This window comes from Camarhynchus parvulus, chromosome 4A (genome assembly GCF_901933205.1).
Source record: "Camarhynchus parvulus chromosome 4A, STF_HiC, whole genome shotgun sequence".
Lineage (NCBI taxonomy): Eukaryota > Metazoa > Chordata > Aves > Passeriformes > Thraupidae > Camarhynchus > Camarhynchus parvulus.
The window spans coordinates 4,440,309-4,584,487 of record NC_044600.1 but is presented as its reverse complement, the minus strand read 5'-3'; the positions used below and the strand labels follow the sequence as shown (position 1 = coordinate 4,584,487).

Genomic DNA, 144,179 nt, shown 5'->3' with positions numbered 1-144,179 from the left:
AGGGATGCTCCGGGGTGCCCGGCGTTCCATGACCGCGCTGCCTGCGGGGCTCCCTGGATTTTTTCCCCCCTCCCTGTCGCCCTTGGGGTGGAGATAAAAACGCAGGAACTCTTTGGTCCGGCTCAGCATGGACTTGTGAATAGTTCATTCATGGGCGGCCATTTGGACAAGCAGCCTCTTTATCTGATTATCTGCCCTCATTGTTAGAGCCCTGCCTCGATGTGATGAGCCTTGCAGGAAAAATTAAAGAAGATGTAAACAGTAAATGCAGACATTTTGCAACATAGCTAAAAATAAATTGCACTACAGGCAATTATGCAAGTTTTACTGGATACATTAAAAAGACATTAAATGCACAGCTGTTTTAAGTGTCTTTTAAGCTGATAAATTAACTGTCTAATAAATTGTAAGATTTGTCAGCTAATAATGCTATTTTATCTGCTTTAACATATGCCTTCCTAGTTCATGAAGCATTATTGTAAGTGCCAAAAGGAGATAATGTGCATTTTACAGTGTTATGTCTTAAGTGGAATGGATCATTGGCCATGAAGAAGTGTGTTAATAAATCTCCTAGGCTTTGTTAATTGCACTCAATGAAGTGTCACTGTTAAAACACAAAAGATGTGATAGAGAAAGCTGAACATAATGTCTTTCAGTTTTACAATTAACAGTTCACTAGGCAAATCGACCAAAAAGACCATAATTTGTTGAAGCCTTATTAACTTACATTTTCCTAGTCAAGGTCATAATTGTGAATGGCTCAAAGCTATCTTTTAATGCTCATCAAGAAGAGTAACCTTGCTGGAGAGAATGAACTTTTCCATCTCTCAGCAGCACTTATCCCTCGCTTTGCAGGTAGCAGATAAATAAAGCTGAACTTTGCTGTACACCCCCAATGAGCACCACTCCTGAGCTGGGAGATACAACTTCAACCAGCTTTCCTGCACAGAAAATAGAAAAAGTGACAAAAAATTTAAAAAAAGGTTTTAGAAGGAGTGCATTAAGCTACCGGAGCTGTTGTCATGCAGAAAGACTGCTCTTAATTTTAATTTGGAGAATTAATCATCAAGATTTGAGGTTTTTCCCCTGGAAACTCAACCCAGTGCAGAAGACAAAACAAATAACCCAACACATTTCACAAACAATTATCAAAACCAAATACAATCACTAAATATCCTTCATAAAGAAGAGCTATTTCCATAATTCTTATTAAATATTGATTATTGAACATATTAACACTTGTCAACATCTCATCAGACTGGCACGACTGGGCTTTGTTGCACAATCTCACCACTTCAGACTGTTTTGTGATAATGTAAAGTATTTTCTCCACCAGGGTAATCACAGTAAATACCAATGATGATGCCTTGGCACACAAATACAGATGTATGATCACCATCTCCCTAATCCTCATGAAGCAATGAGAGCACATGATAGAGCAATAATGACTGAGCATTAATTCAAGTCTGTCATTTCTTCCTAAAAGCCTCAAGATGCAGAGCGCGATGATTCCATGGGAATCACCATATATTCAAATCTCAGATCACAAATGCCACCACTTCGAGCACTTTAAAGTGCTCAGCACTGGTGGTTTGGTAACAGTTGTGACACTGTGATGCACGAGATGTTGGGATATATAAAAATATGCATTAATAAATTGTTCCACCATCATTGAAAATAATGAAAGATGCCCATTTTAGTGGTTACAGGTTCCACCTGAGCCAGGCAGGAGCTCAGAGCCTGTTTCTCCTCAGCTCAGGGATTGCCTGTGGCTGGACAAAGAGCGAGTTTCCCACTCCAGGACCAGGCTCCTTGCTGAGGGATAGGTTATGGAAGAAGGCAGAAGTTTAACAGGATGGGCATCATGGACAAGTATGTCCAAAAAACACAATTTGGGATGAGTCTGAAAGACTGCGCTGGCACGAGACTTATACGGAAAAAACAAAGATAATTCCTTCCCTTCCCACAAGGCTCTGCCTTAACAACAGGATTGTTTAAACAATCATAAAATCCAGATATGGTTTATGCTGGAAAGGACCTATAAGCCCATCCATTGCCACCCCCTGCCATGGGCAGGGACACTTTCCACTGTCCCAGGGTGCTCCAAGCCCCATCCAACCTTGGACACTTCCAAGAATGGGATCGACACCCAGCAGTGCATTTCCATGTTAGAGAACACCTACAAAAAATTATAATTTTTGACTAATACATGTGGACATACACCTGAGAAATTTCTCCAGAGGAAAGAACTCATCCAACCAGAAAAGAGAAAATTAACATTGTGTCCATTTCAAACTCCACAGCTAGCAGAGGGCAGAAATTCTCCTTACAAACTGTGCTGTGAATGGTTTTCACAATTTTCTATTAATTAATAGCATCAGTGGAAGAACTAGATTAAAACTTAATTGAGAGCAGTATCTGATGTAAATAGAGATGTGCACGTACACATGTAGAGAATGAAATAAAAAGGTGCACACACAAATATATTTCCAACTCCCAGTTACCCCATAGCTACCAGAAGCAATTTCAAGAAATCATATTGAGACCACTGACACCAAGATAACACGAAACAGCTGAAACACTGTGTTTTATAAATAAAGAGATTTATGTTTGTGCTACAATACCTCAGCTACATAAAGAGTAATAGCTACAGAAGCCACGCTGGGAACCTGGGAGGCCTTTAAGGATTTGAACATCACTGTTGCAGCTGGCTCACTTTCTTCTTCACATGGATATCAACCAAAGGGCTGGGACAGGAGCACCTCAGGGATTCAGGGATGTGCTGCTCTGCTCCCAGCAGGATGCATCCCCTTGTACAAGCCTTGATATCACAGCTCAGTCTTGTCCCTGCTCAGGTACAACTTTGTGTTTGATCCATTAGGGACAAGCAGGGGAATGCTGTGCTCTCAAACCACACCCAGACAGCTCCCACCCCTCTCACAAGTTGTTTACTCATGGTTTAACAAATCGGGATGCTGAAGCCTGTTATTTGTCTTTGTGTGCTGTTTCTAGAAATGTGATTAGCAGAAATGCCCTGAAGGTTTAGGGTTTGATTTCCTGTGTAAATCAGTCAGGCATATGCCCATCATGAAAAGAACTGCAAACTTTGCTCAGTCTGAGGTTTCACACAGTGCTTTAGACCATCTAATCAGGGTGTACAGTCAGATTCCGGCCTCTTTAGAGTGAAATGGAGTCCAGTTTTGAGATCCTAGATTTACTTTATGATGATGCAATTCGATGAAGGGTAGGCTGTTGCTGTTCATAGACTGTTAGTGTGAAACCAGATGAACAGAGCTGGTTTGGCCCTGGCAAATTGAGATCCCTTTAAACCTCAACACCAATCAGTGCTTTGGGAATCACAATGGGAAGGTCTCAGCTGTCCCTCATCAACCCAAGCCCCACAAATACCCTTCAAAGATGTACAACACAAGTTTTGCAGAATTCAGGGAACAAATCTCCTATGAAATGTATAGTAATTCCCTCCTCCAACCCCAGAATGTTTGAGTAGCATGATTTGCAGAGATAATAATGAATTGCCATTATGTGGATTGGAGGAGGTTGGCACAAGCAGACACATTTCCTGGGGCAGTCCCATGGCCCCCTGGACACAGAATTTGGGTGGAAAGGTCCCCATGGATCCCTGGGAATGGTGCTGGCTCTCCAACATTGGAGATGCCTGGGCAAGAGCAAACAAAGCCAACTTCAAGGTGTTCTTTTCTGCTTTTTGTTTTTCCTTTAAGTTGGGTTCAGCAGCTCTCAAAGAGTTCTTAAATCACCTTGAATTTAATTTCTCTAAGCCACGTTTAAAGGGAAGAATTACCATCTGTCACAGTTGGTTAATCAGAATCAGCGCGCTCCATCTCACTCACTTTTTATTAAAAAATAACCCTTCAGCTACTAAACTTTCTGAGATCTCTTCCATGAATGTGTAAGCCATGCTTATCCCACAGGAGCTACTGACACCACTCACAGAAGTTAACCAACCCATGAACAAGCACGGGATGCTGGTTTACGTAATGTCACCACATCATTTTTATTACCTATAACAGTGGCTTCTTTTTTTATTTCTTTACTGTCTTGTGAGGCTCAGGAAATATTAACATGATTCAGATAAATGTCCACCCCATAAAGAGAGGGAAATTTCAGAAAGTGGAGTCCCTGCAAAAATATTAAGATTGTAAAAATAAATGTTCTGCTGGTGTCGGTTTGAAAACAAAATACTCCAGGAAAAGCAGTAAAAAGAGAAGAAAATCCAGCCCTGCTCGCTCCCAGATTAGTGGATGTGAATGAATCCAGAGAAATCTGAGCATTGGCTTAACCAAGCATGGCTAAAGCTGGAACAGTAGCAAGAAAAGATTGCAATTTTCTCCAAACTGTGAACAAAAGGTCTGAACGCCTGCAAAAAGCAATGAATCCTCTTCATTCACCGAAACCAACTAAGTGATAACAAATTGTGAATTTCCAGTTGGAGACAACCGGGCAGCAATAATTACGTGGGATGCTAAAGGCTGATTTAACCCTTTCTTCCCCCATTTCTGGGGGGCATCACAGGGAGAACAGTCCTGAGCATGTCCATACAATCAATTCACTTTCCCACAGAAAGTTCATCCTGCTGAGGGAGCAGGTTCCCACAGATAAAAGAGGGGATCTCAAGACAACTTAAGGCTACGTGGGGCCTGTCCATGTTTTCCTGATGGCAGGGAGAAGCTGTTATGACTTAAGCAGGTACCCATCTGAGATATAATAATAAATATAAATAAACAAATAAATATAATACATATAAATATATATATAATGATATCTATAATGTAATAATATCTATAATATATAATGAAATCTATCTATCTATCTATCTATCTATCTATCTATATATATATCTAAGGAAATGAAAGAGCTGAAATTTCTTAACCAAGCCCAGAGCACTGCAAGGAACAATAGTAGGTATAGCCTTTACTTCCTCTAACATTTCCGTCTTTCATTATTTATTTTAAGAGCAGCTTGGTGGTAAATATAGTCCTCAGGCCAAAAAAAACCCCAAACCAATAAAAAATTAAAAAATAAAAATTTACTCAGAGATGGCACAGGAGGATTTCAAAATCTTTTGTTTCAGATTATGTTTAAGCATTGGGGGTATCCCACAAGTCTTTTGAGATGCTGTTGGATTTTGCATTTAAAACGTTGCATTATCAGATTCTAATAATAGTTTAGCAAGGAATATAGATAACAAGAGTTTTCTCAAGCACTTTTTTCTGAGTAATTTTGTTTACTAGCCAATTGTTTCACATGTGTCTCTTTGAAAGCACATTTTGTTTTCACCCACCCTTTGCAGCCTTGAAGACAAGAAGAAATGCTGAAATTATTTGCAAGTGAGAATCATCTTCACATCCAGATACTGCAGAACAGGCAGTGTAGAAATTGCAATTCCAACAGAAATTGCTCATGTAGGCATGTAATTAAATTTCTCATTGAAACAAAAAGAAACCCCACAACGCCATTTGAAGCAGGACAGACCTGACCTTAAAACTTTGCCCAAAAGCTGCATGAAGCCAGGGCTCTGCATTATTTTCTGTATGGTGGCATTGGCATGGGTTGCGCTGCGGGGGATCTGAATCCCAGAATTGCTGAGATTGGAAAAGTCCAACCTGTACCCAATTCCCACCCTGTCATCTCCAGGTATGGGGACTCCAAACCTCCCTGGGCAGTTCCAGTGTTTAACAACCTTTCCGATGAAAAAATTGTCCTGATGACCAACATGAAGGCTATGCTTCATTTCCTTTACTTATTTCTTTCTCTTCCCTAATGTGCCCTCAGCAGAACTTGTCACTGCTTCCCTCTCAAACGTGGGGAGAATTGCTTGATCTTGAATTTAAAAAGAGTCTTTAAATCAGCATTGGTGCATTATTACACTGGGTGTAATAATAGAATCGTTACAAGATAATTATACTGGCATTATTTTATATTATTATAACAGCAATATAGCAATGCTATAATAACACCATACTATACAATAATAAAAATATACTTTAAGATTGCGCACTTTAGTAATAATAAAATAATTACAAGATTTAATGCCTGCAGGGAGAAAACATCATTGAAACATCACCTTGCAAGCCCTCCCTGCACAACTAAAAGCCCAGTTCTTCCCAAATTCCCATCTCTGGCACTATTACTTTCTTATCCTCCTGTAGTACAGACCCAGGTGTTATTCACACCTCCAATTCACAGAGGTGATTTATTAGGAGATCTACTGGAATGCACTTGCCAAGGGAGGATGGGGAATTTACCTTTTCCTGATTATGGCCCATTCTTTAAGAGCTCAGTAAATATTTTCCTCATCCCTTTAACACACATTTGAAGGATAAACAACCCAAAGGAGGGAAATCAGTCAGATGAAAAAAAAAAAGGCCACGCAGGTTTCCATCAGTCTAAGTGTATATTTTGGCAACAAATAAAACAGATTGCAAGAATTGCCAAAAGACAAATGCACAGATTTGGAGGAAATTTGTCTATTAGTCTGCTCAGAGCACAGGACAAGCAGCCTCCTCACTGAACCATGGGATATATATGTGAACATTCTGTACATAAAGGGTTATAAATAAAAGAAAAAAAAGGGGTTGCTGTTATTTTAGATGAGATAAAGCTGAGCCCACCTTTGGTGTTTGTATAATCTCAGTATTTTAGCACTTAACGACTTTCTCTCTTGCAGATGTGTGTGCAGGGAAGTGCACCCTGTCTGCAGGGTGTGGATTGGGAAGACAAATCTGGGAACACCTCACTGAGGGGCCCAAGGAAGAGGAAAAGGCCAATATTTTCCGGCCAAATATTGAAAACCAGCCTTGTACACCTGCCCTCATCCTCTTTTTCAAGCCAGCATTTTCACACACACTCACATGGAGAACAACCTCACAGCTTCTGCCCACCACCCAAATTCATTCCATTCCAGAGACTTTGTTTCATAATAGAGTTTAGCAGCAGTAAAACAAATTCTAATCAATCTTTTAATGATCTTAACCCCTTCTGAATGCTCCCTACAGGATTTATCCTCATTATTCTCCATGACACTCCCCACAAAAGCCAAGCCTGCCTTCTTCACACTCTGGCTAGAGCAGCACTCCTGGTCTCTCATCCTCTTCTCAGCTTTTATCCAACTCTAACATTTTTTTTTTGAAGCAAACAGTATTTTAGTCCAAGGATGTAAATTAGACACAGATATTGGCATCATCTTTCCCTTTATGTTACTTAAGAACAATAACCAAGTGCTACCTTCACCCTTACTGTTGAAAAACTGTAGCAAGGCTTCAAAGCAGGGTTTTTAGATTTCTTATTCGTTCCATCAGAACCAGAAGATTTCTGGTGCAAGGAACCAGGATCAAAGAACACCAAATCATCTGCTTGGTTGCAATCTCCATCAGAATTCTATTTCCTCAGAGCACAGGAACACTTTATAACAGCACAAAACCTTATGCATGCGCTCTAATGAACATAATCCTGGAAACCTCACATGAAACCCACTGTGTCAGCCTGAAATAACAGCAGCAACATGCCTAAAATAAAAACCCAGGGTTAAACAGCAGTTCTTGATTCTTGGGTCTGAGCAGATGAGCAACATCCATCCACCAGCCACTCAGAATTGTTGTCATCCTCTACCATACACTTTCCATAAATCCCTTCTGAATGCAGTGGGGTTGTGCTGTTGGAAACATAAACCTCAAGTAGCCACCACCCAAACCTGACCACTCCCCAGATCACCCCATCCTTTTTCCCCACTTGCCCACGATAATGTCCTTTCAATATACCATGGCGGAGGGTTAACCAAGCTCTTGTTACCTTCTGTGGGAATTCCAGCCCCAAAGTGTTTAGGAGCTTAAAAACCAGAAGGCAAACAAGCCTAACATTCACCACAGAGCTTGTAGCAGCCAGCAGGATTTACCATGGGTATTAAGGAGATTGTGGTGTGCATATGCCAACCCCACGGCCTGCCGCCATCCCGCTGCTCCCACCACTGTGGGACTCGGAGCTGCAGCTCCCTTTGTTTCCGTCTCTTGCAAGAAAAAACTCGAGTTACTAAAATATCCCCCTCTCCCTCTGTAATTTTTTTATTTTTTTTTTGCTATATTAGGTTGACACATCGGTGTCAGAGCGAACCCTCCGCTCTCCAGATGCTCCGCCCGCTCCCGCGGCACGCTGCGGAGGGGAAGGTGGCAGGGAGCCAGCTGGAGCGCTCATCCTGACAACATATTTTTGCAGATTATGCAAAAGCGGCAACATTTAGCTTCAGAGGAACATCACAGCTGTTCCCCTTCCCCTGTCAATCCCAGGCTCAAACCCGCAACAGGTTTCATTTAGGAAGGGCCAAAAGTGCTCCCAAAGTGGCGCTTTCCGAGCGCGCGGCCGCGTGCGGGGAACGTGAGAAGTTGAGGAGCCACCCTTCGAGGACAGAACCAACTCTCCCAGCCAGCAGAGATATCACAGGCTGCCAGGAAGGGACCAGAACAGAAAACTGATCTTTGTCATCACTTTAGGTGCTCGTGCCAGATTTGCTTCTTGATGAATTATAAAAAAAAAAAAAAAAAAAATTAAAAACTTCAGTATCAGGCAGACTTCATTCATTCATAGTTGTACAAATGCTCACAGCACAGAAGGCTCCTGCTCCAACCCAGAGGATGAAATGGAGCCCTTCAACAGCAGAGGAACCTTCCTGGCTCTGGCCAAGCTCCCAAAGAGCACAGGAGCACTCTGGAGACAGAAATCAGACTGAAACTCCCATTAACAGAGTCAGGGTGACTCAACAATGCACATTTAAGAGGATATTTTAATTTTAAAGCAGGAGAGAGCATACGCTTGCTGGTACACAAACTATTACAATGCTCCAGTCATCCATAACCTGTAAACTCTTTGGTTCATGGCTCATTTTGGACCAAGTGCCTTCACATGGTGCTAAAACCAGATTTTTGCCCATCAGCAGGAGGCTCATCTACTTATTAATGCATTGCTCCTAACAGCAGTACATGATGATTTTTCTAACATATTTCTAAAGGCCCATATGGGGAAAATAACTTGTGAAAAACTTGAATATTAAGCCCATAAATAAAATTAAACTTGACATCTTATTGCACGATAAACCAAATGGAGGTGACACTGAATGTGTAGGTGTGTTCAAAGGGAACAGAGATGCAGCAGAACAAGCTGCATTCAAAATCTCAATATTCCTCTAAACACTCCTTTAAAATAAGCAAAAAAATTCTGCCCCAGCTTGAGACAGTTCCTACAGTAACTTTTCCCCCTGTATAGAGCCTACAGAGCTTCCTGTGCAGAAAGAAGAATTAGAGTCCTCACAAAATACCAAAAACTCAAATTATTCTGAAAACTGCAGATAAAAGCAGCCTCAGTTTCCTTAGGTATAAACCTGTGTTCACTGGGGCTTCACACCAGGAGTTTATTTACACAAATTGGGGCAGAGAAACATGGGGTTGGGTCCTGCCATGGTCCCCCTGCTCAGCTCAGGCTCTCCAGCCGTTCCTGCTGACACAGCCGAGCCTCCATTCCTCTCATTGATTATTTTTTATTGTCCATTAGAGCCATTTCTGGATTTCTGACACAAACTACCACTAGGTCTCAGGTTTATGGCATCTTACAGTGCTCAGCTGCCATGGGGGACAAGAACACTGAAAGGGAGGGAACTGTGCCTAAAACCATTAAACCAGAGCAAACCTTCATTGATCTTTTAATCTTATTTTTGTTATGATCTACCTAGAGACCTGTGAAAAACCACGAGCTATTGAAAGACTAAAAAATATTGAAGGACTTGATGCTTTGTGGCAGAACTTCTTTCAGTGAACTGCAGAACAGGAAGGACAATCAGAGCCTCCTGTGTAATTCCAGAAAACCTTTGGTCATGACAAATCATTTGAATGGTGCTTTTTTTCTCTAATAAGGAGTTTATTCCATGGTTGATTGCTCCTGGCAGCCAGAAGGTAATGGCTGCTTTAGAGAAACTGCTGATAAATATGAGCTAGATGCTTTTTAAAGTCCCTTCCAGCCCAAACCACTCTGTGAAGAGAAGCCAGTGACCAGGGATGAGCGCTCACATAATAAGGTTGGACTCACAGGAAAACCCACATCATTTTTAGGTACCTTCTAAATATTATTTAGGTTTGATTACATTACTCATGGTAAGCCTAGGGTTTGTCAGGTGGTACACAGAGGCAGAGCTGTTCTTGCTCCTGCACTTCAGCTACATTTGCCAGTCCACAAAACCCATCCGACCCCACTCAGTGGAAAGAGAGCTACCTAAAAACCCAGAAAGTCACAAGTTAGACTTCAGTTCTCCAAAGGTGTTTGAAGAGAGTAGAAGGGGAGGCTGTGAAATGGAGGAATACATGGGAGGGAAGAGGGCTGCACAAAGGTTTGGTTTCAGTTGCAAATTTTCAGGATTATTGATGTCCCCGCTCCGTGTGCCGAGGCAGAGCATTGCCAACAGCTGCATTTGATGGGCAAGGGGAGTAATGAATTCCTCATCACAGAGATGTGAATTCTCAGATCTAATCTTCACTGATATTGGTGCAGAATTTTCACAGCCTCTTCATCTACCCATATTGAAGTCATAGTTTTAAAATAATACAGAAAGATTTATTTTTATTAGAGGCTGTGAGAGCCCGGTTGTCAGCTCCAGTTTGCCCAGCAATGGGCATCCAGAAAAGGTGGAGTTCAGAGCCAAACATCAGCACTGATATCCAATGCAGGTGATGTCAAACTCCTCCTATGAGGCACAAAAAGGCACCAGGCTGGAAATCTTGTGCTAAATAAACATGTCACTTCAACAGCAGCAAGCATGAAACATGAGCCTGGCACTGCGCACTCCTAATACGTGTCAAGGTGTGTTAAAGGGCTCAGTGCAATGATTTTCTAAGGGCTGACATCAAGCACCAGAAAAAAAAAATTATTCCCTTTATTTGTTAAAGCAGCCAGCACTGAAACACCCTGAGCAGATTTGAGGGGTTAAATTGTTATTTCTGCTCAAATGTGTTGCAAAAGACATTTGAAGAGGCTGTTTCGTGAAAGGAATGGAGGTGGTCTTTTTTTTTTTTCGTTTAATTGAGAGTTAAAACTAAAAATTCCCATATATTCTCACTTCCCTTTAGAGGTCTGCTGGGCTTGGCTTGTTCCTCTGCTTTGATATGCAAATGGGCAGCTTGCTTTCCTGCAGGGGACACTGGCTGGGGGCCAAGGCACACAGAGGAGATGTCCTGTCAGGAGAGCAGCCCCGAACGCTCCTTGGGCAGCGCCGGAGCCAAGCCTGGGCTTTGGCTTCAAAATAAAATACCTTTGTTAATAGTTTATCCTTCCAATATAAATGTTTATGTATTTACCCTTCAAGTCATCTCTGCTGGCCAATGGCAGGAGCACAAGAGTTGAGCTGTTCCTTTTGGGCCAGAGTGGTGCTAAACTCAGATTCCTCTTTGAAGATATTCTTAAAGCTGCCCTTCATTAAAATCATAGAGTATGGGTTTTTAAGGAGCATTTAAACCATCCAGCTGCAGTGAACAGCCATATTTTTAGAAATGTGATAAACTTATTTCTACTGGGCAGTTTTCTCATCACTTTTCCATCTGGCCCATTTTGGGGGCATGGTACAAGGGAAAACCCATTTTAGTTTCTGTGTCCTGGTCCCTTTAAGTTCCACTCTCTCACTTTCTTGTTTTTCTGCCTTTTCTTTTAACTGACATAATGGAGTACCTATAAAAAAAGATTAAATGGGACCATAAAGTTTTATTAATGCCTTACATCACTGATATCGTCTCTGTATTGATAGTTCCACTTCCATTATTGCTACTTAGGCATTTAATTAGTGATTCATACAGTATGTTGTAAACTACAGTATTAGCGTTAACCATCTATATAAAAGCCCTCATTATGTAAAAACTCTTCCTGATATCATAATTGGAGTATAGTTATCCACTTTAACTGACTTGAATTAGATTATTATAGATTAATTTATAAAAAGTTACTTGTAAAGGACATTGAAGATCATGGAATATTAAGAGTGGAACTTCATTACAATAAAATGGACTTCAAGAACAATGGCACTGTCTGAGTTTTATATAAATCCATTAAAATCTTCTGGTAATATGAACAATAACTGTGTTATCTGGCAACTCAGTGATACTTAAGGATGGAAAGACAGAAGGTAAAAAAAGAAGTGTGCAGAATTAAAGGGAGAGCATGCACTTAAATCCTGGATAAAGCAGCAGAGAGATTAATTGCTCTTTGCAGAGGAAATTGGGGTAAGAGCATAAGATATAACAGGCATCGCACATGGAAGAAGTGCATGGAAAACTGCATTTTCCAGAGCATGGTGGTTAAATACCAAAATCAGTTAAGATTAATATGAACTCTTGAGAAAGCTTTGATCCAAATGCAGTTGTTATTAAATCACAGTAAAAAAGAACAGAATTTGGGCCACCTCCCCAAAAAACCATTCATATTTTGGTCTCTCTGCTGTCACCATCTACATTATTCCACTCAGCTCCTGAAATTACATGGTCTGGAGCCCAGTTTGCTGACCTGGCAAAGGGAATGCTGAGCTCAGGCCTGAGTTTGGTCACTTTGCAAGGGAAGATGTTGAAGTTCCTGTAAATTGGGTCTTCCCACACATCTCCACTTGCCAGTGGATCCCTCCTGGTGAGCAGGGGATGCAGAACCTGGTTTTCTGCCCCAGCTCTGTACTTTGTCCTTTATGTCCAAGGCATCCACTTTTGCCAAAGCCAAAAAATGAGCAGATACCACTCTGCTCTTTGCTGCTGGGGGATTTCCCCTTACTATGGGATTGCTCAGAAAATCATATATATGGGCTTTATAGAGGCTCCAAAAGAAAAAATGAAAGACCGAAAACATCACTTTATGGTCACAGAACCAGACATGGTTCTTCAACATCAACCTTCACACCTACGCACCAAGGGAAACCCCCAAGTCAGACCAAGGGGTGTCTGTGTGGCTCCTGCTCCAGGACCAACAAATCCTCCAGGACTTGGGGCGGTGGTTCCAGAGGTTAATGCACAGCTGGAACAGGACCAAACAGTGCTAACAAGGACAGTGAGGAGAAGGGACAGGGCTGGAAGAGCATTTGTCATCTCAGGCCACTCCAGAGCTCTAATTAACACCAGATGCTTTTCCAAAACTCATTTCCCTGCCCAGTAGCCCGTCTCTCCTCCTGCTTTTGGCCAGGTTGACTAAAGGCGCTTCCATTACATCCCATCTTTATTAAAGCTGTCTTAAGCCACACTTTTTTCTGTCCCTGACATACCTCAATCCCCAAAGTTTTGTTTTAATTAAACTAACCTGACATCCTTTCCCAGCTCCCAATTTGCCTTTTCTTCAACTATTCCAAACCGCTATATTTTTTAAAAACCAGAATGCAGCAGAAAGATTAGAATCCAGCTCTCCCTGCCCATACTGTTTCTCGCAGTCTCTCTCTGGCCATAAATTTTGTAGGAGAGCAATAGAATGCAAAACACATTAGCAGTAACGCCGAAATCCCTGTGCTACAGGGTAAATAGGAAATGGAACAGCACATTTACAATTTTGGCCAGCAAAGTACCAGCACTATTCATTGATCTCATTAAAGACCAATCTACATTCAGGGAAGAATAAGATTGATGAGCTGTTAGACTCTTTAAACACAAAAAAAAAGTTACCAGCTACATGCATGTGTAAACAGCCCAAAGAGAGGCACGAGGGGCTCTCTGCTCCTTCAGCCTCATGGCAATAATCACTGGGTAATGGAAGTGGAGCCTCCTGCCATTCCAAGAATTGGATGGGAACCTGCTCTCACACTTTGGAACAACCAGTGCACAGAAGAAAAAGTGATATATTGAAATTCCATTTATCCCGGAAATTTATCATTTCATATAATTTTTTGTACTGTAAAAGAGAAAGAGAAAAATACTTTCGTTTAGATATTTCTCATCTTTCATTAAGCATACACAGATCTAAACTGCAGCCTCTTCACCCACATTCAACTGAGACATTACAGGTGACTCCTCCTAGGAACCTGAATTGTTATCCCAGTTCTGCCATAGCCTTCACTCCCTTTGGAAAATGTCCTTTTTTTCCCTCTAATCTCAAGTTTCCCCAATTGAAAAATGGAAATGCTGATACTTGCACAGCTTTGGAGCCCAGAGATGTAAAGCACTCCATTGGTGCAAGGTATTACTGTGTTGATGATGATGAAATAAGCTTTCATACACCACTAAATTATTCAGGAACATCTACTTTGGTTTCACCCCTGGCACTCCCAGAATGCACCTCCACTGCCATTACTCTGCAGGGAACAGCAGTGGTGAGTAAATGCCTATGAAACTCATATATTAACCTCACTTGGTGGCTGGAATATTCATTTCTTTTTGAGTCATTTCAAGCAAGAAAGGAAAATCTTCACTCTTGGAAATCATCTTTAGCTGACACATTAAGGAGCGGAGCTGAACAAATAATTTCCAATGAATAATGTGATGAATTTATTTTCCTTTTCTCTGTCCCCAAGCAGACTGGGATTTCCTCAAATGTATTTGTTATTCAAATGTATTCCACAACTATCCTTTGCAGTGTTTTTCTTCTGTGTTTATCGTGCCTGAATGTACTTAATATCCTTCTTTCTTTCTGCTTTCAGCTCTGGGGTTTTTCTGGGGTTTCTGGGGAGCAGAGTCTGGGGGATTGCTTCCATTGATCATCCAGGTGTATTTTAGGGGTGCGAAAACATCTGATTTGCAACATCCTGATATAATAACAACATATGATGGCTGTGCGTGCCTGTCCAAACCCCCTGCCCAGACCTCCCTGGAGAATTCACCAGGTTTTTGGGGGGATTTTGCAGTGCCCTGTGTGTCTGGCACCTGAAGGAGCAGGTGAGACACGACGTGTGTCCAATGTGCTGCCCAGGAGCTGCTCCTCTCCCGACACCTGACGTGCGGCAGAGCCCTGCAGCTCCAACCACCCGAGCACAGACTCTGTGACAGAAGGAGAGGAAATGCTGAGGATTTTTTTCTCAGTTTGGACAGCCTCTTAATGTGTTAAGAGAGACATCTTGTCAAGGATATTTTCAGTTTTGTCGTTTGCTTTATCCCAAGCTCTGGAGTTGGCACATTTCGGAGCCATCCTAATGTATTAGCAAAAGTATGGCCTTGGCTGTTTTCCTTAACTCTGCTGTAAACCTGGCACAGGACTCTTGCTTTTTCCCACTCTAAGTTTTGCTCCATAAAAGGTGGATTCTATCACTTTTTGAGAGCTCTTCCAAGACCCCCTGACCCAGGTATTACAGTCATTTATAGGTACAGAGCTCAAGGAGACACTTCCCAGCAATGAGTGCCCAGAGATGTATTTCCCGAGTACAGTGAGTAAATCAAAGCTGGAGCTTGTACATTCCTGCTTAAGAAAAGTCTGAGCACATCCTGCATATTTCAGCTGATTTTAGTACCCTCTGATATGTCCCATGGTGGCTCCTCTCTGTACCCAGAGATATTTGAAGAGCAGGCTTACTTGTTTTCTTCCTGTGACTTTGCTACCGAGGAGCCTGGTCACACAAAGGGAAATAAAGCGGCTAATCAATACTCTGGGATTGTGATATATTAACAGGCATCCCCAACCATTAGCAGAGAATTACCCATTAACAGATTAATAATCAAAGAACAGCCAGAAAAAATATGTTGTTATTGCTGGTGAGGCAGTGGGCAGTAGGGCAGCTTAATTCAAAATAAGCAGCCAAATTTCAACAAATTTAGAGGTCCCTTCTTCCAGAAAACTTCTTCTGCCTTTAATTACATCAGTAGATCCTCAAGAGCCACCCCTACCAGAACCAATCCTTGGTAAAAATTGCCCCTTTGGTGACTGAAATGGAAATAATTCCATTATGTAACTGAAAGAAGGGTATTTCAGGCAGCTGCTGGCCCATGCTCAATGCAGTCCCCTTCTCCATGTGCTGCCAGAGAGGCCACATCTGGTTCTATGAAAACTGGCACTTGGCACAGGCTATGGCATTCTTATTTCTTATTCTGACCCTTCTTTTAATTTCTTTAAAATCACACACCATTAAGTATAACCACACAGTTCAGAATTTCATCAAGCCATTTCTAACCAAGAAGTCACACAGAAATATTTGGGGGGTTCCAAACCTGTCCTATTCCATGTGCCCCACCTTTAACAGGCACCAAATACTCACGAGCCACTGTCTGAAACATCATTTTTACAACAATTTTCCAAAAATATTTTCCTTATTGAAATAAACAGAGACTTCAGTGACTCCTTTCTGCCTTTCTTCCCATCCTCCACAGCTCCCAAAGCCCAGGGAGTGGGAAGGAAACGTTTCTTTCAGCAAGATGCTTGTTTCCCCTCGCCTTTGAATTCTTAAAAGAAGAATATTGTTTCATACTCTTCCAAATCTGCTCTGCCTTCCCCGACTCTCACCTTACCTTCTCTTCCTCCGTCTTCTTGATGACTATTTTCTTTCTTCCTCACTGTTTTTCTTTCCTCTCGTCCTCTCCTGCCTCTGCTGCTCTGGTTTCACCATCTGGTTCTGCTCTCCTTATCGCTCTCCTTCCCTCTGCCACAACCGCGCTTTCCCCCTCTCCCACCTTCCCCACCCTTGTTTCTCCTCTCCTTTCCACTCACTCCTTTCCTGTCTTATTTCCCCCAAGGTTTTCAAAGGGAAGCCCAGCCAGGGCCAGCTCTCCCTTCCTGCCTGCTGCTAATTGAGCAGTTCATGAATTCCCACTTCTGGTGGCGGCTTTGCAACTTTCCACTTCGCCGTTCGACGAGATGGGGACGGCACCAGACAAATCCCAACCAGAAAATTATCCTGGAGGCTGAAAGTCACAGCTCCCACTTGGGTTTTATTTTATTTTACCGCTTACTTTTAAAAATTTCTTTAGCATTTTCTCTGTTTCTTAAACAGGCAAGCTGGACTTTAATATACAGCTAAAAAAATCTTATCAAGAACCTTTATACGTTTTCAATGCTGAAGCAACAAGTAACTAAATTGGGAGCCTTTTTGTTTCCTTATCGAGCAAATCTATTCCTGAATGCTAACAAGCAGGTCTTTATATACTTTGTCCACTTGATAATAGACTAATAATCTTATCATGATGTTTTCTTGAACTTGAACTAGGTGTACAAAGTTAAGGCTGGAAACGTGGGAAATTACTAAATTATATAATGTGGCAGAGATATTACAAGGAATTTCTTATATTGCACAGCGAAATATTGCCAATTATTGTAGCTGTCAATTTAACAATAGGCTTATTCACTATGGTGTTTGATTAATGTGAAATTATTCAGTTGGCTACCTTGTAGTTGGCCTATTTTTGTGTCCAATTAGTATGCTAATAATGGTAATTATGTTCTATACTGCATGTCTCATCACCTAGAGGGTTTTTAAAATGATAAAATAATGAGAATAAACAAGCTGATGCTGACATTCACTGGGCCATTCTAATTACTTACTGAGAGCACACTGGGGAATCAACACTCAACCAAAGAAAATGATTCTTGCTTACTTTGTTAAAACTACTCTTTTCAAAGAGCATTAATAGTTTGCTGCTGTTTTCTTTATTACAAGGGACTGCACTATTTTCCCTTTTATTTGCCCTGTTAATGTACAGTACCAGAAAAAAAAAAAAAAGATAATTTGATTATGTTTGACTGAAGCGATAACTGTTTGCAGGGGGTGTCAGAAAAAACAAATAACTGTAATTGCTGAATTATACACCTTTGTAATGGCTCCCATTTATTTCTTGGCTGTGTGATAAACATACCATCACCTTTCTCACCACGGGAATGGGGCATTTTTCCAGTGCTGGGCTTGCTGTGGGATGGAGAGCTGCCAGGGACGGACCCGAGGTGGGATTGCCGCGGCAGCCGGACCCGCTGCCTCTGCTCCCCCTCCATCCTCTTCCCCACACTCACACACCCCTCAGGGTTTGGGGGATTTTTTTGGCTATTTGTAAAGATCATGCCCTACAATTTTTTCTGATAAAAGCTTTCATGTTGCATAAGAGACATTATTAATAAAAAATAACACATATTCTTGTTTACAGGCTCGGCTTTAAAACAATGCCTGGCACCTTGTGAACAAACACACAGGGTTTGAAAATCCCTGTCATTTCTTACTCCTCCCTTATCCTGCAATAACAACATCCCTACTCACTGGCTGCACCAGAAATGCCAGCTGAGGATGGGACTCAGACATCTGTTGCACTGACACCAGAATAAAGAGTCAGGATTTTCCAGCTTCAACACAAAAGGAAACAGAGCCAGGCACAGAGGGTAAAGCTGAGCAGAGCGTGTGGGAATTCTGAATCCTTTATAGAGCAATTTGGGATCCATGCGCAGCTCTATTTGTTTTTTAAATGGAATTCAAGTGAAAAATTATATAAAGGAAACAAATACGATGAAAGGAAAAATATTACTTGAAAAATCACTATGCCAGGTACAAGGGAAACTATACAAAAACTTAGGATAATGGGAAAAATTCAAGGAAGCTGCAGACCTGAGGCAGACAGCTGGTCAGGTATGCCTTAACTCTCAGATTAATTGATTGTGCAGAAGAGGGATGCTGAAATACCTCCAAGCTTTGCAATCCAGGCTGCCCTGGGAAGCCTATTTAAAACTACGAGCTGTGATTAAAAAGATTGTTTGAATGGAAATCCCTATAAAGACAATACAAAGGAAAAAACCCTCCATTATGACAACATTGTGTGTTTATATGGATGCTGATATTTTACTCCACATACGACCAAGCTCCAGGACAATCCATCATAAAGCTGTGCTGGGGGATGGCTGGAAATGCTGTTTGCCAACACGGAGCAGGGGCTGGTTTTAATAAAGGATGTAATACGTGACATGTTAACAGGGAGTCATTTGTGCACCGTGTATTGGTTACTCCTGTCCTGTCAAATTGAATTATGTCTCAATATATCTCACTTGCTAAAGAAACCAACTACCAGCAAACAAAAAGTTACTGTAATCCAGGAAAAAAACAACAAAAAATTATTGAGATAAGAAATTCCAAAAGACTTTTGTTTCACACCATAATGAACATATATTTAACTTAGAAATAGAGTTGCAGTGCTAAAGAGAAAATCCCTGGATGTACCTGTTCCCCTTTCCCACCCCAGCAGCAAAATGTCACCCTCATCTCATGGACTGAGTTTAAATTTCTGTTTGGTGAATAATCCCTGTGTTTATTTTCCACCCCACTGTAGGGTTTGAAGAGGCTCAGGAACATTTGGAATTGCAGTTTGAATTCCGCAGCGTCCCTGCTGGTGTGGGAAATCTCCCTGACACTTCCTAATTATTTTGGACATTATTTTTTTTTTCATTTCACAACGGCAAGCTACTCAAGAAAGGGGAAACTCCAGGAATTTATCTGAGATCAGCGTTTATTTGTGCCTTTTGTCTGTCAGGGAGATCGTCAGTATTTATGCCACAAAATCCTAAAAATTAATTTAACTCCCTTTAATAATTCTGGAGACAGATTCTAAGCAGTAGCTTCACTCTGAGGAGTGTTGAGAGAGTTCAGCGTGGAGTTTGAGTCACCAGTGCCCAAGATAAATTCAGCAGCCTCGTGGCAAATATAATCTTAAACTGTTTTTAAAAGGAAGACTGAAGGAGTGAGGAGGTAATTTAGAAGTGAAAGCTGGTAGTGCAGGAGCTAATAATTAACTGCTGTACAAAGGTGATCTGGATCAACTCATCTGTAAATCCTGGAACTTTTAGTAAGGGTTGTTATAAATGACAAATTATGCCAAACTGCAGATACCTTCTACTTGATAACCTCAGCAATTACCATCTCACAGTAAATTCTAGGCTGATATCTTTGATTCAGCATGGAATTTAGCACTATCTACATCATTAGCTTTGTAAGTTTCTCCCAAATTAATTAGCCATTAGTGAGAACAAATAAGTACAGCCAACTAATAATAAACATAAGTATGTGCATTTGTATATAATGCTTATATGGACATTATTTATATAAAAATTCTTACAGTAGGTTCATCTTTAAGGAACGGGGGGAAGATCATAAGTAAAGAAAACCTTGCTCCAAAATCTTCAGGTTTCACTGCAAAGGTGAACCATTAATGATTTGTAGGCACCCTGGATTATGTTGTTCAACAGGAACAGTGTCAGAAAGCTGGGGACTTTTACAGATGGGTTGGAATCTGATAAAGAAAAATACAGAAAATGTGAACTTGGTAGTTCTGATACATCAGATCTCAGCAGCTACAGGAGATTGATCTGCAAAATCCAGGCTGCTATCTTGGCATCAGCTGCTGCGATAAATTAGAGATTTTCAAATACTAGCTAGCAAAAGTAGCTGATATTTCTCACAACTGCTTTACTGATCGCTGTTTGCTAAAACTTCATAGATGGAAGTGAAAAACTTCCTGCTTTTTTTCTTCTACCCTGAAAGAATTAAGGGGGGAAAAAGTATTTTTCTCTTTGTTTTTGCTGAGCACTGCCTGATGAATTATCTCAGAGCCATATTTTCTTTTTTGTTACCCAAGGGTGAGGTTTGGAGGGTTTTTATTACTTATTTAAATTTGCATTGCTATTATCAGTTAAACTTCTGAGTACTTTTACAACTAAGATAAGCCCTCCATATCTTCCTCCGAGTCTGCTCCCTGTTAACAATTTCCCTAAAGTAAAACCAGGGGGGATTTCAAAGGGAAACGGGGGAGAAGGAAAAAAAATAGTTTGGGAAAACTACAGAAGTAGCTGACAGTGCACACAGCAAACCGTGGGAGGAGAATTTACCTACAGACCATCACTGCCTGCCATGACTGCATTGACCAGGACAGGATTTAACTAATTCTTCTCAAAACAAGGTATCCACACACCTTTTAAACCCCTCATTCTCTTTAGGAGGGATGTTTTGGGTTGAATTAACCTTTCTTGTTGGTAGTGAACATCTCTGTTGCAGATACAGGGAAAACACCTGAATTTAACACCCTCTCAGCTTTTCCAAATTGAACAGAGGAGTTAGAGCAGAGAAAATAGAAGACAGTGGGTTGAAGCTTCTCTGACACCCTTCTGCACTAAGAATCAAAGGAGCAATAAACCAGATTTTTTTATTTTTATCAGAGTTTGGATGCAGCAGGACAATGAAACCGAAAAGAAAGGATGTGACCTTCATCTTCAACCACCACCACCAAGAACTACAGCCAGTCACAGAGACATTTATATTTTATGCCATTTTAAGCCTGGCCTCTCATGTATTTTTGCACTTTAACATCTGATTTCCCAGCACATGACATCAGCAAGAAGTGGAATAGATAAGTATCTTCCACCAAAACATAGTTCAGTGACCCAAATTACATATTCAGCAATGGGAACGCTGCAAGTCCTAAATCTCACCACCATCTCTCTGGGATCAAAGGCTGTTTCTGCTACAGCAGCACTTTTGGGATGAGGAGTGATCCCTTCCTGAACTCAAGTCTCCCCTCTCTGCTTCCCAAGATCAGCCATAGCAGCATAATGGGAAAGGCAGTACAGATACAAATAAATTACACAGAATCCATTAATTAACAGGCAAACTTTGGATGTTTCCTTGTGTAAGAATAATGCAAACATCAGGGCATTATGTTCCTTCTCTGGGTTTGTTCCTTTAGAACTGTAATTAAATCATAAAACACACTTTTGAATAAGTATTAATGTATAAATTCACTCCTGATTCATCTGAACCTATACTGCTCACTTCAAAATGTGCAGCATATTATTACAGTTAATCACTTAATTATTAGCTAGTGTTGGGCTTTTCTCCTTTCAAGTCTGAAGATGTAATGCACTAAAAATAACATTTTCAGTGGACGTGAAAGACAAGCTCCTGGCCTCCACCAACGCCTCTGATATGAAGATACTGAATTTATCCACCAGGATTTTGGAAACATTTAGTGCTGTCCCAGCCAAGGCAGTTTGTTTCTCATCTCTGCAATGTCAGAGGTACAGGAGGGGGTTTGGGTTGTGTTGCTCAATTCCCCCTGCCCTGGTGCTGGGCTTGGTGGATGCCCCAGGACAAAAGGCTCCAGACTGACCAAAGGGGGCTTTTCCAGCTCAGCTCTGCAGCTTTTGGGCCATCAGGTCAGCAAAACAGACCAAGGAAGGCTGGTGACTCCCAGCCTTAAGCCACAGACTGATACCAGCCCATGCTCTACCTGCAATCCTTGCAAGGAAACTGGATGGAGCAAATCTGTCTTTATTTTAATTTTAGACCATATTTGTTTTTAACATCTTTCTGTCTCTTGGTCTCGTTGGTTTCATCTTACAGGAAATATTTGGTCAATTGGGAAGTCTTTGATATTTTCACTGAGCCCTGAAGCCCAAATTCTCTCCCCTCTCCCCATCCAAATCTGTGGTAATTAATTACACCGTTAAAACCTCAACTGCTCTTCCTTTGCTGGAGCCAGGCAGTGATTCCCACTACCCAGAGCTGCTCCCAGACACCACTTCAGTGCCAGCAGCTCCAACCCATTCTTGGCTGGGAATTGCCTTGCCAGGGGAAGCTCTGCAGCATCCCATCCTCCCTGCCAAAGTAATTGGGGCCAGGCAGGGAGTACCCAGCACTCAGAAACCTGGGGCTGCACATGCCACTGCAAAGAGAAAATAAAGTGTTGCAGCCATTAGTGAGTTGTCATTAATTGTTCTCCTGGCGAATGGATGAATGAGGAATCTTGGAGGGAAGAATTCCCATCTTCTCCCAGTAATAATTATTTCTGCCAGCCTGACAAGATATCTCAGACCAGGAAATCCACACAGAAGGGAACAAATCCCTGTTTTATTTTGAGTGCTGTTTAGGCTTGGATGGCACTTCAAGCGTGTGCCATGGGTTCAGTGGGAACTGCCAGGAGTTTTATCCCCTGGCAATTACTTCTCATGCACAGCCCTTCTGACACGGGATAAACAATTGAATAAAGACTCTTCTGCATTATAAAAAGCCCAATTCTCAGCTATGACAGCCCTCAGGTCCCTCCAAACTCCCTGTCCAGTTCAAAACAATCTCAAGCTGAACAAGATACAGCAAAATAAGCAGAAATTCCTTACACAGCAGTTTAACTTTTATAACCAACCACAGTTTTCCCCCCTCAGTTTAACACAGAAGGATTTGTAACCCTCACTTTAGAGACAAGATAAAGAACCTTTTTTGGGTTGGGAGAGCCTTTTTCCCAAAGATTTGCAGTTATGGTGGTTTATTGGATGGGAATGGTCCAACTTTTGATAATTTTCCTGGAAGATGCTAATTAACAGATTAGTGCTGTGGCCCCAGCTGACCTTCAGATGAATTTTCCAAGGGCTCTCTCCATCAGCAAAGCACAAAGATCTACATGTGACACTTGGTCTGGTTTTTGCCCCGACAAACAGGAAACACCAGCCGCTAATAAATGCCAGAACTGAAAAAATGCTGCAAAATACTGGGGAAAAACCTCTCCTCGCCTGAATATTTCACATTAAAAAAAAAAAAAAATCAAATGGGAGGTGGAACCAATGGGTCAAAAGTGTAAAAATCTCCCTTCTGAGCACCTGCTTGAGTAAGGCCTGGGCCAGGCAGGCAGAGAGATGATGTTTTCTTGTTTGTGGCCTGCTGTAAGAGGTGTTCCAGGGAGCTGCAGGACCAAGGAAGGGCATCCAGCATCCGTGTGAAGGACGTGTGTTTACAGCTATATTGAATATTGATCTATGCATACTCCACTGGCAATAAACTTCTTAATATGTACTTGAAAATCCCAATTCATACATCCTCCCCGTGAAGGCTCAAGGGCAGGGGGAGGTCTGATTGCTCTGTGGAAGTGAAATTTCTTCGTGTGTCTGTTGAAGGAGTTAAACAGGGCGTGATACATAATCTGCCCTGAGGAGGGGAAAGCCAAGAGCAATTCTGCAGGTTGGTAAAACCTACAATAAGAACTATTGTGCATGGCTGAAATTTAAAATAGATGGACATTTTTTTTTTAATTCAGCACTTATTCTGCAAATGTTTTAACAACTACTGCAAAAAAAAAAAAACCAAGAAATTACAAAAAACAACAACAAAAAAAGAAATATCAAGTGTTTTGACTTGCAAGTGCATGAAGAGCCCACCACAGCTTTATATTGAAGCACAGGAAGCCTAAAGCAAATCCAAGATCTTTAATACCAGCTCTGCCACTCCAGTTCAGAAGTTGCTGTACAACCAACTCCTCCTGCCATTCCTTGGCCTGGGAATCAGCACTAATAAATGCCAAGAGCAAAACTGACCAACTTCCATCTCTTATCAAAGGGCAATGGATGTGGTGCCTCGGGTGCCACTTTGGTGCGATTTTTCATAAAAAATAGTAAATTATGTAAAATCCTGTGCACGTGCCTTTTACTGCAGGGGGTTTTATACCTGGAAAGGTTGAAGATATCCAAGTCTTGCAAGTAAATTCAGACATTTGTTTCCATGCTGACCAACTCCAATCACACTTTTCACTCTTATCCAGTTAAAGAAAGGGGAAAAAAGCTTATTTTCTTTCCAGCCCCCCCTGCAGCATCCCTCGTAACTTAATAGCAATTGCATATCCACAAAAGCAAAGTATCACTCCATGTATGAGACTAACTAGGAAAAAACCCCTTAATTTACTGAATTCCTCTTCTTCCATGTGGATCTTCCAGGAAATAATATAGAACACACCAAAACTGCACACACATGGAGACTCTTGCTGACTTGCATCCCAAATTTGACAATACTCTCTTAACCACCACTTTATCACTAAGTTGTCGCAAAATGCATTCCCATTAATTTCTCGTAACTACTGTGGAAGCTGGGTCTGGGTGGAGATGAGTGTCCAGTTGCACAACCTCCCCAAGCCAGATTTAACAGGAGAGGTGCAACCTCCAAGCCAGTTTCCAAACTTCTGGCAACTTTGGAACAAGAAATGGAAATAGGGAGATGCCAACAAGAATTCTGACACATCTAGAGTGAATCCTACAGCCTGATCAAACATTTTGATTTAACATTTCCTCCACCACCTCTCCTAAACTCTCCAGCTAAACATTATTGGGAGTTTGCTTCATCTTTCTTAATCACTTCCTAGAACATTTCCCCTTGACAAGAGTTGAATCCAAGCTCCAAGAAGCAGGAGCTTCTGGATTTGGATTGGATCCAAGGATTTGGATGCTTTGGTCCATCCTTTGTGGTCAGCATCCTACAAATCATGGAAATAGCACAGGAAGAGGATCTGGGACATCCCCAGGACTCACTACGCTTTGATATTCATTGACATCCACTTTGAAAAAAGTTAATATTCCCAGTGTTTCCCAATTTTTATGCTTCCACAGTTTTTTCCTGCCTTTGACTCAATTCCCAAGTAGACTTGTTGGTGTTTTGGCTCGTGGGCAGTCGCACCTGACACAGCTTGGCACAGCCACAGCAAAAACCGAAGTTTTTGAAGTGCAACGTCAAAAACGCAACTTTAGGGGGAACAGAATTCATTCCTGGGAGTCACACCCTCCTGCCTTTTCTGAGAAACTACCACAACAGGAGAAAACAAATGCTGGGAAAAGCATGGAGAAAAACAGGATGTCTAATTCCTGCCTTAAAGCACCGTGTTTAGGTTGAGGTCAGCTCCAATGGCAGAACACGATGATGGAACAAGTTGACCTTCTCTGGCACAGACATGATTTCTCAAGCAAATTAACCTTTTTCTCACCTACAGACAGAACAACAAAAACAAAACAAACAACCCATAAATCAACCAGTAAACCTGTTATTTTAGAAAAGACAGAGTAGTGAAGTAAATTCTTCCAAAATGCCCTTACATCATTCATAGAGACAGAAAAACAATTACAAAGCAAATCAGATCCTTTCTTTAATTGATTGCACTCAAGTTCTTTCCTCGAGTAGAAATGTTGCCAAAAAAAAGAAAGTAAAAATCAACGAGTATTTCAATTCCAGGCATCAGTGAAAACATAACTGCCTCTGGATTGCTGGATTGCTTTCCAGCAGTTTATCCACTACAGGAAAGATTAAAACAGTCCCTGTTAATCCCTTCCAAAAATGAAGCTTCAAAATGTTGCCTTGGATTATTACACAAACATAAAAGATCATTAAAAATGCAACATGGAGTTTTGAAGAGGCTGTTTGGGTGTTTGGTTTTTGCTGTTTAGGAGTTTAAAACTTCTCTTTTAGAAATAAAAGGAATAGAAGAGTTAGAGGAAAGCAGCAGGTTCAAAAAACACCCAACCAAAACCCTCTCATCATATCTGTCATCAACCCTGGCCATGCCCTACTGACAGAGCTTCAGCAGGAGCTGGAATGATCCTATTCCAGAGTGGTGACAGCTCTGGAACCCAGGCAGACCTGGGATAAAAGAAGCAAAACCAAATTAAAGTCCTGGGAAGCCTGGTTTTTTCAAATTTAGTGCTAAAAGCAAGTCAATCCATGCTGATGAATAGTGCTGCACTTGTTCAGTTATTAATGATGTATTAATTCAAAGTTTTTGACCAAAAGCTTTAGTTTGGTGACTCTAAGGTTTAGTTTGGGGACTCCAGGTCCAGCTTTCAGCTGTCACTGTCCCAGCACATCAGTCCAAACATCATTGAAAATATCCTCACACACTCCCTGAAAGAAAGGTCATACTTGGACCTATACAGTGCTCCTCTGTTCCTGCTGCAGATATTCCTGGGAAATTCTTTCACTCCTTAATGCAAACTCCACCTGCCCTGTGCTGGAGAGGCACCAAGATGAATTGCCCTGGTTTTGGAGCTCATAACATTGCAGTGCCACCATTGTCACCTTCCAGGAGTGCCAGAGCTCAGCAACGGGGAAGAAAGAAAATGGATTGAAGTCAGGATTCTTCATAATTTCAGATTCTAGGAGTGTAAAATGTTACAGAAACTTGCATCCCTAATTAAGGGTGCTTCTCGGGGAGGGCTGACATTCCCATCCCTCTGGCCGGGGGGATACAGCTCCTGAGAAAAACCAGCTCTTCCCCTCACGGCACTTCATTGCAAGTCAAAATTCTTATCATGATCTGTCCAGTCTCCTCCCATAATTTGCTCAAGAACTTGTTTTCATTTACTGTTCCCTGTTTTTCCCAGGTAGAGCTCCTGGCCCCTCGTCTCACATGAAGCCTTTCCAACTCTCTCAGCCTCTGCCTTGAATTTCTTGCTCTTATCTTCCAAATAACACAAGGCAGGGATCTGGATTGAAAACCTATTGAATCACTTGACACAAATGGTCTAATGCAAAGTGCAGCCAAACCCAGAAACACTTTCATTGTGTCAAGGCCCCAAGTGCAGCTCTCAGGGCGCTTTGGCCAAGCTGGGTGTTGAACTAATGACTGAACAAATTCCCGAGCAAAAGCCACCAGAAAGTGCTAATCCTTCTCCTGGAGAAAGTTTATCATGCTGGGGTTAGGTTACAGCCATGGCAGAGAGACCAGATAAATCCTTTTAAATTATATTCACTAAATGATTATCCATTAAGTGGAAGAGGTATCTTCTGCACTAAAAGCTTTGCTACTCAATAGAACTAATGACAAATTAAAGCTGACCGTGTAAATAAGCAAGATGGGAGCTGATCTGATTTTGCACTTTACTGAAAAAAGTGACAGATTAATCAATTCAAATTCACTACAGAAATATTTATTGTGAGACCCAACAGTTACAATTAGAGCTTTCTCCCCCTCCAAACAAACACTTATTTGTGAAGAATACTTTTCCAGTTTGAACGGAAAGCGCGGGTTCTGACTGCAAGTTTCCACTTGAGATTAAATACCAAATAAATCAAAAAAGAGATTTAAGTTGTTTTCATTTAGCACAAGAAATATTCCTTCTTGTTTTTGTCAGCTGCCTTTCTGGGAAAAAAAAAGGGAGTAAGCAGAAGACAGAAAAAGCAATGAAGGTAAAGACATATTTTCATGTTGCACTTTATAAAAATTTAACTACACCCAGGTATCTCTTTTACTGTGCTTTAAAGAATTTCCGAAAAGCACTTGGCATTTCAATTTTATTTTCCAAAATACATGCATTCAATTTATGATAAACAAATGTATGTGATCATTATAGAGATGGAAAAAAAAAACCCATTACACGATAAAAAGCTTAATAAGCCATGACATTGATGAGGTCAATTAAAGTCAGTATTAAATGTGTTAATTACATATAATATAAGAACTAGATAAAGATATGGAAGAACAAGACAAACACATCCAGAAAGTTTCCACCCTGATAGAATTTTATAAGCATTGGGAATTTATGTGGGTATAAAGAAGTGGTTTTAATGGGAATAACCTTCAGGGGTTTCCTGAAAATAGATTTACAGCTCTAGAAAAGTCCAGGACTCATCCAGAGTGTTTCAAGACTTCTGCTGGTTAATGTGAAGGCTTTTTGCTGAGCAATCCAAGTTGGTTGTTTTTTAAGGAAATTTACGGAAGCACCAGAACTGCAGCATTTGAGACCCATGTCCCAGCTGCTCAAAATCAGGCAGAGGCTGAAATGTTCAGCTGGGATCAAGTCAAGGGGAAAGACAAATCTGAAGAGGGGGAGAGGATGTGAGCAACACCTGGGGATCTGGGGAAAATAAATTCTTTACAGTGCAGGAGGTCCCACCACATATTTTTTCCATCATCTGGAGTATGTCTGGGAAGGAGGTGGCTTTTTGTAAGGAATAATTCCTGAGCAAGGCTCCTGCACCAGCAGTTATGAGTGGATGCGAGTGTGGGGGAGACTCTGGGCTCAGCCCTTAAGGATTTCACCAGGATTAATGTTCAACCAGAAGTTAGAAAACAAGTAGATTAGATTTTAGCAGAGCAAAGTTGGGAGAGCAAGTGCAGGGTGAAATTCAACATGATAAAGCTGGGGAGAGAAAGGACACAGAGGAAATAGAAAGTGTTCAAAGATAAATTAATGTATGCCCGGGGGTTGTGTGTGCCACCTCCCAGTAATTGCACAGGGAATGTTCAAGTTGTTTTTTCTATTTTTTTTTTTTCCTGTAAAGCCAGTGTGAAGGAACATCAAAATGTAAAAGTAATCAACAGTGGAAGAAAAGGCAGACACGAGTTATAAAACATCAAATACAGAGCAGGGTTGGAACAATTGCATAATGAAGTTGAGAGCATAAAAAGTGATAAGAAAAGCAAAGGCAGCGAATGAAAAGAAACCTTACAGGGAGGTAAAATAAAATTAGAACAGTTTTCAGGTCCAGGGAGGAAACAAGAGGCTGGAAAAGCAGCCCAGGTATCTGCCAGAGTCAGGACAAGGTGTTACCCAAAGAAGTGACAGTGCTAAAAACCAAAAGCCTTGCTCTGTGATTTGGAAAGTAGCTGAAATTTAGACCATCTCACAAAAGGCAGCATGGAAGAAATAAATCCCAGGGAGTTTTCTGTCCTTAGGAATCCCCCAGGCAGCTCCTGGGAAAACATCAGAACAAGCTGAGCTGGTCCTGAGGATTGGGGGACAGGAAAACACAACCCTTGGACAAGGTCTCCCAGCCTGGGTGAGCCCAGGATGCCACCACCATCCCTCAGAGCCTGGCCAGAATTCCTGGGCCACATCCTCTCACCAGAGAGTCCTAACGTGGAACAGGCCCCAGAGAAACAGCCCTCAGAAAGGACACGAGAAATATCACTAACTTTGGAAGAGAGGAGCTGGAATTTGGCTGCCTTTGGCTGCCCCAGCTGGAAGGAGCAGAGTTTGCACTTCACTCTGAAGTCACCAAGTTCCTCCTTCATGGAAGACTCTCCAGTTCCTGGACTAACTCATGTGACCTCCCAGGCCAGGAAGACCTTTCCTGTGTCCCAAGGCTGCAATAATGTCACTGCAGATTCCAGCCACATTTTCCTCCCCAGGCCTTCCCAAGGCAGAGCTCTCCATCCTCAGAGCCAGGCAGAGCTTCCCAAGGACACAGGGGAGTTTACACAAGTTCCACCCCCAGACCAGCCAAGAACATTTCTTCTACAGCCCCATATCAAAGGGGCCTGAGCTGCACCCCAATCACATGGGGGTGTCTTGTGTTTTCTGTTGATAACAGAACATCCTTTGGCTCAACACTATTTTCAGCACCAGAGCCTGAAGGACACATTGTCCCTGGATTTAAGATGCTGTTCCCACCTTTCCTTCATGTAATCTATTAAAGTGAGAGTGTGCACTGAAATCCTCACCAGAAGCAGGGACTGGGTCATGAGGAGTAGAACACCAGTGACAGATTCAGAAGCCAGCCAGGGACAAACATTTCACCCAGGCTCCCTCCACAGATCAACCTTTCTGCTCATCTAAAACAAATATTAGCGGCTTTGTGCTCTTCTTGGGTACTAAAGCACCATCAGGAGATGAAATGCAGAAATAGGACAGAAGATATAGGTTTTACAGAATCCCAGGATGGTTTGGGTGGGAAGGGACCTTAAAGTTCACCCAGTGCCAGCCCTGCCATGGCACGGACACCTTCCACTGTCCCAGGGTGCTCCAGCCTTGCCTTGGGCACTGCCAGGGATCCAGGGGCAGCCACAGCTTCTCTGTGTTCACTGGGCTTATTATTTGACTTCTGGGTGGTGTTCAGCCTCTCCTGCTTATAGATACAAATTTATTTTTTTCCTCCAGGTGCACAAGGGCAGTTTGGTCCTTGAGAGCACGCGGGTTTGCATTTTATGTGTCAAATAAACACAGTAGCCCCAGATATGATTCAAACACTCCCCCAATACAGTTTTCTGAATATCCCCATCCCTGCCTCTCTGCAGGCTGTCCAGTGCCAGGCATTGCAGGGAGGGATGCTGAATTAATCCCAATACTTATCCCAAGCACAGTGTCTGCTCCATGATTCTGCCACCAGGAATTAGCAAGACACCAAACTGACCACAATTTGTGTTCCTTGAGTTGTCTCTATCGTACTTTGAGTCTTAAGGTCTTAAAAATTAGAGAAACGCCATTCAGCGTGTTAGTTTTTAAAGTATTTCAATGACTAAAGAGAACCAGGAGGCAGCTGCAGATATTTTGTACCATATTAATATTTCTTTGAAGCTGTAAATAAACAGCAGCTCTTTTACCTCATATGATTTACCAAAGGAGAAAAAAGAAAAACTACCTGGTCCAAGAGTTCTGCATCTCCCTTTCTGCTGCCACTAGAGGGAGAAGCCTATTCCTGGGATCCCGTGGCTCCGAGGCTGATTTTTTGGAATAGAATGGGAATTATTTCCGTTACAGCGAAGGACGTTTGTCCCTCTGTGATAAGCAGGGATATGGCAAAGGGAGAGCCTCTAAAATGAAGTGGGATAAACATTTCCTCCCCCCACGCTCAAATAAACTCCAGTTACAATCCTCCAACCTTGTGAATTTAAACACTGCTGCAATTGTTCTTCTTTGTTGGAACACAAATCCTTGCACTGTGTTTATTCCCGTTGCATCCAGGGCAGAGGAGGCCAAACAGGAAGAAAGGAGAATACTGCATTCCTATCAATACAGGAACAAAGGATGTTTTCTAGTGGCCTGAACTAATTCTGATAGAAAAACCATAAAATTCTCAATCAGCTGTAAGGAACAGTGGAAATTCATTGTGGGCAGGAAAAGTTCCTAAAGCAGCATTTAAATAACTAAAGATCCTACAGTTCTTGATTTGCACTTCTTTGTCTTGTTCTCAATTTAAAGAATCATACTGATGACTATTTCTTGTGTAACTACACTTTAAATATTTGAACCAATAATGATTGCTTTGGATAAGTGTTTATAGCAGCGGCACAGTCATTTCACTGCTGTGGAAGGTGTTGCAAAACAGCCTCAAATGTGGGTGCAGAAAACCTTAGCTCCTTCTCTAAATATGGGGTGTGTCAGACACGCAGAGTAACCCCCAAAATGTGCTTTCAAACACAGGCTGCTGGCGGCCAGCAATGTGCAACCAGACCTGGCTTTGTGACACTGATGAGCATAACAGACTTAGAGGGTAAAATAGTCATTTTTCCAGACAATGAGGCACTTTGCAGGGCTTGGCCACATCTCTTCTGGGATACTCACTGTCCTTGTTCTTGCCAAAAAGGAGCAGCAACACTGGTCCTCAAGTCATCAAGGATGAAACTTTGCCAATCTCAGACTTAAACTGCAGGTGCAAACATCACCATATTCCTAGGATAATCCCAAAGGATTCCTTCCTGTCCTTCAAAGGGTCTGAGAAGTGGCTAAACCCACCTAAATATGAAAACCTCCCCATGGTCCAGCTGTCCCAACCTCCTGCTGCAGTGGCCAAGGTTAGCAGGTTATCCCAGCTACAACCCCTGTGTTTTATCCCAAATATATAAAAGCATCCTGCCTATGGTTTTAACAGGAAGAATAGCAGTCCCCACTGTCCTACAGCCTGGACACAATTATCTTGGATATTATTCCTCACCAACACAGCCTAAATTCTGCCTCTTCCCATCATGCACTAAGCAGGAAAACATGTCGTTCCACATGTAATTCCAATTGTCTGACAATTAATAATAAAATTTTTTAAAAGCAAGATGAGCAATGTGACAGAAGGCTCCCAGGCTCAGTGCAGGGGCTGCCCCTGAGGCTTGGAGAGAAGCACATCCTCTCTCATCAGCCGCAAACCTGGGGAGCCAAAGCATCAACTACAACAAGCTTTTCTTTTCCTGGTGCTTTACTTGATGTTTTTTCAGAGCAGCTGCAGCGCTTTCCTCACTGAATGGGAGGTCACTTCAGCACTGTTTCTGTAAAAGAGGCTGGAATCTCAAACTGGTGTTAAAAGTTCAAACCCATGACCCATCACATCTACAGTATTTTGTTGTCATTGTTGGGAGAGTGACAGGGTTTGGGATTTAAAAATTGCAGCTATATTTGTATGATCCAAGTGATTTTCTTCTCCTGTGATGATTTCATAGCAGAAAGCTTAAGACAACATTCCAGATTTTCCACCCTTTGGTGTGCATGTGTCTATGTACATGCACACATATACAGAAAATAGAAAACATTCCCCAGTAAGTTTTCCTTTCTGAAAGGATTTTCAGCAGCCTTGCAGAGTAACAGCATATGCAATATGTGTGTCACTCAAACATTTCCCTTAACTGCAAAGTTTGTGTCAAAATCTGTTCTGAAACAACTCCACAACGTGCACTTCACATAACCCTGAGCTGCAGGTTGGGCTCCACTTTAAGTATGAAATATTAAGCGAGCTCATAATAGCTAAATCACTCCATTGTCACCCAGCAGTAACCCAGGTTGGCAGAGCTCACGCTCCATGATGTCACCATTTATACCTTGCTGCAGTTGCCAGCAGAGCCCAGTTTGCATAAATTAGCTTTGATCGATGAAAAGTGTTAACATCTTTTATTTTTACCTTGGAGCACACTTGGAATAATCCTTTTTAGTGTTTTAAAAATGCATATGGGTGGCTTAAGTGCCAGGTTAGAATATATTGCAGTGCCAGCCACTGGAGAATGGTCAGTGCACTGGAAGTTGGGGACAGCAAACCCCCCTGGCCATCAGCAGCACCTTGATAACATCCAAAAAGCCACCTTCCAACGTGCAGGTTGGAAAGGCTTTTGAAGCCAGCCCTGAAATAGCAAGGACAGCTGTAGGATGGATTTCACCATCCCTCCACACATTAAACCCCATCCCACTTTGCATCAACTCCCACTGAAATAAATAACTCAAGAACCACGCAACATAAATAACAGCAGAATGGTTTGGGGGGAAATCATCTCTCCATCTTCTAAAAATAGCTTCCTTTTGGCTATGCTGCTCCTTTATGTCTTTCCTTGAGAAAGCAGGGATGAACAGAATACTGATTGGGATGCACTGGCAGAGGCAGCCTCAGGAGCTGCATTAGAGGCACATTTCTCCCCCAGCCTGCTGGTTTTCAGAAGGAGAGGATATTTTCCATCTCCTTTTCCCCAAGGTTGGCTCTGTGGCTGCCCATTCCCTGCTCCTCCTCATCTCAAGGCTGTCTCTGCCCAAGAGGTGCCATGGGGTGGCTGAGATTCTGAAATCCCAAACCAAATCCAGAACAGCTCCAAAACTCCCTCTGGGCTTGCATGGAACTCTCAGAAGGACCTACAGACACACGTGGAAGTGCAGGTTTATCCACCCAGCCTTCCACAGCCCTTCCCTGGTCAGCTCTTACCATCAGTTCTTACATTCACAAATGTAGGGGTCAAACCCTGACCAGGGTTAAGCTGAGGACTCCTATCCTTGCTCTCTTCCATTCCCAAATTCTGATGGATCAACTGAAACCAAGTTCCATCTTGGTCACACTGAGCTCACGCAAGTTATGGAACCACAGAATGGTTTGGATTGGAAGGAATCTTAAATACCAACTAATCCACCCCTGCCATGGGCAGGGACACCTCCCACTGTCCCAGGCTGCTCCAAGCCCTGTCCAACCTGGCCTTGGACACCTCCAGGGATGGGGCAGCCACAGCTGCTCTGGACACCTGTGCCAGGGCTCACACCCCTAAAACAAGCTCTACCCCACTGCTCAAAGAGTTTTGTCCCAAAGCTGAAGAGATTGTAAAGAAATTTTTCATTTTTCTATTTTTTCACTATGTACCCAATTCCAAAGGCATTTGGAAGGAGAAATCCTCTCCCTCCTTGGGCTGAAGCCACAGAGACCTGGGATGCTGCTGGGATTTCACCCAGAGGCTGTGAGCAGATAGAAGGTTTGCTTTCCATCCAACACCTCCAACTCTTCTGGGGCACCCAAGAGCTTGGGCACCCAAAATTCCTTATTTTCCCACATTGCCATGTGTTTGAAAACCCCTGAAACACATTGAAACAAAGGCAGAATACCTGTGCTGGTGGTGTCTGAGTTTTACAGGCTGAGGGGAGCAGTGGGAGTTGAACACACACAGCCAGATAAATGGAGAAGGGGTCAAATCCAAGGCTGTCCCCATCCAAGGTTTATTTCAGGACCCCTTCTCCAGCACTACGAGGGGAGCCCCAGCCCTCTCAGAACCAAGCTGTTCCTGCTATTGCTGGCTTGGGACAAAAAGCACACTGCTGCTAACCTCTTACATAAAGTGAGCAGGCAAACAGCTGAATTGCTGACCCCACGTGGCCTTTTCCCCAGGATTTGTGGGTTTGCACAAAGAAGCCAACATTTTACATGCAGCCCTTGATGGAGTTTGGAATTGTGCAGAAACCCTGTTTAGAGTGCACACTCTTAACCCAATTGTTTGTGTACAATGTTCCTCCTCTCTGATGCCAAACACTGGAGGTCTCTGGGTTATTTTTTCTATTTTTATTTTATTTTTTTAAACTGCTTGGTCATACACAACTTTGAGTGCCTGGATATACTTTCACTACCATTAGTATTACAATATAATACAAGTCTGCCGTCAGGCATGATTTTTTTTCCTAGAATCTGTCCTTTCTTTCAGCTGAGCACTCAGAGCTCGCTAGATATGAGTTCCAAAATTATTAAACACTTCTTGGCTCCGAGTTTTCTGTGCAGGCAGAGATATATATCAGGTTTATTTTGTGAGTGGGAGATACTTAGCAAGAGCAGTTGACTCAGTCTGCGTTTTGAGTAAACAATTCTCTTCATCTTTACATGCAAATTGATTGATTTAAGATTTTTTGGAGGCTTTTGTCAATTGCTAACAGATATAAAACATTCAGAAGGAAGTGCCACTTCCCTTTGAGTGGGGAAAAAACATCAGGCACGAGGTGCCAGCAGCTCCTTTCATTAAGGCAGGGGCTGCACTGGCTTTGCCTGCCCAGCAAATCCCAGTGCCTCCAGCACTGCCCCCATCAGATCCATGAAAACCACTCGAGAGCTGCAGCAGGGGAGCTCAAGGACCACACACTCCCCCTTCCCTGTGCCCTGGATGCTTAAATCATCCCCAAGCAATCAAGTCTCACACCTCGGAGGATGAGAAAGTGCAAGTGATCCCAACTGGTGGATTACACAAGGGGGGGATGCAAGCACAGAGCACCACAATGCCTGGATTCAACAACAACAAAACAGCATTGAGGCATCCCAGCACAAAAATCCCCATTGTACATTTGATTTCCAGCCATCCCAGCTCTGAGCTGCTAAAACGACAGGATAAACCATTCCCTCCTCCCCAGCTATCCCAAACTCAACCTTGGCGTTTTTGTTTTAATTCAAAGACACATTAATTGTTGTGAAGGTACAAAGTATTACCTGGAATAACACTTCAAATGCAAATTAAGGGCTGTGTAAAATTATTGTAGTGCAAGAGTACCATGGTTTATTAACAGCAGATTTGCAAGGTTAATTTTCAATTATGTATTTCTTATTAGTTTTCTAGCTGTCTTGCTATTATTAAATTTAAAGAGGAAGATACTTTCAATGTGTCCAGCTTCTGTGGCGTTATTACTGATAATTATTCCTATTTTCCAATTTGTGTTACTCTCATGTCTTGCAAAATTTGTAATTAATGAGCAAATAATTATAGCAGCACTTACTAGAGCTGCTTTAGTTAAAGCTGTGTCAGCTTTTGTATTAGGATCCCCATTTTTCAAGGGTTTATAACTCAAGCATAAAAATTCACTCTGGGCAGAGCCTTGTCATAAGAGCTGTCTGCTGAGCATGATTTTTTGTTTTTAAATATTTCTAAGCAGTACTATTTTGTTCTTTTTTCTTAAAGTTATGGACATTTTAATAGAGCTGAGAACTTCTGAGGGCATTAAGTGTACAGCACTCTGTTTTCCTGTGCTCCAACATCTTGGAAGTAAAGACATTTTATTTTAAGGTGAAGGCATTCACTTTTGCAAATAGGAAACCAGATGCCACAGCATCTCCAAAGCCCAGAACTGGGTTTTTAATGCCTGGTGGTCATTAGCTTTAGAAAAAAGACACAGAAGAGAGAATACAGAAGGGAGCTTGACATTCAGGGATGTTTGTGCTGATCCCACCCAGTTAAAGCATTCAGGCACTGCCTCAATTAAGGCACACGAGTGGTCCTTAGGAGTCAACAGGGCTGGCCAGGCTCTCTGGGATGCCCAAAGCATTCACTGCCCAATTCAGCAGAACAAAGCTCTGCTTTTGAGGGGGTTTTGGGCTGTCCCCATTCACTGCCACCGCTGTCCACGTGCCTGGGAGGGGATCCACAGGGATCTCTCCTTCAGGATGCTGAGGGCTCAAACAGCTCAGCACCTCCTCAACGAGGTGCTCAGAATCCCACAGGGGCCTGGTTGGTGCCAGTTTGCAATTCAGCACAAAACCAGTGCTTCTTTTTTTGTGTGGAAGAGGAAACCCCAAGGGAAAAGCAGCAGGTCCCAGCACACCCAGGTCTGCTGCACACGCTTGGCCGCAAAATGAAATTGGAAAGTGGAAGCTCTAGAGCAAATATTCTGCAAGATTTAGGCTCTACAGGAGAGCCTGTCACAGCTGCCTCCTCCAAGAATTCCCTGTGGTCACTCATCCAGACACACTGGACACAATCCTCGGTCACTCCTGCTCTTCTGTACCCTTCCTCCTGCAAAGGGCCTTGGAGCAGCCACCCAGCTCCTGGAGAGCCACTTAGAATTCTGGAATCATTAGGGTTGGAAAAGAGCTGCAAAATCATCAGGTGACTCTTGGAGTGTTTGACCTTAACACTGACCCTGTTTGACCTTAATATTGAGCTTAATTAAAGCAAGACCAGCATAACTCAGCAAACAAGTCAGCAGTGCTGTGAAAATCAGCTTTAGTGCATTTTACACAAGCTTTGAAGAGCAGGGAGGATTTAGACATTTCCAGGACCAAACAAATAGCAAAAAAATTCCCAGTTTTACTGGGAGACACAGCCAGAGATGAGGTAAAACCAGAGAATGATGAGACCTACCTGTATCGGCCACATCAAGTCACAGAATGCAAGGTTTGTCCTCCTGAAAATCCAGGTAACTTTTTCCTTGAGTGCCTTCATCAGGAAAGGAGGCTGAGCTTTCTCTGACCTTTTATTTACCCATCTATGACTCCCATCCTTTAGGTTTTTCACACCCTCATTTGGGATAATTATCTCCTCATGTTTGAGTTGATCGCTGATGAGGGGGACCCAGTTTTTATTCTGTTGGTTAATCCCAATCTGCAGCATTTGGAGCCTTTTTCTGACTAAGGATCCCAATGACTGAGGGATCCCAATACCCCTCCTCCCTGGTGCATCCTCATGGCCAAACCATATTTTATAAGCCTGTGCTTCATTGGCAAATCCCCCCAATCACTTGCAAACCCCCCCACGTTACAAGAATTCTGGTATCTTTATTTTGCATATATGCAGAGCCTGGTCCAAATATGGCTGGTAAATATATTGTATAAATAATATAATAAATATAATAAACCCCTGCCATCTAAACCAAGTGTTCCTCCTCGTTTTAGGGGCCTGTTTGTCTTGCAGGTAAATATTTTCCCTTACCAACCCATGTCATAAATTTCTCCTAGTTCAGATTACTCTGCAAAACCAAAGGAATCTCTATGTGCTGATATTCCTTGGTTTCTGATAGCCTCACAATTTGGCAGTAACCATGGTGCTGCTTGATTTATCATGGCTGCATGGCACAATGTGTATCTCATTATTCTCTCCTGGTAGATTTGTATGGCTTTTATTTAGCTGTAAAAACAATTTACATTTTTTGAGCATCTGAATTAAAGATAGAATAGAACTATGACATCGAGACCTGGAGATTTTATGCAAATTTATTTATAAATATAAATCACATTTAGAATGCAAAATTACACAAATGTCTTCTACAGATCACCCATCTCTTAAAGAAATTATTTATTTACTTTTTTAAGGATAATGCCTAAATATGTTATCCATATATTTGCAATGGGAATGGAAACTTGGTAAAAAATCCCAAGTGAAATTTGGGATCAGTTATGTGACAAGGAATCTTTCCAGTTTCAAGTCCACCTGACAGTGCTCCTGTACCCACACCACCCCCCAGCACTGCGCCAGAACTTGTGTTACTTAAATATTATTCCAGAATAACATTCCTGGGAAACCCAGCTGCTTGCATCTAATCCCAATACTCCCAAGAACCATAAATCCAGGTGTTTTCCCTGTCTTTTGGGATTTCAGAATGGAATAGACTGAACTCTTGAAAGTGGGATACAAGAGATGAAGATTTTCTGACTATAGAGCCCCTCTGAACAAATAATGTGACAGTGGTTCCCTGTATTTCAAAACAATCATGGATTTTAGATACAACTAGGGCTCCATTAAATTTCTTTTCCAAATTTTGATACCTTTTCTCTGCTGTAATCTCAGGTTTTCCCTTTTTCCCTCTTTTGGGGTCTGGTTGTTTTCTCATTTTCTCCTCTAACACAAAATCTCTGCCCTGGGGAAAAAAAATCAGTGATTGTTGTCTTGACTTTTCAACAAAATAATCCATGAGTTCTCAGCTTTGATAAACAGTTTTAACATAACATTCCTTCTACTTGATGGAAGTGACATCCAAACCATCTCAGAAATCTCCATGCTGCCCATCCTTCTGCCACAAGGAATTCTCCACTGAGCAGTCCTATTTCCATTGCACTTTATCCCCTCAAAAGGGGAGAATTGTTTCCTAAGGAAAAAGAAAATGCATAAAACATTAAGTGCCAATGCCCTGCTCTTCCCTTAGCTCTGCTTCTACACTGAGGTTAAATACAGCTCTGGAATCAAAACTAACACAGAAAAGGACTTTTCCCTAAGTCAGAGCAGCTCCATGGGGTATTTGCTACCCTGAGCCTCTGTAATTCACACAACACAATCACAAAATCACTAAGTTTGGAAAATACCTCCAAGATTGTCCATTCTAATCTTTGAGCCAACTCCACCACATCCACTAAACCAATCACCCACATTTCTGAGCCTCTTCTCACTATTTTACCTATAAAAACATCCAGCTGCTTCTTCCTGTCATTTGAGTTTGTGTAATTGCACCTTTTGAAAAACTGGAAAGGGAAGAAACTCCAGGATTACAATTGAAAAACTCATAAAATGATCCTCTGAAATTTACCACGTTAGAAACTTCTTGTTGATATTTTTAACAATGCCACAAAAATCCTTAAAAGACACATAATTTTGGTTCAGCATCATGAAAAACTTTTAACACTTAATCAAGCGGATATTCTGGTGGATGAACACTGAGGATACATTTCCAATTTTATACATTTAGGGTGACAGAAGGAAAACACCTTTTCTAGCCAATTATTGCTCCATCAGCATACTCAGAATTTGCCAATGTGTTGTGGACAGAATAAAGTCCTATTCCTCAAAATTTTCGTTATTAGTGAAATCTGAATATTTGGATGACAGGAAAATCTACTGTGAAGAGCAGGAGAGTGATGGCTGTGGATGCTCAGCTTTGCATCCTGGCTGGTACTGGACCAAACACATCCAGCAGGGCTTCAGAACATTGGAGCAGAGAAGAAGAGATTAAAAAGGAAAAAAGGAAGGTGTAAGGATGAGGAAAGTTGTAACTAAGAGCTGAGTTAACTGGAGACTGGTTTAACAGATGTAGAATAGTTTTACACCTCAGGAGGGAATTGTGCTGGTACAACCTCCAGTCCCACCTCAGACAATTGGATTTGAGCATGAGTTTAAGGACAAAGCTGAGCTGGGATAGTTTGTGAGATCGCTATGAAAGCACAACCTTCCATTCTCCCAAACCATATGGGTTTGACTTCCCATATGGAGTGACAAAATAAAAATGTAGTCTAAAAATAGCTCTCAAAAGTGCACTGGCTGAAGGCTGCTTCCCATGCCACAGTTTGATTAGCCTTGTGTTTTATTTCTTCAGCAGCAATTTCCATTTATCTCTAATTTGGAGCATGAAAAAAAGCTGCTTTTATAGTTGTAAGCAGAGGAGAAAAAGGCATCCTGGAAACAAATATAAAGAGAGCTCTCCTGGCTTTACAGGAGCTGCAGGAGCAAGGAAAATTACTTCAGGGCAGCACAAACCAAAGCGATGCAGGGAGAGCCGGAGAGCTCCTGTGGGAGGGACGGCACTGAACGCCAGCATTCCCACCCGGGCTCTGCTGGAAGGTGTCTTTGCAAAAATCAGAGATTTATTTATTTGGTTTTTTGTTTATTTTTTTCAGGGGAAAAGATTCCAGCCCCTCCTCAGATGCTGTGGTAGGTGTTGGGCTGCTCACTGCAGGAGAGAACTCGAGGGGCTGGAGCGAGTCCAGGGATGGGAACGGAGCTGGGAAGGGTCTGGAGCTCCAGGAGAGGCTGAGGGAGCTGGGAAGGGGCTCAGCCTGGAGAAAAGGAGGCTCAGGGGGCACCTTGTGGCTCTGCACAGCTCCTGACAGGAGGGGACAGTCCCAGGTCAGGCTGTGCTCCCAGGGAACAGGGGAACAGCCTCAGGCTGGGCCAGAGGAGGCTCAGGTTGGATTTTAGAGAATCTTTCTTCATGGAAAGGGTGTAAAGCATTGGAATGGGCTACCCAAGGCAGTGATGGATTCACCAGCCCTGCAAGTGCTCAGAAAACCTGTGGATGTGGCACCTGGGGACTTGGTGTAGTGGTGAACATGGGGGTGCTGCTGCGTTGACAACTGGACTCAATGACCTTAAAGTTTTTTCCCAACCTGAATGATTCCATGATTCTAAATTTTAAATTCCTTCCTGCTTCAGCTGGAGAAGGGAATAGACCATCATCAAGCGCCTGGAGATCTGCTGGTGGCATCCGAGACCTGAAACCCCTGGCCCTGAAGGAGGAGGAGGGAAGATCTGTCTTTGTGGGAGCCCCCTGACATCAAGAGCTGAGTCACTGCTTGAAGACAAGAAGGAAATATCCCAGCTGGGCTTCTCAGGGATTACTTCCCCCATGCTGGAGAACTCAAGAAGACCATAAACCCACTAATAGATGTTGTTTTAGATGAGCAGAAAGGTTGATCTGTGGAGGGAGCCTGGATGAAACATTTGGCGTCTGAATCTGTCATTGGTATTTCTCATTATTTGTGTCTTTTGCCAAAATAAGTAAAGAAATAAATAGCAGATAACTAAAAGAATCCACATACAGCTTTCCAGGATGGTGGAGAAAATAATGTCTTGCTTTTCCAGCATTTCAGTTTTCCCACATCCCTGGGCTGGCCTGGATTTTAGCAGGTTTATGGATTTCCTGAAGGCTCTGGCACTGCACATTCTGTGCACACTCTGGGACAGTTTCTGTCCTGTTTCTGCATTAATATTTGTTACTGTGGATGCAAAAGTGAAATAAAACTGAGAAAAATTGTATTTCAAGAAAAAGATGCCCCTCTCCTCAGCACAGAAGGGAGACAGCAATGTCGAGGTGGGGTTGGGGAGGGAGGAGCAAATCTCAGCTCTGGTTCAGCTCAGAAGGAATGAAAGGTCCGACCCCTTCACTCTTCAGGAATCTGGAGTGAGAAAAATCCAAACTGAAGTCCAGGAGCCTGCGCTGGACACACATCACACCACAGCCCAACATCTGCCACAGTGCACAATAACGTTCTTCTAGTTGATATATTTTTTCTCTCTCTCCAGTTTCTTAAAGCTCTAGGAATGATTTTCCCAATCTGAGCAAAAGCTCTGCACTGCCCCTTAAAAGAGATTTTTATAATATCTAAGAAATATTCAAATCTAAAGAGGAGAAAGAAATCAAGAGTGGGAAAAGGCTGTAAAAGCATTGGCAGAGAAAGGATTAGAAACCAGCTTTTCTCTACAGAATTTGAGAGAGAAAAAAAAATCCAGCACTTCGGAAACAATTACTTACAAAGTTCAAAGAGTTTGATACCCTTAGCTTGGGTAAGATAATGGGCAACAAATAGCACCCACAGTCACGAGGAGTTTAACCCAACTACTCCTGTCAGCAAAACTAATTTTACAAAGCGCATTTCGGTCAGGAAGAATACTTTCCTCGCTCGCGATTCCTTTTTACATTGCTAATAAGTCTCTTAGCAGTCGATTAGAAGTGCCTCTTCAGCCAGGAGCAGGATCGCCCTGAGCGCAGCCAGCGGTCCCTGCTCCGGAAAAATCCTGATTGGAGCCGGGGGGAATTTCGCCTGAGGAGCTCCCCTGCAGGTGTTTGGTGCCTGGCTGTGTCATTACAGGGACTGCTGATGGTTATTGCACACTGACAGCCCTCAGGAACAAGATCTGGGCTGCTCTGACCCTGTTCCCTCACTGACACCCAGAAATCAAAGGGTGTTTTTAGGGCTGCGTGTCCAGAGAGGGGAAGAGGACTCACCTGCCTGACAACTGGATAAAGCTTACAAACCTTAAACATTTGTCCCAAATGATGCAAAATCTATCTGGAACATCCCAAATCCTGTCACCTGCTGAGCCAGGTAAACGCTTTAAGGCAATGTAAGTTCAGAGGAACCTAATTTCAGTAAAAGAATGATGGATGAGGGACAGGGATGATCCAGGACAGCCCTCTCCGGGTGGGTGCCTCTTTCCCCAGCGCCACAGATGGGGAACATTTCCCGAGGAGATGCTGAAAAGCCCCTGGCTGTGCTCTCTGGAAGTGAACAGCAGCAGGAAGATGAGCAGTGGATATGGGAGACAGAGAATTTAAACTCTTTGACTCATCCCCAGAACGATCTGGAAAAAAAAAAAAAATCAGTCTCTTTGTGGATAAATAAAATTTTATCAACTCTGCTGAAGGCAGTGAGAAGCCCCAGGCAGCCCTTGGCACCTCACCTGCACCTGGAAAATTAATGCAGTGTGTTAATTCATCCAGAGAAATGCTCACTTATGCAAAGAAAATATTTAGATGATGGAGAAGAGGATCAGCTTCCAGCTTTGGGTATTCTGGGCAGCTCTGTGATCCGTGTGTAGGCACCTCACTGAAGATCAGGGACTGGAGGTGTCCATGTCCATCCCAAACATTAGAAGAAATCATCTGACATCTAAATCCAGCACACAGAAAATAGGCTAAATTCATTAAGTCAAGTGATTCCACTTTAATTCTCACCTTTTGGTTTTTGTTCCAAAGGCTTTGTGGCAATTCATGCCAAAGAGCCAAGTAAATATTTTCTTGTGCTGCGTGGAAGATGATGTCAGGCAGTGATGGGAGTGAAATACTGACTTTGTAAAACTGTTTGTACTCTGATAGGATTGACTCATTTTGTCAGATTATAGAAAATGCATTCCATGATTATATACACCCCTAGAGACCCTATGGAGGTAAGATTCTGCATCTCACAATGGTATTTAATCAGGAAAAAATGGACTAAGTAAATAAAAAATCTGCAGGATGTGACTTCATCATGCACTGTTGACACCTGCTTCTATGATTTAAAGGATGTTACTAAGAATATCAGGGTTGCTAATGTAAATGATGAAGAAATCAGAGGTCAATCATATAATAATAAATATTAGCATAGGTTTCCCAAGGCCAGAAGTGCCTGCAATGGTAATTGGAATTATGATTTTACTCTTGAATTATGTGATACTGAAAACACTTTGTTCTCTGCTGCTTTCCTGGAACTGCTCCATTAAAGCCAAGGAGACAAACTCTCCAATTTTGTTTAATCCAAGAATTAATGTCCCCTTTTCATGAGGATTCTTTTTGCTTCTTCAGCCTGTGCACAAAATTGTGTTAGAGGGGTGTCCCTTGTGTTCCTGCTGCTGATCTGAGCACCCTAATTCTGGATATTCAGGATAAGGTAGAAAAAGAGGAAAACTCCTCCAAACAGCACTGCAGGCACAAAGGAAGCATCAAATCCTTCCTCAACCACAAGCCACTTCCTTATGGAACACCAGGATAAAATGCTCTCAAAGTGCATTAATGCAACGGCCAATATATTAAATTGGATGAAAGACTGGTCCCAACAATATGGTTTAAATTGACAGAATAACTGAAGCTCATGGCACTATTTACAGCATCTCTGAATTACTCTGGACACACAGAAAGCACCAAAAAATGTGGCTGCAGCTTTAGAAGAATTCATTTTGGAGTTATCCAGCCGCACCTTGTGCAGCAAAAAATCAGCCCAGCAGCTGGGCTGGTGCTGGGAGGAAATTCCAGAGGGTGAGGGGCTGGCAGTGGCTCTAAAGCACTGAGTGTCATCCTTCCCCACCTCCAGACACCCCTGCCTGCACTGCTGTCCCAGAGCAGTCTGAAAGTCAGAGAATGAAAATATTTTCAGCAATAAGAGTCGCTGGGTGCTGCCTGTCTTACCTGGGGATTCCTGCCAGCACCGCAGACGGCTTTGGAAATGCTGCTAAATCATGTTTTTTGCAGGGCAAAAACCCCCACAAACTAATCTTCTAATGCTGCCTGAATATTGTTGGGCTGTATTCCTTTCATGCCTGTGACTCCTTGCTGACAGGCAGCTCACAGAAGTCATGCTGGAGCTGGTGGCTGATGCTGGAACACTCCGTGTGGAGAAACCGGGATACGCCACGAGTGTTTCAACGCGGTTACACAAAAGTCTACAATTAGGTCATAAATTATATAATCCTGCAAGGAAACAACAAATTTAATGACTATGCCAAACCAGAGATAAAAGCTGAGGAAGGAAATAGCATCTTGCTCATTAAATATTAAGGATCAGATCCTTCAAACACTTGCCAGTGATGAACTCTGTGGGAGCTTGGCATCTGTATTTGTGTGTGTTCTATAGAATGTGCTTATACATCATATACAAGTGCTGGGTGTGATTTATGGAGCACACACACATAGTAAGTATATTTATAATGCATAAATACATTCCATCAAGAGCAGAGAAGGTGATTAGTGAGAGTTTCCTAAGCGGTTTAATCAGATATTTTGATGGCTTATTTCCAGTGTTGCTCCAAAAGCATTTTTCATTGCAGGGCACTGGGAGAGAGCAGGTAGAGACATCTCCTTTCCCCACTTACAGCAGCAGCAGCTTTCACATCTTCAGTGGGATTGAAGAACCCTGTAAAGGAAGAAAGATTACCAAGATGTAACAATGGATTTGAAAATTCCCTGCAACCTTTGAATCCCTCCCCTAATGCTGCCGTGCCCCAGCCTTTCTTCTCACCTTACACGAGGCAAATCTGGTTTGATCTGTCTGAAACAACACAGGGGTGAGGTCTTGTGAATATTCCCTTAAAAGTTGGAAGCAATTCCCTCGGGCCCGATGGCTGTGCTGATGTCCTGGGTATGTTAATGAGAGGGAATGGGGATCTCTGATGGAAAAAGGCAGATAGCACTCCCCGTCCTTGCTGTCGTCAAAGCCTCTCTGATAACCATGTCCTTTTCTTCAAAGATTTGAGTCATTTGTGGATTGACTACATAATCCTTGTGCTGGAGCCTGGGAAAACTGCTGTTGATGCCCTTGGCAAATTCTTAGCCTAAAAAAGCATGAAAAAGAGGACCAAGTAATTTCAATTCCATAAAATACATTAAATGCAGCACACAGGTATGTAAATGGGAAACTCCATAACTGTAATTTGCCCATTTAGAGCCTGATCTAAAGGCTATAAAAGTTAATTTGAAATCTTTTCATTGATTTTAATGGCCTTTAGATCAGGCCCATATTATGCACTGCATATCATGTTTGTTTCAGTGCAATAGTGTATTTATGTAAAATGTGAGTTATGTGGATTATAACACATGCAGATCCCCTGCTTATTGTGCAAAGACAAAGCTTGTGAAATTTACAGGCTTTAGCAATCCACATAAAATCCAAAAAAACCAAAATAAAGTCCCAAATAATGATTAGTCTTTTTAAAAGTGAGATTTAAAAAACAATGATGAGGCCTTATTTCATTATATACTAATACAACCTAAATGTATTTTAAGGATCATGAAATCCAAATGGAAATTTGCACAATTCCTCATTTCTGACTACAGTGGTTCAACAACAAAAAAAATTACATGTAAATGATTCAAAACCTCTAAAAGAAACAGCACTTTTTTTTTTCTAATTTGGGGAGAAGAAAAAAAAAGGGTTTCAACCCAAGCTCAGCAAGGGATAACAGCATTACAGGCGCTGCATGGAGAATTTAGCCACTCATAATTCCAAATCCTTCTCAAATGCTTTATTGCTATAAGGTGGCTCATAGCAGCCTCCACACAACAGGACTCCCATAGCATTAACCATGAGAGATAGGCTTCCAGAAAGAAACTATAGCAAAGTAATTGTAAATCTCTAATGATGCATAAAACCGAGCTGAATTGGTCCTGAATTCTCAGCATAAAAGAAATGAACCATCAGAAGAACCAATTCTGGTGGCAGTATAACACACCCCAGTGTGGAAACTGTTTATGGTGTTTGCTGCAGTGGAAATATTCCCACTAATATGCAAGGATAGGAATTCATTAAAAAGGCCTGAATGCTGCAGCTCCTTGGGATGCCACATGTGACTGAAACTGAAAACAAATCGTTAACCAAAAAGAAAATCTCTGCACCAAAGCAGGTCATTGGCTCAGGCAGTGCCAGTTGCTGTACAATAAATCCAGTGGGATCTGCAGGGTCTTTTTAAACTGAAATTAGATCAATAAATGCAGTGGGATCTGCAGGGTTTCAAACCCACCTTGTAAGACCTCCAGGGTGGTTTTATGCATCTTGGGGGGCTTTGTAGCACCAGGCTGGGCTTTGTTGGAACTGTGCCCACCAAGATGTCCCCTGGACTGCTTGGACAGACCAGACCGAAGCCTCATCCCCCTCCAAAAAATCCTGTGCCCAACAGGACACCTGACCTGGGAGCTCCAGTGATGGCCTTCAAGGGACAAGGCCACAGGCAGCTCAGAGAACTCTGTTAACACCCAAACTCTCTATTTTCCTCAGAAAGTTTAGCCGATTCCCACCAGATTAGCACCCAATAAAATATTTAAAACCATAATTAACGATACCATTTAATTAATTAACAATGCAATCCACAAACTCTATGAGCTGATGTACCTGGCGCATTCCAGAAACCTGGACCCTCTCCTGTTAATCCATCACTGTCCAGAGGCACCTTGCTCCAGGAGCAGATCAGATGGATTATCTGGGAGACCAGGAATGCCAGAGGAAGAGGCTGCACTCATTTCCCCACACAGCCTCACCCAGGAGCTCCAGTGTGGCCATAAATCCCATTTTTTGGGGTGAGGAACCGTCGTGCTTTCGCGTCCAGTAGATCTCTGGCTTTTTTTTTGGCACTGCCAAGAGGTGTGGGATCGTGGGATGAAGCTTTTCTGGCACCAGGGCATCTGTCCACTGAGAAGGAGATTGACAGGGCTGGAATGGTTGGGTTTGTTTGTTTTCTCATTTCACAACTCGGAAGAGCCAGACATCTGAGAGCTCGGATGCCTCATTGCACGGTGTCAAAACCGGCGCAGGCACAGATTTGAAATCTGCATACGTGGACAAAAAGAGGGAGTATTTGAAATTAATTACAATTTCTAGGCACTATCCAGAGAACAATATTTACCCATAATAAGCATGCACCAAGGAATGGCACATTTACTGCACGGTTTTTAGTGAAGCTGCAGTTTTCCACACTGGCGTGTAGGACTCCAAGGCTTAACCAGGACTTTTCACTTTATAAAAGCATTTTTAAGACTTCTCTTATAAAAAAGAATTAAATATCACTGATTTAAAGTCAGGCTAAAACAAAATGAAATGAGAGTGACCCACTGGGACTTCCTATGCTTGCAGTTGCATTTATCTGCATCACACACAACACATCAGTTATAAAACATCCCATAACTCTGTATAGGTGTCACAGCCTTACCTATAATCCTTCTAGAAACTCTGGGAAGAAGATAAACAATTTTAAAAGTGAAAAAATAAAATAAAATGACAATCATAAAAACATTGGTTTTACTCTGTTTCAACTGTAGACAAAGAAATAGGTGAAGAAATGAAATTTTCCTAATACCCTCCTTGTGCATAAATATAACAATAAAGGAATGGGAAAAATGAGAAAAGAGGGATGACCCACAGCAGGTGTAAATGAAAAATGAATTAATTCACACTGCTACAAACTTCCTTCTCATTGGTGAGCTGCTGGCACCATAGCCATCCATTTATTTACCTCTGATTTAGGGGTCTTACCCTGTGAGCAATTTATTGGTGCACATTTTGGAAATAAAAATCCAAACTAGCCAACCCATTTCCCTGAGGATCCCTCAGCAGGGAGTGCTGTCCAAGATGCCCCAGCTGACACCTCTCTATTCCAAGGTACCTCCATTTTCCCCAATCAAATCAGAGCAACTCTAATTAAAGGTAAACAAGAAGCTAAAGTGAGATGAATGGTTTATAGGTGCTTCATGCTTCCCTACATTGATTAATAGATAAAGAATTCATCCCTCCACCAAATTAGTTGACAAACCCTGCTGTAATTACTCCCTGTACACGATGATCTGTAGGCACAGCAACTCCAGCAGGGACTGAGCTGCCTCCAAAGACATTTTGTGCTGGTTGGCTGCACCCACCAGGTATTTACATCCCACAAATCTTGTCTTTGTACTCCAAGTTTCTCAATATGGTTTTAATCTGAGATTAAAGCAGGGGGGGTCACTCTTTCGTGGAATGCCATCACTTGTGAATCAGGTTTGCAGCACAGGAAGCTGTCCTGGACTCAGCTGTTTCTTGGCTTTGAGAGTTTAATTTTTCCTTTTGTTGTTTTGCACATTACTCTGCTCTGTGAGCAGCAAACACAATTTTCTTTCACCTATGGATGAAATTTTGTGAAAGCAGCACATTTGCCACCTCAAAATCAACCCCAAAATTGATCCATAGCACACTTGACCACTCCTAAAGCAGAGCACTACAAGAGAAAAGCACTTCAGGGCTTGCATCAGATATTGTCTGGCCACCATGGACCAGGCTGGAGGCATCCAGAGATGGGCTCCAGCTTCTGGAGAATGCATTGATTGAGTCATTTTTAAGGAGTTTGCTATTAGAATAATTAATGGTTGTTAGGGTAGGAACCAGCAGCTGGGAAGGGTGGATACAGGGCTTAGTCTTGTTCATTGATTACTTTGCACTTCAAGTTTTGCAAGTGGGATCCAGCCCTTGAGATGGAGATTCCCGTGCTGGAAAAAGGGGAATCAATAAATCTATTGGGAAAAACATAATTTCATTTTCCTTCTTAACCAGAAATTGAGATACACACGTTTCTCCCTCCCTGCTTTTCCCTGACTTAAATATATCCTGTGTTATGTAAGTAATTGTTTTGAACCCACTCTAGGACACAGCCAGAGACATGACTCCAATAACACATTATCAGTAAAACAAAGCAAAACAGTTTCATGTCCCTGCTGGGTTTGTATATCCACTCTTAAATGAGCAGATTGTCTCATTATTCACCCTGATCTGGTCATTGTATGCTTAGTCACAGCTGTCACAACAGGTGCCCGAGCCTCCCCCTCCATGGCACTGCCTTTGCTCTCTGGAGTTTGTTGTCACATTCCTCTGGTGGCTTTGCTGTTCCTTCTCTGGCTCTTTCCAGGCTCACCTACATCATTCCTTCTGAGATCATCCAGGGTTGGCCAACCTGGGATATAACAAACCTTCATCATTCCTTCTGAAATCATCCAGGTTTGGCTAACCCGGGATATAAAAACCATCATTCCTCTGAGACCATCCAGGTTTGGTTAACCTGGGATATAACCAACCTTCATCATTCCTTCTGAGATCATCCAGGGTTGGCTAACTCGGGATATAACAAACCTTCATCATTCCTTCTGAGATCATCCAGGTTTGGCTAACCTGGGATATAACAAACCTTCATCGCAGCCATCAGCTCTTCACAAGCTGATGTTCCTCACCCCATCACACAAAACCAATTTATCCATCAGCTTTGGCCATGGTTGTCTTGCCTGGGCTTTTCCCATCTCTCTCAGTATCTCCAGTGCCCACTTCTCCTCATGGAATTAGATATTCCAGGACAGGGCTAGAGGCTGATTCCTCCACTAGACCAGGCCATGCCAAGCGACAGCAGGAGTCTCCAGTGAGTTGAGAATTTCCGTGGGCTCTTGTCCAACATTATATTTAACGAGAAAATTCTTTGGAAACAGCTTTTATGTCCCAAGATATCATCTCTTCCCTTTTATTTCTCTTTAACATCCTTTGGAGGTGGTGTGGGGCTCCCAGGGTTGAGGGCAGAGCTGCTCCCCTCCTGTTCCTCTGCTCTCACTGCAGATTTATCCATCACATTTTCCCACTGAGCTCAGCACTCACTGGGGATCTTTTACTGCCGAAAATCCTGTGAGTTCTTCAATTATCAGCACTGTGCCACTGTGAGCTAACAAACTTTATCTAATACAGCAGCATATCAAACATTTTTAGTTCTGTAACAAATGTTTTCTTAGCTGGAAGCAAATCTCCTCTGATATTAAAGTACCTCCAAATAAAGAGACAACTTTATATGAATTTTTTTTCTATTGTCTTCAAGGAATATATTGCAGGTTGAGGGGGAAAATATACACAATTCAAGCAAGCTCTTTTATGTTTTGTAGACATCAGAATTTAGGGCCTAATTCCTGAAATGACGTAATCCATCAGTCCCACTGAATTCCAAAGGCTGGTGAGGGAGAAACTAGACGGAAAGCCAGGAATGTAACCTGTATCAATCCCCTGAAGCACTGAAAAGATTTCTATAATTTTCCTTCAATAAAACTACAAAGGAGCAAGGAAAATACCCAGCTCTTGATTTATTGACAGAATAAATAAATTCACTGCACTACTACTACCCCTACCACCACCATTTGTTTTCTCTCTAAAAATCCAGAGTTAGGGGGTAAACCAGGCATTTCTACCTCAATTTTCATCCATTTGGGATTAAAATCTTCTTTTCTCCCTAATTTCTTCCTTCCCTGCCTTCCCTGTCCTGCAGCACAGGAAATCTACAGAAACACAACTCCTTACAGTTGAGAACAAAGCGTTACCAAAATCTTCAATACATTGCCACCATTTTTAATGCAATTTATTGCCTGAAAACCAAAAGTAGAGGCAGTATCGTGTTCATCCAGATTTCTCTTGGTCACCTCCACTTTAAATAATTCATCCTCTCTGTTGTTACATTTTACAGCTCTTTGGGAGTATTAATTAGCACGAGGAGCTAAATTGACTTAAATTCTTGCTGCCTTAAAACTGAGTAGGGAATTAATTCCTCTCTTATTCTCCCTCTTTTCCCATGTTACTTAAAAGACAAAATAATTATTTCTGGTGTTTGTGGCTTGACCTTTTTCAGGATGGAAGTGTCCCAGGCTGGCATTGGGTCACTTGCTAAAATAAATGGGAGCAGCAGCACCTGAATGCAGGTATGGACTGGTGGAAAAGGAAACACCAACCTGCAAAAAATACATGCAAATTTGGAGGGAGGAAAAAATCTGAGGGGTGATTTGGTGGGGAAAAAAGCAGAACAGAAAACTGGTATCCTACAAAACCATCAGAGCAAAGGATTTGAAGGAAAGGAGCTGGGCCACTGCTTTTTTTTTTTTTTCTTCTTTCTTTTTGTCTTTATTGGGGGTTTTTTGGTGCTGGTGGTGGTTTGGGGGGATTTTTCTTTACCTTGTTCTGATTGCTTTATTTCATGGCTTGGCTTAACACACTTTCTCCAAAAATCACTGACCAGGATAAAAGAAACTTTGATTGCTCCAGACATCCCTTCCCCAAAGGGAGCAGGACACAGCCCCTCCCAGGAGGTTTGAACCCACTCTCATTTTTGGCATTTCTACCCTTATAAAACCTTCATCTTGCATATTATTAAGCTCTTCCTATTCAAAGATCCCAAAAAGGTGGCTGTGCCAGCCACCCAGCCTGGAGTTCAAGGCCTTTATGGGTGAGGAGACATTTGAGAGCATAGTAACAACACAAAATGTTTATCAAAGATTGTCAGAGAGTTGGAATTACCAGTGGCTATCAGTCAATAATTGTTGGAGTAAGTGATGGATACGGGATAACCCTTCCCAGGCAATTCTGCTGTGGGAATGAGAAAAGCAGCTGGAAGGAATTCATAACTAGAACCTCACAGAGCTCAGAGAAATGTGATGTATAAACAGATTATTATTTCCTGTGGATATTGGTGATAAATGAACTGGATTTGGTATGTCTGGGAAATATCACCACCCTCCAAGCCACCTCAGCTCCCTGTGGCTGAAGGCAAAAACCTCTCCTGTAACTTATGAGAACTTGGGAGAAAAAAAAAGAAAGCACAGAGTATTTGGGTCGTTAGAAATACAAAAGTTGCACATTCCTCCTGCACATTTTTCATTTAATTAGTATTTCCTGCGGGCTTTCAGTGTAATGAGTCATTGATTATTGCAAGGAGTGCTTTGCAGGGTAAATTAATTCATTTAAGAGAAACAGTAAGAAGTGTTAAGTAGCTGGATAAATAAATAAAAGGCAAAGTGTTTTGGTCATTTGGTTGCAAGTCAGGCCCAGGGGACCCCCATTTCTCTAAATCAGCTACTCAGTGAGCACACCAAGACCTGCCCTCCTCTTTCCTTATCTTTACCTGTACATACAGCTTTTATAAAATATGGAAAATCCCTCTAGATAAAGCAAAAATAAAGAAAACTCTGTTCCTCTGCTGAAAATCAGATTCCCTTTACCAACCTGACAGCTAATTACATGAGAAAATAGATGCAAAAAATGGAGTTTCCACTTATTTTAGAGAAAACTTCTATTTGCTGCCTGTTCATTTCAAATAATAAACAGAATTTCTGAAAAGAAAATAAAGCAGAAAGAGTACATTAACATTTAAGGTCAAAAAGAGAAAAAAGGTGATGTTTGGAAGAACTGGTTGTGCCTGTGACATTGATCTTAAAACATGAGAGGGACATGGGGCAGGAGTAAGGATACATGAGGATGTATTACCTGGCTTTTCAAAGGGCTTGCAAAAACATATTCTAAGGAAAAAGTCACTGAAACAAGAAACCTCTTCAATGCAAACAGAGATGGAAAAGGAGTAATTTTTGGTATTTATCAATATATTTATGCAGAATGTGATTTACCAACCCAGTCAGCAACTGGCTTTTGAGAATTCCACACAGGGGAAAGAAAGAAACAATATAAAACAATATAATTCCTCATGACCTTACCTTGAGCCCATTCCCATCACGAACGAGCTTGGATCACAAAAGATTTGCCACCAGTAAAATATGGTTACAGTTTGTGAAGATCCCAAACTCCCTGCGCTGTTAAACTCCATAAATCCAGGGGAAATGTTGCCTCGTGTTTGGCCTGAACACACAGCTACAAAATCCACAAACATCAGGGTTACTTAGGTGGTTTTTATTGTTGAGAAGGGGTCCCAATATGCTGGGAGGAAATTTCTTCCCATTGGTCTCATTTTGTCTTTACAAAACTTGCCTTTTGCTGCCTCCAGCCTTGGAAACTGAATTTTAGGTGTTGCTCAGAAATGCTCCATGAACACCCAAGCCCAGAAAGGTAACAATCACCTCTGTTTCCAAATATTTCTTCAATTCACACTGCAAAGCAAGAGAGAAAAAAAAATACCTTTATACAGGAAATTATTCCTAGAAATCACAATCTAAGCAGGGGAAATGCTAAATTCAAGAAGTAAATTAGTCATTTATAATATGCACTCAGATCTAGCCTGAGATGTGCTATTAACTCATTTTAAGCTGCAAAGCTCTGGGGACAAGAGGCACATTTTCCATGTTGGGACTTGCAGAGTCAAATTTAAACCCATTAATGGCACTCACCAAGCACCAGCGCTCCGAGGTGGCCTCACTGAGCAAATTCCATTTATCCAAGGTGCCTCTTCCAGTGAGGAGCAGTTATCAGGCTGCATAAAAGCTGAATTAAAAACCTCAACCTAAAACAGGGTGTGTAAGAAGTAGCAGGGAGTCCTTCCCTCCCTGGAGATCCCTGCTTTCCCAACAAACAGGCAGACTGTAAGGAGCCATTGTGCATTATTTTCTGCTGGTAAATGACTTCGTTCCCTTGTCTGCAACAGTGCAGGGGACACTCCAGCTTGGGGACGGAAGTCCAGCTGGACTAACCCTGTCCAGGCACAGAGCCTCTCCCAGGGAACACAGGGAGCTCAGGGAGTTTCATTCCTTGGCATGGAAAAGAGGGGAAAGAAAGATTCCAGCACCATCTGACAGGTGAGTAAGATTGTATTTACAGACGTGGATTTTGGGGGAGTTCAGTGACAAGAAATTTACTTACTGGAAACTCAAAATGTTGGGGGTGTCTCCGGGAAGAATGCAGAAGTGGGGAGGCCCTGGCACAGGTTACCCAGAGAAATTGTGGCTGCCCCATCCCTGGAAGGGTTCAAACCCATCTGGCTGGGGTTTGGAACAGCCTGATCTGGTGGAAGGTCCCTGTCCACAGCAGGGGGGTTGGAGTGAGGTGATCTTCAAGGTCCCTTTTGACCCAAACCCTTTTGTGACTCTATGATTTAGATTTTTAGACCTGGAACTGACGATGCTGATGTTGAAATGGCTGATAGCATCAGGCTTTTTTTCCCAGATCTGTTTGATTTCTAAAAATAGCATAGAATCATGCAATAGTTTGGGTTGGAGGGCACCTAAAGGATCACTTAAAACAGTATACAGTCAGAATGTTCACAAAAAGAGCTGAGTTCTGCCCTATTATTATCTTTGTAAAATATTTTTTATTTTCTAGAAATTGCATATGTTGATCCTTGCAATGCTTTACAAATAATGCATTTATCCATCATTTAAACTGTACATTATAATTTATAGGTTAGTTATTTTATTTTCGTGTCAATCAAAGCGGGAAGCTGTATGAAAGAGCTTAGATTAGGAGAAAGAGATTTTTCATGGTAAGCTTTAATAAACTAACGATGACATTATAAGAACTATCGAATAAAAACCTGCCATCTAATAATAAGCTTGTTCCTGTTTATTTAAATGTTCCACTTTGTGCTTGTTTGTAAAAAGTTAATCATTACAGCAAAGTTCAACATGTGGAAACAGGTCAGTCTGCTTTGGCTAAAACCTGCAGCATTGAGCAGTGAAAAGGGGGCTGGAGATTTCAGCCCTTTTTATTGCAGAATAAAACCTCCTTCTGGCGATGAACAGGAGGTTTTGCCCAAATAACTCCTGTGTTAGGCAGGGTAAGGATTATCCCTGTCCTAGCACAGCCCTGTGCAACCTGACCTTGAATGTTTCCAGGGATGGGGCATCCACCACCTCCCCTGGCAGCCTGTGCCAGTGTTTTGTAGAGGAATTTCCTCCTAAATCTGTCCTGTCCTTACTCCACCAGGCTGGAAGCTCCAGTGGCTCCCAGAGATGGTCCTGCTGGGCAGCCACCTGCTCCCTGGCATTCCACAGACTAAAACACATTAAACATTTATTCATCAAAGTTATTCTCGGGGAACCAGCTGTCCCAGCATCCCGAACCCCAAAACACACCCACATTCTCTGATCCCAGGGGAGCAGGTTCATCCTGGCTGCTCCTCTCCAGTGTCCCCCAGCAGGGACAAAGCAGGATACCCTGACTCCTGGGGGCTGCTCAAACACTCTGTGCCTGCTGCCTGTGCCACGGAGGTTAAACCCTGACACTCCTGAGAACATGGCAGAGCTCTGCCAGATGCTGATAAATGAGATCTCAGGATTTCATGTTCAATCATGGATATTTGGACCTGTTACACCCTCTCCTGCTGTGACCCCACCAACCACAGCCATATGGAGTGGTGGGAGCACTGCTGGCCACATCTGCTGGTGGCCTCAGGTCAGCTTTGGCAGCAGCCCTGTCCAGAGCCCCTCCATAAATCACACACTAAACTCGTGTCTCTGGCCATCTGGAGGCTCCCAGCTGGACCACAAGCACAGATCCTACACCTCTTGGCACTGTGGGGGTGGGCAGTGGCAGCACAGGATGCTGAATGTTCTCCTTGGGAAAGGGATGTTCCCTACAGGAATGGGATGTTCTCCACAGGTATGGGATGTTCTCCTTGGGAAAGGGATGTTCTCCACAGGAATGGGGTGATCCCTACAGGAATGGGATGCTCTCCATGGGAATGGGATGTTCTCTGTAGGAATAGGATACTCTCCATGGGAAAGGGATGCCCTCAGAGCAATGCAGCCCAAATCATCCAAGACCTAAACAAACTCTGCCCTTTCCCCCACCCTGCAGAGGAATGAGTCCTCATCACCTGCATTTCAATCCATTTCAGCATACAGGTGCCTGGAAAGAAACATTTCTTCTTTTGAAGGAGAAAACCCCTCTTAGCCCCACCTCTTCCACCTTTTTTCTTGTCAAGAGAAACTGTTGTTGCTGGTGATGCTATTTTCCTGCAGAAAGGAGCACGTTAACCTGTGTCATTTGGAAATACCATTTGCCTTTTTCTCTCCAGATGGAAACTCTTTGGTGTCTGCTCTCACTAAACACACAACTAAATCAAGATATGATCTGCTAACATATTCAAAATAATGTTTGGCCTGAATATTTTTTTTAGCTTCAAACATCAATTTCATTTCATAATGAATACATGCTTCATCTCATAACATTTCATTTTTCATACATTTAGCAAAATTGCTTAACTGATACTTTTTTCCCCCAAACAGCTTTATTCCTACACTAAAGACATGCAAATCAAAGACTTGCACTCTTATATAATGTGCAGAATTCCCTACTGTTGGTTCAATCGCTAAATTCTAAAATATTCATAATAACTATATTTTTTTCAACATTAACTTGGTATCCTGATTCTTTTTTTAGGGAAAGTACATTAATATACCCAAGCAGAATTTTACAGGTATATCTGTGCAATGATTTTTTTTGTTTTTATTCACTCCCCTTTCCAGAGGGGAGCCTCCCCAGCACCCACCACGTGCTCCAGATCCCGGGAGCGTTATCAGGAACGCTGGCAAGGCACATCCAGCCTCCTTTCCTAAGCCTAAAGCCCTCTGCAATTCTTGTCTGAGCAGTTGTTAGCTGAAGACGAGACGACTTATTTCCATTCATTCCCTGCATAATCCACCTTATGAATTTCCACTTCACCTACCCGCACAGCCAAGGAGCCAGAAATACAAAATATTTCCCACTGTGTTTTAAACCCACATCCTCCTGGATACACGATAAGAGCTTAATAGCTTTGACACTGCACTGTTTTCATATTCATGCCTAAGTTATGGATACAGCAACAGATCAGCACTTCTTTGTGCCTGGCATTGGCTCTGCTTCGCTGCCTTAAACTGTCTGAGTCAAGGCCACGTTTTAATGCCATAGAGCTCTATTCAAATACCAGTATGACCACATTTTAAAAGCCACCCTGTACCACTTCATTGCCGCAGATGTCCTTTACATCTGGCAAGGGCCGTTTCTCTGCGTGTCAACAGTAATTCAGTTTAACAGCTGTCTCTTTTGACAAGCTTAGTGTCAGACTCTAAAATGACAGGGTGACAGTTTTCCTTTTCTTTAACAGAACATAGTGAAAATTAACTGTTTGAATGCAGGAGCACCGAGCGCCTCCTGAATACAGTTTGGAGTCAAGGGAATGGGGTTGGGAATTGTTGGTTATTAACAACCCGAACTGGAAACCTGTAGGGTCTGGCAAATTCTGGCACTGCCCCTGGAACTGTGACTTTTACCTGAAATCAAAGTGATCAGCAGCCAGAAAACCTTAAACTGGGTTGAAGTAGATGTCAGAGGGAAACCCTGTGAATTTGCACACTGGTGTGATGAGTGATTTTCCTGAATTGCATAAAGACACAGGACAATATCTCATGTATTTAGTTAAAGTGCTTCTTAACACAGCAACTAAAGGTACCCCATGTACCTTTACAGGTACTCAGTACATGTAAGAGTACTCAGCTTTCCAAAATCACTCCACACATGCAGGTTTTCCACAAATTTCAGGTCTCCAAAAACACCTCAGCATAATTTCTGTAGGACTACAACTGTGCCTGGAATAATACTGTACATCTTCATGATTGAAACCTTTAGCAGCAAAACCAGCTTGTGGACAGTCACAAAGCACCACCATGATTTATGAACCACCAGTAAATGCTACCAAGACACTGCTTTAATCTGGTGCAAGAGTGAGCTTTACAAGGCTGCTTGTATTTGGCTCACATAAAAGCGAATTAAAAAAATATAAACCTTGCACTCTGTGCGTTTAAACCATGTACTGGTGGCAGCTGTACACTGGGTCACCTCCTTGTGTCTGTTCTCCAGGGCTGAGCAGTGAGGATGGAAGATTCCTCCCCAGTTCAGTTCTTGGCCAACCTCAGAGTGGCTGCAGTGACACTTCATCCATCTCACACTATTTGCTTTAAAGAATTACAAAAGATTTTCTGTTGTTTTTTTCCTGGGTAAGCAGGTACAGCTAAAGCATAACAGAATAACCAACTAAAACCCAGCAGGTTGAAAGAGTGGAAAAACAAGTATAATATTGAAGCTCCTTAAGTAATTGCTTTTGTTTGCTTAATGTTGTCATAAGGAAGAATTTTCTTACCAAGGTGGCAGAACACTGGCACAGGATGCTCAGAGAGGTGGAAAGGGCCCTGTCCTTGGAAAGATTCAAGGTTCTCTTGGACAGGGCTCTAATCAACGTGGTGTAGCTGAAAATGTCCCTGCTCATGACAGGGGGGTTGGATGGGATGCCATTGAGGGGTCCTTCTACCCCAAACCATTCTCTGATTCAATGATGATTACTTGTATGCGATACCCATGATTACAACATGTGGCCACCTCATGATATTTAGAACAATTCACACTCAAATGCCTACAAATACCTCTAAAAACCACGCTCAGTTTTATAGCTGGGATGGAGGTTTCCCATTTCTCAGTTTCATAACACAGCCCAGCTCTTCCTGTTTCATTCCACCTTTTTAAACACAATTGGTCCTGACCTGCAGAAGTCACTGATTGTCCACCACTCTCTATCCAGGCCTCTCCTACAGCAAAACCTTGTCCCTGTGCTGCAGGGGTGGGACAGAGATGCTGACAGTGCCACCTTCCTCCCCACTCCTTCCTCACCCACACACCCTGTGCTCTCATTTCCATATCCTGGGAATTCATACTTTCATAGCCAGAGGTGAGTCTCTGCAAAGGGAACACGTTGCTGGGGTTTTATTAATATATCATGAAGCTCAGTTAGCTGCAAACACATATTTTTAGCACAACATCAGCCCCATGGGACGTGCAGGTCGCTGCCTTTGGAAGGGTGGGTTGTTATTAGTATTGCACTCAGAGCTCAGCTACACAAAACATAGAGCATCACTTTAAAAACTTCATCTCCCTAAAACCTCTCACATGCCTGGAACACTGATAATTCTATAACTTAAGCTGAACAGAGTACTATTCAGCTGTAAATTTTATGGCTACCCTCTCCACCTCTTATGAAGTGTGAAAAGAGGCTTCATATCTGTCAGTCTTTGCTCAGAAATGACTTTCGCTGATTACTTAAACTTTCGTTAAATAAGCTTTCCACAAGCTGTAAAAACAGAACACAGTAGGGAAAAAATTGGCTCTCCTTTAAAAGTGCTGTAAAGTCTCTTTTTGAATGAGTAATTAGAAATGTGTAAACTCATTTATGGATATGTGAGAAGCACACACAAAAAACTTGACATTCCATGCAAGTATTTCTGTGTGCTATCAAATTTCATTGTATTTCACAGAGACCCAAACTATACAGACCCAAAATACACATACATTAGTGGACATGGGTTATTTGCCAAGGAGGAATTTACATACAGTACAAGTAAAACATCCTAATCTAAATCTATGACAATGGATACTCACATTCTTAAAGAGAAATCACAGCTGTTTGTCTTTCTTCTCATATTTATACAGATTGCAAAGCTGTTGACAGAGCACGATTTGAGCTGGGCCTTTCCAACTGCTTACTGTTATTTTTATTGCCGTTGTCAGCTATCTTTTCCATATCAAGATTAAGCTTAGATGAAGAGGTTCTGATATCCCAAACCCATACAGGAACACCCAGGTGGTCAGGCAGGGATTGCCAGTGACAGACCCCAGGTCCCACTGCTGGTCCTTGTCCCTTTGAAACTCCCAAACACTTTTAGTTAAACCAAGTTTCCATCTTCATTTCCCACACACACACAAGCTGCCCATCCCCAAGCCAGACTCTGCAGATCCTCTAAAGCCCCCTTATACCTTCATTTTTTGGGGCCCTTTCCTTCTGTTAAAACTTGCATTATTTCTGCTGAAAACTTGCTTTTCCTCCGAGCCTCATGCTCGGCTCCGCGGCAGGGGGTGAGCATCTCATCTCAGCAGAACAGAGAGAAAGGCAGAGCTGAGGGGAGATGGGAGGTGTCCCTGTGTGATTTCCCACCTCCCTGGGAGAGGGGATAGGGCATCTGGGGGCCAGGGAGCTGGAAATCATCCCACCTCCAAACTGGTAGGATGTTTGCTCGGGGACGTCCCGCTGGGCACACGCACTGTGCACTATAAATAGTAATGTCTTCCATGCTCCTCTCAACGGAGAAATCTGCAGGAGGGGAAATAGTCTCAAATCTGTGTCATTTTCAAGGCAAACAGAGCCAGCCTCATTCCCTCCTCGGCAGGGAAGCTGGAGGTAGGGGGTGCTCACCCCCAGCCCCGCGGAGTTGGGAAAAGCAGAGCCCAGCTGAAGACTCTGGGGGTGAAGAGCTGCCCCACTACTCACTCTCAACCTCCCCAACCCAGTTTGTCCCACAGGCATTTTCCTTTTCTTCCATGAGCAAGCTGAGCCCCTCTCCCAGGAAGATGCTGGTCGCCCTGAAAGGTTTAGGGGGTGACGTGAGGAGGTGGCATTACCTGCTTCCCAAAGCACCCCTGCTGGAAGGGACGGCCAGGTGCTGCTCCCCCTCTGAATCCCACGGATTCCCAGCATGGAAATGGAGCTGAGGAGAGCAAAGAGCGCCGCAGTGCTCTCTGCCCAGAAGATATTAGTAAAATACCTCTCCCAGTAAAGATATTAAGTTTGTTATTATTATTTTAATCCCCCAGAGAGTGATCTGTACCCCACCTGCAAAGTCCAATAATCCTGTTGGTAGCAGAGCAATGCCCCTGCTCTGCTCCCCACCACTGCTCCGAGCCAGCTCCCTGGCAAAGCATCCCCAGGCCCAATTTGGTGCCAAGTCTGTTATAAAACCAACCACGGTGCGCATGTTTTCAAGGAGAAGAACAAAAGTATGAGAAAGGGAAAAGCTTCACACATCTTTAGCGTGGAGAATGTATTTAGTGCTCCCAGAACCTATTAGATGGGGTGATCCAGGCAATTTATTGTTTTGTCAATACCTTTTATTTTGATTTAATAACTTACAAACCCCACGGTCTATCTGTAGCGCAGCCTCAACTTTCTTTACACAGCCCCACTTAACTTCCAAACACTTTAACTTTCAGGTCAAATCTCTGTCATATTGATAAATGGGTCTATTTAAATTTTTATCACCAAAGAGTTCTCCCTGGTGTGTTTTTCACTATCAGATTTCACGCCCAAAATAACAGGATACTTATTATTTTTTGTTATCCACCACACACACGAGAAGAGTCACTGCAGAAAGCCCAGATGTGGTGGGGAAACAGCTGTAATTTGTCTGCAATAATCTCATTCCTACAGACATTTCATACAGAGGGTGGTACAATATTTGCAAGAATACGTGTAAAAAACGGGTGAGAAAGCCCAGTATGGGATATATTCACTAAATTCAGTCTGCCCTGTGCTAACAAATAAACAGCTCAGAGTTTTTTACCCTCCCAAGGCATTTCTGTGCATGATGTAGAGGCCCTGGACAAAGTTTAATCTGATTTAGCCATTGCTTCATTAAGCAAACAGAGAAAAACTACTATAAAGTCAACAAGTTTTTAGATATTATTATAAATAATCACCTGGTTTTCTTGCCAATAATCAGGATCAAAACTACAATCCTTATAGCCCTAAGTAGGCTACGGATGTGTTTCACCTCCCCTTTAAATGGTATTAAAAGCTGAATTCTGTGGCTACTGTAAAGATAATAAAAACAGATACTGCAGGAATAGAGAAGTGTTTAATGACAAGTCACAAAGAGTTCTACTGAAAGGAAAGCAAGAGCAAGAAAGGTTAAATAAACAGAGACCACAGTGCCTCCCATCTTTCTTACATTACCTTTCAATAACTCTAAGGGGAAATTTCCACTAGCCATGATTTGATTTCCCAGATCTGTGCATTAAATATTTACTTCTAACTATAAACTTATAGGAGATGCAAACAAAAACTAATTTGCATTATTAATGATGCAAGAAATGTGATGCTTAGTCCCTTAAGATTCATAATAAAGCAAGAAATGTTAGAGATTTACTTTCTTTTTCATATTAAAAGGCAAGTTAAAATGATAAAACTTATTTAATTAACAGAGAGTCTATTTATGAATTAGTTGTTTCTGCCAGCAAGAATGTTTTTATAAAAAAAACTGTCTGAAATGAGACTGAGACTACAAAGAGTCCATTTTCAGCTTGGGAGTCTCAAGGGAAAAATCAAAGGGTTTCTTTCTTTCAACAGTTTGGGTGAGATGATATTTTGAGATGTTGACAGCTGCCAAACTGCAGAACCAGTGAAGAACTACCAAATTGGAGTCATTTTTATCTTCTTGAATTTTCTTCAATATTCAGCTCGACTTCCTTTAACAGCTCACAACTGAAATTTCTGCTTGGTTAAAGGGTTTTTCTCTTCCTTCAGTGCCTGTGTCGACTGCTCCGGGATAAACATGAACTCTCTCTCTTCTAAAATCCACCATAAATAATAGAGAACCGTTATTATTACTTCTTGTAGTGTTTCTCTTTTGGTAATGCATTAATTTGCATTCTTTTCTCCCTTATGTGCCCAGTGTGGAACCAAATTTCAGTGGTTCATCATCTTTATCATCTCTATCCCACTGAATTTTCCCTCTCTGTTTACTTACAAGATATTAGCAAATCAGAACTAATGGTCCTTAATAAACAGGGTAGAATTAAAAGTCAACATTTAAAACTTGTTTTCTTCTTTTCTGACCGAAGCTGTTTGTAAAATTCAAGTCAGTCTGTAGTTAATATAATAATAGTGATAATGATAATAACAATAATTAATAATAACAATAAACAATGCTTTCCATGTAGCTCAGAGTGGTTTTAGTTTTCCATTTTCTTGCTAATTCCTGTTTCCACTGCTAAAGCCACCCTTCCTTTTTTAACCCTTTCATTTGTGCCAGTCCCATGACCAGCCTTGTGATGGTTTCTCCTCTGCCTCGAACATCTGCCCCACGTTTCAAACCTCTTCCACCAGATAATCAACCTGTGCTTGCCTTCACCCCATGTTCATTGACCAAACCAGAGTGGAACAAACCCCTTCCTCTCATTGTTCAGGGTTTCAACCTCTGCTTCAGCTTCCTCACCTGCTTCTGCCTTCTTCCCTCTCACTGTCACCTCCGTGTCCTGAAGAAGAGCACCTTCGTCTTCCTCCAAGCCACCATTTCTTGCTAACCTTGTCCTTAAGGTCTGTCCCAGGTGTCCCTCTGTCCTTGCTAACCTTGTCCTTAAGGTCTGTCCCAGGTGTCCCTCTGTCCCCTGTCGCCTCCTGAGCACCTTTCCTTGGTGGGACTGGGGTGGCCTCATCTCATTTTGGTTTGTTCCCACCAAAACCAGCCCAGGCAACCCCAGAGTGAGCAAGGAGCCAGTCCAGAGCTGTGTTCCAGCAGGGCAAGGGCAGAGCCTCTGGCGCTGCTTTAGCACACCCAAATTCTGGTGTATTTTGTCTTTACAGCACCGAGCATGAATGAGCAGAATTTGTGCCTGATCCCCACTCAGAGACAGAGGAATTTCTGGAATCCTGCAGCCACCCAAGCCCTGCTCTGCCTCCTGAGATCTGAGGCAAATATTAATTGGAAATATCAAGAGTAACTTCTGCTGGCACCAACACCTCAGAATTTGGATTAGGTGCATTTTGGATTAACTTTCTTATAAGAAAAATCCCCCAAATTTATATTTAATTTAAAAAATGTCTCAAGAATAGAGGTTCAAGTATTGATCACTGCAGGCATCAGATAGCTTTAAAAAGGGGTTTTTGTGAATTATTGTAAGAGCTTAATGTCCAGCAAAGGTAGTGGTGTGAGAGAGAATTATATCCCCAGATGTACCACAGACCTGTTCCCATCAATGACCTAAGAACTAATTTACAATTACATGGGGAATTAGAATGGATTTCTATAATTTTTTCACATTTTTCAGTGCAAAAAGCAGCACATAACTTTTTTTGGGAGAGCTCCTGTCAACAAAAGAAAACCATTCTCCCCTTTCCAGGATCCCTTCCCACACCATTCTGCTCCTAAACTGGTGAGACACAATACATGAAGTCTTCCTTAACTCTGAAAATAAGAAAGGTATAAATACAGAGATTATCAATTCAATGCTTTTAGGATTAATAAACCACATGAAGACTCTCCAAATGATGTCTCTAACTCAGCAAACACAGATCAAGCTGTGCAGCCCACACAAGCCAGGTGGGAGACCAGGGGTGAAGCCAGCCTTGCCCTAATTAATTAATTTTGTGAATATCCTCAGAGGATGACCCTTCTTTAGCCCAGACTTGAAGCACAGCAGTACCTGCATCTCCCCAGGGCCAAGAGAAGCTCTCCATGGAGCAGCAGGACAGACCACCATTGGATCCCAGCATTCCCCATCCACAGGAGTCCAAGTTTTGTTCGCTGTCCCTTCATCCCCCGCCCTGCTCTGAACATTTCCATTTGAAATCAGGATCTGTCACTCCTCCAAACCAGGTATTTTACTTTTCTGTCTGAACCTGAATGAAAAAATCCTGAATCCCTGGGTGTCTGACATCAAAGTGGCATAGAAGGGAGCTACTGGGATGGTGTTGTGGCATTAATGCTGCACTAGAAAGGAAGAGCAGATGGGCAGCGAGGAAGCAAATCCTGTTGAAATATGATTACGTGACACTGAAGATAAGGAAAACCATGAAAACTAAAGGGCAGGTAAGGAGATTTTAAGCGCAATATAAAGGGGGATTTGTGGCACATGTAATTCTTCCTTTAAATGTTTATTAAACATATATTTTTTTTTTTTTTTTTTTGCCTCTCAGTTATAACTACAGAACATTTTGTTTCTCTCTGTGCTGTCTACAGGGATTAGCCAAAGCTGAAGGTCCTTGCTGCTTTTGTATCTACTGGATGTTTGTTTTATTCCCTCTCACAAAATACATTTCCAATTAGAGATGAAAACAGGAGGCAGAAAGGGAAGAATGTGCCACAAAGTATCTCTGGCATTCCCAGAAAAAAAGCCCATGATTTTTTGGACGATGATGGCTTCACTTCAATCATGCTCCAAATCAAGATTTGTCCATCTCCATCTTTCACCAGGCAAATCTGGTTTCTGATCATTCTGTTTCTTACCTGTTGCTTGCCAAATTAGAAAGTCTTTTGTAAGTATTATGGGATGGAGAACACTGATTTTTTTAAAATCTATGTTTAAATTATTTGTGCTGATGCAATCAGTCACGCCTTTCAATAAATTACTAATGGTGGGTGAATCCTCGTTCTCAGCATCAACACAAGTAGGTTTTGTTCTCACATCCCTGTACATGCCCACGACCACCAAACCCAGCCCTCACTGTGCCAGTTTTCCTGGGAGCTCATTTACAGCCCTGAGTGACCCAGAGCCTCCAGCCCTCCTCCTCCAGTGGGACATCCTGCTCCAGAGGTGGCCTTTCACCACGTGGTGCTGCTTCCTCTCAGCATCTCTACATTTTCTTCTGCCTCTCAGAGAAGATTTAATTGAGCCTTTAACTCAAAGGATCCCTGGTGGAAGGGGAAGACAGGGAAGGAGCAAGCGATGGATGGATGGATGGATGGATGGATGGATGGATGGATGGATGGATGGATGGATGGATGGATGGATGGATGGATGGATGGATAAAAACCTCATGCCTTTTTTTGGCCAATCTACATATTTTCCTGTACTTTTCCACATCCATAAATCCAATGGGCTCTTTCAATCCTCTCTGAGCTGTGCTCCAGCACAAACTTGGGATGAAGAGGGACAGGGAAAGGCAGGTGAGTGCAGACCCAGCCCTTGGTAAGAGGAGACCTCCCCACCAACCCTGCCAAACCAACACTGCACTGAAATAAATATGCACCATTCCCTGCATATAAAATCTGCATTTCTTTTCTATTTGCATTGGAAATCCTGGCTCAGGCCTGTGGCTGGGATTGGGGTGGCGTGTGCTCATCTCGTATTGCTTGCGGCCAGTTAGAAAAATCACATAATCCACCGCAGGTTTAAAACATAATTTAAACCTGCCAACTCTCATAACTTCCAAGAAGGCAAATTTACCATAAAAAAACTGGTTTCCACTTACTTGATTTTATATTCAGATCCCTGGCACACGGGCCTGCCACCAAAGAAGCCTTTTATGCAAGCACATAATCAACGGAAGCCTTCATTTTCACTGTGGTTGGATTTAATGTGATAATGAATATTCCAGTGTCAGCTCTGGGTAAACGGATGGGGTTTCACCTCAGATTCCCTCCTTCCAATATCTCACGCAGGCACAGGCTTGCTGAGTGGTAAATAATTTAGCAGCACCAGCAGAAGGACACCTGAGATGTGTTCCCGAGGCGGGCGGATCCGCCGCGCTCGTGTCCTGCCCCGTGTTCCTGCTCTTGTAAACAGCAGCCGTGGAGAAGCTTGATTACCTATTTATAGCTGGCCCTTGCAAAGGAGAACTCCTGGAAAAATGCATGGCTTCAGCCAGCTGCCTGTGGGAGAATGCCCCTTGGGTGGCCCGTGGGCACTGGGGAAGGTCCATGCACACAGTGCTGGGCAGGGAAGTTCGGGGGTGCATCCCAGACCAGCGCCACAGCCAAGAGCAATGCACATTCCCTAATTAGCAACATTTATTTTTATTGTCATTTGCAGAGCTACAGCTGATATTTCACATTCATTTGAGAGTCTCTCTGCAGTTTGCAAACATTTACCCACCCCATACGAGGCAAATCCTTTCATGCTCATTTTCCAGACACAGAATGTGATGAAATTAATGTTACTGTGAAAACCTTCCCTTCCAGATTCCCCTGTTTGCCCCCAGATCTAACCCTTATTACCCAACCAGGCCTGCCTGGGGGAGCAGCTTGCCAACATAATTGTTAGGGATCTGCCCTTTCTTTGGGCTTCTCACCTATTTCCCAGTCATTGGCTGATGTTTTTCCTCTCCATTTTGCCAGTTTCAAGTTTCCACTCCGACACCAAATGCTTCCCTCCTTTCCTACTGCTGTTAACACGAGGCAGATCAAACAAACACAAAAGTGTTTTCTCAAAAAATAATCATTAAGCATCTCGTGGAGTTTGGTTCCAGTGACAGCTGAATATTTGTTTCATTAATAAGTCATCTGCAATTAATTCCTGGAGTCATTTCTAAAAGAACATTGTGATGTTTCCATGGTTTTAAAGTGGCAAAACACCAGCCATTCTTTGACAAAATTTCAGTGCAAAGTGCTCAAAGGCATCCACTGGAAAAATCCAGCCTCTGATGAGGAGTGTCCTGTGATGTGGGAATGTGGCTCCCATTAGTGGAGAGGCACCTCTCACATGGAAATACCTGCAGGATTCAAAGTTTGAATTTCAGGTGCATGAGTGCTCATGCTGCTCCATTCAAATGATTAGTAATGAAATTACTATTAATTTCTGTTATATAGTAACTATATAACTATGATGTAGTTATAACTATTATAGTTATAATTATAACTATTATCATAGTTAAGGGCTTTTTTTCCATTTGAAGCTCATAAACAATTTCCCTATGCTGGAAATATAACAAAATCTCCAGTACAAGTGGTTCAATGTCTCTCTTTTCAAACAAAAGGCTGGGTGAACAGGTAATTTTCATCCTGCCTTCTGAAGCTGAAGATGCTCCAGCTCACAAAGGTTCCTGAGGCTCTAAAATCCCACCAGGATGAGCATCTCTCCTTGGAGATCCGAGGGGCTCCATCCTCAACCCACCAAAGTCACCTTCTGCTGGGGATGGAATAGGCACCATTTGCATTGATGTTTCATTAAGAATTAAATAACAATTTATCATCTTTCACAGTGCTCTTTCTAACCTCATGAACTGGCACGATTTGGGAATAAATAGCACAAGAAAGAATCTCTAATCCTGGGCATCAGCTCCACTTTCACTCTAAATCCCGAGCCCTGACACGGGGCCAGCAGAGATGAAGGACATTTCTAAGCCATAGAAACAACTACAATTGTTGTCATCTCACCTTGTCAATAACCTTCCCCCAAAATCACAGGTTAGAGAGGTGTCTGTAATCATTAACAGCCTGGAGGAGAAGCACATTACCAAAGCAACAAACCTCTAATCAACAGAGTGGGAGCAGTGCAGAAGAGAAAAATAACTCCTTAACGAGCCAGTTGCAATAATTTTTTCTTTTTAAAAATCAAGATTTTACTTGGTACATATAGTTACCATCCCACAGTGGCAAAATTGACATGTTGGAAAAAGTGAACGTTATAAATTTCTGCCTACTTGGGAATGTAATTTGCTGGAATTACAGTTTTAGAGGGAAGTGCTTGCAGGTTTTCATATTCATCAGGAAGAGGACTAAATCTGTCCATGAACTGACACAGCTCTGAAGTGAAACAAGAGAAATGGCAAAAAAAAAAGCGTCAAATATTTGGTTTGCAATCAAAAATTAAGACAAAATATTTTTAAAACTTAAAAATGCCCATTCTCAAACATCATAATGGAGATGAACAGATAAACTTGGGGTCTGGAAAGCAAAGTTCTAGAGCCACTCACAAAAATCTTCAAATGGAAAGGTTTGTAATTTGTCATGAAAAGCAAGTTAAAATGAATCTTTTAAATGTTATTGCAATGCTGTAACTTATGGGCTAAAAAATTAATAAAGTTGGATAAGAGAATCTATACAAAAACCCCGTAAGAAAAAATGGAAACAATCAATTTTGCACCTTTCATCAATACCCCAGGAGCTGCTACACAACTATTTCTATGATAAGATGTGACTTTGCCTTGAATGCAATTTGCAATCTATTAACTTGATCCAGTTTTCACTGAAGGAAATGAAAAGATTACCATTGACTCCAGTGAAAGCTGGATTCGACTCTGTTCACATTCACAGTGGGGAGGGAAAAAAAAACCCTTAATGATTATTTATGCCAGAAATTCCAGTGTAAAAAGCAAAACTGGTGCAAATGTGTTGAAGAATTTGAAGAGAAAAATGAGCACAGTTGATATAAAATATAATTCCACTAAAAAGTAGAAGATTACTAATTACTCTGGATGCACTTATAGAGAAGCTATAGATGTAATTAAATAGCACAAATATACTTTGAAATCCAATTATAGCAATGGAGCAATGATTACACAGTTGCATGAAGAGTTAAAATAAAATATGATAGCAGATAAATGGGTATATTAGAAAGGCATTATTAGATTTCCTTGCATTTATCCACCACTGAGTGCCACCAACCCTTCAAGCCAGGGACAAATAGGAGAAAACAGATAGAGGAGAGAGATTGAGTTCTCCTGCTAAATATAGACAGCAACAACTGAGATATTTCTACTAAAAAAGATAAAAGGAGAGATACCAGCTAACAATTCATGGCATACAACAAATCAAAATCCCGAGTCTTATACACAATCCTGCTGTTCCACCAGAATTACCAACTTTTGTAAACACCAAACCATAAAAGGAGCAAAATTCAGAAAGGATTTACTGCAGGAAGTCGAAAAATCTCCAAGAAAACACAATATACCAATAAAGAGCCAATTATTGCACCATCAATATTCAGCAGTGGACTATCAGGGCAAAGCTATGCAGATTCCATTAGGAAAAAATACAGCCATGCCTGTCCTTTGGCAGGAGAACATTACTTAGAGATGGGAAAAGGGACTTGCACTTTATTTGTGGGTTTAAATAATAATTTGATACTTTACCCATTATGTTGAAGAATTAACATTTAGAGGAAACAAATGCCTGTCTCTTTCTGATTTAAAACTAAGTCAGTTCTTGCTCTGCTTTCTCTTGTCCTTGGAACTCACATTGCTTTAAAATATACGGATATTTATGGTATATAAAAGGTATTTATAGAATATTCAAGGTTTGCCAAATTTTGAAATCCAAGGGAAATATTCACCAATTGCCAGTAACTTGCTCATCTCTCTTACAACCTTACCTGGTTTTAAAATTGAAACATAAACCAGGCACAACTTGCAAGAGGTTTTGGTGAGAATTCCTCTCTGGTGAATTGGTAAATGCTTCTTTGGGAGTGTCCCCATTAATAAACACCTGCAATCAACCCTATTTCCCAGTTTATCCCCATTTTGCAGTCACAGGGAGAGGGCTCATACGGGGTTTTACTTTGTGAGGGACACAGACTGTGTCTGCCCCTCCCCAGGTATAAGATGGGCTTTAACCTAATCAAAGAGGGGCAAAAAAGAATGAAAACAACCCCTAAAAATAGTCTCTTATTCTGCTTTTGCTGCAACACTACAAACAGAAGCATCCACAGGCTCAGCTCTGCCTTGGCTAAGCAAATCTCATAAATGTCTGAATTTCCCATTATGGCCATGATTTCTAGAGGGAGATGAAATCTTTACCTCTCTCTAAATTGATGGGAGTCTCCCTCCTCCCTTCAGATGCCAGAATATGGAAGTAGAAGAGTCTCCCTCTGAAGGCTGTATTTTATAATACTCTGATGAGATGCCTTTTGATTTAGGGTTGGCATGAAGGAAGAAAAAAACCCCGGTGTAGTCTGCCAGCTCATCTAACCCAACTTTAATCACTTACTGTGTAGACAGCTATATCTGAGCCACTCATCTAAAATCCCTTTAAAGTCAATGGTGAGAAATAGATGTTTTTAGGATGCAATTAATTGATTGGAAGGAAGAGGGATCTATCACATATGGAAAAGAATTATGGCCCGAAGGGTTCTGCTTTTCCTCATTTGCTTTACAGGAGTTCACACATCTGCATTTGAACAGTCACCCAGGACAGGTGAGAAGAATATCTCCAACCACTATTAACAAATCTCTCTTGGTGTTTTTTAATCTGTTTTCCTGTTCCCTTCCCTTCCCTTCTGCTCCCACACCCAGTCTCTCCTGAGGTATCAGTTCAATTTTTTTGCATTACAAGCCCATTAACCCCTCAAAGAAATGGGTTCATCCATCTGATGCTAATGAAAATTTTTGGATCACACACTAGGGCCAGAAGAACTGATCCATCAGGTTTAAAAAAGACAGTAATGGATATTTTCATGTCAATTGTCACAGAAATATTTGGAATAAGACAAATAACAAAAATGTTCCTACAGCTGTTCCACTCCCCCAAGGGCCCTTCAGCTCCCAGGACTGTGGGTGGTCACCACCAAAATGCACCAAAAAATGATGGTGGATACAGAGAGTTTTAGGAGCAGGGGTGAGGATTTTCATGGAGACAAAGAAAAATATTCCCCCTCAAGAAGAGGTGGCACATCTGTCGCCTTGAACACACAGCAAACTTCTGGAAGAATCAAAATTAACAAGAATAAATTTCCCTTCACCAAGAGAGACCCAACAAAGCCAACTTGAAACAAGTTCTGCCAGACTTGAATATTGTGGAGCCCCCCAAACCCTTCCCTTTGCTGCTCTACCACCCAAAGCACAGCCCTGCTCTGCAATTCTGCTCTGACAAGCTGGTGAACCACAGCCCATTTCCTCTCACCCAGCAAAGAGCACCATTGTGCTGCAGGTCTTTGAGGAATCTGCTGCTCACTCTGACATAAGGGAGTTGAGTTTTGTTTCATGTTTCCCTCGTTCTGGGCATTCATCTTCAAAGTGCCTGGCACGCACCCGGGGAGCCTCAGAACCTATCAGGGGCAATTCAAAGAGCTTTGCACAGAGCAGGAGGGGGCTCCTGTTCAAAGCTGCAGCTTTGCATCCGCCAGAGAGGAGCAGATTCAAACCCAAAGAGGTCACTTCACCTACCTGTAGTGGGATCTCATATTCAGAAGACTCTGACTAAAAATAAGGGCTATTTAGGCAGTGTGATAACTGAAAGCCTCGAGGCGATGCTCTTTCTCTCTGCCTCACACACAGAGCAATATCTCCTTTAGAGAAAACCTCCAAACTCTGGGAGACATAATGGCCTCAGAAAACTTACTCAGGGATTAGCTCCAGCTGTAGCATCCTCCTGGTTTCTGCACAAAAGTTTCCAACGAGCTGGACCACCACAGGCCCCTGTTCAAACTGCCTGAAACAAGGAAACTACAATAAACACTTGTTCAGGACAGTATGGAGTAGCAAAAACACTGATTCCTTTCAATTACCCCATTTAATGCAATAGAGAGGGAATATTTTGCTTGGTTCAGAAATTACCATGGTCAGAGCTGGAAGCCCCTGGATAACATAAGGGCTCTGCTTGGATGGGCACTGCTCAAACACAGAATAATTCAGAGCTGCTTGCCCCAGAATTTACCATTTTCAGAAAAGTACAGAAGAAAATATTGTTGTCTGAAATTTATACAGGAAGAATTGAGACAAGGGGTTCAGGTAGAGATGTTTAATATCATTGATGAGAGTAAGAAAAATTAGAAAAGGGTTAAGAGAAAGAGAAGCATAATGGTTTCATGGATTATCTGCAGAGTCTTTGTATCAGGCACTTGGTATTTTTAAAAACAATTTCTATTAAATCACTGTAACACCTGATTTTATGAGATGTAGCAGCTCTGCATCCACAAGGGAATATCCTATTTGCCACTGGGAGAGGGCAGTGCCATCTCTGGCATTGATAACCACTGTCCTGAGCTAGCAGGGTCTCTCTCCCTGCTGCCATCACACACCTGATGTGGCCACATCCCTCCTCTTCCAACATCCACAGCACAGCCATGAATCCCACCTCTGCACAGTTTCTCCCACCTGAAACAGTTCTTCAGGACTTTTTCCCTCTTTTTTTTAAATACTATGTTAAAATGCACATCATCCTGCACTGCTTTCTCAGCCTCCTCTTATTCACACTGTATTTTTATTAAAAGCTGCAAAGCCTTTGTGACAGCCTGTGCCTGAATGGCACTTCACAGATACACTTGCATTACTCCCCACATCAAGTTTTCCTTTTTTATTAGTAGTCCCTGGGTTGTTGTTTTTTTTTTGTTTTTTTTTCTTTTAACCTCAATTTAAACATCCCCTCCATTGCCATGCTTGATTTTGCTGCAGTGCTGACTGTGGTGTTTCAGGTTCACTGTGCTCCCTCCACGTTTGGGTTATAACAGCAGGCCAAGATGGATCATAAACTTTATGTCTGATTCTGCTTCTCACATAACATTTGTGGGGTTTCTTCACATTTTCCTACTTAGCAAAGGCATTATTCCTTTAAAGAATCTGATTCTGGGATCAGAATTTTAATTTAATTTAAAAGTTAATTTAATTGTCAAATTATTCTAGTGCTGCACACACCCAGGTACAGCCCAGTTTGTACAAGGCGTCTCTCCAGAAGAGCTGGAGCTTTTGAGGCCCTTTCACACTGTAAGGAACACCCTGTGTGTTCAAACCTGCCCTCAGAGGGTCTCCTACCCTGCTTTGGCACCGTGTTCCCTTTGGTCCATGTTTTATCCCCACTCCCATTGCTCTTGCACTGACCTCACCTGGAGCAAGGAGGCTGCAAGTCCTCTGTGTCCCTCTGCTGAAAGACCAATTGATTTATGCCCTGAATGTTTCCCAGGTTGTAAAACAGCGAAAATAAGTACAAATGAAGAGCCTCACGCTATTTTTCTTCCTGCTGTGTGCAATCGAGCCAGAAACTCTCCCTTCCTCCCAAAGCACCTGCAAATTACCTCAGCATACCTGAGCCACCAGGAGCAACACAACACTGGGAATATTTTCCCCCGACTTGTTCTTGTCCTGCTGAGTTCCTGCACAGGTCTGGGATGCTGCCTGCTTCCACAATGCCTGGTTGGAAACAAAAATCCTGCATGTGAATGAGGCACTAAACCTTTGCCACCAAAATATGTGAATAATTTTTAAAGAACTTCACATCCCTTCGGACATTGTGGAGTTGACCCCATCTATCTGTGGAGTCTGAAAGGGAAATAGATTCAACACAGCCAAGAAATAATCACAGGAAAGCACTTTGGATTCAGCCAAGGATGAAGTAAGGCAGTCTATTTTCTTCAAAGCAAGCTGAGGCCACTGCTCACTACATTCAAATACATCAATTACAGAGAGCTTTAATGGAAAAGGATTAAAAAGTACAAAGGTAAAACAAACAGCATCGCTGCAGTGTCCAGGAGGATGAAACAGCTTCCTTCTGCGGTGGGTATGATTAGAGAATTGCTAAAAAAAGAAAGGGAGGAGAAAGGGAAAAAAGGTTTCATGTACCTTGACCAGAATGGCTGTGACAGTGACAAGGCCAGGACACTGCAGCACGTGCAGTGTGGAATTCAGTCCCTATGGCCCCAATCTCACTGCCAGTGCTCAGATCTGAACTCCAGTTGTGTATTTCCTCTTCCCTTCTAGCCAGGAAACTCCATTATTTCATCAATGCAAAGCCTTAGAAAAGATTATTTTTCCTTAAGTCTCTTCAGATGGTGTCTGTCCCAGGTCATTGCAAGCTGTTTCCTCCAGTCTACTTCCATCCACATTCCCATTTCCAAGATCTGTGCCATTCAGTTCCATCTTCCTTAAAAGTTTGGTATTGAGTTTTTCATGTGCCTAATTTGGGCTTAATTCGAGCCTGGGGTAAATCATTACAACTCAGATGGAGTCAATAGGAGCACAGTGACTTACATCAGCTTTGTGTCACTAAATACTGACAAGATTGATCTCCAACTTTTTCAGAACAAAAGATTTCTGAAGATGGATTAAACAACATAAATGCTGAGCTGTTTTGCCAGACTGCAAATGGCATAACACAAGTTTTGTGTGACATCTCTGAATTATCCCTTCGTGGTAATGTTGACATTACATGGTATTGACTCACGGAAGAAGCTTAAATACCCTTTTAAGTTTTCAAGACTCTTTGACAAAGCACTATTTCATTAACAAAATGTTAATGGAATCCAAGGAGCCTCCAGAAGAGCCTGCTGGCTGGCCAGGGGATGTAGCAGCACAGAGCAAAGCAATCCCGGTTTTTAGACAACAGGAAAGGAAGCATTTCATGCAGGGCACTCAGTGGCTGAGGGAGGAGGATCTGAGGGACCTTTCACAGCCCTGCACTGAAGGGCTACCACACCTTCTGCTGGAGAAGGTCAAAATAGCACAAATTAGGAAATGCAGCACACAAAGTGAGCGGGCAGAGACAGCAGGGTTGGCATCAGCTTGGAGAAAAAGCTTCTTGCTGGGAAAAGGAGGAAGGTCTGGAGAACATTGTCGTGGTGGTCACCTGCTCTGGGGCCACCTGTGGGAACAGGAATATTGTGTGCCTACAGCTGAAACTTGGCTCTAAGGGTCCTGCTAATCACAGGTCCAATTAGGTTGGAAAAGGCCCCTAAGACCATCAAGTCCATCTGTTAATGACACAATGGCTCTCAAATAACTACAGGGGTTGTATTTTATGGATTTATGCTGCTCAGGACAGAGCCATGCTCCCAGAACCTTCCCAACACCGACCTCTGTAGAGAAACACTTTGTAAGTCAAAGGAGAGGTGACAGACCCTCTCCAGAGCAAAGTTTTCTCCCACCCTGAGTACTCAGATTTTCAAACTTAAGCTTTCCTGCCATTTTCTAGGTCTGCAGTTGCTTTATGTAACAAGGCAAGTCATTATTAACCAGAAAGATTGGAAGGGATGGGCAGAGAAACACTAAACCTCCACCCACTTGACACCAACAGCACATTCCCTCCCAATATTATTATTTCATCTGCTCCATGGACTCACATAAAGCAACAAGTGTAAGAGACTAAGGTAAAAAAAATAATTAAAAGTTCAGCGTATAAATGCAACACTTGACTGAGGCACTCAAGGGCCACCTTGCTGCCTGAAACCACTTCTTTTTAATTGTTTGTATTTTAAGTTGATAAAATTCACAGGAGTAAAGATGACTTTGCCTGACTTCCAGTAGAAGCCATGGTGAGGAGCTGATGGGAAGGGGGTGAGGCCTCTGAGATGTTTGTGTGAATTTGTGCAACACATTGAAAATAAAGAAATAAAGGAAGAAAGAATCCCACAGAAGTAAGAGACTCTATGAAACCAGGCAGGGCTGTGAAATGCTGCTCTCTGTCCTGGGGGCTGGATTGAGGGGGAAGAAACCCAAGTGTTAATGAGGGGGGAGCCTCATGGGACTGCACTCCAGGCCTGTCATCAGCTCCAGCACAGACCAGGGATCAAAAAGGAAGATAAAGGTCCTCTGACACATCTGAATGATGGACGAAAGGCTCATTCCCTGGCTGAACACAGACATTTTGGGGCAATAGCAAAAGTGATGTTGATGGTCCCTCCTGTCCCCAGGTTAATGCTGCCCTCCACACCTCACCCTCGTGGGTTTGTTGGTTTGAATTCAAGGCGAATGATCTATGCCTTGAGAGCTGAACAAACACAACATCAGCAGTCTGGTGCCCCAATAAGAGGACAAAATCTCCTGCAGCAAGGGAGGAAAGATTTTGTGCCAGGAGATGATTCATTTTTCCAAGTGCCTTGCTGCTCTCCAAAGGAGAGGAGGAAAGCTGCACGGCCTGGAGGCTGCTTGGCTGCCCTGCACCAGTGCCAAGGAGCCTGAAAATCCTCTGCTCAGGGGATTTGCTCCAGCACAAGGCAATCCCACCTCTCAATTCACCACCAAAACACACAAGTGCCCAGAGCACACCCCTGGCAGGCAAACCAGCTCCCCAAATCCTCCAAATCTGCCCTCCAAAATCCTCCAGCTAAGAGACTTTCCTCAAATACTTGATGTAACTAAATTGGAAATCAAAGATTGAGGCTCTTTCAAGGATAACCAAATAAAGTCCTGGATGGCTGTTTTGGGGTAATGGCCACACAGAGCTCAGCCTCTGCACAGGAGGAGCACAGCCCATGAGCAGAGGAGCCAGGTGAGCTCTCAGGGCTTCCCACCAGTGTGGAAATTCAATAACTTAGTGAAAGAGAAAGGGAGAACACACAGCATTCCTCAAAGTTATCTTGGATAATACTGTAGGTTTCAGTATAAAATAACTTAAAGGACTTTTAGAAAATTAAAATTCAAGGGAATTCGAGTGAGAAAGACATTTTGATCTTGACTGCAAAGTGTGGCACTTGCTCAAGGACACTGAACTTTGTGATCTCTCTGGGGTCACGAATTTTCCACATGAATTAACAGATGTCCTTTGAGCCACAGAGCCCGAGCAGGATTTTTTATCCCAGCTGAAGATCTGCCCCACGATGTTCACATCCCATTGCCAGGAAAGCATCTCCCACCCTCCAGATAGCCTTGGTCAGAGCCCTCTGTGAATAAGCACTTTATGATGTGAGACACTTGCAGTGCAGTGGGTCACTGGCAGCAGGGTTGAGAAAGGGACATTCACATCTGAAGTCACAAATCTCCACAGTCAATGCTGAAAAAATTAGCTCTGTCTCAAAGGCTCTTACAGACCTAAGGGAATCAACATGCTTGCAGAACACATTGCTGCAGTGTGCTAGCAAAGGTTGGGGAAAGCTGGAGACCCTCACATTTAAGAAATCAATCTGTGCCTGGCACGAAAGTTTCTCTCTTTCTAAACCTGAGACAAACACAGGTTGTGTTTGTTGTGCTCTCAGAAAAACCTGTCATCAAAAGCTCTCGCTCATCTGAACAGGACAGCAACACTCAGAGGCACAAAGACAACTGGAAGGCAGCAGGTCTGCAGAAGGGGCATTTTACTTCCAAAACTCCACTGCATGCCCCTGGTGCTTACACACATTTCTGTCCATTCTCTACACTTGTGCCCATTATTTTTTTTCAGCTGCCACATTTAACCACAAGTGCTGTGACCATAAATTAAAAAAAAGAACCTACTTAAAAAGACACCCCCCCAAACAGCAAATTCAACAACACTTACAATTGCATTAATATAAAATTCACTCGACACAAGTGGCACCACACTGGAGGGTTTTCCTTTCCCAGTCCTAGGGAGGAGTTTAGTTGAGTTTAGCTTGATTTAGATGAGCTGAGCTGTTGCCCACCCTCCTTCCTGCTACTCAGGTGCCTCTCCCCTTTTGTTCCCCCAGGAAAACATTCATTCCTCCACAAGGAAAGCAGCTGTGTAGCACCAGGCACTGAGCTGAGAAGGTATTTACTATCTCTGCAGGACAATTCTAGGAATCAGCTTTTTTTTTTTTAATCTCTGGATAGGTCTTTAAATCAAAGATTAAAGAAGTGAGAAAAGGTTTACAAAAACTGATATTCCCAACCCAGACATCTTCCAACCATAAATACTTGTCTTAGCATAATATGCAACCTTCAATATAGTGTTGTTTCAGGCATGTTTAGGTACCCTATAGAAATGACTTTATGCTGCTATTATTCCTAAAAAACTTCAGATGGCTTTGGATCCATCATCATTCATCATGTCAGCCCCTCTACGGGTAGTTACACACACTTTGTCTGCTCGGGTTTATCTAATAGCCAGCCTTGGGTTTTATTAATTTCCACTGGTTTGCAGAAACTACAGAGCTCCTACGCTCTTTTATAAATTATCTCTGAACTTGTAATCATTTTCCATGAAAACCCAGCAGTGCTTTAAAGGCACTTCAGCTCTTCCAGGGCTGCTACTTCCTTAAGGAGGGCATCCCAAATGCCTGATGTGGTTTGGGTTTCTCTGCTCTTTGTTTGCTGGGATTTAAACTTAAGGAAAAGCAGGTTTTGGGTGCTGCTGAAAAATGGATTCCCAAGGGCAAAAAACTGATTTGTGTGGTGGGAATATTCATCTTGAATGTTCAGCAGCCTGAGTTGGGCTCAAACCTTTTCGTCATCAATTTTGCATGTTAGGATTAAGGAGCATCCCTATAGACGCAGAGAAAATCTGGATTTCCCCTGGCATGATCACCTGGCACAGAGCAGCTGTGGCTGCCCCTGGAGCCCTGGAAGTGCCCAAGGCCAGGTTGGACAGGGTTAGAGCAACCTGGGGTAGTGAGCGGTGTCCCTGCCCATGGATGATCTTTGATGTCCCCTTCAACCCAAACCAATCTATTATGGCTCAGTGACTAAGAAAATAAATTCCCTTGTGTACTATTGATATATATATGAAAATATACAAAAATATCTGCTTATCTATCAGGCATAAATCACATTTTAGATACCCAGGTGTAAGCACAGGGATGTGTTACATCTCTACAATTTTAGTTCCTGCAATTTCAGTTGAAATCCCCTCAGTTCACTGCCAAACCCATAATTGTGAATTTAACGGTTCTGCTGCAGAGAATGAAAAGGAAAACAGAACAACTATTTAGTGTGCATGTGTATATATATATATGTAGAATATTGTATATCTTTCCTCTAGCATGTTCCTTTATCCTGGTTTATAGAGGATTTCTCTGCTCCTCAGTGAGTTTTTGCTCTGTAAAGGCTGCACAGGAGGAAGGTGTAGGTGAGGGCACAGGGAAGGAAGGCTGCCATGGCACCCAGAGTCCTGGCCAAGGGCACAGCCACTGTCCCAAGGCCACACAGCTCCCGTGTGGCTTCCACAGCATCAGTCCCACCAGCCAAGGCTCCAGAGAAACAGCTCCTGCTCAGGATGCGGACCCACTGGGGTGGCCTGGGTCTGTGGATCCCTCAAGCCTCCCCTGACACATGTCCAGCCCTTGGCCCACGTTGGGAGTCTCTGCTGGAGCTGCTCCCTGCCCTGGCAGCTCCACGGGCACGGAGAATCCCAGAGGGGCTTCCCATCTTCAAACACTTCCCTTTGGAGCACTCCAGCCACCTGTTCAGCACAGCAAAATATCCAACCCATTTAATGAGGCTTCTGGTAAAATCATCCCTTTGAAGTCCCTCAGACCACGACAGCAATTAACTCCAGGCCCATCCTCATTTCTGTTGTTTTACCTCAGATCATTCAAGATCAACAACATCACCGAGGGTGCAAATTATTTCCCTGCAGAAGCAGTGAGGGAATGTCTCACATCCAGCAGTCCCAGTCAGCTGCCAAAGTGACCTGACTGCAATCACAGCCACAACGTGGGGGTCCTCCAGTGTCCCTGGGCTCATCCAGGATTTTTAATAATGTCCCTTTTGCAGACTGAAGCCTGTGAGGAAATTCATTCTGTTAAGATTAAGGATGATTCTGCTGTAGGTACAGAGAGCACAGGTAAGGATGGCGTCACAGGACAACAAAATACACAAATGGGGTCATGAACTGTGGCACCTCTTAATAAAAATGTCCCCAAGCACATCCCACTTCAGCACCACGTGTGCATATGGATATTCAAAAGCTTTCCCCCAAATGTGCACAATGTGGGTTATTTCCACATTGCAAATTGCTTATAACAATGCACATTAAATCAAGTATGACATCAAGTGGATTATAAATAATATAATTTTGAAAAGCAAAAAGGATCTAAATGAAATATGAGTTTCTCCACATTAGAAATGGGAGAAATAACAAATGAAGAAGATCATGAGCAGTAGATACACAACCAGAGGTCATTAGTCTAAAATTACCCTTGGAAGGAACTTCTTCAGGGTTTTCTGTTTGCTTTATTTCAGTTTCTGGTTTTTTATTTGCTTTGGGTTCTGTTTTTAAAGCGAGCAAGAATAAGGATAAAAGGAAACGAATTCCCCACCAAAGGGCCTCCTACGGCCGGAGCGGGGAGACCTGCTGGCTGCAGGAACCTGTGCCAGGGGAGGGGACACAGCCCCCAAAGGGCTCCAGGCAATCATCCTCACCAGTGGCAGCATGGATATCACAGGGAGAACCGCAGAGCATCCAAATCCTTCCCCTGCTCTGTGCCTGCGGACACCCCCCATGCATTGATCCACTGGCCAAAGCGTTTCCCAAACCAGAACACGCCCCTCCCCAGCTAAAAAGGCAGGAGAAATGGTCACAACCTGGAATTCTGTGAGAAATCCCAGTATTTTCCTCAGTATTTCTTAAAAGATCCCTGAAAAGGTTCCTAAAATCATTCTGGAGAAACTGAGTTTGGGAAAGCGTTTTATGGAAATGTTCCATTTTAACGAGGTGCAGTGGGAGGCTGAAAATGCTCCAGTTGCCCAACTGGAACAAAATATAAGGCAAAGCATTGGGAAACAGGAAAATGACACTGTAAATAAATAAACAAACAATCAAAAATATACAAGATGCTTGAACAAGCTAAAATATTACAGCATCATCAAAACGAAGCACCTCAACATTACACCAGCAGAGATGAAAGTCAAATGGCACATTGGAACATGCTTCCTCTCAAAAATCATTATAGCCAATGAAATTCCAATAGGAATTTTCTTTTTTATTCAGACTGGGGTATAGATTCTGAGCTCTTGGAGCAGGTTTTGACTCCTTTTCTCCCTAAGAAAATTGCTGTCATCCCAACCTCCTCTGCAAAGGTGATGCAGGAGAATAGAATTGGTACTCATTCTTACTGGAGGAAACCTATGTTTTCCATAAAATTGGTGCTCTTGGCTGATTTCTCAGCAAAAATGCTTTGAGCAGAGGCAAAGCAAAGCTATTGTTACCCAGACTTTCTTCCTGTAAGGACCCATCCTACAGTGCATTTACTGGTATGCTCTGAAATACCATAAATCATTCTGACAATGTGATACTTGTCAAAATAAAGGCATAAAATACATCTTGGAATAAAATCTCCTCAATCATATTTATTTGTTTGCTCTCTGGTGCCATTTGGCTTTTCTCAGTGGGTTTCCCAGTCGTTAGGGGGAATTAGTGAGATTCTGCTGGAAAAACAGCCCCATGTGCATATTCACACGCTGAATTTCTGCATCCAGCACTGTGCACTCATTCAAGAGAACTAAAAATAAAGCTTTCAAAGGACACTTCAGCTTTCTTGCTGTATTTTTTTCCCCCTTTTCCAGCTTTTTTTCCCCCATCCCCCTCGCCAAATATTCCACTAATGCTGAATGGTGGCGTGGTTTAAGGGAGTCCTGCATGGAAAGCTCCTTCAGCTGCTTAGCCCAACAGCATAAATTTGATCTCGTAATTAGTATTCAGCTCAGCATCTTGGATAGAAACCAATGTTACAGCCAAGAGGTGGTTTAAATCACATAAATCATAGATCAATGACAGAACTCTAAGCACTGGATAGATTACAAAAGTAAGCTTTAGTTAAAAATAGATTAACCATTTCCCTGCAGGAATTCCTTCAAAAAATCCCTGAATATAAAACAAATAAAATTAAATCTGATAATTTTTTTTTCCTAATGTATGCATATACTAGATGAATTGTTCTTTCCCCTGACAGTTACACACTGATTAAAGAAATGTGTTAACATGCTATTTCAATGGAAAATATTGTAAATTGTGGGGACTTTAATTTTTTTAATGAGCCTTTAATAGCCAAAAAGTACATCCCAGCAATATTGTGTACAGCCAGGTTTATAGCACATATCCCAGCAGCTAACAGATACTTCTTCAGCTGCTGGTTTTATAAAAAGGGAAAAAAATCTTTCCCAAGCCAAGAAAAATGTTTTTAAAGAGTGTTTTAAAAGTATTTTGTATTTTAAATTTAACCAAGGAAGCACCCAGTCATAGGAAGCATCACAAACCATCAGCTGTCCTGGTTAAACACCCATGGGGGTACTCAGCACCTTGGAGGATTGTGCCCAAGATCACCAAATCATCAAAAGTTCAGGGGAAGAGGAAATATGAGGTTGAGTCTCTTCTCCTTGACTGAGGAATGCAAGAGGATTTGGCTGCTGCAAGGTGATTTTGTCAGTATAAATGCCAGACTGAGGTGCTCCAGGACAGAGGGTGGCGCCCGGGAATCTGTCCTGCAACCTGGGAACTGCAGGTACAAATTAAAAGTGTGTTCTTGCTCCTGTACATTGCACTCTGTTTGCCTCCCATCGAGTCACACATTATTCAAAAGAAATAAAAAATAAATAAAGAAAAAAATTGAAAACAAAAAGACTTTGCAGCATCTGAAGGACAATTTGCACGCCTGTTTTGTTGGTTGCAGAATTGAAATCCAGGGATGCCTCAGCAGCACCTCAGCCATTGCTCAGATCAAGGAATTGCAGAATTCCAGCCAGCAGGTCTGGAATAACAGCCTCAGGTTCCTCCGGGTGACCAGCACAGGGAAAGAGCCTGGAAAACTCCCATGGTCCCAGCCACATCAGAGAGGAAAAGCAGCCCGAGCACCCTCACCAGCCCTGCCACCTTCTGCGCCCTTTTCCAGGCTGGAAATGCAGCTTCAAATCAGTAAATAAACAAAGGGAGAGAAACCCAACATTTCCTACCCCTGGACTAACAAATTATGATTGAATGGAGAACAGAAAATACAGAAACTCACCTCAATAAAAAGTTGCACAATTCTTCAACCAGTAAGTAACTTTTATAGCCGTGATATAGGGAAGCCAAACTTCCCAGTCACTGATACCTGTTCGTATATTTAACTTCCTACAGATGACAAAAATGTGAATGTAATTGTTGTTGCCACAGCTTGAATTTAAAAAAAATAAGTAATACTGTGTTTATAGACATTAACATTTGTTTTCAAATTCTCCAGCTCCTTCAAAAAGAACATTTTTAAACTTTGAGTGCTTTATGGAAATGACTACTTTCAATTTCCAAGGATATTTTTTCAGGGAAAGAAGAAATAATAAAGCTAGCTGCTTGATGGTTATTTGAGGAACAACATTCAGATTTCAAAACTGGCTCCCTGTGTGATAGAAGACTGCAATATATGCAATCAAGACAGAGATTCAAACAATAATAACTAGCAGAGGCTCCGGGGCATTGCAGAACGTGTCATTTACTTCAGCCCCGTTCCTTTAAACATCAGTCCTACCAGTAGTTCAGTGGAAAATAGATGGGCTGCTCTTGTAAGTATAGACTATTCATACAGGGGAGTTTTCAAAGGCTCTGCATTTTCCAAAGTGCTGAAAAATGCATATCAAGTTTAGTAAAACTAAAGAAGGGAAAAAAAGGAGAGGGGAAAAAAGGATCTCTTGTAATACGCCAAATTGTCGGAGAGATGTCAGGGTTAATTTTTAAAGGCACATTTCCCTCCAGCAACAATTCTCTTTAATTATTTCAATGTGAAACACATTATCAGACATGTTCCTTGCCTGTTCTCAGCTTGCTGACACAAGATAGGTACAAGATGTTCCCTCTCCTCTGCCGATGCTCACACATGGTGCTGGGCACTCTGGTGCTGCCTGGAGGGAGGGTGGGCAGCTCCTGCTGCCCCTTCAGCCTCCAGCGCCTTCTAGCAAACCCCTGGGACCACCTCCCCACAGCCACAGCACCAGAACAGGGAAGGAGAAGGTTGAGGAGAAGCCACAGGATTTCAGAGAATGGCCCTGGACATGTGCACCAGCACCAAGAGCAGCAAAAGCTGCAGCCACAGCAGTTTCAGAGTTATCAGGTAACTAAAACACACAGGCCAGCCTTCCAGTAGGTTTGGATGGGTATTTAGCCAGATTTTGGGGATTTTTCCTTTGCTTTGGTGTTTAGTAGTCATGTAGAATAGACAACAGGTCAGGCAAATCCCAGTGAGGGAGTTACTGGCCCAGTGCAGCACAAGATGCTGCAGGACATGGTCCTGTGAGATTCTTCTTCAGGAATTCATGAGAAAGGCTTTATGTTCCTCCCAAGTGGGAAAGGACACTGCTCAGAGCCCCAAAATAAAACATCAGCTCCAAATCACGAGGGACAGTGGTTTCAAATTTAGATATGAAGAAGCAACCTTGATCTAACGCATCGGCTCTGTTCCGCACGGCAGCGTGGTTGGCCAAGCATTCCAGCTGGGAAAGGGGACTTCTGTTTCTCCACATCATTTCAGACTTGAGAGATATGTATTTAAGGTTCTTAAATATGCCAGAATCACATCAATCTAGTCAACCCTTGTTCTGGTGCAAGGGAAGTCTAATCCTTTTCTTGGGAGGGAAGAGGTTCAGACCAACTCCACCAAATCAGCTGCAATCTAACGGCCTTTTTTATCCCAGCTCCAGTAAAACTCACTATAGAGCCAGTCGTGAGATTAAAAGCTTTTTTAAGTTGCTATCTTGGGAAATTTCTTTCAAGGAAATTACTACAAAGCCTTGTTTTAGTGTGTTCCCCTACTGTGAGTCCTACTGTGTTTTTTTAATAAGGAAAGCCATCCATCCATAGAGGTGTATCCTGTTCTCCATGCTTGAGTGTCTAACAGCAGGCACATACAGTAGACACTCTGATGTTTTGCCTCTTTAATTTTCACTCCATAATGTTGGTGCCTGGTTCTCCTGACTGCACCTTTCAGAGCAGTTTAATTACGAGCATGCACAGAATTTCGAGAGGGGATCTTCAGTGATAATATTCAGATGTTAGGGACAAGTTTATTACAGAGAGATATCCAGATGATTTTTTTTTTTTAACCATAAAATAAAATCCTTCTATGCAGTTATCACGGGATGGAAAGTGAGATAAAAAGGGAAAAAAAATAAAAGGGAAAAAAAATAAAAATACTTCAAGGCTAAACCAGAAAAGAGTATGGAGATGCTTCATTTAGTCTTTAAAAGATGCTTCATATGGAGATGCTTCATACAGATATAGAGATGCTTCATATAGATATAGAGATGCTTCATTTTAGTCTTTAAGAAGACAACCTTATGCTAAATATGAAAGTATGGCAGATCCATCACTGAGCTTTCAAGCAAATAGGACACAGCCATAGGTCTCCACACTTAAATTCCCAACCAAATGGAAATAGCTCATGCCACTGAATTTTTCGCCCAAGGATTTTACCCCTGATTTTGATGAATTTTTTTTAAATTGAGCCAAGCAGCTTCCTGATAAAAGGTTACTGTACCCCTCAGATACCAGGCTTGGAATGGTTTTTTTATAAAAACAGGCCAGGTACAGGGTTATAAATGAGCCCTGCTCCATTGACTCCAGACAGGGTATGAAAATTGATTCAGTGGAGCACCATCAGTCCTCACCAGCTGAGTATCTGTCCCTCTAATCACAACTAAAAAGATTTCCTGAGTCAATTAAAGGCTCGAAGCCTCTACTCGCTCACACCAAATCCCTGCTAACAATGCCTTCATTTAAACCATGATAAACTTCATTTAAACCCTGACAAACGCAGCACACGCTCTGCCTGGTGCCATGGGTGCTGCTGGAGATTGAAATCCCCGCTCATCCCAGGGCTCCAGGCTTTCCCCTCGTGGCTCACGTGGGCCGGGATCACACCTGGCTGCCCCCAGCCCTGACGCCTTCCTCGGGTGTCTGACACAAAAATTAGCACATTCATTATCTTTGCCAAGGGGAGGGAGCACCAGCCACGCCAGGCAAACATGTACCTTTGCTGCCAGAGTGGGAGTACTTTAATTTCCAAATTACACCCATAAATAAATCAAGGCAGCAGAAGCTGATAAATGAAAGATTATGAAAATAGTAATATCCCGCAAAATCTTGAAAGGCATCATAATTCCTCAAACAATTATCTTCTGTCATATTTGCGAGTAGCCCATGTAGTTCAAGAACAGAAAATACAAATGTGCTCCTTTAAAATTCATGAAACCACTCATTCTGTCATAAAAGCAGGCATCTTTCATGGCTACTTATTTCACACAGTCTCATAACTAATACTGACAGATACTTGGAATGCAAAAAAAAAAAAAGAGCGCTGGACAAAGAGCTCGAGCTGCTCAATTCTTACATTTTTATGCTTGAAATGGAAAATAAAATCATATATTATAGAAGGCTGCAGAATTTCTGGTATAATTAAATCAAAATTTGTAGATAAAAATGAGATTGTACAAAGACTGGTGGTGTAGTGCTCCCAGGATTGGGCTGTGCTGCATCCATGACAACAGGATGGAAGGTTGCTTTTAATACTATTATCTTACATACCCACAGCTGAATGCTAATGCAGCTATACTGAGGAAATCAAGTTTCAGATCTGTATCCACTGAACTTACATCCACCAGGCAGGGACTTTAAAAGCCAGGCGAGCACACAAAGACCAATATTATAGCTCTGTCAACTCCCCAAAGGTCACAGATTTCAAAAGCTATACACAAATATTAATTGTCAGGTAGTTCTGTGCCGAGGAGCAGAACTGAGGCAGAAATCAGGTTTTGTGGCCATAATTCCCTGCCAATTTCAGTTTATAAAATGGAGGTGCAGAAGGAAGCAGGGAAGATTAACTGGGATCAGTTCATGTTCCCTGCGCTGACACTCGCTGACGTGTCCCCTGTGAACATTGTGTCAGGAAGGCTTTTCCCTCTTTCCCTCACTGAAGGAGATAGAAAACGTGGGAGAGCAGCTGGGCAGTCCTGTTTTCCAACACTTCCATTGACCCAGCCTTTGGGTTGTGGGCTCCCCATCCCTGGAAGTGTCCAAGGCCAGGTTGGACAGGGCTTGGAGCAACCTGGGACAGTGGAAGGTGTCCCTCCATGACAGGGGTGGAACTGGATGAATTTTAAGGTCCTTCAAACCCAAACCATTCCATGATTCCATCCTGGCTGGGGGACAGACAGAGCTCCTGGTCCCTGCCTGCCCTGTGCCTGCACCAGGAGCCTTCTGCTCTCCCATGGGAATCTCCATATCTGCCCAAGCTCCTTCTACAATCACCTCCAGCTTCTCAATCCATCCTGTCCTGATTTAGTAATATTTTGCTGCAAAATCATGTATCTACATTAAGGATATCTATTTTTGGTTATTATAATCATAAAAACATAAAAAATACTGATTTATCTGGGGACATCTGGGGTAGTATTCCTAAAATTACAGAGTTCTGAGCTGTCCTGTGAAATCAGGGCATCCTTTCTCCTCAGTGCCTACAAAATCAAAAGGGTTCTGTGAGTTCCCAGGTGAAGAAGTCCTCTCAAGCCTTGTTCTCACAGAAGTGGCCCCACAGCACTGATCCATCAGTGTTCCATCAGGGAACACAGCCCCACCAATGCTGGATCCTCTCCTTAGCATTCAGCTCATTTTCAGACACCTCACTCTATTTTTCCTTCTCCAACTCCTTACACTTCCAGGTGGAGAACTCCAAACTAAATGAGCCACTGACCTCTCTCCTAAAACAGGTTGTAAACTGTAGTTATCCAAATTATTCCTCTTGATAAACCATTGGCTCATACCCTGAGCAATTCAGTTTTAGATGCACTATGAAATTCTGATGCACTGCAGGAGATTCTGGATCTTTGGTGCTCTGGCTTTGTCTCACACAGTCAAGAATGTGGACAAGTAAAAATACCCTTTTTTTTTTGTCTGAAAGCACTCTCAGAGTTACTGCACAGAAAATAGAGGTGGTAAAATAAAGAATATATAAAGAAATCTAAAAAAAAATAAAGATAATAAAGTAAACTGAGGCAACTGAGCTAAAATATTGGGAAGAGGCCAGTGGGAAGGATTTTTAAGTCCATCAGGACTTGCAGATCAAGCTCATGGAGTGCAAACCCCTGCAGAAGTTCAATTCCCAAAGGGTTTTTTTCCCTTTTTTTTTTCCCTTTTTCTCCACAAAACCATGGTTTCAGGTGGGCAGCAAAAAGATGCTTCATTTAAGAAAAGCAAAAGGTGGCAACAACAGCCACAGTGGTGAAAGCTTTGGCCTCCAAGTGGCAGAATGTCAAAAAAAAGTTGTAGCATTTTATGATACTGTAATTGAAAAAAGTATTAAGTTGTTAGTGGAAGTGTATTTAAGGGAAGCCCCACACGTGGATATAATAGAAAATTAATCCTCAGAGCTTAGAAAGTCCCTGAGGATGTAGAATCCATCATGAAGTTACCTCCTGTCCCAGATTTTCTTGTTGCTTGCCTCTGCTGACAACAGTTGTCTTTTCATTAGAGAATTTGATATCAATTTACTCAGACACCAGGGGCAAGAAAGGATTTCACTTTCTTCATCTGAAAGACACTGATGCACAGAATTAGGACTTTGAACGGATGCCAGAGTGAAATAGTGACACATTCTATAAAGCCACAACCACAGGTGGCCTCAGCAAATGGTCCAGAGCCTCTCAGGGCTCAGCCTCTCCACCACAACCCTCCCAGATTTCTGATGATGAGAAGGGAGAACCTCCCTGATTGCAAAGATCTCCCTCCAGGCAGCTCCTGTTTCCAGACCAACCCACAGAGAAATGTCCTGGCTGTTACTGCCCTCCTCCAGACCATCCCAGAGTAATGGGTGAGGCTGGAGGCACCACTGGTGCCAATCCCTGCTCAGGGAGGTCCTCCTGGAGCACCTGGCACAGGGTGGGTCTAGGTGGGTCTGGAATCCCACCCAGAGTGCAGGGAGTGACTGCTCCCAGGGCATTCTCAGGTGAAATTCCCACAGAACTGTCTTGTCTCTATTTGAAGCATTAAATTAACTTCAGGTGATACAACAAATAACCCCAGCAAGGTTCCTAACTCCGCTAATCTGAGCACAGAGCTGGTGCCTTCTGCTGCTCACTGATCCAGAGCTGCAAGAGCCAATGGGACAGAGCAGCAGGAGAAGTGATGAGCCAGCAGGAAATCATGGAGATTATTCCCACCCTTCTGGGCATCTGGTGAAAACCGAGCTTTACCCAGAGCCCATTGTGAAACTTTCCCACTTAGAAGCGCTTTGACTCCTTTCTCTTTCAAGCCTTGCTCACATTGAGGATTTATCACAGAAACCTTCCCAATAAAATGAGCTGCCTCAACAATAAAATTGTCGTGCAATGACTGGTCCTGCCCCCACAGGGGATCTGATTTGGGTGCTCAGTGAGAGCCCAGTGGCCTGGTGACAGCTCTGGAGGGGAACAGCCCTGTCTGAGACGTGGAGCTGCTCCCACTGCGCTTTCTGCTCAAATGGAAAACTGACTCTGCAGCTGAAGGGTCTTGCAGCAAGCAGAGCTTGTGCTTTGTTACAGCCAGGAGCAACCTAAATTGGACATCTAAAATTAGACAGCATGAATTTTCTCCTGAACATCCCTGCATCTTGGTGGTGGAAGGCTGGAAAATGAAGGTGGAAAGCTGAGAGCAGCAGAGACAAACCCTCTGCTTGCCAGCAGCCTCCAGAGCCCCTGTACTCAGCATCCTTGCCCTTCCCTCATCCCTCACACCCAGCACGGCCCTGCCAGGGTTTAGACTCAACTGTGCTTCTAATAAGGCACAAAACCACATTATTTTTATAAAAAGGCTCAGGGATCAAACTGAGGCAAGCAATTTATTCCAACAGAAGCCAAGGCATCACCTGAGAATACTCGCATGGAAGGTTTCTCTCCAGAAACAGGGAGTGAAAGGAAATGCAAAACCATCAGTTGCTGCTGTCCTCCATCATATTTTATCATATTCCTTTGATGCTCCAGTGAGGTTCCTCACCCTGAGCCCCCCTCTCAGGCTGGTAATTCAGTACAAGATGTTAAAACCAGCCTGAAAAACTGTGAGACACCGGGCAGAGCTCCCCCTCAGCTCAGCTGCTTCTCTGCCCTCACCTCAGCTTCAGCTGAGACTGAACACCGGACCCCCTTTCTGCCCACAAACCCCACTTTCCACCCATGGGGAAACTCTAAATACTCCAATTTTATCCCACAACATGGCAAACACTCAAACCCATTAATCCAGCTACAATCAGATCATAACTTCTTGTCCCCAGAGCAGCCCGGATCCAGGATGGGCTCCATGGGCAGGAGAGGGAGTGATGATCCCAGAACTTGCAAAAAAATGCTCAAACCAACTTGATCTTTGCCATACTTGAATAATCTGGGCATGCAGGGGTGTAATACACTGAATATTTTTATTGGATGTTTTAAAAATAGAGATACGATCTGGCCATGATTCTTTAGTATTGATTTCAGCAAAATTCTGAGGTCATGTTGTTGGTTTAAAAAAAAATAAATCATAGAATGGTTTGGTTTGGAAAGGACATTAAAGCTCATCCAGTTTCATCTCCCCTGCCATGGGCAGGGGCATCTTCCACTAGACCTGGTGGAAAGATCCCATTCCCTCATTCCAAGAGTGTTCCAGCTGTCAGCAGTCAATGCTGCCTTCAACTCAGGTACTCAGTTCTCATTTTAAAAGATCTCTTTCACATTCTGTTCTTTTTCTTAACCAGATATTCCTGTTTTGCCAAAGACACGCCAAAAACCATTTGGGTTTCTGTTAGTAGGATAGAGATTTTTCCAGACAGGGAGTTCCAGGGGCAGCACTGGCTGCTCAGGCTGAGGCTGCATTGAAAAATGCCCTCCATAAAAGTGGCTCTGGCCTTGTTACAGCAGCAGAAAACCCCAGTCAGACCCTGGGAGCACAGAAATCCCCGGGTTCCTCATCCCTCTGTGCCTGCAAAACCAAGCACTTGTCGCTGGGAGCTCCCAGCCTTGCTCCTCTCCCCTTCCCTGGGAGCCAGCCCAGCCCAACCTGCGCTCAACCACTTTGATACATATTTCCCATTTCCCCCCAATTTTTACACCAATTGCCTGTCAGGCTTTTTCTCAGCAGCGTTTGCAGGGTGGGCAGGGCTTTCCCTCCTCCTCCTCCTCCTCCCTGGCAAAGAGCCCATCTGGCATCCATGTGGCAGCCCTTGCTAAGTGGGATCTGGAGGAAAAGTGCCACATTCCCAGTGGCAATCCCAGCCACACCAGCACATGGACACACAGGGAAATCATTTCCAGACTATTTCATTTTTTTTTCCCCCAAAGTGTGGAGCACCTCATATGCATAAAATCTCATTTTCCTGCAACTCTTTGCACGGGGCTGCAGGGATATGGTTTTAAACCTCTCCAAAGGCTTAAGGTCTTGCCTAAACTTGGCTCAAGGTCCTGCCTAAGCTCAGCTCCAGCTGCATCATTCAAGGGGCTCAGTGCACAACCCTGATGAAAAGAGCAGGGAGAACACATTTGCTACACCAAGCTACCTCAGTTAAATTTGGGTTTAATCCATCCCTTTTAGGACCCTTTGTGTTACAGGGGGAAGGGACTCTATACAAACAGAGTTGAAAAAAAAAAAAATGCATTGCTCACATTTTTTAAAAGTCGCCTTGGGCAGTTATAAGTTACATAAAGTTGCTCCTGTTCCTGTTGTAGTTATGCCAAAGTTATCTGAGGTGACGGGCATGAAGTGACAGCTCCAAACTTGGGAAAGAAAAGCTCCCAAATGGGGCCTTTTCACTTACACAAAATCAGAATAAAACCAACAGCCTGCAAATTCAGACAGGACTTCACACTTGCATAGCAATGGTGGAGATTATTCTAATATTTTTTACAAAAAAAATAAAAAACACTTTGATTTAAAGCCAGAAAAATAGCTTGTAGATAGCAGAGTATGAAACTATTTTTGTTTCCAGTAGTTGCAATCATGAACTTCACTTAGCTTGACACTTGTGTAATAATGTGAATATTTAGCTTTCCTGAGTATTTATTCCCTAAACTCATGACTTCTAGAAATCCTTCAAAATCTATCACTTGAGAAAGAGAAGTTAAAATGAGAGATATTCTGGGGAAAATTACTCCCTTTTCTTAACATTCTTCTTCCCCCCACACACACATTCCCAATTTCCCACACACATCTTGAAGGCACTGCAATGCCAGTTTTCAGGAGCTAAATCTACGAGAGAAATCAAAAAGAAAGGCTATTTTAAAACAATCAAGAGACAAAAATAGAAGCCATCCTTAACTAAATACAATGGCAAAAAGTTGGACATCTTTTGTGTCTTTTATGAGCGACAGGGAGAGGAATGATTAAAAATGTACCAAGAGCCCCGAATGCCATTTTACCGTCATTTCCTTTGATTAACCTTCACCTGACCTCAATCCCTAAGGCAATTTCAGTTTCTTTTTGTTCTTCCATTTAAATTCTCCACTCCAGCAGGTGAGTACAGCCCCGTCACTGCAGATTGGTTTGGGGGAGGATTGCACAGAAAATATTGGGGTTTTTTTCCTGGAGAATCATTTGGAAAAACCTCAATATGGACAATAACAGGTCACATTTACTCCAAAAGTGGGGTTTTTTAATAATCCTTGCGGAATTATAGAATGATTTAATTTTTAGGTATTAATTAAAGCAGAGTTGGACCAGTCACACCAGTTCCCACCAGTGCAGGAACTTGGTCCACCAACCATGCCATGCTGGAAATTCTCACCAACATCCCCACTGTACATCTGCAATATCTGCTTCCACTTGATTTATAAATGTAACATTCCCATTGGAATGGGGGAAAAACAAAAGCCAGCATGAATAAAAACTTAAAAAAATAGATTATAAACTCTTGGCAGAAGGAATGGATCCAGAGTTTGCACAGGAATCTTACACTGCAATTTTTTCTTGCTTTAAAACTGTTTTCCAACAGGTTTCATGATCTCAGGGGTTGAGCAGAAATCGTGGAATGCTGCACACTTAGACTCTGTTCTTTAAGTGTTAATGGGATAATAAAAAAAAAAAGGGAAAAAAGTTGTATTCAGCAAAAAAAGGGACTTGATGGTCTTAAAGGTCTTTTCCAACTAAACATTTCCAGGGTTCTCTATCTACAAAAATCCTGTAAGATCTGTAAATTATGCCTGGTTATGAAATGGTGAGGAATTTTCTGGCCTATTTACTACACCACAGACTGATTTAAGGGATAAACCATCCTCATCCATAGGAATTGATGTGATGCTGAGGCTTCTGACAGCACATTTTTAATCTCTCAGCAAAAAAAGTGAGATTTAACAGTCAAATTAAGCCTAGAACCAAAGTGCTTAGTTTCAGCTTGTGCCACTGTACCAGCTTACCTTGGGATGAAGGGATCCTTTACCATACATGGCCTTTGTTACCATCCCAAAATATATTTTATTCCAGAAGCAGAAGTTATGGGTGGTGTAGGCTTTGCTTTCTCTGCTATCAGCCCAAAGTATGACCTGACTGGATTCATAATATCTCAGTTCCATATTGTTCTCTCTAGAGGAATTTCAAGACCAAAAAATAAAATAAAATTGTCCCAAGCTGACACAAACTTGGTCAGCATTTCTTGCAAACCACCAGGTAATGAAAGATCAGTTTGGAGTAACTGAAATTTTTGTAGGGATGAATAATTTTAAAATGTTTCATTTCTTCTGGGCTTCCTAATTTTCATTTTCTTGCTATCTGTAGATAAAAATTGAGATTAAACTCTAATCTGTTGGGCTTCAAAATGATGAAATAGATGGCCCTGACAATTTCCAAACTGTTGCTGTAGGGAGGTGTCTGATTAACTCTGATCCTCTCCTGGTCCTGATTTTATTCTCAAAAACTGGCAAACTGTTCACAAACTGGTTCTTCCTGAGAACATGAAGGAGTTACAACAGAAAAGTCCTGTAGATCTCAGTCATGAACCTTTTATGAGCTTAAATCTTTCACAATATTCATAAAACACTTTATAGACACTCTTAGAATTCAAGTTTCTTCACCTGCTCTCATCCGAGCCGCGCTTCCTTTGCACATCCGGACACACCCAGCTCCGGGCTGTGCAATTTGGGGCAAATTCTGCCCGGTTTTCCATCCCAGCATCTCCCCTGGGTTCTCCAGGAGCGTGTCCAGCTCCTGGGTGACAGAGGCACTCACCTGAGAGAGCACCAGGCTGGAGTGGAGGAGGAAGGGGCTGGGAAAGCGCCCGGGGCAGGGAGGTCAGGAGGAGGTTAATCGAAGGAAATGACAGTTTGATGGTATGCACGGCCCTGCAGATCACATGTGGGCATTTGCCTGGGAAATATTTAACTGTTTTATCTCTATTTAGGAAGAAAGCAAAGTAAAGTGCGCGAAAATGCAGGAGAAGACAGGGTGGGATGCAAAGGTTCCGGCTGGGAGGCAGAGAGAGCCCAAAGGTGCCGATTCTTCACAGGGTTTCACTCACATCAAACACTTCACTGCCATAAAACACAGCACAGGGGCTGGGAAGGCAGGGAAATTCAATAAACCTCTCATTTACCTTGCTCCCATAGTTATCCCAATATTTATTGCTCTTCTCCCAAAACAGGTGCTGGAGCTAAGATGGGAAACTTTGTGGAAGTCTCAAACTTATTTGTGTCTTGTAATAAACTTGGCTTGGCCACATTCCTGCCTTATTTATGTTTCCTTTCCAATAATTTTCATGCACTCAGATTTTTACTTTCAGGAGTTCTTTCCAAACCTGATTTTAAGCATGTGTGAAGGTGGAAAGGGATTTTTAAAAACTGTCTCCTCAAATATTTAATCATGAAATTTATTCTAGTATTTGTCCTCAATTAATTGGGGAATTAAACCTATATCACCTGACTAATCAATCACAAATACATAACACAGCTTGAATTCTGATTTCTGCCTTTGATTAATAAAAAAGCCCAATGAGTCACTAGAAAAATTTTGACAACTATTTTTTCTCCCTTCTTCCTACAGAATAAGAGGCAAAATTCACTGAGTGAATTATTAATTCTGAGTTATTCATCCAGCCCTACTAAAACCTAATCTGTTTCCTTTTTTTAAGCATCAAAAAGGTCTTTCAAACAGAGGTTGCAATAATGAAATATGGCAGCAGATCTTGAAACGTGCCCTTAGCCAGGCTGCAGATATGGAAAAGGTTACAGAACCAGAGTTATTAATCCCCATCACTCTGACAATTGATTTTGAACACAGTCTGTTGGAGTCTTTATAATGCAAGATCATAAATGTTCAGAACTAATTTATTGCTCTTTGTTCCACCTGGCAAAAACACACTGTCAGATTGAGTTGTGTTGACACAAGGACACAGATGAGAATTTAAGTTGTATTTTTATCCACGTTTGTAAATTTGTTTGCCATGCCTGTGTGTGGTTAGAAGAAAAGGATTTGGAAACATTCATGGAGGAGTTAAAAGTGTCGGCAAAGGAGCAAAAACAGAGGTTATGCTCTCTTTCCTAAATGGGAAATGTTTGCACAAATAGTGGTATATTTGAAATTTAATAGTGAAAAGTCCTTATTTGAATTTGTCACTATTGATATTTTTGGTTTGCACCCTGTTCCCTGGTATCTCTCATATTTCCATAAGTAAACATGTAAAAACATTTGCTTTATTCACAAGTTGACTTCCACACCAGGCAAGGATTCCCCACACACCAACAAGGGAGACACAAAACCTTCCATCCTACCTGGTTTTTCCAATTTTTAATCAGTCATTTCAAAGCCTGAATCTATTCCATTTATCCCAAAAATTCCTCAGCTTGTCCTTTCTTGCCACCACTCCTGCCCATGCCAGGGAAGTGCCAATCCCAAAGAGGGACAAGTCAGGAAAGAAGGGGAGAAGGATCCCCTTTATAGGGACACAAAACATTCATTTGTAAAGATTAAGGGTTTTTTAAAGATAAAAAAAAAATACATTACAAGAAAGCTTATTTTAATAATAAAATCCTGTCCCATAGACCAAGAATTCAAGAAAGGATGAATTACAAGGTTTCCAAAGGCCTACAGAAGCAGGGAAATAAAATACAAAAAATAAAGAAAGGGAAGAAAAACAGAGGAATGTTTCCACATCAAAAATGCTCCTATCCCAACATCTCCAAAGTATTTTTCCTCAGCAGAAAGACAAACTTGTAAAATAACCATTCTTTTCAAAATAACCACACAATACTTCTTGAATAACACTTTTCCCTTTGACAGATTTTACAGCCCAAGAATATAAACTTTGTCCTTCCATTATCTTGGGGTAGAATCATTTAATTGTCCTGGCAACTTTGTTCCTTTTGAATTCTTATTTTTACCATGATTATGAATTAGGAGAGCTGTGGCTGCATGCTAAAACTGCTGCATTCAAGACTTGTAGGCATCTGTGTGATATTGAAATTAATTTCCAGTATAAAACAGTTAACAGAATAACCCTAGATAAAGGCAAATATAATATTAATTCCATTCTTTTTGTTGGCAATGTTGTAAAGTCCATTGCTCAAGTAAAGAGCACTTTGCTGAGCCAGATACAAATTAATTTTAACATTCTTCTTCAAATAGGAATTTTAAAAGTCAAGTAAAGGCTGCAGTAGCTTTGAAACATTTCAGTGATTATTTTAATTACCTATCATAGAGCTGTGAGACTGCAGAGGGAGGGGAGAACAACACCTGGCGTATTCACAATGTTTTTTCTGACAGAAAGAAGAAAAAATACTTTCCAAGCCCTCAGACCAACAAAAAGCTCAACAAAGTCAACACAGATTGGGGTTTTGTCAGCGTATTAATGTTGTGATTTTAGCCTGGACTACGCGTTCTTATTCTGTCAATAACAACTTTCACTTTTAAATAAACCCACCAAATCTCCAAACATTAAATCTATGAATTCTGACAGCTTTAAAGCTTGTTTTTCCACCCAAAGCTGATGCACACGTGGGGTTTCTTTCCAGGGTCTGGCTCTGTAGCAAGTAAAAGGTCGCTTCACTTTTACCTCAACTACACAAGGAAAACTCCATTTTTTGTCATTCTGACCCTAAATAGAATTGGGAACTGGAGGTTATTGGGACTCCTGCTGGCCTTTGACACCCAGCACCTCGGGAATCAGCAGAGCTGGGGGGAAAAAAAGCCCCCTCAGAGGCAGAGTTGTCATCCCCACCCTCCATCTGTGGCCGTGCTGGGAGGAAGGGCTGACCCCATCACTGCACCGCAAACACTGCCGGAATCAACAACAACAAATCCAGAAATGAGAAAGGAAACGGCCTGTCAGGAGTCAGGTCAGCCCATTTTATTTGCACATGTGTCAGGAAAGATAGAAGGAATCGCTGAATTAAATTAAATCAAAGCAAACCTGCTAATTAAAACAGCTAAAATTATGTTTGTGAAGATGTGTGACTGGTTTCCTGCTTATCTGCAAATAAGCCTCCCCATAATATAAACATGTTTCCATCTCCACTTCATTTATAATAAGTCTTTAGGCAGATTGTAATTAGTATTTTGAGTTTCTAATAGAAGATCTATTGTGCTGCTGGAGCAATATTTTTCCTGACCATCAAAATAGTGATTATTTCTGCATCAGTCTCAAGGGTTCTCACCTGTTCTTCTCATGCTGGTCAAAGTCTTGCATCCAATTTATCAGAATCAAATGGGGTATTTGCCTGAACACCATCATCCTCAGAACATATTGCTTGTAGTTAACCACTGTATTCAACTCCACCTACAAGCCAAACCAGAAATTATTATCAGTTCTGCTTGAATTTATCCTGTAGCTGGATTTTCATTCAGGATTTAAAGAATTATCACGATAGGAAATAGAAAAATTGAGTCAAACAGAAGTTTTGAATGTTAAAAAAATGGTACTATTTACAAAAATCAACTTTTTGTTTCTGTTTTACTTATTCCCAAGTTTGCAGTGCATAATTTTATACAAACCCAATTACATAGCTCAGTGATTTACTGGCAAAGCTGGCCAGGAGAAAATTATCTGGCTTTAGCTAATGTGTGTGCCTATTTACAATCAAAACAAACCCAGAGAAAATTGCAAAATGGCCACAGAGAAAAAAAAATAGTCACGTCAGAAATGCACCAGAGGTGACACAGTTTGCAGGATGAAAAAAGTTCACCTTGTATTTATTATTTCACTGGATGAGCAACAAAGTGTGGGTATGGGTACAGATTCAGCCTCTCAGATCATGCACTATTTATTTATTTCAGTATTTACCTTGAAGCCTGGCTGGGGTCTCAGTGGTTTGGAAAGTCTGGTGTTTTCTTTTTGCCCTTTCCATCATTTTTTTGGGGATTACTTTGCACAGTTGTGTGGGCTCTGTTCGCCGGGATTGCTCAGCTGTTTACAGCTCCCCTGTAAGGCTCTGAAAAGGTTTGGGGATGCAGATTTGGGGATGCAGATTTGGGGATGCAGGTTTGGGGATGCAGATTTGGGGATGCAGGGTTTGGGGTGCAGATTTTGGGGTGCAGGTTTGGGATGCAGGGTTTGGGATGTAGGTTTGGGATGCAGATTTTGGGATGTAGAGCTCCAAGGCCACAGAGCTGTGTGCACATCCCAGTAACGGGGGCTGAGTGGATTTTGGGATCTTGGAGATGAAAATCACAACCAGCAACACTGCAGTGACATCTGGGTGTTATTTCTGCTGACAAATCCTATGGGTTTTGTTGTTGAAACATTTCTGACCCAACACAGAATGCCTTGAGGGAAGCACAGGATCTTTTTTCATTCGTAGCAAGCGACATTTCTAAGACAAAAATATAAACCAAACCTTTTCGGTTTTTTTTATCATGCCACAAATTATTTCAGATTATTTATTATTTTCCCTGGCACTTAGCACAACTCTTCAGTCTGAGATTTTGCTGGATGTGGCCCAGAGTTCATTTACTCACTCACCTCCAAGCAAGAGCTTCCTAAAATACAGTAAATTGCAAATATGCTAAACCCCAAATTTTACTGTAATTGCATGTGCCAGCACTAAGCCCTGCATCAATAAGAAACCCCACTGATGTCAGCAGGACTTGTGACAACACCAGATTTCCCTCCCTTCAGCACAGCTCTGAAACTGGATCCTGGGTGAGCACATTTGAGTTGTGTGGATTATTTGTGATTAAACAGATTTGGATTAAATCACAGCGCTGGTTGTCTCCTCAAGAACACCCTGTAGGGACCTCAATGATGTGCAGCAATCCAGGTGACCTTACACACTTTCACAAGCCAGAGCAAACTCTGAACAACTTCAGGGAATGGGGATTTTTATTTTTTTTTAGCTCTGCCAAGATCAGGTTGTAAAATGTAAGGAGTTAACATGCTGCTGTCCTGATGAAGGTTTTTCGAGCTTTAAAACTATAATTTGGGTGACAGAGAGAATTTTTTCTTGCAGGGGAAGCCAATCTCAGCTCAACTCCTTGAGCTCTGTTCCATTCATCAGGATGGAAAACACGGCTGCCTGTGCCTTGCCCTAACATGCAGGAAAATTCAAATAGAGGAGAACAATGCCTGAATACAGAAATCCACCAAAATGCCACCAAATCCTAGCTCACCCTCCACTGCATCACTGCACTATCTCATCTGATTTTTAAAAAATATCTCTGTGAAACCTTACTTTTCATTACTACAGTCAGTCTTCGTTTAACCCAAAAATAAAATCTATAATTGCTTATATAAATGAGCAATAGGATTAACCATAAACAATAGAAACTGATTTCTTCCTCTCTAGAGGACACAGCTGAGAGCAGAACTTGGTGAAATGACTCTACAGTAACTTCCAGCTCACCAGAGCTCAAGCTGAACTCGAAATGCTTCACACAATTCCAGTATTCTGGAATTCTTCAATACTTCAGCAGCTTGGGAGCATCTGCCCTGTGGATGCTGATACACAGCCTCATATCTAGCACAGGGAACTTTTGGCAAATGCAGCCGCAGAGGTCATGGGGGAGGGAGGAAGGACAAAAGGCCTAACGGATATAAAGAGACCCAGGTTGCCAAATTCTGAGGGTTTGGCAGAGTAACAGAGATAAAGGAAGCAGCAGCCCAGCTCTGCTGCACCGAGCTCCACGCAGAACCCCGTGTCTGCCTCCTTTGGATTAGGCAGCCTGGGAGTTCCTGGATCCATAGATAACATTGAAGAGCAAAAAAGGAGAACAAGGGAAAAGTAATGGGAATACTTTTCTGAAGTTTGCATCAAGTTATCCAGCAGCTCAAAAAGGTTTTTAGCCTAAGATACTTTATAAAATTTTCCAAAGGCTTGGAAAGGCTTGGGGGTGGGAAGCTGTTATATAATCCCTTAACACCTCCAAGAGTTTGTGCTGCTTTCTCTCCCACGTGGACACTGTAGTAAACATTGTGCTCTGAACCTCTGCATTCACATTGGAGCTGAAGGACTTGGCTGAAGCAGCCAAGCTGTGGTGAAGCCACAGGTCTGGAAACTTCCTCCCCTTTAACATCCATCCTCTCCCACCCCGTCCTCTCCTCCACCAAGGACATTTTTAGTAAGATTGCTCTGCAGCTAATTACATTGCCATGGCATCCAAGTACCACACAGTCACGAGACCTTCTTCTTTTAACAGCCCTTGGCTTTGCAGAGAGGAGTTCATGGGGAAACATCCCTATATTTGGAGAGCTGAGGCACCAGGTCAGAGCATTTGCCCAGCACTCTGCAGGGCAGAGAGTGGCCCGGGTGCCAAAGCAGCTGCATGGCCACCAACCCAGCCAGCCCTGTGCCCTCAGGGCTGCTCCAGGAGGCACCTCTGGGATTCCAAGAGGAAACCTTGAGTAAAGAGAGCCAAACACCAGCTCACCTCGGGCACTCTGCAGCCTCCAGCAGCCCTCAGAGCAGTGCCAGGCTCAGTGGTGGCCCCAGAGTGCTTCTGGAGGGCCCTGGTGCCCTATTCCACCCAGGCAGGAGATGTGGGGCAGCCTGGCCCCAGGCAGAGCCCACCCTGCACACGGACAGGGGGATGCCCACGCTGAGCATCCCAGCCTGGGGCTCTGTTTGCTCTGCACCAAACACATTCCTGTGGCACAAACCTCAGGGAACCTGGGCTTTTAACAGGGCCATCCTCACCAGTGCTCTTGTCTGGGGCTGGGGTCGCACTCTGTGTTATCCACATGGTAACCTGACTCTGAGTTTCCTGCAGGCAATGCTCTGAACTGAGACACCTTGCCAGGATTTCCCTGGAGCCCTCACTGCTGTGACCTTGCCTGGAACTTGACTTGCCCCAGACAGCTCCTCTGATCCCTTTCAGCTCTTCAAGAGCAGAGCACTGACTTGAAAATCTATTTTCCCTGTGCTATTCCTCCACACAGAACCCAATTACTCTTTATTTCTAATTTCTCTCAGCAGTTTCTCTCATCTGTTTCCATTTGCTTCCTCTAACAGATTCTTTAGTCACGTCTGTGCTACTGCAAGAGTTCGGTCATGACTTACTGCAGCCTGGTGTTTATTTGCCTGCTCCTGCTATTAGATCAGGTGAAACCTGTGTGTTATCTTTGGTGTCACCACCTCTCACCACTCTGATGCTCAAATATTTCTTTCATAGCATTTTCACTGATATTTATTTGAAAATTTTATATAAATATATAAAATAATACATAAAAGAACCACAACAAAACCTGGAGTGAGGGGATTAAGCCCCACTCATGGAAAGCACAGTCCCACCTCCAGGCACTCCACCAGCACAAGTTGTATGAGGGAAACAGGCTCAACCACAGCAGTTTGACAGGCTCCTAATTTATTCAATTAACAATAAACTCACAGCACTGCGTCCTGAACCTGTCAGCCAGCTGAACTGAGACAACCAGCTGAATACTAAAATCTGCTCTGCCACTCAACGACCTTGGAGCTGAGGGCTGCTAAAATGGAGAGTGGACCCAAAGTAGCCACGAGAGAGGGACTTTGGCCAAAGGTTTGACTTGCTAGAGGTGACAAAACTTGTTCCAACCTGTGCCAAAAAACTGTGGACGTCACGTTGTTAGTCTGCTCTACATCACTCAACATGCAACACTTGCTGTGGCAGACAGATTAATTAATAGAGATAACAGAAACAGTAGTATATAATCATAAAAGAGAGAGCAGAAACCACAAAGGACTACAGCTTCCCTGTGGCACAGCAGTGATTTTTTTTTAAGTGTCCAGTCCCTTTTCAACAGCATTTTTAGAGGAATAGCAGTCAGCCAGATACAGCCACGGATAATCAGTGGTGGATAAAGAAAACCCTTCTCCTGACAATCAGCATCTGCGCTTTAAGCTGCAGAAGAAACAGCTGCCTGGCTGTTCATTAGAGAAGGGATTTGCCAAACACCCTCCCTGGTGCTCTGTTATGCAAGGTAGCACGATGTGTGTTCTCTCCTTCCTCAGAGATGGAGCCTAAAATCAGCCATCGTATTTAGTCCTCCCATCCCCCTAAATCTTCTCCACAAAGGACACTGTCACCACCAAAGCTCTGCAACAAGGATCGTTTATATCTCTGACAACCTTTAAACCCCCAAAGAAAGGCAGAGGGAAGCGGTAAAGCTCTCTGAAGAGCTCTTTGGTGGAACAAGCAGAATTATGAGCAGCAGGAGAAATATGAGTAATTAAGACAACAGTATATCTATATCTTACAGCTGACAGAGTGAAGCTGCAAGTTAGCTCTGGGCAAGATGTTAGCAGAGGAAAGAACTGAGCAGCCTGTTTCTAATGTTAGTGTTGAAAAGCCAGCCCAGGAAAAAGGCTAAAGGGACAATTTCATTAAAAAGAAGGAAGTAGGTTGGATTAAGAGAGCAGTTAGATGCAGACTTGTAACATTAAAGGAGCAGGTCAACAGCTCTCTGTCACAAGACAAGCAATCATTTGGGGAATCAGCCGATGTGCCACTCTCGCTGTGCTCAAAAGAAAACGCTCTCAAATTATCTATGGGTGGCTTATGGAGAAAATTAATGCTGGGGAATTGCACCACGGCACAAAACAAAGCCCTGGGGTGCACGGAGGCTGCAGGAGAGCAAAGCACAGCCAGCCAGGATGTTTGCCACCAAACAGCCCACACCAGGGGCTGGTTTTAGGCAGCGGGCGCTGACCAGAGCTGGTGTGGTGGCCAGGACACAGCTCTGGCTCCTGCCTGTCCTGCACTGCCCGGGCTGAGCCAGGGCTGGAGCCACCCCAGGAAGGGCTGGAGCTGCTCCCACCCCACAGCCCCTCTGACAAGGGCATCCCCTGGGTTTGGGTCCTGCCCCGGCCCCGCACGCTCCAGCGATTCCCAGCTGCCAGGACGGCCCTCTGTGGCTCCAGCAGCATGGTTTATAGCAGCCCTGGGGCTGTGTTTTCTATCCAGGATATATAAGTGAATTAGTGGAAAATTCGAGCTTACACAAATCACAGAGCCAACGCTCAGTTTGTCAGGGCCAGGCAGCATTTTCTCCAGGCTCAATCCACGAGGTGTGGGGAGAAACTGGGACTGCATCCAGGGGTCCTGAGCACGGCTGGGTTTGGAGCTGGGAAGGGAAGTGCTGCAGAGGAGAGGGGCACAAAAGACCAAGGGCAGCTCCCCCATCCTCCCAGATTAATGGCTCAGTCATTAATGGTGGCTGGCTCAGTCACCTGGGGCTGGCAGAGCAGGACGTGGGGATGTTGGGAGGGAGCCTCCCTCACCCCCCAGGCTCCATCTGCACGGAGCAGGAGATGGGAATCACCCGAGTGCAATATCTGTGCTGCAGGAATGGCAGAGGGGCTGCTCCAGACTCCCATTATTGTAAACAAGAGCAGCATTTACCCAAATGATAAGAGCTGGAGCCAAAGGGCACCAAACGAGGGTCACCAGCTGCAAGTGCTGCAGCCACCCAAGGAGAGGAGGTCCAGCTGCAGCAGGATGGGGACAGGGGAGCCTGGCAGGTGCCAAAACCTCTCGCTGTGGGTATCAAGGGATTGTCCTGATGTGTCTCTCCCAGCATTTAGGACGTTCCTGATGTGCCTTTCTTTATTTGCACCTACGAGCCCCAACGCTTCTCAAGCACTTCCCTATCAACACCACCAAAACTGATTTCACCTGAAATAGATGTTTCACAATGAAGCACAGAACAGGTATTCCCTATTTTCCCTCCCTGCTTTCTCATGGATCACGCCATTCCTGACCATCCCATCACTTATTTGGTGTAAAGAGCCTGAGGTGAAGGGTTTTCTTCCCACACACAATTCTCTGCCATTTTTTCTCCTATAAAGAAGTGAGTGGGGCTGTACAAGGAGCCCAGGCACCCTTTCCTACACAAACCTGCATATTTCAAACCACAAACTCTAATGACTCCTTAAAACACACATTTATATTCAGCCCATAAATCAAAACAGAAAGTCAAATCCTGCCTGGAGAACAAAATCCTCCCGTGTAGCTCTGTTCCATACTCAGGGTGTCACAGTGCCTATGGATTTCTGCCTCCTGCTTCAGCCACATCCTCACACTCATTGAGAGCACCAGAGGATGGAGCCCTTAAAACCTCACAAATTTCTCACTTTCCCAAGCACTACAATGCAGCTAAAATCAGGGGAAATGGCCTGCTGTCATTTTGTTGACTTGCCAATGAGTTCATTTACCCACTCAGCCCACAGAGCAATTGGAAATGCAGAAATGGTTAATATCCCACCACGAGGCCAGGAACAGGTACCAAACTTTCTCCCCATGCCAGGAAAAGACAATTGTGAGGCTGAAACTGCTCATCAGCTGCTCTTCCCATAAAGGTGAGCATCCTGACAATTCTTTGGGGTATATTCTTAGAAAGAGAGCTCAGAATTTCATGTTATTATCATATTATAGACGGCATTCCTTTGATAAAGGGTCAGAGATCAGGAAGACAAGAAAAATAAGGAAATAAAGCCCAGCAACAGACAGCTCTTTAGCTGGCATAATTGGACACCCAAGTCCAAGGGAACTGTGTCCATTAGCAGGAGTGGGTGATCTGACCCATATGCTTTGCCACTTTTAAGTGTAAAGATTAAAACAAGGCACCTAGCAGCAGAAATGGGTTACATTCCATTTCAGAGAGGCTCAGGTTGCCTAAAATTCCGGAGAAATTTCCAGCCTGCCATCACAAAGACTTCAAGGCTGTTTACCCAAACTTCCCAATAGCTCCTTCTAAAAAAGGATGATGAGCAACCATGTTGGGTAAGACAGATTTTTAATGTAATCTGTTTATAGTTTTAGAACAATTTCCAGAATAGAACATTTTTTAAATGTCCTGAGCCTTTTGCATTCTCACTTTGATCATCTCCCATCACGTTATCGTTCAGAGCAGAACGTGATGGAGCCAGGCTAACGAAGCTGCCAGAAATGACATCAGAAAGCCAAGTGACCTGAAAAAAGTGCTCCATTTGAGCACCATGCTCTTCTCAAACATTTTCTTTTTTTAATTTTTTAATACATTTTAATTAATGTTTTACTTTCACTGGATTTATCGTACTTGCATGAAAGCTTGGAGCTTGGTCTCAGAAAAAAAGTCCTATTGAAAACAAAAAAAAAAAGCTTATTTGACCAAGGGAAGGCTGTAGGAGGTCCTCAGATAACAATTGCTAACAATTCTTTATGGGGTTGAACAGTTTCAGCAAGGACCACTTTCTGAGGAGGTTAACTCTAAATCATAATTGTGGATTTCCCAGCCTGTGGAAGGCAGAGATTGCTCTCTGACAGAGTTTATATTGCTAACCTGATGCCAGCAGACAGCTGCAAAAATGAAGTGATATCAGTGATAAAAATATTCTTTCTCCATGCAGGCAGGAGGAATTGCATGGAAGCAAAGGGCAAATCCCAGTGGCCTCTGTGCACACCAGATCCAGCTCATGAAGACAGGGCCTGGCTGACGTGGCACGGCTGATCCCTGCACCTCCTGACTCACTGAGTGCTCTCTTTAAATATTTTTTAACTCCTCACATCAAATTTCACAGAGATATCTTGCATTCCTTAGAAAAACTTTATCTGCATGAGATCATTTACTGCCCTCTAATTCAAGCTGTGTCAGAACTGGCAAATAACTTGGTTAAAAAATAAAATATCACAACGATGCCCCCCCCCCCCCCGCCTTCTATCTGACGTAGAAACAGATAATTTCTAGTACTAAAAGTGATTAAATTTGGTGCATTTCCAACTTGTATTTTAACAATGCATTACCTCCTGAATTGCTGCATAAATATTAATAGACAGCCTGCTATGGAACTTTTGCCCGTGGTGCCCTTGGAGAGCCACGATCGCGGCGCGGGGAGCAAAGGAGATGAGAGGGAGCCCTGGAGATGGAGGTTCCATCCCCAGCTTCACAGAGCCACCCCGGGTCAGGCACTTTCCGTGCAGTCTCACAGATCAGCACCATCTCAAAGCCTCGACTTTGTCTGGTAGGAGATGAAAATCCTGCAGGCATTAATCTGCCCCGTGCTCATCTGAAACGCAACCACAAAAACCCCGCCGGTGCCAAGAAGAGCCGCGCCGATTTCCCCCCGAATTAGCCAGATTTTATTTTTGACATAGTGACTGCTTTTAAATTTCATCTGCAGATGTTTGCTCCTCTAATCACCTCCAAAATGGGTGCATGGCATTTATCTACCTGCATTTCCTCCCTCTGATATAATCTCATTAAAAGTCACGGTGGCTCCGGCTGCCATTTGAAAGAGGCCAAGTGCCCACAGATCCCCTGAAGTCATGCTCAGCCTTCATGAAAATTGGCCAATTATTTAGTTCCCTAAATATGGACTTCGGGGGCTGAAATTCAGAATATCCTCTTGGAAAACCTTTCTGCTCTGCCATAAACCAGCTCTCTGAGAAGACAACCCTATTGATTTTTGTCACCCCAATACAAGAACACCACTCAAAACCTTAAAATACTGGCAGTAAAAGGCACGAGGAGAAAATATTTCTGCCTGCAAACATCTACTGTTTTGGACACAGGTGGACTGTGCTAAGGGTTAAGTTAATTTAACTTTCACCAAGTTAGAAAGCTCTGAAAGTTTAATCACAAATGAACTCCAGTGGGCAGTTTGGTAGCTCCCAGACAAATGTTCTCATTTTTATTCTTTATAGGCACTGCTCAAATCCTCGTAAACCATATTTAAGGAGGGAGAAATTTCATGAGGGGAGGGAGCTGTTTTATATGACAGAATAAGAGAAAAAGGCAACTTACTGTTTTAAAATTTAAATCCAGCCAAATTACCAGAAATGCTGCTGGAATCAGAACGCCGAGAATTCATTATTTTGTTTCAAAGTTAGTTTATCATAAATCTGCCCTCTGACACGTAATAACTAGTAACATTTCGAAGGTTATTTGATAGTAAGTTCAACAGTGTAGGTGACTGAACATGTGAGCTGCATGATAATGAGTCCCAGGGGAAATCAGGCTTTAGGATGCAGGGTGAAGCATCCCTAGGCTTGTATTCAAATGGAAAAAACATATTCAAAAGTTTATTGTTTATCTCCTAAGAACATCAAATAATACACAGGCCTTTGAATCAAATGCATAAAGCACACTGGAGGACTATTTGCTGGGGGAAAAATGCCTGATTTGATCCAAATTCAAAAAAACTAATAGCTCGTACACTGGAATGCACAGAGTGGTTTTGATATAAAAAGTAGAGGGGAGTTTTTGGGTTTGTTCTTTTGCAGAACTGAGAGGCACAGCCAGTCAATTTGCTGCTGCTGCAGCTCTAGGAAGAGGAGCTCGACAGCTTTAAACCCAGTTGTTCTCAAATCCTCTGCCTTTGGGTACAATAGAGTCCCTTAAGTGTGACAAATACAAATTGCCCTGCTCGGCCTGAATTTCATCTCCAAAACACAGCGGCAGTAATTGATTAATTTGTAGTGTACAAACTAATTTGCAGCCAATATTGAAAGTGAAAGGGTTTGTTTCTCAGCAGGGAGGTGGGGTGCAAACACCCCGCTCTGCCAGGATGACACAGTCCCACCTCTCAGCCCGTTAAGCTCTTACCTAACGAATCCTGTGCTGCCTTCATCCAAGTCAGGGGTACTTTGGGCATTGGCTGTGCTGGAAAAGCATGTGAGGCAGAACTTTTTTATTTATAAACCCTCTGTGTGGCAAATGGCGAGGGCAGGGACATTCCAAGCCTGTAACCACGCAGCCATTGGCACCCTGCCACCCTTCTGGGAGCTGGGATGGAGATGCCATCCCCTGCCACCCTCTGGAGCAGGGATGGAGATGCCATCCCCTGCCACCCACTGGAGCTGGGATGGAGATGCCATCCCCTGCCACCCTCTGGAGCTGGGATGGAGATGCCATCCCCTGCCACCCTCTGGAGCTGGGATGGAGATGCCATCCCCTGCCACCTCTCTGGAGCAGGGATGGAGGGATGGGCAAGGAGCACCCATCTGCTCCTGCCCTCTGGGCACAACCCAACCACAGCAACTCCTCACTGCTCACCTCCAGCAGTGCTGCCATAGGTGGGAAAGCTTGTGGTGTTTGAGGATCACTGAGTGGGGATATCTCAAGTGCTGGGTTTTCATCTCCAGAGGAACATCTGCCCCATTAAAAGTGATCAAACAGGACTCCTGCTGTTCAGGTGCACAGCCATACCTATCTGCCTTGGGGAATCACAGAGGGGCTGAGGCTGGGAAAGACCTTTGGGATTATCTTTTTATAGTTACACAGTCCCCTCTGCCTCATAGGCTGCTATTTCATAGTTTGGACACCGAGAACAAAATTAGCCTTTAATTTCAACATACCTTTCAATAATAAAATCTCTTTTTCCGCACATCCTTTTAGCTTGTGCTCCTTTTTTAAACTCATTGCTTAAATCGTTATATACCATGTGCTTGAACAGTGAAAAGTTACACAACATCTCTCTTACTCAACATCACCCTATCAGTCCTAACTCTTAATATTATGATTACTTTTTTCAGAGATGCAACTGGCAGAGCTTTCCTGACATGCCACAAATCCTAATTATCATCAAAACTCTAAATTCTATGTTAATGAATATCAGGGGTTGAAACGCTCTTATCTTGACAAGTTCTAAAATATCCACTGAATGTTTATTTATTCACTTCCTATATCAGTATATATTTCCAGACCTTAACTTTGGGAAAACAACAGCATTTAAATAAGCATAGACAAAGATAAATAAAACCAAGCAAACAGGCAATAACTCTGTCTAAAATGCTTTTTACTAAATTTAAGAAGGAATTACCACAGAGGAGATGATTGAACCCTAAACTACCACATCTCAAAGAAAATAGATTTAGATGGAGAACTTTTTTGGTTGATTCCGTGAAACATAATCTTACCCACTGTCCAACTTTTGCCCATGTTTACACATGGAAGATGCACTGAGGAAATTGGGGCTGTATTAAAATAAGACACAAAAACACCCCGGAGCTGTAAGAATGAAAATTAAATAAGAACGGGCAGAACCGGATCAACCTCAAACTTTGCCTTTGATTCCAGAAAAGAGTTAAAAATGCTCTTTGGAGCTGGAGCAAGCCCTGCCCAGTGCTGGGATATGAAAGTGTGCATAAATCAGGGGCTCATTTTCCTATCAGGCATTGGAGCTCCCGGCTCCGTTATCGGCGGCATCCGCGGATCCGCGGCGAGCGCTCGGCTCGGGCTCCGGCCTCTGTGTGGTCTTTCAGAACTGTCGTTATCAGCTTTCTGTTTATTATTGTGCTCAGTTTAAAGGGAATTTGCCAAGTGATCCCTGGACTCCAATCTTTAGGCCTGTTGTCAGGACAAATTAATTTCTGTGGAAACCCACTGTGCCTCAGATACCATCTAGGAAATGTAGGATTAATGGAGTCCCTGTACAACACGCTTTGTAGTGCACTGCTGGGGGAGGGGAGCGGGGCTGCCGAGCCACAAACCTCACAAATAAAGCCCCTGCACTTTGGGGGACTTTGGGGGGACTTCATCTGTTTTTTACTCCATCAGCTCGCATCAGTGATATTTAAAATAAAGCCCAGTCGTTGAAAGGAGCAGGGCAACTTTTAACAAAAAGAGCAGTGAATGGAAACTCTCAGCTGCCAAAGAGGAGGGACCTGAGGTCTAATTATCAATATTTTATATTTTACCCACTCAAGCCAATCTCATCAGTAGGAAAAACAGGATATTAAAAGAAACAGTCTCCTGTGAATCTTACTAGAAAATAATGAAACTCCACACATGATCCCTTGGAAAAGAGGTATTAAAGCTGGATTTCCTGCAGGGCTGGGACATTGCTGTGCTAGCTGACATTTGGGGCTGTTTTTAACAAATGTGTATTATTTCATTGATGAAAATGTTTGTCTGTTCTTGCAATGAGTAAACTTATAAAATTATTTTTCTGGGGGGGAAGGAGTGGTTCTGTTTCTTAGTGAGAGAAGAGAAGAGAAGAGAAGAGAAGAGAAGAGAAGAGAAGAGAAGAGAAGAGAAGAGAAGAGAAGAGAAGAGAAGAGAAGAGAAGAGAAGAGAAGAGAAGAGAAGAGAAGAGAAGAGAAGAGAAGAGAAGAGAAGAGAAGAGAAGAGAAGAGAAGAGAAGAGAAGAAACTCCAATATGTTTTTATCAATCTTTTCTCATTTTCAGGAGGATGACTCTGCCCATGGTGAGATATCCAGGTTTAATATCAAACACACTGGGAATTATTGCCCTTATTCTTTTCTCTCCAAAGATAAATCAGTTGATAATAGACAGGACAAAGACAGCAGACCCACAGGTTCACATTCTCTGTGATTTTACATCTCGTGACTCCTCTGTGGAACCAGAGAGTTTTAAGTTAGCCCAAAGTGGCACAAAAACACCAATGAGATCACAAAATAAAAATAAAAATTAAAAAAAAAAAAAGAGTTACCTCTCCTTTCCAAACGCTAAAGCAAAATCTGACTTTCTTACACATTGTTCCAATATTACCCTGTCAATAGCAGGGCTAATTTGGCAGCAGAGCATTTTTAGAGCACTCCTATACCTCCCAAGCCTGGCAGATGCAGAGGCTGCAGCTCCTCTACAGCGGCTCTCCAGCTCACAAACACCTCCACACACACAGCTTTTCCTTCTTAGAGCATTGCAAAAAATCCCTGGCTCCTGCGTGACCCCAGTTTAGAGCAGCATTTATGGACAAGGTTCGTTTTGGGAGGTTATTTCATCAGTCCTAAGCTCACTTGCATATGAGAACTGATTTTGTTTTATTCAATATTCCAAAAGAGTGTGTTCTTTCCTAACTAAAACATTTAATCTTGAGAGACTTTTATGTGCCCGTTTTTAACTATTGCAGAAATTCAATTAACTCCATAATTATGAACACAATTACCATGGAGTGTTACATGTGATTTGGTGGTAGCAGTTACATGGCACACACATACACTCGGGTTTGTGATTTCAAAACTTATAGCAATGATAAGAAAAGCCAAAAATTCCCAAATATCATCCTTATTCTTTGGATTGCATGTATAAATGGTTTTTAAATGCTGCTCATATTTTTCCCCTGCCCATGGCAGCAGGGTTGGAATGAGACAATCTTTAAGGTCTTTTCCAACCCAAACCATTCCAATATTCTATGATTTTTGTGATGAAAGGTTTTATTTTAGAAAGCACATTATTTGCAACCAAATAGGCTGGACTGCCAGCTGACTGAAGTCACCCAAACTGTGACAATTCACCTTAAACCTGGCCCCATCAACTTATTCCACTGCAAACTCCCAGCAAGGGAAGTAAATGGAACCCCGGCAATTTTTGCGTGGAGAGGGAAAGAGAAACTAAAATAAATTTGAAGAAAGGAAGGAAAATACATACGTGGCAGGACGGGGAACTCTAAAAAGTCTTCAAAACTTTGCACAGGGGCACTGGCAAGGACCTCAAAGTGCCCAGCCCAGCGTGGGGGCTCCAAGGGGAGGTGGTGGGTCAGGAGCGGGATGTGCCCGGCTGTGCCAGGGGTGTCTGGCAGGAGCCCCCCACAAACCCTGCTCAGGAGACACCCCACAAACCCTGCTCAGGTGGCCACGAGCTGGGGCTGAGGCAGGAGCAGGGGCTGTGGCCACTTCCAGGCTCATCCTGAGCCCTCCCCTGCCTTGGAAGGGCTAAAACACTCCAGAGTTGCTGCACAGGATGAGGCGCCAGGCAGGGTCAGCAAGGGCTCTGGGGGTGTCACATTTTGGGGGTTTAGGGCTGACGTGGCTGAAAGGAAATTTTAGGAAGACAGGCATGGTCAGGTTGTAGTCAGGGAAACAGCAAGTTCAGGATGGGCTCAGGCTGAATTCAGAAATAGCTGGCTGATGGTCGCTGTGCCAAAGTCCCCACTGAGGATCTGCGGCACCTCTGGGCACAGGGATCTGCTGCCTCCTCATGGGTTCTCCCTGCTCCCACCCTCATCACATCAATTTTGCACGTGCTGCACATCCAGGGCGTGTTCATTGCCAGGCAAAACCACCAAGGAAGGACAAGGATCTTCCAGAGGCTTTGATTATTTCAAACATTACCCAAAACCATTCTGATGTCACTCACGCAGCCTTTGGTGACGCTGCACACATCCTCTGCTCCTGTCACCCAGCCTTCCTCCCCAGATTTCAGCACCACCCTGTGCTGTCAGTGATGCCAACTCAAGGTCCAGCCCCACGTTCTCCTCTAATCTAATTTAATCTAATCCAGCCCCATTTCTGCTGACACAGCAGAATCTGCAGAGATCTCCACCTCACCCACCCCTTCCACCAGAGCTTTGTTCCCTCCAAGGGCACAGGTGGCAAACCCTCCCTCAAACTGCACCCAGGGCTTCATCAAGAGATGCCCATGGACCCCAAGCACACAAGGAATCAACAGTCTTTTACCATAATCACGCTGCAAGTAATTGAAAATCAGAATTACCCATGTGGCTTCTCTACATAAAAAGTGATCTGCAACCCTCCAAATCTGAATTCCAAACATGTTCGTGCGAAACATTCGAAATACAAAATGCAGCTCCAGCTCAGTCCTTGGTGGATGTCAGGCACGGCTGGAAAACTATTGCAGGTGTTATTTTAAATGAAAAAAAAGTGAAGGGTGTAATAAGAATGGAGGTCAAAGCATTTCCAGACTTGCCAAGGGTTAGATCTCACCAACAGAGTAAAATATTTAAGCTTTAACAGAAAGCTATAAATGCAAATATATATAAAATGAAGCATAAAATAGGCTTGTTATAGAAATTCATCTCTCCTAACATGAACAGTACAAATATTTCACAACATGTCAAACCCACTGTATCTGTACATTCATGCTTTCCTCACTCCTGGCTCTACAACCACATAGAAATGTAATTTAACAGCACTGGCAACAGTTTTCCAATCTTGGGGCATGGAACCTTTATCCCAAGGACCTGGTTAACAAATGGCAATAAATGTAAACAAAAGGCAGGAGGAGGAGACAGCAGCAGAGGGCTCAAACCCAGCCCAGCTGCCCTCACCCTCAGCCACCCCCCAAAATCACCCCAGATCCATCCCTGCAGATCGAGCTGCCATGTGGCTGTTTGCTAAAACAACATCTCACTCTGCTGTGGAAGAAATTCAGCCCCTATTCCTCTTTAATATTCATATGGAACAGAGCTACATTAACACTAAGTTTTAATTTCAGAAACATTCTGACATTTACCGAGAACAGATTCCAGCCCTGGTTTCACACCAGGGTTTTTTTTCCATTATCACTGTTATTACTGGTATTAGTATCACTGCAGAAGTGATTAAAAGGTCCTGGATGTCTCATTAAAATAGTCTGGATCTACCTCCCTCTTCAGCACCAAGATACAATCTGTTGTTTTATAAATGGGAACCATCTTCCTGGAAATTAAATTTGAAGTATTGCCTGTTCCTCTTTTCCTTGTGAAATACTGGCACTTTTTGCTGTTTAAATTGAATGTAAGAAATATTCTAAATATTTGAAGCAGAGGGAAAAATAGTTATTACTGAATGCTGAACGTTCCCCAGATCTACTCATAAAATGTGAAAATAATAAAAGAGCAGCAACAACTCCTCAAAACTCTCAGGGAGGTTGAGGAGAGAGATCCCTCATGGAAGTCAACAGTTTTGGCCCCTACATCTATTTTCAGGTGCTCATTTCAGCACAAGCTTATGATTTTCTGAAAGGGTTGGTTTAGCTGCAATTTTGGAAAAAGGCATTGTTGTTTCCCGAGGCAGTTTAAGTACAAATGTTTGTGTCTCAGAGCTCTTTTCCATATCCTCCACTAAATAGGAATTCAAAGAGTCTTAGGCGCAGATTAAATGCTTTCCAAAAATCAATTCTAGACTGGCACAGAAGTCAACCAGTCTGACCTCGTGATTACAGACTAAACACTTCCTTAGGAAGCAAAGTGGAGAAATATTTCATGTTTCAGTGATTATTTCAGATAGCAGCACCACAAATAAAAACGAGGAACCACGGCAACATTTTTAAAAGTTTATCAAGGGATAATTGCATGAGGAATTAAAAGAGGGGTGGGATATTGTAGCATTAAAATCCATTAACAAAGGGGAGTATGCAATAAACTGCTCATCCAAACTCTAAACAGGCACTTCGGATTTCGTGGAGTTTTGAGAAAAAAGAGAATCATATAACTCAGTTTCTACCTGATTGCTCTGATATTTTTACTTCTGGAACCCTGATCTCAAGACACAAAATGGCAAAGAAAGCAGCAGTGAGATATGTACTTATTCTAATGGCTAAGGAGCTCTTCCAAACTACCTTGGGACTGATACAAAAATAGGCTCCTTCAGCTCCATATTCCTGAGGACAGAGCTCAGATTTAATGCCCAAGTACTCCTGTGCCTTGCCACAGCATTTTTATTTTCCTTCTTACCAGTGTCAATAGCAGGGTAACCCCAGAGCTTTCACATGAGCGTTTGCCTTGGTTTGATCCTCTAAATGTGCCACCCAGCAATTAAATCCAGTTTGTATTTTTAAAGTGCACGTGGAGAACTGCTCCACGCTGAGCCAAACTGCCTTGCGTTTGTCTCCACCATCTCTCAGTTCTGGGAAATCCATAAATTCATTTGTCAAAGGTAAAAATGCTCCAGCAAAACTCCTTCTAAATCTTTTGAAATGGTTTGTTCAAACTCTTGACATAGCGTTTTGCTCTAAACAAATTTCTAGACAACCCTGTGATTTTCCATCTCAAAATATACTGTTTCCCTGCCACGAAACTGGAACAGAGGGTCTGAGAGAAAGGAAATTATTAAGCATTCTAGTGGGTTTTTTTCCAACAAAAACTAAGATAGAGGTCAATGAATAAGTATGTGCAGGCTGGAACTTAAATCCTCTGGGGTGACTGTAGGCTAATTAATAATTAATGCCAGAGACATGGTGTTTGAAATGCAGATGTGATAACTGGAGGCCTGGCAAAGCTGTTCAGAGGAAGCAGATTTGGATGCTATGGGGAATAGGCACTCCCTTGCCGGCTGGCTCTGAAAGCAGACCTGGGTGCAAAGCAGGGCCTATGGTTTAGATTATATTCCCCTCAGCTGTTAATTACCTGAACCTACTTTGAAGTTTTTCTCTTTTTATCCTCTGCATGAAAAGAGATTGGTTCAGCCAAGGGACTTGAAAAAATGATCAAATACATGGAGTAGAGCAGGGGAATAGAACTTCAGATATAAAAAAAGATAAGGAAGAAAAACACTCAGGGAAACACACAGGAACATATTAGGAAGTGCCCGAGTGTGGCTCAATGTTTCAAGCGGGTTGTGCTGCTCTAAGTTATTTCAGCCATTAAGCAGAACCCCCCCCGTGCTTTAGGAATAGATTTGTTAAAAGGGATCTCTCTCTGTATGTATAGAGTTTACAGTAATTATTTGATGAAAGTACCATAGGTGATTTCCTATGCTATTTTTAATTCAATAAAGTCATTTAAACCTCCTTGTGTTTGGGGCTATTTAATGAGGTGTGCAACATTAGCAGAATCACCAATGAGCTGTTACTACAAGTATTCAGATTTTGCTAAAAAACGCTCATTTTTAGCCAAGGAAGAGACGGGCACGGGGTGGGCTCCTCGCTGCCACTGCAAGGGAAGGGGGCAGGTGCTCTCAGCACCGCGGCTCCTTGGGCCTCCGGGGGGCACCTGAGGGCACCTGAACCATTTTCACAGCGAGTGGGGAGCGGGTGGGGAGGCAGAGGGGTGGGAATGAAGGCTGGAGAGGCAGGGGTGATGGGGAGAGAGAGGCGGGGGTGATGGGGATGAAGATAGAGGGACACGGGGTGATGGGGATGAAGGCAGAGGTGGGAATGCTGGTGGCGAGGCACAGGTGATGGGGATGAAGCTGGGGGACACACACAGGTGATGGGATGAAGCTGAGGACACACACAGGTGATGGAGATGAAGCTGGAGGGGAGGCATAGGTGATGGGGATGAAGCTGGGGGACACACAGGTGATGGGGATGAAGCTGGGGGACACACACAGGTGATGGGATGAAGCTGGGGACACACACAGGTGATGGGATGAAGCTGGAGGGGAGGCATAGGTGATGGGGATGAAGCTGGGGGACACACACAGGTGATGGGGATGAAGCTGGGGGACACACACAGGTGATGGGATGAAGCTGGGGGACACACACAGGTGATGGGATGAAGCTGGGGGACACACACAGGTGATGGGGATGAAGCTGGGGGACACACACAGGTGATGGGATGAAGGCAGGGATGCTGGCGATGAAGATGAGGTCGGGCCGGCAAGTGTTTGGGGTAACGCAGAGGACCCTCCTGAGCGCAGGAAAACACCCAAAGGAGCTGTGGGCTCCTCCTGCGACACCGCTGTCCCCGGGAGGAGCCCGCGGGGTGCCGGGCCGGTCCCTCCGCTCCCCGGTGCCCGGTGCCGGTGCGGGCTCCCCGGGCGCTGCCGGGTCCCTGCGGCCGGAGGGGCCGCGGGATCGCCTCTCGCCCCGGCTGGCTTTGCACAGACAGATCGCTCCCTTTTCAAAGCGACTCCGGAGTGGCTTTTTTGACGCTCTTCCCCGCTCGTTAGAGCCCGCCCGTTCAAAGGCAAAACTTCCCAGCAACTTCACTAAAACCCTTTGAACCAGGGGGAAGACAGTGGTATAATAATTTTTTTTTTCTAGCTCTATATCTTTTCTTTCTTTTTTTCTTTATCCCTGCAGTAGGGTGAAGCAATCTCTGATGAACTCAGAGCTGGCTGTGTTTAAAAATTAATTCGAAAATGCCCGTCTGCAAGGCGCAGGCGCCTCGCATTTACACCTATCACCTTGGCATCGCGGCGCAGCTTCTCCTCCTGCTGATGTGGAGAGCCCACCTCGGCCCAAAACAAGAACTTTTATCCATTTTTCTCTTTCCCAGCACCGTCTTTCACCGTGACGTAAGGAACACGCGGCTGTACTACAGCCTTACGCATAGGTGTACACCTGGGTGATGCTCTGGCTGCTTGGAGGGGGAATTCCCGGTGCCGCCGGGTTCTCCAGCCCTGGGACAGTTACCTGCGGATAAAGCATCCAGGTGAAGGGATGAGTCCGTCCCGGGGTGGAAAATGCCTCGATTCCCACCAAAACGGGCGTGGGAAGCGTCACGGGCGTGGGGTGGGCCGGGAGAGCCACGCCTGGGGGGAGAGGGGCTTTTAATGGAATCACAACAGCCACACGGCTCCCTATTAAATCCTGCTAATTTTCTAGGTGAAGGCTGTGAAGTGAATGTGAGGAAGCATTAAAAGGGAATTGAATTTGCATTCCTTATGCTACAGGCACATGTTTACATGACCTTTAAAACAGAATTAAAGCTGTATCATCAGCAGCTGTAGGCAATTCACATTACTAAGGCAATCAAATCAGAAGGCTAAACTAACTATAAAACATAAATTAAACTGATAGAGACTCATCCTAATTCACTAGGTTTACTTGCAATTTACTTATCCGCTACTAGTAATTTCAAAACAGTTTGGAGAAGAGGCAAATAGGAAATACTTGGATGTGGCACTTCAAGAACGCGTTGTCCGAGGGGGAGAGCCGGCTCTCCCGGGGTTCTCCATCAGGGAGCGCGGGGATAACACGGGCCCCTAGAGCTCCACGAGGGGACTGCAAATTGATACCTGCACGGCTAAACCCCAGCTCTGTGGGTTGGCTCAAGCCCCTCCCGGAGTCCTTTCCTCTCTGGAGGACCCTCAGAGACGCGGTTGATTTTTCTAAAATATGAAATAACTCAATATCCAATACAGCTCGCGTTGCACCGCTGCCTTCTGCCCCCTCCCCCATCCCCAGAGGGACACTTTCCAATGTCTGAAGCGCGGTAAAAAAAACCCATAAAAATCGATAGCGCCGGTGATTTCATTAAAAGTTTGCAGAGCGCCTTTGCCCGTCTCCGCTCGGGCGGAGCGGGGCGGGCCCCGGGCACCCCCTGGCCCGGGCAGCCCCCACTTTGATTTATTCCCATTTATTTCCCGCAGCCGAGGGCGGTCTGCCCCGCTCTGATGGCGACTCCCCCGTGTGCGCTCCGGGGCCCGCGGTGATTTATCGCCCGCAGCCCCCGGCATGGGCAGGGCACGGAGGGGAAGGGATGCTGCAGCCTCCAGAGCCTTGCACCGGCACTCTGCTGGGCGGGGGGGAGAGAAAAAACCTGCTGGGGATGGAGCGCATGGAGCTGTGGCAGGGGCTGTTGGGGATTTTTGTGGGGGGGACGACACCCAGCCTGCCCCAGCATCACCATCCTGCACCGCCCAAGCTCAATTCACGAAGGAAACATCTTTTAGCAAGGCAGCCTGGCCTGAAAGTTCATTTTTATAACAGCTTTGGTTGGCGCGATCTGAAGGGAGCGGGGAGGAAACTTTCCACAGAGCCGTAAACATACGAAAGTCTGTGAGAAAACCAAGAATTAGCAGCAGCATCTACGTATTTATAAACGTAAATCTAGGGATGACGAGGCGCTTCAAAATGCAGGAGGCGTTTCAATCCCTCTGCGAGATCAGGAGCATCGCTGGATGCTTTGCACGCCGACTGCTACAGCTGGAAAAGCGTATAGTTAAATAAATAATAAATAAATAAATGAAAGGGAAAACACAACACATGAACCCAAACCCCACATGGAAATTGCTCGGTAAGCTACCAAACAGCAACGCAGGTATTTGTCATCCAAGGAACAGAGCGATTTGTCTTCAGTGTCTCATTAGTCAACAGAGGTTAACTAGCCAGTGCTCAAATCCAACCCATTCTCCTTTAAACATGTCTGAGCAGAATTCTGTCCGTTCGGGAACTGTATTTGGATTATTTCTAAAGCACAGGCGGGACGGCCTCTGCGGTGGCAGGAGCTGGGGGTGCCCATCTCTGAGAGCATCCCCCCGTTCGCTGGGAGAAGCTTCACCGGAAAATAAAAAAAAAACAACAACAAAACACAACCAACGACCAAAAAACCACGGGATTTCTGTCCGGGATGAAACCAGCGCGTTCTTGTCATCACGCCGGTTTGGATGGCACGGTGAGGAAAGTGCCTACGTAGAAGGGAAGGGGTCGGCATTGTTGGGGCTCCATTAACTCCGTCCGTGACCCCGGAGCCGCCGCGCACCGCCCGAGCCGGGGACGGCAGCGGGGCCGCAGCCCTGCCCCGCAGCCTCTCCCCATCCGCGCTCCTCCACCACACACAACCAGCCCCAACTCGTGGATTTCACAGACGGCGAGACCGCTCCCGCAGCAAAAATGGGCGCTTTGGGGAGAGACTTCCCGGAATATTTACGGTTTTTTTGCTCCGCCAACAAAATGTTCGAGATAAGACCTCCTAAACCCGACCCAGCTCAAAAAGAACAGTGACCTGAACATGACGGGGCAGTGCACGAATGAACGACATTTTTTTTTTCCCGCAGCAAGTACATTTTTCAAACATCAACAACGTGGAAAAAAAGATATTAATGATAATAATAATAATAATAATAACAATAACAGGCGATTCGAGGAGAGGAGCAAGGAGTCGCCCAAACCGCTTCGGAAATCGTAGCAGTTAGAATACAAATACTATTTACCTTGTGATTTTTCCTGCCCGGGATTGGCTTTATTGTCCCTCCCTGGACCAGCCCAGCCGCAGCCACGCTCCCTCCGTGCCGGGCTCTGCTGCCGGGCTGGTGCTGGGAGAGATTTGGGGGGGGCCGCATTCATTCGTACATTAGGACTAGTTTAATTTGCAATCTGTCAGTCCATCTCCTGGCTGTGGCTCGGAGATGGCTGTGTGGCTCTCTCCCTCCTCTCTCCCTGCACAGCATTTACTCACGTTCAAGAGCAGCCAACAGAGACCAAAAAAAAAAAAAAAAAAAAAAGAAAGAAGGAACTAATTGAGCTTGTGTCGGTATTGGCTAATTTCTGCTAATACTCTGTAAATTCCTTTTTGCTTCCTAAGCTTCCCCCACGCTGGTTAGGTGTTCCCAAAGCCTCTCCGGAGCTCCAGGAGCCGCTTTCTCAGCACTGATGGGCGGCTGGGCTTCAGCAGGAGCCCCAGCGCCTGGATGTACACAATGCAAACCTTAACTCCTGGCTCCAGAAACGGTTAAATTGCCCTTTCCCAGCCCCCACCCCCGTTATGATTGACTCTGTTTTTAAATTTGCACTTGTTCCCACCAAGCGCAATCTAACTCGTCCTGTCTCTAAAGTGAACTTGTGTTGAAGGTGAAGTTTTCAATATAGAGGTCACGACACCGAGGCACAGCTTACCGCTCCGAGCTTCATGCTGTATTAAACACAATCAAAACGAACCCCTTTTAGACCTTTTTTTTTTTTTCCCTCTCTCTCCTTCCCCTCCCGCGGATGAACAATGAGAGGAGTGGTGGTGGAGGGGGAAAAAAAACCCAAAAATCGGTTAAATATAATAAAATCAGCTCTGGCACGATAATAACGGCGTTGGTGGGTTCAGGTCCCAACCTCCAGCCCGTGGAGAGCCCGAACGAGCGCATCCCCAGCGGAGCTCTGGAAGGGGAACGGAGAGGGGACAGAGGGGACAGAGGGGACAGCCAGCGCTGCCCCACGCGGGGTGACAGCGCCGCCAGCACCGAGGGGACGGCCACGGCCGAGGCACGCAGCCGGTGACCCCAGAGAGCCCCGGTGCCGCCGCTGCCAGGGGGACTCGACACAATCGCAGCTCCCGCACTTCAAAGCGGGGCGTTCTCTATAGCGACTTCTCGCTGCCCCAGGACGGTGGCTGCCTCCAGCTATTGTGAGAGCTTTTTCACGCCAAAGATTTAGCAGAAAAAATAGATATTAAAGCGAGTTATTTGCTGAGGAAACGCGGGTCCCTCCGGGGCGGGGGCACCCCGAGCCAAAGGGCTTCAGCGCACAGTCCGAACCCAAAAACTTTTTTTTTACATTTCTTTAATAATAAAAAAAACTTTATTGGGTTTCGGTCTATGAAAAATAAGTTACAAATTCTTGCAACAGTAGCTTTGCATGTACTTATTTTTCTCCCATGTCCAGACGGGGTCGGCTATTGAATAAGGCTCTTTTATTCTGCATGGGGCAGGGGATTTGTGGCCATGGTCCCCCTTTTATTCCTCTCTCTATGGAAACCCAGATCATGGGGAGAAAAATGCGAGGCTGAATAAAGAAAAGCAGCAGAAAGGACCGCTTGAGAGCGGCATCTGTTACACTTGGGAAGTTAGACTGACAGGAAAGAGCTAAAGAAACCCTCTCCAGCAGATTAGTTAGAACAGCAAGAAGATTTAACTATATGCAGATAAAAACACTATAAAATCCACCATACTCTGCCATAGGCGAGGTGAGAGCCGCCTCGGCAGGAGCAGAGCCGGGCTCTGCCTTAGCTACATTTGCAGCAAAGATTAAAATGGGACGTTCGGGGTTTTATTTCCCTGCCAGAGACTCTGCCTTAATTAAACGGCGGATCTGAACATCTATTTTCACGGGCAATGGGATTTGAAAAATTGTTTCGGAAGTTAAAGTGCAAATTAATTTTAAATAATTTAGTTAGGTTTTTATACAGTGCGGATTTGATGATGTTGTTGGGGGGGGGTTGGTGGTTTTTTTTTTTTTTTTTTCCCCCGCGGGCTGCGGTGATGTTTATTTCGAGGAGCTTGTGAAGGCGGAGAGTGAAAAAAAAAAAAGGAAAGAAGAGGGGGGAACAAAAAAAAAAAAAAAAAAAAAGGAAAGGGGAAAAAATAAAAAGGAAAGGCTAAAAAAACCAACGAGGAAGAAGCTGCTGCTGCTGTAACTCCTTCCCTGCCCTCCCTCCCCGCGCTCGGGCGGGCTCGGCCGCGGAGCTGCGCGCCCCGCACCGCCCGCACCGCCCCGCGCCGGGACCGCGGCTCCAGCGGGGACATCCCCGGCTCCGGCCCTCCCGCTGACCCCCCGCCGCCCCTCTGCCCGCAAACTTCACTCTTTTATTTACTTTTCCTTATTTCTGATTTATTTTCCGAGCCGCCCCCCCCCCCGGCCGCACCCCCGCGGGCGCGCAGCGCAGCGCTCGGCCGGCGGGGACCCGCGGAGTCGCCGATATATCGCGATTTGCCCCGGCCCGCTCCGCTCCTCAGCACCCAGCCCTGCCTTTACCCCTCTCACTCGCTGCCCCGGCGAGAAATTATTGTGATGATTATTATTATAATGAGGAAAGAGATGGGACCCGGCTCGGAAGGAACCAGAGGAGCGCTCACCTTATTTAGATCTATTTTCTCATTTTCTTGAATTTTCTTCAGATCTGTCTTCTCAGAGAAACTAATGCCTTAATGACTTTCTGGTAGCTGCAAGCCTTCTTTTATTTCTGCTAAATATATGAAAATGTATGCAAATTTAAATCAAGCTTAACCTAGGAGCTCTTGCAATATATTTAATGGAATTTCAAACCAATAAGGGGACTCTGATGCAGTCTTCTGGAAGTGCAAATATAATTACGCAGCTCGGTTACCTCCAAAACGATGCAGGGAAAGGTCATTTTGGAACTCGCCGGCGGGTCGGGGGTCCCGGGGCTGCGCCTCCGCCCGCCCCGCCGGGGCTCCGCGGGTGCGGAGCTCTGCCCGCCGGGCCCGGCCGGGCCGGGGGCTCCGCGCTCCCCCCGCTCCTCCCGCGGGGGGGTCCCGGGGACCGCACGCGCTTTCCCCCCATTCTTCTCCCTTTTCTCACTTTTTTTTCCTCCCCTTTTTCTCCTTTTTCCCCCGTTTTGCCCTGCAGCCCGCCCGCCAGGCGCACAGCGGCGGCGCACCGCGCCCGCGCTGCCAACTTTGACGAGCATCCAACGGGATTTACCGGCGGCGAGGCCGGGAAGCTCCTTTTTCTGGGGCTGTTTTTTATTATTTGGGGCTTTTCTCCGTTTTTTTTTTTTCTGCCGACCGAGCGCGGCGATGCCGCACGGCCCGGGGCAGGCGGGGACGCGCGGCTCGGGGCAGCCGCACCGGGGAGGAGCGGAGCGGAGCGGGCGCCGCGCACCCGGAGCGCGCCCGGACCGGCGGGCGGGGGCAGCGCCGGGGTGGTCCCGCGGGGCTGCCGCCGGGGCGCCGCCGTTTAACCTCTGCCCGCCGCTAATCGCTCCCCATTTAAGCCGTGCCCCCGCGCCCCCCGTTCCCAGGCGCTCCCCATTTAAGCCGAGCCCCCTCTCAGCCCCGCCGCTCCCCGCCCGGCGCGGAAGGAGTTAAGCGGCGGGGCCGCCTCGCGCCCGGCCCCCGGTGCCGGCGGAGTGATTCACTTCCTGCCTCGCGCCCGCGCGGCCCGCGGCCCCGCCCCGCCACGGCTCGCCCCGCCCCCGCGCCGCGCCCATTGGTCGGCTCGGCCGGCGGCGCGCTCCCATTGGCCGGCGCGGGTGCCAGTCGCGGCGCGGCCGCCGCCGGGCCGCCGTGCCGGTGGATGTCAAAGGCTGGCGCGGCGGCGGCGGCACAGTATAACTCGTGGGGCTGCCGCGGCCATGGCCACAGCCGCCTCCAACCCCTACGGCCTGCTGGGCGCCGGCGCGCTCGCCCACGCCGAGGGCGCGGGCATGCAGCAGGGCAGCCCGTTCCGCAGCCCGCAGAAGCTGCTGCAGAGCGAGTACCTGCAGGGCGTCCCCGGCAATGGGCACCCGCTGGGGCATCACTGGGTGACCAGCCTGAGCGACGGCGCGCCCTGGCCCGCGGCGCTGGCGGGCGGCCCGCTGGAGCAGCCCGACGTGAAGCCGGGCCGCGAGGACCTGCAGCTGGGCGCCATCATCCACCACCGCTCGCCCCACGTCTCCCACCACTCGCCCCACGCCAACCACCCCAGCGCCTGGGGCGCCAGCCCGGCGCACAGCGCCTCGCTGGCCGCCCCCCCCGCCGCCGCCGCCGCCGCCGCCGGGCAGCCCCTGAGCGTGTACTCGCAGGGCGGGTTCGCGGTGGGCGGCATGCTGGAGCACGGCGGGCTCACCCCGCCGCCCGCCGCCGCCGCCGGCCAGGGCTTGCACCCGGGGCTGCGCGGCGAGGCCGGCGGCGAGCACGGCGAGCTGGGCGGCCACCACTGCCAGGACCACTCGGACGAGGAGACGCCGACCTCGGACGAGCTGGAGCAGTTCGCCAAGCAGTTCAAGCAGCGCCGCATCAAGCTGGGCTTCACCCAGGCCGACGTGGGGCTGGCGCTGGGCACCCTGTACGGCAACGTCTTCTCGCAGACCACCATCTGCCGCTTCGAGGCCCTGCAGCTGAGCTTCAAGAATATGTGCAAGCTGAAGCCGCTGCTGAACAAGTGGCTGGAGGAGGCCGACTCCTCCACCGGCAGCCCCACGAGCATCGACAAGATCGCGGCGCAGGGGAGGAAGAGGAAGAAGCGGACCTCCATCGAGGTGAGTGTCAAGGGCGTGCTGGAGACGCACTTCCTCAAGTGCCCCAAGCCGGCCGCCCAGGAGATCTCCTCGCTGGCGGACAGCCTGCAGCTGGAGAAGGAGGTGGTGCGGGTTTGGTTCTGCAACCGGCGGCAGAAGGAGAAGCGCATGACCCCTCCGGGCGAGCAGCCGCAGCACGACGTGTACTCGCACGGCGTGAAAACGGACACGGCCTGCCACGACCTCTGACCGCGGGCTCGGCCCCGGGACTGCCCGGCCGCGGCACTGCCCGCCCGCACTATGGGCTTTAACTTATGGTTTCGGGAGACGCGGCGAGGGGTCCCCGCCCGCCGCCGCCTCGGCAATATTTTTTTTTTCCTCTCTCCGACCTGGTCACACACGGTGTTTACTCGCAGACAAGGTTTGTTTTCGGTCTCCGCTAGGATGAAGGAAAAAAAAAAACAAAAGACACAAAAAAAAAAAAACCCTCACCAACCCCACCGCAAAACAAAACCCAAACAAAAAGGAAGGAAAAAAAAAAAAGAGAAAAAGAAAAAAAGAAAAAAAAGGGAAAACCCACGGAAAAATAGAAAATGAAAAGAAAAAAAGAGAACGAAAAACCCGACAGAAAAGGAAAGACAGATGTGTGCCTATGAATAACCTTCCAGCGCCTTGGTTATATCAGCTGTATTTCAGGTGAATCTGTTTTACAATAGACTAGTTTTGCATTTTTAAAGACTTATATAGCGTTTTTAAATGTCTGAGGTGTTTTACTACAAACTGTACACAATATTTGTGACCTAATTTGTATCGAATTGAGCAGTCCAAACGTTCCTCCCTTCCCCAAGCACCGGCAATGTCACCGAGCGGGGCCGGGGCAGGGCGGCCGCGGCCCTTCCTCAGCCCCCCGAGGAGATGGGGCTCCCTCCGCGCCCGCGGAGCCCCGCGGAGCCCCGCACCGATGTGAAGAACGGGCTTATTTGTTGCAGCTTTTTTTCTTCCTTTTCAAGAACTTCCCAACACCGTAAAACGGTCGGGTCACAAGCCTGACCTCCCCCCCTCCCTTCTTCTCGCAAGGAAAAAAAATAATTATATATATAAATATATAAAATAATTATTTCTAGGAGATTTACCCGAAATTAAGCATCACAACCAAACCCGTGGCATTTGCCAGTCTTTTTTCTTTCCGAAGATGAGTTGGGCTTTTTAATCAGCGCCAGACTGAGAGGTCTGTAGTAAAACACCTTTATCCTTCTGCGCTTTCGCTTCGGAAATCGGTTTCTCTGTATTTTGTTTCGATAGTGAAGAGGAATGAGGTGTCGGGGGGAGGGAGGAAGGGAGGGAGGGAAGAGGACAGAAAACGCCCGCATTTGGTTCACGCTGAGCTTCTTTCCGCGTCGCAGGGAGATGCTGGATTTGTGGAAAAGCTTTTCTAAGGGGGAGGGCAGGGAGAGGGGGGGGAAGAAAAAAAAATCATAATAATCACCGACAAAACAAAACAGGGAGGAAAAAAAAAACCAACAAAAAAAAAAAAAAACAAAAACAAACCCTCAACCACCAAAACAAATTCCCTAAAATGCAAACGCCGTTTTTCGGGCGCAGGGAAGTGCTGAGCTGCACCCGCCCCCTCTCCCCCTGTCCCTCCCAGCCCGGGGCTGCGCTGTCCCCAAGGGCGGGGGGTGCGGTGGCCACGCACCCACCCGCGAGGGGTCCGTGTGAGTGTGTGTGTGTCCGTCTGTCTGTCCGTGTGTGTGTCCCCCCCCCGAGCCCCGCACCCCCGGGGCCGCCGGGCAGGGCCGGGCTCCCCCCCCCGCTCCCGGGGCTGCACCCGCGGCCCCCCGAGGGCCGGGCCGGTCCCCGCTCCGCAGCTCCCGCACAGCATCCCCCCCCTCCTCTCCTTTCCTCTCCCCCCCCCTCGCCCTTTCCCTCCTCCAGATTTTTTCCTTTCGACATTTATATTTTTCAAGTATTTTTCAGTAAGCGCTAAAAAAAAAAAAAAAAAGAAAATAAGAAAAAAAAAGAAATTAAGAGAAAAAGAAAAAAAAAAACTCGACACTGAGGACCTGCCTATTTCTGCCAACTTTATAACTGTACAGTTTTGTATATTAAACGTTTTTTGGAAGTTATTAATTTAAAGAAAGATCATTTAGTTTATTCATTTAGTAACTGATGTATAATAAACGCTATTTTCATTAAAGGTTGCTTTTTTCAACTATTTTATCCAAAATTGCCTATTGCAGTTGCCAACAATTATTTATTTTCAATAAATTCCGCATTATGTTTAAAAAAAAAAGAAAGAAAAAAAACGTTTCAGAAAGAAACAACAAAAAAAAAGAAGCCTAAATGGGTGTCGGATAAAAATAATAACGAAACACACGAGTGGCTGTAACGTTTGGTTGTCGACCAGTTTTAGTCAAGGGGTTTATATTGACGCAATATTTTATTGTTGTAAAAGGAAAAAAAAAATTTAAAAAAACCAAAAGGTTTAAATAAACATTTTTACGAAAGAAAAACAAAATAGCTGGAAACCTGCGGGTGCGTGGTTTGTGCGCTGGCCGGGCCGGGCTGCGGGGGCTCCTCCGGCCCCTCAGCCCCGGGCACGGCCGGGGGGCTCCAGGGGCCGATCCGGGCAGTGCCGCTGGCACCTGCCGCGGCTGTGGGGTGGGGAAAAGGCGCTTTTGGGGCGGTAAAAGGATCCGTGCGGCTTTGGCGGGGCAGGGCAGCGTGTGTCCACCGGCGGAGCCGCGCGTCCGTGTGTATCGATATCGGTGCCGTCCCGGGGCCGCCGCTCGCCGCCCCCGCGCTGCCCCCGCGGCGGGTCCCGGCCCCGGGCAGCGGCGGCGAGCGGGGCACCGGGCACCGGGCAAGTTTCTTTTGTTCCGCCCGTCCCCCCGCCCACCGTGCCCGGGCCGCGGCCGCCGGCAGCGGAGGGGCCGCGGCGCCGAGCCCCGTCCCCGCCCAGGGCCGCTCCCCCGGCGGGGAGGGCAGCGAGCGGAGGAACAATAACACTTAATCACATCCACCGGGGGAACGGGGAAACCCCGGCAGCCGGGGGTGCAGGGGGAGGCAGGGAAACAGCAAAAACTTCAAGGGATCGCCAGCGAAACGGGCTTTTATTTTATTTTTTTGTTTCTTCTCCCCCTCTCTGAAGCCGAACCTCGGAGAAAACAATACCCAGCCCTTCTGCCAGCAGTGTAGGGGGGAAAAAATTACCTTTAGGAATCCTGAGGAGCGGCCCGAGAAGGGAGTGAGCTCTGGTCTTCAATAAGCAGCAGCAGCACGCGAGTGGACAGGCGCCTTCCCACTGCACTGCCAGCACACCACCCCTCCTGCACCTGGGAGCGAGAGGGATTTGGGATGTGAACAGTGGGCTATGCATTGTTTCTGAACCATAAAACTGATTTATTTCATTGCTAAATCTCTGTGAGCTGCAGCACCACGGCCTTGGGGGCAACGGGCCTGCGGCCGCCCCTGCGCTGGGCAGCGGGGCCCGGGTGGCTCCACTGAGGGACCACGACCTCCAGCTCTCTCTCCAGAAGGATTACAGCAGCAGCAGAAGGAAATATAACCCCCAAAAGGCCGATTTTTCAGTCAGCTCCAGGAACAGGATGAATGCGGCATGGTGACCAAAGCTCAGGAATAAAGAGCCGTGGTTTGTAAACAGCCCCAGCTGAGGAGATGGAGGAGAAGGTCCAGGTTAAAGCCAGCCCTGGTTAAATCCAACCCGGGTTAAAGCCAGCCCTGCGTGCTCCTGGTGCCTCTGGGCCCAGGGAGGCAAAGCTCCTCAAGGCAGCTTTGGTTTGGAGGAGGGACAGAAGGCGTTTCACTGAAATTAGCCTGTTTTAGAGCCCTTTGGCTGCTCTGTAAATACAACCACAGCGAGGGCTGGGTTATGTCTTATTTTAAAACAAATTAGGTTGAGACAAAAGGGATGCAATGAAAGACGAAATCAAGTAAGTTTATAAACAGAAGCACTTCAAAGGCTGCTGGAAAGCTGGAGAAAATAGGAGAATTTTGTCTAAAGAAAAGAAAATCTCTGCTGGTTATTGCCCATCGATTTCAGTGTTCCTGTGAGCAAAAGGAAACTCTTTTGTGCCACCTAATGTTAAGTACAGATCACTGTTGTCTTCTTCACTGCCCATCATCCGTGGTGAGCATGGGGAGCCCTCAGGGTGCTGAGCCCATCAAGGTGGAGCTCAGCATCCCAAAGTCCCACCAAACCAAGGGCAGGGAGAGAGAAACTTCAGCTTCACAATTACCTTCTGAATTTAGGGATTTTTTTTTTAAAAAAGAACTCAGGAGGGGGTGGAGAGAAGCACGGGGTAGAATCATAAGAATGAGAGACTCCAAATTTGGGCTTTGTTATAAAAAAGTAGCTGCAGAACGAGCACATTAGGGTTTATATAAGCTGCCCACCCCCAAGCTCCATCTCAGCAGCCTCTGGGCTTGGGGGAGCTTCTCCCTCCGCTCTCCTCAAGAACCCAAGTGGCCTGGCCTTTGCACACCCGTCTCTCCCAGCTGGAAGAATTTTGGTGTGTACTTAGCAGCTATTCACATTAATTTAGTATGTAAATATCTCACACAATCCTTTAAGGAAAGAGCTGAAAGCAAGTGTTTCTCTGATGACAATAAATTGCACCGTTTTTGTGATTTTAATGCTGAGTGTTAAATGTCTTTAGCAATTTTTGGGGCTGAATCTTCCATGCTTTCTATATTATACTGAAAAAAAAAAAACCAACCAGAGGCTTCATTTGAGTTAAGTTTTCAATATTTGTAAGGTATGCTCTTTAAAGATGGCCAGGACATGTGAGAGGGTTCTCTTGAAAGAAAAAAATTACTAGAAGTAGGCAGAGATGCCATTTCACTTTAGGTGGTCACTACAGATCATTCAAAATATGGACCAATCAATCCATACCTAGGCTACATTTGACCAAGATGTTTTTAAAATCTCTCAAAATCAAATATTTCAAGGGGTTTTCTTCTGTATTTGTAGGTGTTGATTCCCTAGGTTCAGTCAGAACAGATGAAAGCAACCTGGTCCTCTTGGGCTGCATCCATGTACCAAAACCACCACTGATTTTAGGGCAGATCCACATGTGGATGGAGGCACAGTTAAAACCTCAGTCCTTCCCCCAGGAGCATGTGGGGCTGGGGGTGGGTGGCCTGATCCCAAAACCCAGACAAAATTAATTGTTTACTCACCAGAGCAATCAGTGAGCTCACCATGCAAATGGAGTTATTAATTAATCTTTGCACAATTGAATTCCAGGGTTCCATCCTATGAAAAATATAGGAATACAATATTTCAGGCAGGTGACCAATCTGCTCAATATCCCCCCAAAATACCCACAGACATCAGGGCCTACATTTGTACTCAGTTTCCCCTTTTTCCAGCATCCTGTAACCAATAGACTGGAAAGGCTCCACAGCAATTACATATTTAGGATATGTGATAGCTGCAGTTAAGATCTTTATGACTGATTGCAGGATAAAATTTACTTCAAATGTGCAAGAGCCCATTTTTAAACCTCAGTCTTTCAGCTGCTTTGCATTAGAGATATTCCAAAGAATCAAAAGCAATTAGAGCATACAAAGTCTAAATGGTAAATAATTTCCAAATCAAAACCTTTATTAAAGCAATAAGCATCTATTTTTGTTAACACTGTAAGAGATGGAAAGGACCAAAGTAAAGAACTTTTGGTTTTATGTCACAGAAAGAAAGCAGGACTTCTATGCCAAAGAGCAATATAGGAAATCTCACCCCAAGTGGGTTTTAGGTTAAGTTTGTAAGACTTGGGAAAGCAGGACGAGCAAAAGGATTTAAAACTCCCATTTTGGTGGTGGGATGGGAGTGGGGATGGTTTGCACATGCCTGAGATGGGATCTGTGGGTGGATCCGGGGCTCCCGATTCCCAGCGAGCGCCTCAGCAGCTTGCAAATATTTGTAGAATCACGTCCTTAATTAGAGTGGTAAAACAGTATTAAATCTTGGAATGGGAGAGAAAGAGGAGAGCGAGGAAGAGCTGTCAGTGGCAAGAGCCTGTCAACAAGAAGTTAAAAAGGCAGTGGTAAATCTCATTTCTGGGAGCTCTGGGTTTCCAGAGCCATCGACCGGCGGCTCCGGGCTCGGCGGCTCCTGATCGATGCTCTGCTGGCACAGAGCACCACGCCGAGGGGCTGGGGGCTGCTGAAGGACCTTTGGAAATGAGGATGTTTCAAACAGGCACTGGGAAAAGCTGGGCAGCAGCTCTCCCCACCCCTGGTGTTATTCAGACCCCCAAAATGCTGCTCCATTATTCCGTCACTGGATTTTATTTTTATTTTATTTTTAATGATGCCAGTCCTTGACTTCTGTGCCTCAGTACAAATAATATTTACCCAGCATAGAAGTGCCATTTCTGAACCCAAGGTGTTTTTCTATTTGGCTAAAGCATGAAGTTTTGCTTTGCATATTCATCTTCAGACTTTGGTAAGGAAAAATCAAATCATATCAAATCAAATCAAATCAAATCAAATAAATCAAATCAAATCAGCCCACAGATCTTACTCACCAAAAAGTGGCTGGGGGAGATGAGAGTGTCTGAGCTCCCCTGCCATCACTGAAGGACAACTGGAGGTAACACGAGCTGCTCCCCATCCAGGGCTTGTACTTCTGTCCAGATTATGGGATTAGTCTCTGTTACATCTATCTACAGTTGGGAACTTGTGATCCAGTTAAAGCAGCTTGAAAGGCTCCCAGCAGGTGCTGGGGGTCCGACTCCGTGGCACAAATTCTGTGAGTTACAGGGGCAAAGCAGGGCTGGCCTTGTGCCGGGCTCCCAAGGCTCCACACGGCTCAGGGAGACAGGGAAAAAATCAAAATCCTGCCAGAAAACTCTCCCAGACAGGGAAAATCAGCCCCAGCCTCCTTTTTTCCACCCTAAATCTTGAAATGGAGTTGCATAACTTAAATACAAATACTGTCAGACGTGAGTTTATGATTCTCTGCTGCTCCACACACATCACACGGACACAGGGGATCTCCTACACCTCAGAAATGCTAATTCAGCTCTGGAATTCTGAGTTTGCAGAAACTGTCCTGTAAATGTCACGGGGGATTACCAAATCTACAAAGATTATAGCTCTGCATACGTTCAGACTATTGATTTAAAACTTTATTATCTTTGATACAAATTCTTCACAAAGGAAACAGTTCAGCAATGGGAATTCTGTCCATGTCAAGCTTTTCCAGGGTTGAATCCTTCTGTACAATCCTGCTTTTCACTAGAGTGGGCAGATCTGTAGCTGGTGCTACACAAACCCAGCACAGCACCTTAGAAACACAAAATCCTGCCCTGCTCAGCCCAAACTTCTCCCAGCTGCAGCAGGGAGAGGATGCAACACACTCCCAGTTATTCAGCCACGAGGAGTTCCTAATGGAAAATGTAATGGTGTGGGGTTTACTCTCGTATGTTCTTCATAGTGTAGTAAAGCTGTAGTAGAGCCTCAGAAAATCTGCCTTTGTAACAAGATCTCTGCAGAAATGAATACATGGTGATGTGGCTGGCAGTGGTTTGCTCAGAAAAAACATGCAGTTGCATAGTAAGATATTTATAACAGGATTAGATTTCAAGTACAAAGCTCAGTTCAAAGATTTTTCAGGATGGTGCACGAGAAAATGACAAACTCTGAGATTTTTTGAGTTCCCAGTTCCCTGTGGTGGGGAACCTTTGTGGTACAGCATCACTTGGAGCTGTCTCAGCTGGACCTGGGAAACTCGTGGCCCCTTCCCAGCCATCCCAGGATGGGATGCAGATGAGCACCACAGATGCTGGGAAAGCTCCTGGGCTCCCCTCCCTGGGATCTGCTCTCCTGCCTCTGACTCCATGGGGTTGGGTGTTCAGGGCACAGAAACCTGCCCATCCCACACCCATGTTGGCTCTCAGCCCTCTGGGCAGGATTTTCCTTCCCTATGGAATCTCTCTGGATGCCCCTCCTTGGACAGAAACAGTTTTGGAGCAATTCCAGCCCAGCCCAGTGAGAGAGAACACCCCTTACAGACCTCCATCCTAAATCCAGGTTAGAAACTGAACTCTGCCCAGCTTTATGCCCATTTCCTATGCTGCACACCAGTTCAGATGACCTCCAAGTGTCAAACTCACTGTGAATATTTCTTGCTCTCTAGCATTCTTCATCCTTGACCATAAAATGCTTTTTTGCTGGTTTGTCCAATATGAAGCACATCCAACAAAGAATACCAAACAATTCTTTTAGCAGAAAAGACTTGAGGGTTTTTTCCTTATTTCCTACAGAAAACACTTCCACCTCTCATCCTGAGTTGTTGCTAATTCTTCTGGGCACAGGAGTGGTAAAAGGGGTGAGTTCAGTGGCACCTGATTCAATCTCCATCACACAACTCTCTTTTCAGGGGATTTATTCTGTGCCATTTCTTCCTCTTGCCCCAGCCTAAGGCAGGAAAATGCTGTGGTAACACCTCATATATTCCAAGGGAGAGGATAACAAACCAGGCTGCTCTTACCTTGTTGGATTGGTGCTGTTTGATCCCTCATGTCCACAGTGGTGACCTGGGGGATGCCAGGCAGTGGGGCCAGTCCAGCTATGGCACAGTAAAAAGGTTAAAATCAGTATTTATGGTTCTGTTAAATGTTTATGGATTTCACAGGCCATACCAGGCATTAAAATTCTGATACCTTGTTCCCATAACAAACACCACAAATCACTGGATTCACACTGAATTTTCCTGTCAAAAAAAGAAAGTTTCTGTCAACTCTAAAGGATGAAGAAATTCAGTCTGGAGACAAAACCTCCCAAACCAGCAGCAGCCCTGGGTTCCTGAGAGCTGCTCAAAGCTCAAAGTTATCTCAAGCTCCAGGTAACTCCTGTTTAAGAAGAGCTGTGAAAGTAAAATATGCAAAATCATTAAGTGTATTATTTCCTACTATTACCTCAAACAAATTACTCTGGAAAATTACACTGTTTTTTCAAAATCACATCTGATCTGATAGTTGGTAATGAAAATAACAGGTCATTAAAATGGCAGTTATTACAAGTGTATGAAAAGTAAAGCCAAAACATTAAATATAATGATGTCATTGATATTTATTTTATTTTATGGTATATCACTAGCACCCTTTTTTATTTGTTTTGTAATAGAGTATTAAAAAATAAATATACATACATAAAATGTTATCAGTTGCAAAGAATTAAGAATGTAGGGTAGGCACCAAGCCAGGATTAGTATCACATAAATAGAAATACATGATTTAATGTTAACTAATAGGTGGTACCCAGCAGGGACTGAGACCCTGGACACAGGAGAAGAGGACAGGAAGAACTGGGCTGATAGGTGAGAAAAGGTGCATGGTTAAATCAGTTATCCCAAATCTTACATCCCAAGTGCTTTATGGAAACCAAAACCTGAAAGAAAGAATGGAAAGAAAATTTCAAAAGAAAGTTCCACCAGGTTTTTAAACAGCCTTTTAAACCTGGTCACAGGAATTCAATGCTGTTTCTTGTTCTTTGTCCATCATTTACCTCCTGTGTTGAAATACACTGAAATTCCCAAATAGGGCCAGGTGTCCTTGGGGCAGCTCCTTGGTGACAGCCCAGCCCTGCAGTGATGGGTTCCCATTGTCCTCCTGGGCAAGGGAAGTTCCTCCTGTTCTGCAAAACAAGGGAGGAGGGAGGGGAATGAGAGGAGTGGGAACAGGGGAGCAAAAAAGGGTCAGGCAGGAGATGGGGGGGTTCAGCCTCACCTGTGCCCAGCTGGGTGTGCTTTGGCACAGCAAGCTAAAAATGAGAAAGAACACTAAAAAAGAGAAAAAACCATTAATTAGGGGGTGGGCTGAAGTGGGGTGGGGAGGGGGGGGGCTTTGGTGTGTAAGGGCAGTGCTGGGTTCAGCAAATTTTTGGGGCTGTTACTGAGTGTGGCTGAGTTCCTGAACATCCGTGGTGCTAACACAGCCTCTGCACTCCAGAACCACCTGTGCAGCAAAATCATCACTGAAGATCCTTTTAGGAGTAACTATTCTTGCACTAGAGAAAAGAGCCCTTACAAATTCAATTAAAATAAAAAAATAAACTTAATTCCTCAAGCAGGGTATTTTTCACTCCATTCCACATGCTGAATATTTGGTCTGCATTCTAAAACAAAAATTAAAATTCTTTTTGTAAATTTTTTTGGGGGAAGTGTCTGAGCTCTTGCACAGAAAAACTCAGGCTGCCCATGTAATTTTTGCTGTGTTTGAACATGAAAATATTAATGCAATGTGTCCCCACAGCAAACAGCGCTGTGGATGATGGTGATGAAGGGTGCACAGCAGTGCTGTTGAGCTGAGCAGAAAAGCTCCTGATTAGACAAAAATTGTGGTTTTTTCACAGTGCTGAACGCCGTGGGATGTACCCAAGCAATATATTGTGGAGGTCTCTGGTGTTCCAGCAGCAGCAGGAGGATCCCATGGCTGGGTAATCAGGCACAGGCTCGGTGCTCTCCCAGAGAAGGCTCCGGCTGCCGAGCCCGGATTCCCGAGCTCTGTGATTCCCCCTGTGTCTGCCTGGAGATGCAGGAGATGGAGCAACTGGGAAATCAGCAGAGCAGCAAGCTGAGCACTACAAATTGGTAAAAATTATTTAATACTGGGAAGCCGATCTCGTCACCCCCTGGTAATTCTGTCAATTAAGCAGATGGAATTAATATTAATTATCAACGACGAATTGTTTGCAAGTGTAATAGTGAATGGGGGAAGTAGGAAGAAACACAGCACATTTATGATGCAGAAGTGTTGGTTGTCTCTGAATATTTCCTCTGGAATCCCTTTTGGTTCCATTAAAAAGTACTTTTAGAAATAATTTTTTTTTTACTGTTTGAGTTGCAAATCAGCCTGGACAAATTAGGAAGTGCCACAAAGCAAATGTGTACACTGAAATTCTCTCTGCTCCAAGAAGTTACATTCACTTAAAAAAAATCAGAAAACAACCCACAGAGATGCTCAGCAAGAGTAGTCATCCTTGAAAAAGAGGGAAGAGCAGCACTTGGAAATATTTTAACTGGAGAAGCAATCATTGGAATATCCCTCCCACTCTGTCCTGATGCCATCAACAGATTGCAATAACTTTCTTTTCATATAAGAATAAAAAAAAAGTCAGAAGGAAATGGTAAACCTAATCTATAAGCAAAAAACCTGTATTCCTGAGATGTCATTCATAACTAATTTTCACTTATACTCCTGATTAATCTCTGCACTTTGCTCTGCACCTTCGAGGTGCCCCCTTGGCAGCTGTTGGGGACCCTTCTCCTTTGCCATTAGAGCAGGAGAGACCTTGGTTAGAGCACCCCTCACAAGGGCATCAGCTTCTGGAGTGTTTGACAGCAAGATTTGCACAAAATTAATCCCCAGAGGAATATACCTCCCTCCACCCCCAAAAGTTTTCCAAATACTCCCACTGGCAGATGGTGCAAACACAGGCAGGTCCACAGGCACGGGAATTGCTCATCACCACTTGTGCTGGGGGTTTTGAAACTTGCCACCAAGACCAGAAATGAAATTTTCCCTACTTGGGATCATTTCCCAGCTCTTTCTTACCTGAATTGGAAGGTGGCAGCAGTTTCTAGGTTAGGAAAGGGAATTCTAGGTAACTTGTATGAGCTCTGGGAGATCCAAGACAAGGGAATAGGAGCAGCAATGGAAAAAGGGATACAAGCAGTGCTAATCCTTTTTTCAGAGCTGTGTATAACATGATGGATCCATTCTGCTGCTTGAGGGACATAAATATCAGTTATTAAGACAATCAGGATTTGTTCCTTGCAATTACTTTTTAATAGAAACATGAATCTCAGTAAAAGCCAGATTTACACTCACCCTTGCCTAACCCAGTGCCAGGATCTTTGATCCCAAATTATTTATGAAGTGGAGAAATCTCTCCTGCATGGAGTGTTTCTGCTTGAAGTGGGCAATAGGTTCTTCCCAAAGGCCTTTGCACCTTTATTGCATAAAATAATCTGCTGCTGAAGTGCATTTATAGGTGCAGCATACAGTTATTACAAAAGCAGTCAGCAATAAAACTTAAAGGTTTAGGGCAGAAACTGAATAAAAATGTCATTTCCAGTTTTAAGAGTGAAACAGAGACAGTGGGATCCCAGCAGGAGGATTTGGGCAAACACCCACTGCCACCTTTCACAGGGAAGGGTGGTGAAAGCCCAGAGGCAGAACCAGACTGCTGGGAGCAGCTCCCACATCCAGGGGCTGCAGGGAGCATCCTCACCCCATCCATCCCACTGCCCAGCACCTCCAGCTCCCCTTTCCCCATGGATCTCCATGTCAGACACCAGGGCTCCTGCAAGAAGCTGGTGGGATTTACTGTGGGGTTTTTCCCTTTTTTCAACTTTTAATTTTTGCAGTAATTTCTGCCCCTCCTCTCCATTGTGTCTTGAAGCATCACAAAAGATCCCTCTTGGCTCTGTTCTAACTAGAAATGATCTCAAAGTTATTTCAGCCATGAATTTGGTGGGGTGGGAAAGCCAGAGCTCACTGGGATTGGAGTTTTGGGTTGGTCCAGAGTAAGGACCCCATGAGGGAAGTGACACCAGTCCTCCCACCCTCCCCAACCTCTTGTGCATTCCAACAGCTTCTGGTTTTAACCAAAAACCTGATTCACTCTTTTAATGAGTCTTTCAGAGTGTCAAAAGGCAGGTGAAGGCAAACTGAAGTTCTTAGGGAAAGGTTTAATTTGGGCAAGGAATACAGGGATAACAAATTAATGTTTCCCTCCAAATGGAGCATGTGCAGGTTTGGCTCCAGGAAGCAGAACTCATTTTGCACACTAAAAGCAGCTGCAATCTTTTGAAATTCATATTCAGCAAATAATTCTGAATCGTTCAGGTCCTTTGATATTAACTTAAAATTAATTTTTAAGTAAGTTGAGTGTAGTTTTATTTACAAGGCCAAGCTGCCTGCAGCTCCCAGCCCTGCTCAAGTGGGGGAAAACCAACTTTCCACTGGTGTCAACTGGAATTTAAAGGAATTGGGACTCTGAATGCTCAGTGTGCTCCAGAGTGCTGCTCAGGATCGCATGAATCCCTTCTCTTTGAGGAGAAAAGCTGTCTGAATGTCACTCACACTGCCCTTTATTTTTATCCATTAGACAAACAAAATGAATGATCACATTTATGTGGAAAAAAAAGCAGACCCCACGGGCTATACGGCGTGAAAAGAACTCTTTCTGCCCAGCAAGATAATGCTTGAAAAGGTGAATGAAAAGATTTGAGCAAAGAGGAAAATGTCCCTGTAGGACCCTTCCTAATTCTGAGCTCTTCAGCAACGTCAGCCTCGCTAATCCATACCTAGCTGTGAGTTCAAATGAAAAATTCATTAACTTTGTGTCCTTTAATTTATTAGGTGTAGCAACACTCCTCATCAGGGGAAGGGCTGAAAGGAGGGGACAATCAGGGAGCTTTTATTCTCCTGGCAAACCCACGGGCTCACAAAGGGAGAGGACCCGTTTGGGAGGAATTACCCTCCCTAATTAGCGTTGGCTCTCGCCGGGGCCGAGCAAAGGGAAAATGGAAAATCTGCCATCAAAGCCCTGCAATGGCCAAGCCACAACCACGGCAGGGCCAGGCTGTGCTGGAGGCTCCTCCACAACCAGTGCATCCCACAGCAGTGCATAAAGAGGGAGCAGGAACAGGAAAGGCTTTTTTGCAGAGAATTAAAACTGAAAGGTAGATTTTCTGCACCACGGCAGGACTGGATGCTGCTTCACATCCCCTGCACTCAGTGCTGATCCATCCTGTCCCTGGGTTATGGCAAACTGGAGAGGCTTTTCCCAGCAAACTGCCCGAGCTGGGAGGCAGGAATTGAGAACAGGAAATATAGAGGGTATTGAGTGATCACATCTACAATGGAACCTGGGATAACAACCACTCCTGCCTTCCTCTCAGGCTGATAGGATTTGGTTTTATTCCCAGTAACACAATATTCTGTCCTTACGTGACCCTCCCTGGTGTCCCTTCCCTCCCTCTTTGGAAAGGAATAAATAATTATCCTTATTTTCTGCCAGGAAGCACAGATAGTGAGCAGGGTGAGGTGGACAGCAGCCAGGGCAGAGCCAGGGGCCCAGGCCCCATTAACATTAATGCTTAATTAGTGTTTACATCTTCCAAGCAAAATGTAAACATGTATCTGCACCAGCCAGTGCCAGCTGTGATGGAGGCAGTGATGTTATCCAACAGCAATTTCCTCTCCTTTCAAAGGGGCATCTCCAGTAGGTAGGACCACAAAGCAGCATCTGAGTGGTGTCACCTCTTATTGTGCCCTACAAAGGACACAGTGGTGTCACATCACCAGTTCTGAGGTAAGACCAGCAAATATTTGGGCTGATGAGAAAGGGGAACTAGTAGGGAAACAAAAAAAACCATTCCAAAAAACCCAGCCCCTCTGAGGATGCTGCAGCAGTCATCTATGATTTCAATTATGGAATTACAAACTGCCTTGATAGCCATATGGATACAGGCTTTGAAGCCAGGAATTATTGTTCCCCAAATTAATTGTTCTTTGCAACAGCAGAAAACTCTGAACAGCTGTAAAAAATGTTCACAATGAAATCTGAGCATAGTGGAGGTTAATCCAGGTTGAAATTTCTTTACAGATATTAAAATGAACTTCAGCTGAGCCAGAAGTTTATGAAATCAGCTTCTTTTCCTCCCAAAGATGACAGTGGCCCTCCAAGGTGATGCCCAGCTTACCCAGATATGGAACACATCCCTCTGGCAGCACTTGTACCTTCCTGAGGCTGCTTCCAAACCTCTCCTTCCTCATGGCCCAAGGTCTCCCACTCCAGGGATCCCACAGACAAACAGCTGGAGGAGAAAATCACACAGCTGAGGATTTTCTGCTGCAATGACTGGAAAACAAATCTACAAATACTCTCTGTCACTGATATCCTTAAAACCTCTGGCACAGGGGTGTTGGGACAGCAGATGTTTGTGGTTCCATGGGGGATGGATATGACAGGGACAGGATATTTCATGTCTAGCTGTCATCAAGGGCTTTTTCCAATATTGGAAGTTAGGACAGTGCAACATCACCTCCCCTACACCCTGAGAGCCACGTTTGGTCTCCCTCCTCCTTTGGAATACTCCTGGAAAGAGGCCTTAGGGCTGGGGAAGGTGAGAAGGTTCTTGGGCAGTGGAGATGAATGAAATGAGGTGGTATTCCTGGAGGGAGGTGCACAGGCATCCATTTCCCTCTCAGTCACTCTCAGCAGCCACTTGCTGTGCTGAAAATCAAATGTAAATGTTGATTTTGTGCCAGAAACTGAGTCCCTCTGGAAAGGAGAAAACTATCAAGGAGAACAACCACAATCAATGCAAAAACCAATATTATTGTAAACTAGGCATAAATAGCCATCAATGTACATCAATTCTATAAGGATGGAGGAGGGATATACAGGCTGTTAAGGCAGTTATTTAAAGAAGGAAGACTTTACAAATGTGTGAAATTATCCCTGTGGTTGAAGACACGTGTCTCACAGTGTTTCCTAAAAGGTGCAAAACCTAAAACTGCAAGAACTGCTCTGGTTACCCAGCAAGAACAAGAGCTCAGGTGAGCAGCACAGAGCTGGCAGGACATCACAATTTGTTCTAAGAACAGTAAATAATACAGCTTCACAACAGTTTTATTCTCTCTTATTTTGTGGCAGGGTTCAAATTTTGGTGCTGTGACAAGGAAAGGAGCACCTGAACGTGAACAGCATCACTGTGGCTTAGTCACTTTTAGTGACTTTTCTCCAAATGCAGTCACAGATATAATGACGGAGAGGAATTCCTCTTGCCATTATGGACATATTGATGACCCCATGGCCCCCAGACCAGCCCCTAACCCCTGAGTCAGGACATGAGAGAGAGAGTGAAGGTGCAGGACTGTCCCTGCAGTGAGATCAATGTCACCAGACTCACATGCAGGTCAGTGCCACAGTTCCCAGTGAAGCACAAATCACAGGAATTGCTGTACAAATACACCATTATGATATTTTAGGATGTACTTGCATTCTTTTTAAAGCTTAAGTAGGAATTAAGCTCTGTGATTTGCCCCCATGCAGGGATGACTTTAGCACAGGTGTCATCTGTCCCCAAGGCACCAGAACAACCAGACTGACCTCAAAGCACACACGGAAAATTACAAAACACACAAAAAAGGGAATTTAACCTGGAAGAACAAAACAATGGGCAAACATTGCTGCCCAAATGGAACTCATTTTGCATTCCCTCACAGCAGGTGATCAGTGCATCCCCAAAGGAGGGCTCACCTGGGGAAGTTCAGGCGGCACCCACAGGCGCAGCTCCGTAACTTGGGTGCTCCCAGTAATTCCCAGTCCTTGGGCAGGAGCAGCCTGGAGTGACAGCAGGGAGGTGCCACGAGGAGCTGCTCTTTGTGTGCCACACCAAGCTGGGCTGGAGCATGTGAGGCACAAAGGGTGGAAGTTATTTCTTCTGAAATAAACTTTGCAAAGGCTTAGCGAGACACCTTTGATGTTTCCAAAGAGCCCATCTGAGCTCAGTTTTGGAATAAAGTAGCCAGCTCAATGATATCTTAATTTCTTGAAGACAGTTGTTCAGTCTCTTTTCTATACTGTATGTTCCACATTAAGTCATTATCTATGCTGTTCACTCCATTAATTCTGCTAGTTTTATTAGCAAAGTTCTGCTGCCTGGTCCTGTAGCAGTGACAAGCATTTCTAAAAGCTAATCTGACAGATAATGACTCCATTAAGTGTTGAATACTAATTGGTTTACATCAGGGGCCTGAAATTAATTGATGTAAATAAATTAGCACCTGAGCATGCATCACCCCAGCTTTGGATTTTCCTAAATACCAATGATTTTTAAAGCTTGTATCTTCAGCAGAACGCAGTGGAATATAAACAGACAGGATGAGTAATTAAAATGTGGCAACAAAATAAGACTATCAAGATGAGCTTAACAAAGATTGTTTACCTATTGATGGAGAGGGTAGTGCCTGCCTGTACAGTCTGTTTACACTGCTCTGACTCCTGGTAAAGATACTTTTCTGACAGCTTCCCAAAGATATAATTATCATTTCTATAATAACAGTGACACTGACCCCCACACCATTACTAAGATTTAGTAAAGTTCTGTGATACACAGGGAATGTGTCCTATTAATCAAAACAAACACCTGCCCCCCCTTTAAAAGTCAAGGCTTCAATTACTAAATCAAGGAATTAATACAAGTTATTTTGTTTTAAAAGGATAAAACCTCATTATAGTGGTGATTTGTCATTGGAGTGACACAAATACTGACTGATTCCTAAAGCCTGGGAGAGTGAGAGGGAGCTTGGGCTCCTTGGCCATGTCCAGAGCAGTCCATAGGTTAGAAGATACCAACAAATGGGGTTTATTTTTATATACAGATTTACTGTGCTCACTTGTACCTTTATAAGCAAAATAAAATCTAATATAAAGCAATAAAAATCTGAGAAGAATTCAAATGCCTTGGGACAGTGGATGTCATTTGGAGCAGTGATGGAAGCTCAGCCCAGAACAATATGGAATCACAGAATTGTTTAGGTTGGAAAAGCCCTCTGAAATAATCCAGTCAAATCATTAATCTAGCACTGCCAGGGCCACCACTGAGCCATGCCCCCAAGTGCCACATCCACGGGGCTTGTGAGTCCCTCAGGGATGGGGACTGAACCCCTGCCCTGGGGAATTCTGCCAAGGCTGGCCAGCCCTTCCCATGAGGAATATCTGGGCAATTTGAGGAGCCTGTGGGCACAAACTCCATCTCCACCAGGGAACTCACCTGGATCTCTGCAGGGCTGCTGGGAAGCTTTGGGGCAACCCCTGAGGTTGGTCAGAATACCCCCATTAACTCCAGTCTGCTTTGGATCAACTTCCTCATTAATCCATTGACTCCAGGTTGGAGGCATTGATGATTTTTCCATGCACTGAAGAACCCTCGGTTTGACAGCACTGTGAAAACACTGGATGACTTAAAGCTACCCTGCAAAGGACAAGACCAAAATTCCTTCCCAAATACCCCACCCATCCCTGCCCTCTGGCAGCGGGAAGCCATTCCCTGTGTCCTGTCCCTCCATCCCTTGTCCCAAGTCCCTGCCCAGATCTCCTGGAGCCGCTTTGGGCACTGGGAGGGCTCTGAGCTCTAATTTCAGGTAGAATTCCATGACTGAACACAGAAGGAGCTGTGGCAGTCTGGGGGGGAGCCAGGATGCTCTGGAGAGCAGTCTGGGGGGACCCGGGATGCTCTGGAGCTGTCTGGGAGGAGCCGGGATGCTCCATCCCCGGAGGGCCCCGGTGCGGGGTCCGTCCCCTGCGGCAACCGGGATTGTCATTCCCGCTGTGCTCCGGGGTTGTCACGCCCG

The 144,179-nt window shown here is 44.0% G+C and overlaps 2 protein-coding genes across 7 annotated transcripts; one reads left to right on the top strand and one right to left on the bottom strand.

Moving 5' to 3' along the window:
• Window positions 1-38,349: 38,349 nt before the first annotated feature.
• Window positions 38,350-123,947, bottom strand: LOC115914707. 6 transcript variants are annotated; one of them, XR_004061447.1, is made up of 10 exons: window positions 123,674-123,947; window positions 98,751-98,872; window positions 74,592-74,696; window positions 72,913-73,002; window positions 53,884-54,273; window positions 47,753-48,186; window positions 45,887-46,199; window positions 45,741-45,781; window positions 45,058-45,339; window positions 38,350-39,492 (listed from the first exon to the last, which is right to left on the bottom strand). XR_004061447.1 is itself a non-coding variant. In XM_030967377.1 (9 exons), the coding sequence occupies exons 1-6, from the start codon at window positions 121,172-121,174 to the stop codon at window positions 54,187-54,189; spliced, it is 678 nt and encodes a 225-aa protein (XP_030823237.1). In that variant the 5' UTR covers window positions 121,175-121,268; the 3' UTR covers window positions 45,341-45,781; window positions 45,887-46,199; window positions 47,753-48,186; window positions 53,884-54,186. The 6 variants fall into 6 exon arrangements, 4 of the variants coding, with proteins under 4 accessions (XP_030823237.1, XP_030823239.1, XP_030823241.1 ...); XR_004061446.1 differs by having other exon boundaries at window positions 45,058-45,781; XM_030967377.1 differs by lacking the exons at window positions 38,350-39,492; window positions 45,058-45,339; window positions 123,674-123,947 and adding exons at window positions 56,934-57,072; window positions 121,046-121,268 and having other exon boundaries at window positions 45,341-45,781; window positions 72,913-72,998; window positions 74,582-74,696.
• Window positions 123,948-124,849: 902 nt separating this feature from the next.
• On the top strand, window positions 124,850-127,996 carry POU3F4 (POU class 3 homeobox 4). The gene has a single exon (XM_030967955.1). The coding sequence runs from the start codon at window positions 124,915-124,917 to the stop codon at window positions 126,028-126,030; it is 1,116 nt and encodes a 371-aa protein (XP_030823815.1). The 5' UTR covers window positions 124,850-124,914; the 3' UTR covers window positions 126,031-127,996.
• The last annotated feature ends 16,183 nt before the right edge of the window (window positions 127,997-144,179 follow it).

Excerpts from the sequence above, each read along its gene's own strand:
- LOC115914707 (XM_030967377.1), bottom strand. The coding sequence starts at position 121,174 with ATGCGGCCCCCCCCAAATCTCTCCCAGCACCAGCCCGGCAGCAGAGCC. Across the intron at positions 74,697-98,750 it reads GACCAGCATGAGAAGAACAG|GCATTGTGGAAGCAGGCAGC; the intron begins GTGAGAACCCTT and ends GTTTCCAACCAG. Across the intron at positions 54,274-56,933 it reads TGAAATGGATTGAAATGCAG|TGTGAATTGAAGAAATATTT; the intron begins GTGATGAGGACT and ends CTTGCTTTGCAG.
- POU3F4 (XM_030967955.1), top strand. The coding sequence starts at position 124,915 with ATGGCCACAGCCGCCTCCAACCCCTACGGCCTGCTGGGCGCCGGCGCG.